Raw genomic sequence first — 144,179 nt, 5'->3', positions numbered from 1 at the left:
CCTCTGACCAGCTGCAGGAATTAGTATGAATGCTGACAGTCATGCATGCAGGCACACCCACACATTAATCAGCACTAGTCTGACTTCAACCAGTTTGATGTGTTCACCTTTTTTAAAGTAATTTTAATCATAAAGAGAAGCCACAAGCTAGAGGAGAAGTGATCGACAGGGCTCAGACATCAGGCTCTAGTTAGGTTTCACTGACTCTTCTGCTTCACGATGTCTGAAAAAAAGAGTCAAATATCAAACTTTACAAACCATTCAGTCTGAGTGTAGCCAAAGTTTTAGCTGCATCCAAAGTCTCAGTGGAAACTACCAGGGCACAGCCAGGCTGGGGAGGCTGCGTCTGATATGGTGGCTTCAGGACTCCAGCTCTGTTTTTTTTTTTCTTGCAGATAATCTGATGCTGCTCCCTTCATCATCAACAAGTTGTGACCTCCAGTGCACCCTGGGGCACTGTGCAAATCGGGGAAGAAGTCCGAGGCGGTGGTACTGTGGGGAGTGGATTCCCACCTTTGGGTAGGGGAAGAGCTCTGCTCTAACTGATGAAGTTCAAGTATCTCATTCACAAGAGAGGGCAAGATAGAGATGCTTTGGTTTGGACTCCACCAACTCTTGAGAAAGACATCTGGCTCTTCACCTGCTAAATGCTCAACCCAATTTCAAGGTAGTTTATGAAACACTGGTGAAAGTTATTTTACAGGATTGTCTGCGTGGACTCAAATTGTCTTTTTTTTGTGACAACACAACTTAAAAAGCTGAAATTCAGGTCCATGTACACGAATCCTAAAGATTAAATGTTGTCAGTATTCTACAAATTGAGATTTTATTGACATATAATGGAAATCACAAATCTTTTCTTCACCTCAACCAAAGTAATTTGTTGCATAAACCTAACCAAAGGGTGAAGCAATGTGGGTGACAGTCCTGAATGTAAAAAAAACTATGACATGTTTGTGGTCTCCATGAACTGGATCATATGGCTCCAAGGCCCAGTCAATCAATACAGCACAGGCTCTGGCTCCAAACGACATCACCAGCATCACATGGCAATACTGTCCGAGGCTGTACATTTTGACTTATTTTAGTACAGCGGAAGGAAATGGAGACCCAATGTCCATCTTTATACACATTAATAATCATACCTTAACTAAGGTTTCAAATACAGGACTTTTATTTGTAAGTACGTATTTTTACATTATGGTATTGCTACTTTCACTTTCACTATTTCAAGGAGTTTGTTTACCAGGAAGAGTTCACCTCTGGAAAAAAACCATTGACGCATGAGAGACTGTTACACCCACATCGCTAACAGGATAATTAGTGAATCGATGCACCTGTCAACACATTTGTCAAAACAACTGCCATCTCATGCATGAAAAAACTGTGAGACTCAAATACCTGCCAGATCATGACCAAACCCAGACTAGCATGAATGTTCACGCAAGGCTAATGCTAACAGTGGGACAGATGTCTGCAGTGTGTACACACTTGCACCACTGTTGTGCATGATCCTAATGCACATGTACACACACAATTACACTGCAATCTGAGATCACTTAGTGTAAGTTTTGTAGATCTGTAGCCCAAGCGTGACTCCTGATGCTGTGGTCACTTCTTTGAAGCTCAGTCTCGAAAGCTTTTTTATTAATGACTCCTAACTGTTCCAGTGGAAGGAAACACCCAAGACAGCCTCCACACCCCTGATCTTATCTCTACTATTTTTCTAAGTGGAGCTTACTTTACGTTCCCAACAGCACAATCGCAGTTAGACGATTACAAAATCTTTTTTAAAAAATAGACGTGCTTATTGTTGTTGCATTTTGCATTCAAAGGAGGATCTGCATTAAATGCAGTCATGTCCTGTCAGTCAAAGGAGATTTGCACTGAATGGAAGCAGAGTAAAAGTGCCCTGAAAGCAATTCCTGGGATGTTTGTGAATATCCGTCGTCATGGCTACAAGCGACAGACTCAACTCAGTGGTTCCTGCAGGGCAACAATCTGGCCAAACTGCCTGACTTTAATCCAGAAGTCAAATACAACATTTCTGGACTAAATGAAACTGTCTTTGCAGGCTAGTGGAAGGGAACTAATGAATATTCATCCTCTAAATCTAATCTAAAACATCTGAAAAAGAAAGAAAGAAAGAAAGAAAGAAAGAACAAACGTCTGAATCCTCACATTTGAAAACACTATGGAAAACAACTTAATCTTATCTGTTTATCACAGCATCTGGCTGTCAGTTTACATCATGACCTCTAATGTGTTTTAATACAGATCATCTCACAATTTAGTTGTTCTAATTAGTGTGCTTTTGTTTCACTTGTCTTCAGCAGGGACTTGATATCAGCACCTACAACAAATGTTACTTGTTAGGCAGGCAAAGAGGAGCTTTATTCCTACACTGTTGCACTGAGACCAATGGTGAAATCACTGTTTTATGGTTAACCAATAAGGCAGGGAATTGCAGGTAGTCTTACCTGGAAAAGGCTCAAAGAAGAGTTCACTTGCTACCTCCTGTGTTGTAAGAAGTAAAAGTCATACTTGAGTATAAGCAAAGATACCTCCCAAATCACAGTTTCACAATTTATTTTTCTCTTGTGATTTAACACCATATGTATATATTTCCAAAATAAGGTCCCGTAAGGCATACCAGAAAGGGTGGGACTTCCTCATGCCTTACAATATGTTGTTCCAGTCCAGTAATAATATATAGTTCAGTAATAGTCCAGTCCAGTAATAAAACTGCATGTTATCCTCTGCAGATACGACAGAAAAAAAGAGATGATGCATCACTTTCCATGATGCTGCATATTACTGCACTGAGGAAATTTAATGAAGCCACACGGGAGTCAAACCTGCAGTGCTTCTGACACGTATAGGAGATGTGCTAATACACCAAAAGACTGTGAATGCTGACCAGTCAAATGACAGTTAAACATCATTAAGAAGATAAGTCACACAAGTCAGGTCTAAGTTTAATAAGATCTAATTTTTGCCTGTATTTGTGTAAAAATGTTGGGACAAGTGAACGCGAAGACATGCTGACTATGTGAATACAAACAGGCCTTTTCCCGCGATCAAACAACATCAGTGCTGATGTGACCGCGTCCTTGAGTCACAGGCCATTTTGGGAAAGAATCAAAACCAGGGGAACATATTGTCTCACAGCTTCCTTTGTTATTCAAAATGTCCCAGCAGCAGTGAATGCAGAGCTCTGGGATTGGACTGGACTGGGGCTGCCCCTGGTTCCTCATGATAAGGGAGGCAGGGACAGTCAGAGGGAATGGGCAGTGCTCCCGGTCTGCTACACTGGCTAACAGTGGAACACTTAGGACGGACAAGACAGCAGCAAGCCTCTGTGGGAGACAGCGACAGAGACTGACACTACCAAGGAGACGCAGAAACACTCTTGCCCCCCAAAATCCCTAACTCTGCAGAGAGAGAGAGAGGGAGCAGAGACAAACAAAAGCATTCTTGGCTTTCTTGAAAGAAGAAGAAGAAAAAAAACCTAACAATACGTTGGGCGAGATCATTAACTTCAGATACAAATTCAAGGAGATAAGCGTGACAGGACGACTTCAGTCAGCGGCCAGACTCGGGCTTATCGTCCCTGAAACGTCTCCAAATACAAAGTTACCCTGAGGGGTTGTAGCGCAGCACTGCATGAAGGATAAAATACATCTGGGAGAAGAAACAGGATGAGAGCGACTATGAGGATCACGTGGCTGCTGTTTTCTCTCAGTGAGTAGTACTGAACTCAAAGTGCATGTACAGCTGTGATGGTTCTCAGAGAGACTCAGTGGGCTATAGGAGTCTTTGTGCTGCTGCTCTACTCGAACGCCGCGTTTTCTATAGCACGCCTCTAAAAAGAAACGAGGGGATGTCTGTGGTTGGTTTGGGGCACGAAATCAATAGAAGTGTCTTTGTGCAGCAGCATTCGAAGTCTAGTCTAAGCTGCAGGGCTTTACTGATGCCTTAAAGACAAATGAAATGTGAGCGTGTGATGCAGCAACAGGTGTGCACCCAAGACTGTTATCCGGTTAGGAGCAAAAGTTCTATATTTTAAATTTTATTTCTGTGAGAATGCAAAAGTATGCAAGAAAGAGTTCTGCGTTTAAAATTCTAAGTACAGAAGTATGTGCTCTTACTCTTTAGCTGAAAAGTAACTTCAAGGCAGTTTGCTTGCATGTAAGCTCACTTCTCCAAAGCCCTGGACAAGACAAAAAGTACCATAAATTCAGTCCTTAAAAGTCCTTAAAATTTTCTTTTAGTTCTTTGGAGATCTCCAGATCTTTGGGAATCAACAGATCATGTGTGTTTTGTAAGCACTGTCCTAGTCAGCAACGTATTTTGTAACTGTAGTTACGAAATGCGCACAATATTATACAGGTACCTGAAAAGTGTACTGTAGCCAACATACTTTCTTTGATCTATTCTACCACTTGTAGGAGTGTACATTTACTTAATCATAATTCACATTCATAGTAGCAGAATAGTCTCCTACCTATTTCCTTGTAATGTAAAATTCTACCATTAAATCAACAAACAAATGGAACTCTTTGGAAGCCAAGCAGTGGTGATTATACTGTCTTTAAAGTGTTTCTCCTTTAACAGTTACTACCCAAATAAATCAGCTGCTTTTGATATTTATCTCCATATTCCTAATTTCATTGCTACAGGTGCTACAGGTATCCTTTACTGTACAGTGTAGGATTCAATTTGCTTACTAGCATGCTTTGTGTGTTTTCTCATATTATGTACACAGCTATGATAGTTAATATCCTATATGACATATACGTTGCAAAAATGTTTTGTCTACAATATCTGCATCTACATTTTATATGACACATATATGTGATATATGCCATATAAAAGACAAGTTAGTAAATCTCAAAGGGAATAAAAGAGGAGTTGGGGTTAAGGCAGAAAAAGTCAGACTTTTTAATTCAATATGTTGAAAAATTTTGGTTCTACGAAGCAAAAAGCACACAAAGAGCATCAGTGGAGAGTTTCTCAGTGCTGCCTGAGAAAGTCCAGGCTTGAGCCGTGTTAAAGTTTGCCCATCCAAGCCTTTTTGTCGTCTTAGTGCCTTCCTTTGTGCTCAAATTGAGGAGAGTAAAAACCCTCAGCATTGAAAGCTCCCCTGCTTTCTTCTCTGTGTCACTGTTGACTGTTTGAGAAGCAGACGTTCTCACTGTTGTTGTGTATGAAATCTGTATGAAACATCTGCTCCTCCACCCCCCATCATAGCACGTGAAGGACTCCCCAGTACCCTGCTCCCTCCAAACACACACACACACACACACACACACACACACACACACACACACACATACAGAGTCCTCCACATAGCTGTGGCTGAGGACAGAAAGAGCCTGAATAATGAAGTGCACCCCTGACCTCCCTCCCTGGCAGAGAGGCGAGGAAAGTGTTTTTCTTTAATTATGCACCTGCCGCTCTCTCATCACTGCAGTGCGTAGCTTCCCGAGGGAGGCTTTTATTTTTTGTGTTAACCCCCCCCACCACCACCACCAAAGAAACGTGTGACACAGCCTAAGCACCCAAACTGAAGGCCGTCAGCACTTTCACCGTTTTTTTTACGTGTGAACGTACATCTGTGTCTGTGTGCTTAACGCCCTGTTATCACAAGGAGGGCACAAAGCCTCGCCATGTGCACAGCGTTTTGTAATATTCAAGTTTAAAGTAACTCTGTGATTGTAACTGAGTAGTTATTGAAGATCTTTTTCAAATAATTGATGTCAATTGATATCAAGCGCAATAAATCGCACTTGATAACTTCAGTCTGCAGTGTCTGCGACTTTGCAAACCTCGACCTTACGGTGATGTGTGAGGAAAGTGGCCCACTTTGGTCCTTTCACTGTGGCCACATAGAAGCAAGGAACGAATTCTCCAAAAAGAGCCACTTTTGTACTTTAACTTAAGTAGTATTCAACACAAGTAAACTGACACCTCTTTGTTGTTACAGAGAGAGTAAAGCGCTGAAAAATGGTACCACAGGGTAGCCTCACTGTCAGGCAATGTTTTGTGTACTGGTCACATTCTGTCTTGTAACTTCTGCGATCGTAACGTGATGTGCACTTGACCCACATGCTATCGTTAGAACAGGAGCAGCTGTGACAATTTGAACACATTGTAACAATAAATGTAAAAGAATTCTATTCTTTTAAAAATTCAAGACTGATATAACATTACTCGTGTTCTAAAGTACTCATCTAGATGTATAGAGGATACTGAAAAATAAGTCGCCACAGGTCCAGGTAGGCTGGATGAAGTTAATGATGTTCAAGTTTCTAAGAACTGTTCCCACAGGACACTCTTCTGTATGAATGGGAGAGGTGACACATTTGTTGTGTAACCAAGTCCTTAAACTCGGGTGTGACCACAGTGTACTCTGTGTTCTGGGACAAAATTGTTCAAAAATGGGCATGTTTGGGGTCATAGTGGCTTTCTAACTCTCTTCACAACGGCCATTGTTTCAGTACGTATTGGTCTTGCGCTTCCTGCAGGTAGAACGAATTGAGATTTCTTAGTCCACTGGTTAGTTTTGATGTCATCTCACTCTTCAAATATGATGTGTCACTCTAAGTGCCACTGAGTTTAGAAAAGTCAAAAAAAAAAGTCAGTATGCTTGAATCAAATATTCGAAAATGTGCACCTGAGGTGACTCATTTGTGTTTCAAAGTGATTGCAGTATCTAAACAAATCACTTGGATTCTGGACTGTAGGAAGAATTGAGCATCATCAGTTATCAGTCCCCTCCAGGACTTCCTAACCTCTATGCACACCATCTGTCTTTTGCGTCTGTGGGTTCACAACTTGTCCATTTCCTACAAGATAACAGGCAGTCGGGGTTCCTGGCTTGAACGGACATCAGTGGCTGGGGGAGACGCTGCGTGCTTGGCGCACTCATCTGGTGTCTGCACTGGTTAGTGTACATGAGAGAGAACGGAGAACAATAGTTTGGAAAAATCTTTATCAACATCCCATTTCCCACGGAGGGTGTGGTGGCAGGAGACGGCCTTGAGCCACCCTCTCCCATTCAGCAGCAGGGAGGCTTTTAATCCAGCTGGTATGAAAGTCGCACAGAACAGTTGTGGACTGGAGCTGTTTTAAGCATCCCCAATATTCAGATATATTCAACAAACATAAAAACATAAATAAAAAAAAACTGCTATCAATCATTATTACCATTACTAACCATTATGTTTACTACCAGTTCTAGTATTACTGCAGTTGTGCGTGTGGTTGGTCCAAGTGGTGTTGCTGTTCCCCAGCAGAAGCCTTTACTCAACTCCTGTATACACCAGTGACATCAAACACTTTACTGTCTCTCGATTACTGTACATTTCAAACGTATTAAAAAGTGGAAAACTAGATATGAATGATATGAATTGGACTTCATGATTTGATCGTAGACTAAATTATAAGGAATGAAAGTTGGCTGTTGTCAGAATGTGAAATCCTGAACTTTGAGAAGTTTCCTTGCGGATAAACGTATTCAAATCACGCATTCCTAAACTTTGAACTGCGAGTGGGGGACAGTTTTTAAAACACGAGCAGGTTGGTGCATTCAAGGACCAACCAATATTTGATATATAGCATTTGATGTAAGAAAAGATCAGTCTCATAACATTGTCTCAGTTTGTTGTTTTTTTTTTTGGGGGGGGGGGGGGGGGTCAGCTTTCTCATTTGCAGTGTGCATATTGTAGTTCAGTGCTTAATGCTTGTCTGCAGAAACTTGTCAAATATTTGAAGCATCCTTGAACGCCCCGTCATAGAAAGTTTTTAAATGAGTTCATGCTCACAAACACCATTGTTTGACAATACATAATAGATAATATGATATAATATGTAGCATTTCTGCATTAAACTACCCAAAACTTTGTTATATATTTTGTTGAGTTGATCAATCAGCCTAGTGTTGGTCTATTCATGATAAGAATGCTGTTGATCTGTTTTTGCATATAAATTCTTCATTTGTGGTTGTTATGGCCCTTTGCAAAGACGCTGTCATTCATGTCATGACGTATTTCATTTGGCTACACTTCAAACATGAAATGAAATAAATGTGCAACTGAAATTCCTGACCTCCCTGAAGGATCCCTGAAGAAAGCATTTTAGCAAGTGCGTGCTGTCCAGATGCACTGGATCTTGTTTTTTAGGTTTCTGTCAGGGAACTTCTTCTCTCTGTAAAGCTGAGTGTTTCATCACTGTCCAACGCTCCAGATAACGAGCCCTCACCTTTACTGTAACCTCGCACTCCCTTTCTCTACCCAGCATGCCACGCTGCACAACCAGGTGGCCATTAATCAGGCCTGCGGCTGGTACCGTCATGGACTTTCACGCACCTCCTCCTCCTCCTCTCCCTCATCCAGACCCTCCTCATTCCTCTCCTCCCTTCATCTTTCCCTCCCCACTCTTTTCATCTGCCTCATCACTTTGAGAGAACTCCCCTCGCGTCTCAGGTTTTAGGAAAACAGAAGTCGACCGCTGCTCCATTAGCTGTGAGCGTATGTTAGTGTTAGTGTGTGTGTGTATGTGTGTGGATGCAAATTGCAGGAGTTGTGAGGACAAAAATCTGTTCACACAGTCACATTGTGAGGACCCGTCTCACTTTATGGGGGCAAAACGTAAGTCCTCACAAGATAAATCATTAAATTTTATGGTGAAGAGTTGCTTTAAGGTTAGGTAGAGGTTAGGGTTTGGTTAAGGTAAGAGTTAGGATTAGGCAAGTCATGTTTATTGTTATGTTTAGGTGGTGGTTAAACCTCCAGGAAATGAATGGAAGTCTATGTAATGTCCCCAAAAGTGATGGAAACAAGACTGTGTGTGTGTGTGTGTGTGTGTGTCTTACATGAAACAATGATTGGTTCAGCAGAATCTAGCCGTGGCGATAGTCAATAGTTTTCCTATATTTTTAAAGTACAGTATATTATATTCAGGTGTTTCTTAAAAAACTTGCGTGATATGAATTTAGGGCTTTTACTTGTTCAGAAAACACGCTATCAGTTTTCTGTCGACTATGAGTGTATTTACTGTAAATATTACCTCAACTCTCCTCATCACCAAATAACTGCATTGTTTTATACAGTAAGACTACTTCAGTTATAAGACTATTCAGTTACAAGTCTGACTCATTATCTTATTATTAACTCATTATCAGCTATAAAGCATGTCAGTCCAAATATATTGGTATGGAAGTGACTGGAGGCCCAGCTCATTATATTGAGATGTTATAGAAAGAGCCACACTGCTTTTCACACTGACACTTTCCAGTAGAAATAAATAGAGAAGTAAGCAAATGTTTAAAACTCTGTACACCAGTTTGCGTGATCTTGGCCCTTTATGACTGATTGTTAGCCAGGAACAGGCAGCTTGAAACGCACATTCTTCTTGCTGTTTCTCTTCCTTACCTACCAGTGAATGGGTGTGTATGAGTGGGGCTGTGCGGGGGCTAATGGAGCTTTAACATTGAACTTTTACCATTAGTGCACACCACAGCTCGTATAAATGCACATACCAGTCTGGTTTCCAAGGACAGGAGTGTGTTGTTTGTGAGAAATTTGGGAAAGGGTGTTACTCTGTCTCTCTGTCTTTCTGTCTCTCTCTCACTTTGTGTGTGTGTGCGTGCACGCGTGCGTGCGTGCATGCGTGTGTGTGGTCAGTCACTTCCATGTGGCCGTTAGATTTACGGCATCTCAAACTCTTGACTACTCAAACTTTTTCTCTGCCCCCCCTCATCTCTCCACCCTTTCACTTGTCTCTCTTTTATTCCCACCAAGTGTTTTCACATTCACCGCTCCTCATCTCCCTTCACTGAGAGCACACAAAGTAAAAAGCAAAGACCCCTCCCTTCTTCAGTCCCACCTCCAGCAACCCCCTCAGTCTCAGAGAACTGAATTAGCTCTCTCAATGGGACCAGAACGGGGGCGACTGAGCCCTAAAAGGTCGTGGCTGCAGCAGGGGTCTGCAGTGAGGGAGTAGCCCATGCTTGCATGGCTGCACGTGGGACCAGAACGGCCTTTGTGTAAGCTGTCACCAAGCTAATGGGGCAGCTTTGTCCTGCCGGTGCTCTGGAGCGACAGCTACATTTATTTATTTACTCTCCTCCATTTGGCGCGCACAGTGCGCATTCACGCTCAGACGCGCATTAATCCGGGGTTACAGTCGGGGCCTGGCAAGCCTGATGGATAACTGGCTAGATGTCTGGCATGCACAAAGGTATGCATGTTTCAGTGCAAAAAAGGTACAAATTATACCACGAATCTTAATACAATAATCCCTCAACGAGTGCCATTTTGCTGCTTATGTTTGCATCTGACAGTCACAATAAAAATAAATGAAAAAAATATCAATCAAAATAAATCTTTTGGACTGGATTGCATTATGCTGTCAGGCGTTCCTGTTATTTTGTCCACCCGCTGTAGTTTTTATGATATGACGTACACAGCCCTGATTTAAAAAAAAGTTGAGATGCTGTGTAAAACATAAATAAAACACAATGTGATGTGACGTATAATGATATTTTACACTATTTTTGGGATTTTCCCCCTGTGAAGAGGAACAGGTCCATGAAGGTTTTCCCAGTTTAATGCAGAGGAACTTGACTGGCTTGCGCAGAGCCCTGATCTTGAGCCCACCCAAGACCCTTTGAGCGACCTTATCACCCAACATCAACGTTGGATCTCGCTCACGCTCATATGGCTGAATCGGACACTAACCATATCAATGGTATTTACTCAGACAGAGGGCCATAAAAATGTCCATCTTTCAATTTCTTCTGTCCTCTCCATGTTTCAGTATGTGTGGGGCCTTGTTCATGGGGGGTTTTATTTACAACATGGCAGCCAGGAAGAGAGGACAATTCAGAGAGTCTCCACCCTCTGGCTGCACTGTCATTCTCCTTTAATGTGCACGGATGGTGGTTCTCACACTAAACAGGATGGGGTTGACGCCCGCTGGAAGCCAACAGTAGGACCTCCTAAAGGGAGGGCAGAGAGACAGAGAGCACCTTCAGACCTCTGCTGGACCTCCACTTAGTGTCAGTGGGTACAGGCACAGTCGCAGTCTGTAGGTTCACAACAGGAGTAGCTTGAGGAGGAGGACATGTTATACTGTTCCTCTTTCTCAGCTCTTTCTTAGCTTACCACTTTTACTGTTTACTGTTACTGTTTATGTAAACATGAATGTAACTATCATGTTAAAAAATGAGTGGTTTGTATAAAATTACTGATTAGTACTGCTTTAAGCGGCCCAGATTGCACCCATAAGAGCTTTATACAGTGCGCTTAGCCCAGCGCTGAAAACACAGAACCTCAACTCCAGGCTATAAAAGCTTTTAACAATGGCAGAGTGGGGTTAACTTCCACTTTAGCCAAGGGTTTTCCTGACCTGCTGTGGAGCAGAATTAGTCCTTGACTAAAGTCAGAGCTAAAAGGCACCAGTGTGAAACAGTGCCAACATAAACAAGAGAAGTCAAGCTTTTTTGTTTAATTTTTAAACCTTAGTTCCATGTTCCAGTGTGTGAACTGGATCGCCCTGCTTATCTTGAGTTGAAGAAGTGATAATAACCTCATGTCAGGTGGATGCTTTACCCACAGTTGGCCTGCAGAAACAGAAAAAAGCACTACCTATAGAATTCAACAGCATACTACAGGCCCACCCACAGTGTTTGATGTTCAGGTGCACCAGCTTCCTCCCATCACAAAATATGAAGAATAATGTACACTGAAACCCAAGTGAAAACAACAAAAACAACTGGCAGAATACCAATTTAGTTACAAAATTAGAACTAGGCCCAAATCAACAGAACTGTTTCCTGTCACTGAAGTGAGCCAAGAAGTAGAAAGAAGAGCCAGGGAAAGGACAGCAGGTCGGTTCCCACACCCTCTGCTGTCTGCTGACCCTCACACAGGAGCAAGTCACACCCCGAGACAAACAGCATATCACACTCTGCTGTAAAGGACAGTCAGTTGGCAGGAATGAGCTCCACACACTCAGGCCCTGTACAGACCTGGTATTAACACTGGTCCTGAGTGATCCGATCAAAGGTGGACAGCTCTCAGTAAAGGTTTGCATGTACCCAAGATGCATTGAGGATTCATTTGAGATCACATTCACAGGCAGTCAGGACCACATGACCACATTCTTTTAGCGGACAGTAAAGATGTCAGTTTTTACAAATACAGTAAACAGTAACCAGTTTGGCTATTTGTCGCCCATGTGGTCCCCAGACTCCCTACAAAGAATCCTCAGTTTTGTAAGTTGTTGACCTTGTTGATCTTGAGCAGATCCAACAACAGTTCACTCTCCTTTCAGCTGTTTTGGTCTTGGATAACCTGACAGACATTAAAACACTCAACAGAGATGAGTGGTACTGCAGAGTTGGGGACAGGCATCACCTTTCACATTACACTTTGTTTAATTTAAGTATTTTATTCTGCAGCTTTATGTGAGTGACAAGACCCACTTCTAATATTTTGCTATGCTAATTCTAAGAAGAGTCATATTAGTGCTGAATTATTGTACAACATAAGTAGCTTGTAAAGTAAACAGGTGGTGATATGTGAGTGTGTGTGTGTGTGTGAGAGAGAGAGAGAGAGAGAGAGAGAGAGAGAGAGTGTGTATATTTTTCTGAAGGTTGTGTGGTGAGGAATGTGCGGTTGAAGTGAAAACAGCCTTGGTGCTGATAGTAGTGGGATCAGTAGATCCTGTTGCTGGTTAAGAAACAGATCCATCAGTGACAGCTCAGGTCAGCAGAGGTCACACCGAACAAGATGTCACACCTGAGGGAGGGAGAGCCAGAAAAACAGCAGGCTGGGAGGAGAAAGATTAAAAAGACAGACAAAAGCTGGCAGTTACTGGTAACTGCCACAGCTTGGTGTCAGTCGGCAGCCATGCATCATCTTTGGAAAAATACCACTGACTTTCAACTGTCAGATAAATTTCACATATATGATGCCATGTTGGAAATGTTGCCAGATCCATAGAAGTGAAGAAATTTATGGGTTCATCTCTGATACTGACAGTAGCAGAAAATATCCCAGAATTATATGCAGCTGCGACAGCTTGAACACAGCGGTTTCAGGGTCTCAGTAAAGGTTGCCAAGTCAATGTGGCAAACTCAGGAAAAAAGCCCTCATGTTAAATGCTGTCAAACAGCTTCAGAGCAACAAGCAGCACATGTACTGCAGACAGAACACTCAGGTCAATCACAGGACTTCAATGAGCAGAGAACCTTGACAGTATACTCTCTTAATACCAGTGTTTATGACAAAAGGCTAAAGGCTGATAAGTGATGTGTCGGTGCCTTACAGAGACAGGACAGACTAGGCTCTGCCAGCCTCCACTTGACCAGAACAGGCTCTTATCTGCTAACTCATGCCTCTGTCCTAATGCTGCATTCACATGCTCTGGGAGGTGCAGCTTGAGTTACTCATGAGAATATTGTGAATGACTTGACTTAAGTCAGTGTGCCGGGAACTTTTGTTTATGTTTTCCAAAACCTGAGCAACAAAACCACAGGTGCTCAACATCTGATTCGACCAGACAGAACTTTGCAACCTGTCAGTGATTCTTGTAAGAGTGATGTCAGAGTCCATGGACATTGGCTGAAAAAATCTTGTTATTGTTGCTTAATCCAACATACATTGTCCTGCTGCCAGAAATACCCACTAAAGCACCAAATATGGATTAATCCGCCACTGAAAATAGTCCCTAGAAAATACCTATTTACTCCAGTTTGAGAAACATTTGCTGAAAACTACAGAGACCAGATGTTTAAGGAAATTACTGAGGCTTTTCATTGTAAAGATAAACAGTATATTTATGAATAAAAATAACTGTAATAAAGTCATGTATATGTGATTTACAATAAATAATCTTCAGCAAGTTAAAACATCAATATGGTCATCAGAGGAAATACACTATATAGACTACTGAATTCAGTTGCTGTATATGGCAGGAGTTGGTTAGACCCCTTACGTCCAGTGGAGGGAACAATGCTATGCTTCCAACGTTGTGGCAGGCCCTTTTCTATTCCAGAATGACTCTGCCCCAGTGCACAAAGCAAAGTCCACAAAGACATGGTTGGATGAGTCTGGTGTGGAAGAACATGACTGGCCCACACAGAGCCCTGAACACCTTTAGGATGAACTGTGAGGCAAGCCTATTCATCCAACATCCCTGCCTGACCTCACAAACACTCTACTGCATGAATGGGCACACTGCAAAATCTTGTGGAAAGCCTTCCCAGAGGAGTGGAAGCTGTTATAGCTGCTAAACTGTCAATAAACTTAAAATGTGCTGTCATTAAAGTCCCTGTTGGTGTAATGGTTAGGGATCCCAATACTTTTGTCTATATAGTGTATTACATAATGTACATGTCATGTAAAATTGCTGTGCTCAAGTGTAACCTGAAAATCAGTGGTTGTATGTGGATGTCGGTGGAGGTCAGAAAGTGCAGGGAGTGGGGGTAAGGCCATTGTTTTCCAGCCACGAGGTGAGGATTGTTCACAGGGCACTCCAAACAGGCGTGGTCATGGGTGCGGTGCTTCCAAGTTTATTGTGTGCAGCATCCTGTCCTGGTCACTATAAATAGTGAAACAGAAGAAGATGGAGCACTGTAGCTGAAGCTTACAGCTGTCCGACCCACAGGAAATCCAGAAGTCGATGTCCACATGGGCTCGTCAGAATATTAAAAACGTCTGTCGGTCATGACAAACCCACACAGAATTAGCGCCCAACTTTGCAGTTTCTCTCAGCTCTATAAAGTGTTTTAACATCTTTCAGCTCATGTTCATGTTCACTCTCACTGCTCTCATCAACCTTGTTTCCAGCAGCCAGCTGCTGTCAGTATAAAACATACAATGTTGGGAGCTGACAGACATTCATCAGGTGACATTTGCTGGATGTGTAAATCAACAACTGTTTGCTAACATGTTCATAACAGCTTAATAAGGTTAAAACAACAATGTTGTGTTTTCAGCTATTTTTTTACTGCTCCCATATAGGCTAGGAAGAATGAATTAATGAAGTTAAATCTTTGCTACTGGTTGGTTTGTTTCCATACGGCCCATTTAGCAGATTGAAGTAATAATCATGTTTCTTTCTTCCACAGGCTTCTTATTTCACACTGCCCGTTCAGAGGAAGGTGGTAACAGTCAAGGAGATCTAAATACTACTGTGTCGAAGGGAAATAATTCTTCAAGTGCACCAACACTTATGGCAAATGACAGCTCATTAACAGCTGCTGGCAGTGAGCTAAACACCACAACTGTAGTACCGACGACTATTGATGCTAGCAAGACAGGCAAATCCGGAGAGGCATCAAAACCCACAGAGTCAACTGCTGCGACCACCACGTCTACAAGCACAGATAGTGCAATTACTACAGTCACCACTATCCAACAATCATCTGTTACAGGCACCTCGAAAGCTCCTCCCACTACAATGCCCGCTTCCACTACGACCAACTCTGCTGTAGTGAAGGATGCCACTCACGCTACCCCCAGACAAGACAAGACCACAGTTCCAGCTACAGCAGCTGACACCACCAGCAGTTTTTTGACTTCCTCCAGGGCTGACACAAAACAGTTGCCTGAAATCTCTGCGCCCAATCAGAACACGTCTGTCAGCCTGCCAGGACATACTGGCAATGTGGGGACAACCAGGTCCTCCAGTACGGCTCACACCAAGGCAGGGATGACCCAGCAGAACAGCATGGGCAGTAAGCTCTATTGTGAAACGCCTACACACCTGATGGGAAGATAAAACTGAGAGTTCATTACAAAAAAAAAAGAAACAATTTACACAGATCAGACTAATTCACATGAATGAGACATATTAAACAATATTAATCAGGGTCAAAGTTTTGAAGAGCAAAGTGATTTAATACAAAAATACATCTAACACTTCCTACCTTGGAGGAATGAAGTATGGCATTTGAGAGACTGCGCTCACTGGCCAAAATCAAAGGTCAGAGTTTAAAACATTTACAGGCCACGTCTGGCTTGTCACCTACTTGTTAATCTTTAGAGGACTGTCAGTTATTTACATCAAACTGAAAGAAACTGATAACACAGCTACTATCATATTAAACCAAGCGAGTATGGGCATGTGGGTGAGAAATGAGAGGAATCACCAACACTTTCAGTGCTCCTTGCCGAAATTGTATGAATGAGAAGGATGAACAGTGTTCTCCTGAAAGATTGTCCCTCATTTGGTGTTCTGATGATGGCCGTTTGGTTGAGATCATATCATACAATTCAGATCTTTTTCATACTCATTAAATGATTTACTGAGCTTTTGTTAACTGGATGAAAGCAACTAGATTAGTTCCATTTGTCCACTCCTTTGTGTGGGATTTTGCTTTCATTTCTGACTTAATTGCATCTTATCAGTCACCTAACAGAAGAAATAATAAAAAAAATTGGTTACAATAGTAATACTGTATATTAGTACATTTGAGGCTAATTAAAGGAGCATTTGTTGAAAGTTTGGGATTACAAGCTTTGCTGGATCGTTTCTAGAATCCACAAATCATTCAGTATGCATAATCAGACAAAAAACACCCACTTTATGTAACTTTGCATAATCAGGTGTTGTCACCTGGATTATGAAAATAATTTGAGACAATTTCTGTTTGGCTTTTCCACCAGACACATGTGACAAATGTGTACATCACTGTGTGGGGTAGAATACATTTAATGTCAGCATATTATTTCTGGTTGAAGGTACCGAGAATATATCTGCGACAAGTACAAGCCACGGGCAGACAGCATCGGCGGCCCAGGGGCCAGCAGGGACCACAAGGACCACCAGCAACCCCTCTACTCTGGCCAAGACAGAACCTCCTGCCACAAACAGCCTAGGTACCCAATCTGGAACCATGTCCCCACAAAACACCCTAACTCAAACATGCAGCCCCTTGCCCACCACCACCACCACCGCCACAGCCACCGCCACCGCCACCGCCACAACCACCGCCACAGCCACCGCCACAACCACAACCACCGCCACAGCCACCGCCACAACCACCACCACAGCCACCGCCACCGCCACCGCCACCGCCACCGCCACCGCCACAACCACCACCACTACCACAGCTCAGCCAAAGACATTTTTGGTAAGGGGAAAAGTTATTTTACCAGTCTAACCCATTAAAACATTACACAAATGACTCACTGATGCCTTTGACTGACATGCTTGTTTTCTTTCTTTTTCCCTGCAGTATTCTCTAAACAGTAGACATGAGGTAAGATTTTGCTTTATTTTTGAGTTTTGTATCTTGTTATAAGCTTCAGACTTATTCTTTTCACATAAACAATGAGGGTGATAATAAACACAGTTCCTGCTCCGACTCTCGTCAAGCCTCTGCTATTGTCCTGTCCATGGGAGGCAAGGCCACACCCTGTCTACTCTTTACTTCACTGACATTTACTCTCAAAAGTTCCTTCAGTCCTGCAGGAAGCGTAAGAACAATAAGACATTGTTCTTTCAATATTGTGCCATCTTAACACCCTACGACTTTTAGTGAATTCTGCTTAAAAACAGAAATGTTCGATTAAGTATGACAAAGAAAAAATGAAATTATGCACTGATACACTTGCCGTATAGACTGATAACCATGCTAACATGTTGTACGACGATCAGTAGTGTGGCCTATGGTATTTTATAGAACTGTCATGCTAACATCAGCATGTTAGCAATTAGGGCAAGACACTGAATGCTCAAACACCAAATGATGCACCAAGTGTATAAACACAGCGTCAGTAAGGTTTTACTATGGCACAAAGTAACTGAAAAGAAATATCAAAGGTAGACCCCCACAAACACAAAATAAAAGGCTCATGGACACACCAACAATGTATCCTACTAACAAATATTGTATGTTTATTATTAATTCTGACTCAATCCTACACTGAGGTAAATATCTGTCTCTTTAACTGCTAAATGCTCCACTATGTGCAGTCATTGTGCTGAACAGTGGGTTTATCCGAGCTATCAGAGCAGTTAACCACAAAATAAAAAATACATATATTTCCTCTTACCCTGTGGTACTAGTTATCCATCTAGATTGTTTAGTGTGAGTTGCCAGGTGTTCTAGATATCGGTTATAGATATGTCTGCCTTCTCTTCAATATAATGGAACCAGATGGTGCTTTTTTTATTTTAAAAATACATCTGAAAAACTCAACAGCAATGTATCTTTCCAGAAATCATGTCCTGGTTACTAAGATAATCCACAGACCGTGCTGTGAGCACTTTCACCTAAGAATTTTCTTTCTACCGAACTGCAGCATATCACCGGACAGAAGAAAACATGCATCTCATCATGGGCAAGAGGTGGTCATGACAGGCCAGGATGTAAACTTTAATGGCATCCTCCTCAGATGAGCTGTAATGTTAGTTAGCTTAGTTAGCTAGCCTCTCCATGAGTGGACGCAGGCTTCCTTATGTACGGTGACAAATCTACAAACAAATCTACAGGCTGTCTATCAAAGGTTCACTATCCTAGCTCGGTGCAAGATTTTGATAGGAATGTAGAATTTTTGTTTAAAGTTTTCAAAATTGCGAGTACTTCCCACTACTGAAGGTGGCTCTAGGTGGATATCTCTGTGCTCTGAGTTTCCAGCAACTAGACAGGAAATAATGAAGATTGCAATAAAAAAAACAAAACCAAAAAAAAAGGGTTCCAGTCACTGGGTGGAAAAAGTGTCTTAGTGGGAACTCTTCCTGCCTTTCACTAGTTTCCTATGTTCCCACACCTCCTTCATATACTCTCCCTCTCATACACCAGAAATAATTCACACATTACAGGACAGGAAGATATGACCTCAACAGTTACTTCTGACCTTCCTGTCCAAACTCCGACAGTACAGTAGTAGGTTTATTGGTGGCTTATCAACTCATGAGTTATTTATAGAAGAATAAAATATGTGAAGTGGGATTGATTGATTTATTATGCATGCAGATGTTTAGAGATGTATCACTTTTCTTTCAGAAAGAGGAGGAGAAAGATCTGGCAGAGCTGTGCAGGCGACTCCTGACAAATTTGCAAGATGGAAACTGCACCCTGACATGGCAGCACCGCAATGGCAAAGTGCAATTTGACTATGTTGAGATCAATGGCAAAGGTAAAGCACCTCCCTCCCTCAATTTGTTAAAGTTAAACAAAAATATTCTATAAACCATCTGTAAACAAATGAACTGAAATGTATCTTACAGTGAAAACCAGCCTGGCCACCCAGTACTATGAGGAAATCACCAAGGTGAGGGCTAATCTATCTGTACAAGTTTACACTTTTAGGGTTACTGGTTCAAATTCCACATTAAGAGGCGCTGCAATGTGAAAAGCAGTCATTCTCATGTTGTGTTTTCCATTTAAAGAAACCAACAGATAACAAAACCCTGATAGCCATCCTGGCTTCCTGTGGAGCTTTGCTCATCATGATCGTCATCCTCGCTGTTTGTGCCTCTCACCATCGCAAGCCCTACAATGAGAACCAGGTAGGTGGACAACTTTCCTGTTCAGTCACAACAAAGTGTCTCACAGGGGCTGATCCTTGAGTCACTAAAGCGTTTTCTGCCAGAAGACTTGCAGTTCTTTTTTCTTTTGGCCTGTGGGGATGAAAGGTCTAGTTGATTCCTATATAATTTGTTTGTGCTACTGTAATATGAGTCACTGTGCCCCAAGCTAGTAAAACTGGTCTCAACAGTACACACTTAAACTGCAGCCCTTCTACACGTTTTGATAAAATCTCAATTTTTTGTTTTTTTTAGCAAATTTGTACATGAAAATGAGTAAGTGTGCAGCTGTGTGCTGACTCACACAAATATCAATGTACTGACTTCACACTTGTTTACATTAAAAAAACGCGAGAGTAAACAGAGCAGAGAAAATGGGTACCTCCCCAGAAGAAAGTCCATAACAAAAAGAAAAAGTAAAGCTCAGCAAAGTTCAGAGTGTACTTAGTAAAATGAGACGATCACAGTACTTTCTATAATACCACAGACTATTTCCATTTAGAGAACCTTGTCTCCATCTTAACATGAACATAGGAAATAGGAGATGTAACAAGGCAAAGGTAAATGTGTACCCTTCAAAATAAAAGCCTCTTCCAAATTTACATTTGATTTGATACAGATTCCCTGTTCATGACATGCAACGACATCGCACTACTGCTACAACTAAGATTTGCGTTTATCACTTATTAGCACATTAGCTTGCTAACAATGACCTTGCTAGCATACCAACCACTACCATTTTTGCAGTAACTACACTGTGACTTTTATCTAAACTTGAACCCATCTTGTTGTATTTCACTGCAGTCTCACAGGAATTGCTTGCTTGTTTCATATATGATTGTATTATGCAGGTTAGCATACTGGAATCACCTGATAATTCCTTTTCCTGGAAGAGAATTTGAATCAATTTTGAATCAGACTGACTTAAATTCACACTGCATTGCAGGTTTGGTAGTGGAACATATGAATAAATATTGCATTAAAATCTGTAAAATCAAATTCCACTAATTTAAATTTGTATGGTGTAAATTAACGCTGAAAACTATGTTCAAATATGTGAAATAGGATCTAAAAGTTTAGAACGTTTATGTTGACATTTCAATATAAAAGTAACAACTGATTTATCTTATGCTACAGTGTTACATAACTGAGTTTCTGAACACACCATGTGCAGATTAAACACAGCTCTGTTGTGCTTGTAACACTGCAAACACAGCACGTCATGAGTGAGTTATTACAAACCGACTATGCCCAATGTTTGAATGACTTTTAAAACACAGGCTTTATTTTCTGGAAATGTCTAACTTCCTGGAAACCAGCAAATCATCAGTGGTGACCTCATCCTATACAAGAAAAATTCACATCACAAATGCTCTCTCTATTAGATCTACCAGCCATTCTCGCCTTAATGCACTCATACTGCACAGTTCAGAAGAATGACCTGAGTTTTACCTTGTTTAAGAGGAGGAATTAGAATTAGAGTAACATTTAATTATGCTACCTGTGATGATGACATCTATACTACGTCTTTCACAGTGCTTTATGACTACACACATGTACATCACTTTATAGATGTGACATATAAGGAATTATAAGTGTGGATGGTGTTTGACAAGTTATAAACTAGAGGTTGACTGATGGGGCTTATAATGCATTATGAATACCTATAGCCACCTACACACAATTTAACAATGAACTGTAGCAAGGACACATTGGTTGCTACAAAGCATTATGTTTGTCTATGGATGAAGTTATGAAGCATTATGCATGCATTATAATACACCATGAATGCCCCCATAACACACTGATCTTCACAGAAAGTGTTGGCGGAATTATCTCACATAACAGAATAAAGAACCTGTCATATCTTGAGTTTTAATATTCTGAATGGTAACTGTGATTTCACAGGAAGCCATTTCTCTTGAAAAGAAAAAGGAGAACTACTGAAATGTGAACAGTTTTTAGAGAGTTTGTCCTATTAATCTTTGCAGCAACACCTGACAGAGGAGCTACACACGATAGAGAACGGTTACCATGACAATCCCACGCTGGAAGTGATGGAGGTGCAGCCTGAGATGCAGGAAAAGAAGATGGCGCTGAATGGAGAGTTCAACGACAGCTGGATCGTCCCCATTGACAACCTGCTGAAGGAGGACATACCCGATGAAGAGGACACTCACCTGTAGAGGACGGAGAAGAGGAAGAAGACAGTGACTGGACCAGCCTAGCTCCATCCACACCAAAACAAACAAAAGAATTCACACGGCCCACTCACCCTCCGCTCTTGACTCTGGGATTCTCTACCCTGTAACCAGAGAAGACACAAAGAAATACATCTGATCGAACCAACAAGCTCCCAGATTAATGCTGTCTGTCTGTTTGATTTAGCTTTACGTATTTTGGCATGACAAAGAAGTGAGTGAAAAAAAATCAAACCTTAGGGAAGAAACAGATAAAACTGTACACAGTGGCCTTAGAGTCTTGAATATATGTTGAAATACACTAAATCAATCACTGTTGTGCCTATATAGTAGCTTTTATATGAATATTTGATAAATGCCCAAAACACTGGCAGGATTGTACCTTTACTTTTATCGTTCTCATAAAAAGAGCTAATTTGTACACAAGCACCTGTAAATACAGTATTTTAATGTTATTTTCAGCAAGTGAGGAAGAGTGGGGTAACGTGGCAGATGGATCACTTTGCTCTAAAAGCTGAAGAGGAAGAAGAGCAGAGAGGGAACAGCAACGTCAACTGCCTTGGCAGTTCTAGATTTACTAACTTAGATAGATGACCTCAGGATACTTCAAATCATCCTGATGATTTTCTACTGTGAGGCAGCTGTGATTAACTGTTGCAACTGAGCATTAATTTTATTCATAACAAAAGAGAATGTCCACAAAGGCCCTGCTTAAGGCCGATTGGTCCATAGAAAGAAGACAAATGGAGGGTTTTAATCCCCAATGACTGTGTCCAGAAAGCCGGCTAGAGGGGATATACAGTATATATATATTTTTATAGCGTTTTCTTTTGTTTCTTGACATATGACCTTGACTAAAAGTTGTGACTTTCATGTAACAGTAATCAAGAGACAAAGCCTTTGTAAAAGTCTTTCTGTCATTCCCCTCTGGCTCAGTCTTATGTTTGTGGGTTTTCAGTATTTTCCAAATATTTCTGCTGGTTATAAAAACAACAGATGAGCCAGATTATCTCAACCTCTTTATTTGGAGGTACAAGTGAAGGGGAGCCATCCTACAGCCATTGTCAAACTAGGGTACATTAGGTCAAATTTGAACCAGGTGCCCTTTTCACAAAGGTGATACGTGAAATTCTGCTTCCACAAAGATTTCAAACGGGAAAAGCATTGTGTGAAAGAATAATATTCGCAAGCTCAATTCAGAAGCAATAACACATACCCTTGATTACTATGGGGTTTTGCTGCTATAGTGGTCTGGTATGGCCAGTAGCATGCGGCTAACTAAGATTTAGGTTTAAATTTTCCACTTTTTCTGGATGGTGATACTTTGCTATTTTAACAACTGCATCAACTGAGTGTCGTTGAAAAGAAATGTCATAAAAATGCAAACTCCACAGTCAGTCAAATCTTGACCATGAGAATAATACTGAAAGGATGATTTTTGCTTTTGGAAGCTCATATTGTTTAGCACTGATATGCCATTAAAAGCATACTGTGCAAGATTTTTCAGTTGTTTTTTGTAAACACACCAATAAGCGATTCTGGAGAAAAACAGATGACTGGCTCATTACCAAGAATAATACCAGTACTTCAATGAAATGAGAGCCATCAATCAAATATATTTCTCCAGAATCGCTGATACTCAGAAACATCTCAAAGACAGCAAAATGATTTGACAGGGTCTCCGCACATATACTGATGACGGAGTGGAATTATTTTTGTCCTGCATAGTATACCTTTAACCAAATTGGTGCACCTATGAAGTGAATACTGTAAATAGTAAATAGTAACTGTTGTGATGCTGGATGGGTGGAGGCCATTAACATTTTAAGATGAATGACTAAATATTAAAACCCCCCCAGCAGAATCTGAGCTCATTTTTGTTTATTTGTTTGTTTTCACTGTGGTGAATTTGATCATTTACTTCCTTTAAACCAATTAAGAAGTTAATATATATCTACTCACACAAGTGAATCCATCACCTTGGGCACTCCAATCCAACCTTTGTCTTTTTCTTTATGTTTGTGTGTGTGTGTGTCTATCACTTTTATTATAGCTGTACCGTTTTCACCAAAGTACGTTAGCAGTATCTTATATATTTATGGTTTGTTTGCTGCTGAAGGCAAACAACAGGGGTCTGACACACTGGAAGCTGTAAATTGTGGAATTGTCATTTTGTTCTATTGTTCCTCTTCAGATTTGAAAATAAAGGAAATGTTGTTCAATTGTGGTGCAGTTTTCCTGTAATATCCGTACATGACCACCAGGGGACAGTAACACAACAGAGACAGCAGTTAAGAAAACCTGAACAAAATACAATCTTTATTCATTATATACATTACATACAATGCATTACAACAAGGCTTTCTACACATTCACTTTATCCACAGAGTAGTGCTCACTGATCTGAGAGTACCAGCCTTTAAAGTCCCACCCAGGGGTTGAGAGAAGGGCAAGATGGAAAGAAAAAAAAATAAAGAAGAAAATGAAAAAATAACATTCCATCAAACAAATATGGTTGTGTAAAGGGTATTTACCCTAAAATAGCAAAAAGGAAAGTAGTATTTGGCATTGTGATTTTTGTCTTGTTTTATCTTTCTTTTCTTTTCTTTTTTTTTTTTTTTTTTTTTAAACAAAGGTGCTTTCAGTTAGCCTTTTAAAACTGTTTTTTTTTTTTTCCTGGCACAAAAAAAAGTGCTACAGCAAGCATGGCGAGCCATAAATGTTGTCAAAAATTTCATAAATAATTCCTCACATAGCACTATCTTCTAGGCTAGATGCATTAATGTTTTTCTCTGGTGTCACAAATCGCTGATCTGTTTCCATTTAGTGAGTATCAGTACAGAACATATACGAACAGATACACAGGGACATCCTTCTCCAACAAAACACTAAGCGAACAAATATTCTGAATATTATCAAGCATCAGCTCTATGGAAGAAGTTTTAATTTCCTTAACTGATGAATTCAGGGAATGAAATGTCTGTTTCGGCAGCGGGGTCACGTCTATGATGATGTTAAACCGTCTGACATAAGTCGAATGTGAACACCGAGTTATACAGACTTGTCATCTCCAGTGTTGCTGACACAAGCAGATTATGGAAACACACCAGAGAGATCATTTACAGTGAAGATAGGTACAGTAGCAGAGCACCCACAGTCACAGTAAACAACATCCTGAGGATATTTAACATTTTATAACACAGTGGAATGGAAAGTTGTCTTGTTATAGATTAAATAAGCACAAGGAAGAGTGGCCTCTTAGATGAATCAACCAGATACACATTAACTGCATTTTATGTAAAGCATCAACATTTTCATTTACACAGGGTTCGTCGGAGCTCACGTCTGACTGTTTTAAGGGACACGCCACCATTTTTTGCTCAGAAAATTTCATCATAATTGCCATCAATCAAATATCCCCAAAGGAGCAGTTGGCAGGAAAGCAAATTTCCAGGAGTCAGATTTGATGCCTGTAGGTCATTATAAAGCTACCGCCATCAGGTGTTCAGTCGGAAAGGGGGCGACACAGCTCCTCTAAAGCTCACTGATTAACATGTTTAAACACTGTTTAATCTGTACAAAACCAGTGTAAAAATGACAAGTAGTGGTTTTACAGGACTTTATGTACCAGATTATGCTGTGTGCTTCCCAGGCACAGAGACACAGAGTCCAGAGGTTGTCAGGCTCCCAGCAGAGACTCCTACATGTTAATGAGCTTAAGAGTTCAAGGCAGATTTGGCTACCTTTGGACAGAGCCAGGCTCTACATTTCCCCTCAGTTTCCAGTTTCGAGGTTAGGCTAAGCTAACTGGCTGTTGGCGATAGCTTCATATTTTAGTGTAAATACGTGACTGGTATTGCTCTCCTCGGCTGCCTGTCTGTTAAGTTAGAAGCCTACATTAGCCATACTGAAATAAACTGAAGCTAACAGCTGTACGCAAGCACATTCTTATTATACTGAAGGATTTACTGCTAGCTAATGGTGGCTAATGTTAGTGCATTTCACTGTAAATACTGTGTAACCGACATCACTGAGTCCACTCAACATACACATTCTGGGATTTACTTTGTGCTCCAGTGCGTGTCTTTCATGTAGCATTGTTACATTTGAATCACAGATCTAAGCATCTGATTTTATGAAAAAATAAATCATTCTTGATCTTTAAAAAAAAAACAAAAAAAAAAAAAAACACAGAATCCCCTTTAATTATATACCTGCTGCAAACTTATTGTTATGATCATAGTAATTCCAAGTAGAGAAAGCATTTCTTAATCATAGCATAAAGATTCTGGCTGGAAACGACCTATGTCCTTTGCTTTATTTGTAAAATATGATTGGTATCATGTATTTTTACCCAAGAGTAAGCATTATTTTATATTTTACTTGTATTGTTTCTGGCTACCTGGCTAAATAAATGTGTATGACAGTTTAAAAATCTTGCAGCAGATGAAACTTTTCCTTTTTAGAGGACTCTGGAAGTACTCTGAAAACAGCAGCAGGTGTTATTAAAGAACATTCTGGGTTTTCAATCGAAAGATCAACAGCTTTCTAGGCTCTGTGACTGCAATGTAATGACAATTCATGACAGAGTCAAACTGGAAGAAGCATTTATGGATGATCCACTCCGAAAAATATGTGGCAGAGGCTTGCTTTAACTTTACCACACTCGACCTGTAACGATTTGGCCTTTAACCTCCAGTGTGGTCCTTTAATTTCAAAATGACCTCTTAAAGAGTCACTGTCTATAAGATGCCACTAATGACGGGCTCATAATTTCAGTGTAGTTCATGTCTGATCTTAAAGTCTCAATAAACACTAAATTTCACATTGATTACGGATTTGACAAATAAAGCTAAACATGAAAGATTTATTTTAAATTTGCCATTACTTTACACAACGAACAAACCACCAACCCAAATGCTGCCTGACCAAACAATGTCCCTTTGACACCGTTAGGTCATCATGTTCTTCAAGCTCATAGATATAAACAGTTCTGGTCCTGTACATTACACACAACAGTCTGAGCAGATGTTCCAGAGATGTGAAGTCGTGCAGTGTTCTGACGTATCACAGTTTGTCTTAAATGTACGACTGGGAAAGACAATCATTTGTTGCTTAAAGCTGACTAAACAATCCGTTATCCGTCTGACTGAGAGTCACGGAAGACATTAAACAGAAAAAAAACGGACAAAGCGGGACTCTGTGTGACCAGTAAGCACCAATGAACAAATGCCAGAAAATGATTTGGTGACAGCAGAGGTAAACTTTTCAACAGGCCTGCGCAATGCGAGGAAAATCCGTGATGTACGCTAATATTGTTCAGTATCGCAATCACCATATGAACTGTGATAAATATTGTAAAGTGTGCATATTAGCTATACAATGCCTGTGCTTTTCTGTTTTAACAAATACATGAACACAGACTGCAAACGTTTTGGATGAAAAAACAAATGCAAACGTGTTTATTGAGCATGGACACTGCGCTAGCAGCTAGTGGGGCTCTGGTTGGCTGAATGGTGTGAAGGCATAGGTGATAAGTGATCAATGGTTTGCATGCTGAGTGTGAATTGCATCTTAAAATCTTAAAACATCTTAATCGTAACATCTTGGTGGCGGGCTCCAGAACAAGTCATAAGCCCCTCCACCTCCATGTTAGCAGAGGGGACATGGACCAAACTAAAAACTCAAAGGTTTCTGTCATTTTACATAGTTCATTTAAGAGTTCATTTTACTGATAACTGATTTAATGCTATAAAAACTTGATACCGACTTGACTTGATGACGTAGCTCCACTGGCCAATCACTACTGCACACAAACTGGCTCCAAACGATGTCACCAGTGCACGATATTTTGCCTTCACTTTTGCACAGTGGGAGGAAGTGGACGTGCATTCCACATAATGTCAAATGGTAGGAACCTTTGTGGCGGGTGTCCCCTCCTCATTCACCACACACAGGTGAACTACAAACCATTAAGTTTCACACTCTTTGTGAGTAAGTAATACTTTGAACTTCCTCTCCCTGTCACTTTCTGAACAGTGTTTTTCATTTATCTTTGTACAATCTTTGTACAACAGGCAGCCAGTTATGTGTCAGCTAAAACCACCTCATGTCTGGTAGACCTGATGATTTAAAACATTTTCTTGGCAAGAGGCTGTGGATTAAGTGGTACAATACCTGACACGTGGACGCTACACGACTGTAATGGATAAAACAGAGGCTACGCCGGTTCTTCTCAACCCTGTTGTATAATTCAAATATATTCAGGGGCACGTCTAGGATTTTTAGGGAAAAAAAGGAAAATTTCACCCACGAATTCTTCACCCTCACAGGACACTGTGTCACCACACTATAACAAACAAACAAACCTAAAACGCCTTTTCCCCACTCTAACTGTCAAACTGGATTACGGGTAGCACTTCACTCACACACCAATTGCTTTCAATTCTTCTCAATAAGTAATAATGAGTATTAAATGTAGAGCCAAAAGTTACTGCATGTGGACCCTGACTTCCTGATGAAGAACACGACCCAACACAAAATCGGTTCAATCCAAAAAAAAGTCCTATTTGTATATTTACATATTCTGTACAGCATTTCACCACTTACAATGAAGGTACAGACCATTAATTACTGAGAGAAATGAAACTCAAACCTTCATCTTGTGTCTCCTGTGGTAAATTTACCAGCCAGTTTTATAGGAAAAACAACCAAAACCAACATAAAGGCATATTCTGTTATATTAAACTTTATCTCATAGAATTATTCCTCTAATTTTCACATAGCATTATTACATTTTTATTTATTTATTTATTTACTCTTTTTGTCTTTGTATGGCCATCACTATCAAATGCAGGGGCATGTGTTACATAAATGGAAACTAACCAAATCATCAAAGTGAATGTTCACATGAGATTTTGCAGGAGAAATGCTGAATATTTTTACCAAATGAACAGAGCTCGTAGGCTTGGACAGTGGTTTTCGGTATCATGGTCACACTGTCCTGTTCTCAAATAAATTAACAATGAGTGCATTTATACTAAACCTGATCAGACATCCGCCTGTGGCCGACTGTTTGAGTGTGGGCACGAAGCACAAAAAAAATGTCTGATAATAAAGATTGCGTGTCAATCCCCTATTTTGGTCTTTTCTGGGGGAAATCAAGTGATGATGAAAAACACAAATGATGTTTGGCAGAGATTAGAGGGGCTTTGCATGCTCCAAAAAATATTCATTAGCAAGAAAACCAAAGGGATATCTTGGGAAAAGGAAAAACACACACACACACACACACACACACACCTCTTATCGTATCCAAATACCAGAGTGTTGTTTTAATGTGTGTTCATGACCCTCACCATCAGGTAACGCAGACTGTGACATCAGGAGGTTCCAGACAAAGTGTAATCCCACCGGCGGGCGTCAGGAATAGAAAAATAACCCGTCTCTGTCTCCTCCATCCCACCAGGTGTGTGGATGGGCAGGTGTTCCATCAGTACAGTGGTGGGGGTGATGTGTCAGAAGTGGCAGGGGGCTAGAGCGTGATGAGGTCTACCAGGTTGCCCTTGGGTGGAGTCATGCTGTCCGGGAAAAAGTTGACGAGTGTGTCGAAGAGCTGCGTCCGCTGAGCGTACGTCTGGTCAACATCCGAGAATCCTGAGAGAGAGAGAGCAAGTTCAGGAAGTGCGCGGTGATGAGTTCAATGTGAAATTAATAATCACCAATATCGACTGTAATGAAACATTTTATTGTGGCAAGGTTTTCAGCTATATCGCCAAGCACTAGTAGAATGTAGTGTAGGCAGTTAATTTACTTTTCCTGTGCAGTCACAGTTCTTCAGTGTGAATCTGGATTTGATTTCATTGTTCAAATTCTGCTCAGAACATCCCAACATGTGCCATAGATGACTTGCACGCTAAAAGAATGATTGCTAAAGTGAAACACAGCAGGCAGCTCTTAGCTTACACTGAACTTCATCTAAACCTTGTTGTACCTGGACGTACAGGTAGAGCCGCAATGTTTAGTCTGTTAAAGTCAGTTGGACAATAGAAGCAATCTGAAGACATCACTTTGGGTTCTGGAAAGTTTTTTTTTTTTCTCTAAATTTTGACATTTTATAAATAAAATGATTAAATGATTAATTGTTAAAATAATGAACAGATTAACTGAAAATGATAAATATTGGCTAGTTGCAGCCCTGCATACATGTAGGGTTCAGTATGAACAGGAATCAGGTTCTTACCCAGAGGGATGAAGTCAGAGCTGGACTTGAAGAGAGCCGAGGGCAGAAGCTGGAACTGGAGCACAAAGCAAACGTCTGAGACACTTTGACAAGAGATGGTACTGAACAAACAAACAGCCACAGCAGATGGAGCTGCTGCGTACACATGATCAGACAACCAGCTGGACAGATGGAGGTTTTTTAAACACCTTTCCCTCTCCAATTGTGTTTTCTTCTTCAGCTCTCTCCATTTTTAACCTCTATCAGTTTTATCTTCTCTTCCCTCTCTCACACATAGTTATCTATTTAAGTCCTTTCCTCTAGCAAAGAATCTCAAAAAAAACAAACAAACAAATGGAAACAAAACACAAACATTAAAATCCAAACTACGGTAGTTTAGTACCTCTTTGGTCTCATCAGGGTCTGTATGGTCCACCGTCAATGACAGGTCATTCTGCAGGTACTTTAGTGCATTCAGTGGCTCTGATTGGGCTTTCTCCTCAAACCTGGCCAATCAGAACACACTGATAGTAAACATGTGTGCACAGTGGGGCTGCAGTTACAACATAAAAACACTAGATGGCAACAGACACAAAGAAGAGATGATCCCACAGCTCAGGAGTCAGATTTCCCATTCTGATCCAGTTGGAGGGTTCCACAGCCTCTCTGTGACTTAGCGTGACCTTATTACATTACATAATCAAGTCAAAGGTCTTTTCATGGCACAAATCCACTTTCTTCTAAAATGTTCATTTTCAATTAAAAGAATAAGCTTCTACTTTTCCATTCTGATTATTTGGCAGAAAGTAAGGTAAAAGGTGTGGGATTAACCTCACAATGTTCCAATATGTGTCAACATTCATCATTTATCCTGTCAACCTGGATGAAACCTTCACCAAAAGGGCTAAGGATACATGAATCCTACTTTTTCTTTTTCATGACAGCAACAATTAGACACAGTGTACAAACAACTGATCTGATATCAGAGCTTTCCTTTTGATGAATTCTAAATCTCAGTGTGTGAAAGTGATTAAGATTGTTTTCACAGAGAATACAGTGATGCAATGCTCTGTGGTATTTTAGGAAAAGGAAGTCAGATAGAAGTAACAGCAGCAGCAGTACTAGTAAGAGTAGTAGTAGGAGGAGGAGAAGTAGTAGTAGCAGCAATAATGAACAATGCAGTGGTGTTTGTTTCTTCTCAGGTTCCTGTGGATCGTGTCTGGACCTCCTGCCTTGGTCCTGCTTGACACCGACGACTGTTATTACCATCTGTTATATTTTTGCATTATTATTACTACTACTATTACTATTAATACTATCTAAATCATCTGCCTTCTAAAAGGACGTTTTGCAACACTTGCAACAGTGTGCAACGTGACACGCTGAACTAACAGAGATGTTTTTTAGGATGGACAGAAGCAGATGAAGAAACATCAACTTTCCTGACACACGTTTGCATGTTCACAGCAGTTTCATAAATGACTGAAAATTAGATAGGGGATCAATAAAGGGTTATCTCACATAATTTGTGGACCTTAAGACTGATGATTATGTTTATGATTATGTGTGAAGCAGAGGGTTACAGTTAGCTAGCTAGCTAGCTTTCAAGTGAATCGGTCACTCCTGGGCAATACACCATCTGTTTAATAATATTAGCAGTGATGCTGAACGGTATAACAAATAGGTGCATTAATAAAATGACACAGCACGTCATGAGGTGCTGGGATTCGAGAAAAAAAACAAAACTACACACCTGTATTTCCTGATGAGGTATCTGCAGTGGCGGAGCAGGTACTCCTTGGAGGGCCGACACAGTTTGAGGGACCAGAAGTCATCCAGGCGCATCTTGGGAGAACAGGACTTTCCAGGGTTCCCACCAAACAAGTAATGCACCTGGAAGAACACATGACTTAAATACTCTATTGCTCTGTGTGTAAATACACATAAGCCTGAAAAACTCCAAACTGAACTAAATCCAAGAAAATGTGCATTTTGGGACATTTGTGCTTCACTTTTGTACAGCAGGAGTTAAATGGAGACATCTCGTCCATCTTTACACATGTTAATGACCGGAGTCTTCTGATTCGATGTTAAGATTTCTGCTTGTTGAATTAAAGTCACAACCGAGGTTATAATTTCCTCCAAATTTGACTCTTAGTTCTTGTCCTCAACCCAGATTTGTGAGCATCACTAAGACATAAGGGGACATTTTTATGCAGCGCCAACAAGAGAAAATAACGCTCTGCAGGTGTTAACAGCTGTGACCAAAAAGTAGCAAGGACTAAAATCTAACAAAGATGAGCTTTGGAGTGTTACTTTTTGAGGGATTTTCAACATCTACTGTGTGTTACCTTGTGCATCTCATCATACACCAGCTGGTGTGCAAAGCGTGGACACGGCTCCTCCTCCTGCAGAGCCTTGCTCGGGTTTTCTTTCACTGCCTGATCGTTCTTATACACACATGACCTGAGCAGGAGAACACACACATTAATAGAATAAGCAGAGGAAGTTAAATTCATGATTTACCTAACATATCCCGAAGCCCTAAACGAAAAGGTGTTCAACAAATTTGGTTTATCGCACACACACACACACACACAGAGTCCTAGGAGAGAGCAACAAGCACACGTCAATTGACTAACTGGACACTGAGTATGAGAACAGCTACTGAAATCAATGTTCTGGAACAATGAGGGCGCCAGTGTGGAGTTTCCAAGGCACGTACACACACACGCGCCAACACACACACCTCGACACTGGGAACATGCAGTTCCCTCATGGAGGGCTAAGAGGTCAGGAAATGCTTTGAAATCTAAGACTCTGCAGTGCTGACATTTGTATAAAAATGTGGATGGGTGTGTGTGTGTGTGTGTGTTGTATGCATGCTATCTGGTGTGGTGAGGAGCTTTTGCTACAAAGAGCTGGTGTGTGTTAAAATTTTCCTGTGAGTGTGTGTGAATGCGTGCATGTCTCATTCTCTCTCCCACCAGTTGTTTCGGGCGATGTCGTAGATCCAGAAGGAGTTGCGGACGTTCTCTTCGCGTTTCTCCTTGTCCTTGCTGAGGCCCGACAGGACGTGGATCTCGTTGAGCTCGGGGTCGATGGTGGCTCTCTGGGTAAAACCCGTCATCGGCACTTTAGGCATAAAAAAAAAATCCAAACAAAAAACACAGAATTGAGAAATCAACAGGGAGTACAACTCAGAAATAAAAACATTTACTTCTTCAGCAGATATGACTCAACTGAGATAATGTGACAATGTTTACAAGTTACTCAGGTCAGTTCTTTGTGTTAGCATGGAGGACAAAACATGAGTCAGACAAGCTCCTCTAATGATAAAACTTCCTTTAGGCTACAGTGGAATTAAAACTAGAATTACTGCTTTGCGGCTGTTTGCCTCCACCAAGCAGTCAAGTTGCAGTTTATATCCGTGTCCGTCCTCACTCAAACACGGAAGAAAGGAATTTTTTGGGGCGAAGTTCAGAAGCGATCACTACATTAACATGTACAATTTCAAAAACATGTCGTCTTCACCAAGAGACTATTTTTACAGAGGAGTACAAGGGGCTGATAGACAGTTTCATCACATGGAGCAATCAATCTCCCAAAGTTCAATTTCACCAAAACCAATGAGCTTGTGATGGACTACAGTGTTTCAAATATGGTTTGAAGATTAGTTTCACCAACTCAGCATCTGGCCAAATGTGAAATATGCTCACAACGTACCCCTCTCTTCCAGAGTTACGATGTTGGATACTGTACAGAAAACATTATGAGGTCACTGTGAAGTTGACCTTTGCTCATTTGGAAATAAAAGGTCATCACTTCATTGTTTAATCTGCTTTGATATTTCAGTGAAATTTTACCATAATGAATACATGAATGCATGACTTACAGCTGAAATGTGTTTTGTCAGATCACAGTGACCTTTGACCAGAGACAAGAGAATTCAGGAGAGCGTGATGGACGAACAGTTCAAAAATGCCTCTGGCTACAGCTGTTGCTGTGACTGAAAAACAAAGGCCTCTGGAGGACGTTTTTGCAAAGGGGGAAGACCCAATGACGACGTAGCAGAAGAGTCTAACACTGGCCAACAAAAAGAAAGCTGCATATGAAAGAAAATATCAAGAGTCCTACTTAAAATACAGATGCATTGCTCCAAGCCTGCTCTGTATAATATGTGGCAACCGGCTATCCAACAAAACCATGAAGCCTTCAAAACTGCTTGGTCACATAAATATCAAGCACCATGCATTAAAAGACAAGTCTTTGGAAGTTTTGAAAGGAAAAAAACAAAAAAAAAAGAAAAAGAAAAACAAGCTCAGGACTCCCACTGACTGTGTTATGGTGAGTTGTATTTATTATGGGCATGAGCAATGACTGGGCAGTGGAAAATTGTCCAACATGAATGGTCCATGTTGCAAAATAGATTGAAAACTGTTGGTTTAAGAGATTGCACACAGTTACTTTAAGATAAAATATGTAACATTTCCCCAATAAATTGTCTAAAAACAACTAGACCTTTGTTTTATATTTTTTTGAGTGGTATGCCAACATTAACAAATGTTTCCAATAACATTCAAACAACTGACTGTACATAAAGATGAAGGACATGACACGGGACAATAATTATACGTGATACATTACGATATACGGTATAGAACATTAGCTTGGTCATTAACAAGTCAGCCCGCATCACATCAGATTTTCACTGGCGTGCTCTGACAATGAAGGCACAACTCCCACACAGCCCCATTATGTCATCAAACTATGTCTTCTGTTGGTTTTGTTTCGATTGAAAGACCCCGAGCAGCAGTGGTTAACAACTGATAAGCCATCTATCCATTTTCTAAAACGCTTCTCCGTGCAGGGTCACAGGGGGTCTGGAGCCTATCCCAGCTGACTACGGGCAAGAGGCAGGGTACACCCTCGACTGGTCGCCAGTTAATCACAGGGATGACACACAGAGACAGAAAACCACACACTCTCACACTCACACCTAGGGGCAATGTAGAGTAGACAATTAACCTCATGTGCATGTTTTTGGGATTGTGGGAGGAAGCCGGAGAACCCGGAGAAAACCCACGCAGGCACAGGGAGAACATGCAAACTCAGAGAGGGAGAGCAGGATTTGTATCTGGAACCTTCTTACTGTGGGTTGACAGCAAGGAGGTTCTGCTGCACCATCACAACAACTGTGGCATCCAGTGCTACAACATTTCAGCTTCCATTTCTTTTGGGGACTGCAGGAATCAACATGGCAACTCCAGCAGCACCAAGAAACGGAATCAGAAGTCTCACCAAAGAGCCTCACAAGAATTCACTTAAATGTGCATATAAATTTAAATGTTACTTGATGCTTGATTGTATGTCACAAATAAAAGTGTGTCTCCACTGATTAAAGACTAACACAATATTCTTGGTCCTAATAAAATCTTAAGAATAAGAATCACTTTTATTACCAGACAGGTGTACAAGGAATTTACCCTGGGCAGGTGTCAGAGTTAAGTTAAGAATGGCCTGGGGGAAAAAGGTATGAAAAGGAAAAGTTGTTCAAAGCTCTGATGTCTCAGGGGTCTCACTTATTAAAATATTCTTAAAATTTATCCTTGATCCAAGTGTCCTAATATCATTCTCAATGGTGCCAAGATGAACAAATATTCTGAGCAGAGTATAAAACATTGCTTAAGCAGGTTCTAAGAATCCTATTTATAACGCATTTGTGATCAACAAATCTCAAACTCAAATGAACAGCACCTGCCTTGTGATTTCCTCTCACTTAATAGCAGCAATAATTTGTTTCGTCAGGAGTAGCCACAGGCTAAAAGAGAAAAATCTAAATTTTTGAAGGACATTTCAATAAATAACATGAAAATGGACAGAAGGACAGACAGACAACCCAAATGGATAGCGCCTCCAGCCACGGCTGTTGCCACCGTGGAGATACAATAAGTAAAGCGAAAGAAAACTACTTTACAACACAGCAACATGCTGCCATGGTAACAAGGCCCAGCAGAGATAGATGGAACAGCACGTAAATTAAGATGGGTGTGATTGAGAAATGCTGACACACACTGTGGTTACTCCAGCAGGTCTGGGACCTGCAGTGGGTGGAGCAAGGCAGCAAAACATTGTATGGGTGGAGGTTTGATTCCCTGTGCAGGTCAACAATTACAACAATTTAAGCAGGCCTGGAACAGAAATTTTCTATCAGATAACAGAACAAATGAAAATTTCAGTACAATAAAATTGAGATAAATGAAATAAAACTGACAAACGAGATAGCTTATCAGAAACCTTTGTGTAATTAAGCTTAATCTTATGTGATATTAAGTCATGCAAGAACGGTTCAGAACAATACTAGCATGATTAAGGCTGTTTCAATCTTCAGCAGTCACACTGAAGTACTTCGTATAGTATTTTTTCCCCAATGGACTGTGCACAGAGAGGAAGAAACAAGCATGAAATTCATGATAAGCTGTAGTCAGCTCAGCGTTCAACTGACTCAGCATTAGAGCTGGATCTCTGCTGGGCTAAACTGCTGCTTTAGGATGTTTTCACACTTGGTCCCTTTCAGCTGTCCAAATGAACTCAAAGCGATTAGTCAGCATTTTCCGCACATATGTGAACACAGCAAACGAACTCAGACCCCCCTGAAACAAACCGAACTGTTAGTCTCAGTGTGGTTTGCCTCAAATCTGCAGAGTGGTTCGCTTAACCTGTGCATTATGAACAAAAAGCACTCTAGATTTACTTAGCCTTATTTTTACTGTATTGCAGCCCTTTACGCTAGCTGTAGGAAGATCATATGGCACTGCTCTCGAAAAAGCAAAAATAGAAACATGGCTGGTGAAAAGATTTCTTCAGTCACGTTTTGTGTTCAAATGATATCGGAACAATTCTATGTTGGTTTTCTTTATGTCTGTTGACTAATCTAACTACATACCACAGCAATATGGATAAGGCAAATATAGCAGCTCCCATATTGTTCAAAATGGCAGTTAGTCAAAGTCCAAAGCAGTTAAGGTCTGAGAGTTTCAGACAGACAATAGTGTGAACAGAAAAAAAAAGTCTGAGGCCCCATCAGAGCTGAAGAGACCTCAGACAGAGAGAACTGGGAGTCCTGTCAAATGGACTCACAATGTGAAAGCAAAAAGAACTGAGTCATTTTCCTGCTGGTTCACTTTAAAGGGAACCCAGTTTTTGTTTCTTTAAAAAAAAAACAACAACAACAACACCCTTAAATTCAACAAAAAGGGTAATCAAAATGGTTTTACCATAACCACGTTGCAGAAGTTGCAATTCTAACTCATCATCATTGTATATACTATCACACTATCAACCCCATAATGAGCAGGGACAAATGAGTTATATTAGAATTACAAAGTTAAAAAGTTAGATTAAAAAGTTAGCTATGTTGACTGAGCAATGCTGTCGTCTAATAATAACACATACAGTTTAAATAGTTAAAGTAGTTTTGAAATGAGTAAAGCTTGCAGCCTCAGTCAAACTACAGAACTCCTCTCCATCGACAGCTTTTTATTCTTCTCATGATGCTAACTGCATCTTCTGAAGGAATGCCTTATTTAGTTTTAAGATATAAAGACAGGAAATAGTTTTTTTTTGTTTGTTTGGTTTTTTTTTCAAAATTGCTATATAATGTATCTTAAAATCATACTTAATTTTAAATCAAATTTGGGCTGGATTTTTCCAGGTTTTAACTTTGGTCTGGTTTTTAAAGACAATGCAGTCCCCAGGAGTAAAATTAGAAAAGGAAGACTAAAAACACAGAAAGAAGAAGAAAAAGAAAACAAACATGTGCAAAGCACTGCCAATGCAGAAAGTTTAAAACATCTCTTTCTTAGAAGAGAAGAACACAACAGGATGGCCATTTATTAGGCAAACAGACAGAAACTGGTTCGTCAACAATACCTTTCAATACTAGCAGTATAGAAGTAAATCTGAGACTTTCAGAGTAAATGTAGTCAGTGTTATGGGGTAACATTTAATTATTTCATTACAATGATATCATCTAAATTAACTTAATTTGACTAAAACTCCCAGCCGAGCCCAGACAAACAGGCAGACAGCAGGCTGGGCGGCAGACATCAGTCTGAGGTTACAGGTCAGAACATGAAGGCCAACAGCACAGGATGCTGCTGTGGTGCTGAGCCCGGCCTGAGCCACAGCACACATCAACATGTGACACTGATTATGAGACACAGAGAACTGTTTGGGCTCACAAGTTCCTTCCTGCCAAAATACATTCTGTTCTGTTCTGTTCTTCCTCTCGCACACCCTTTCAACTTTTTTAAATTCTCTTTCTCCCATATTACGGTCCAGATTCTCTCTCCCCGCCTGGCTCTGATGGGACAGAGGTGAGCGAACAGCGGACAGAGGTCTATTTATACTGGGCTCGAGGTGGCGCTCAGAGTGCAGCAGTCAATCTGTCTGATGGGGGAGGAAGTGTCTGACTGCTGCCGGAGCTATTCAAGCATGCGCTCCAATCACACACATACAAACACACACACATACACATCAGCCTTGACTACCAGTGGTTAATTCAACATGGAACAAATTACAGACATTGCTGATCTTGTTGTCTTTGTTAGCAGCTGTTGGGCAGGTTAATTGTGCATTTTATAACTGTACTGAAGTGCAAAAGGCAAGCTATTATTCAAGTGTTTCCTGACAATAACTGTATCCAGCAGCATTATAAGCTCAACATGAAGCAGGAGTTTTAGATGAGGCCAGGAAGAAGCAGTGACTGGTGGGCCAAATTTGACAACAAAACTGTGGTTCATGAGGAATAGTGAGAACACTTTTGAATGTCAAGATGAGCTGATCAGCTTCAGCAAATGACTGCGTCCACATGTGAAAATGACAAAAAGATGTCCACAGAGCAGCATGGACGTAGTACAACCTGAATGGCGAGGGAAGTTGGACTATGGAATAACGGTTTCAGTTTTACGAATCCATGTCAAAAGTTTGCCAGTATTTGACAGCTTTGGTTAACTTTTGTCCAACTATTTGTGTTTAGTGTTTAGCATTAGCCTTAAGTTAAAATATTATCTTTCTTTTAGAATTCAGTGATGCAGGCAGATACAAATTAAAAATTGTACAGTAATGATATACGCTACCGACAATGTTTTGATAAAGATCAAATTATCTGGGAGGACTTTGTGAATAGCCTAGCTAATCTTTTTTTGTTTCGATTTCATGGGGGAAAAAAATGTCTTGATTTCTTTCTCGATACCAGCTCAGGTACCTGTAACATGCATTAAAAAGAAATCTGAAAGTAAGAAGAGTTAGAAAGTAAAGAGAAGCAAAAGTAAAAATTGTTTTGTAGCATTACTGTGTAACTGAGAAACCAGCTAAGCAGGGTAGACCATTTGACTTCCTGTCTGAACTGTCATGTGATATGCATTTTCAACTGAGTTAGTATGGATGTAGATTAGATGTGAAAAGGTGTGAAATTCTGTATTTAGATAACAAATCAAGAAAACATACTGACGTGGAGGTATCCTTGCACTCTGACTGCAGCAGCAGACATGTCTGCCATGAACACAAGTTGTTATTTTGGCTGATGGAGCCACAGGTTTAAGGTAAACAATATCTGTGGAGCTGCAGGGCAGCTAACCAAAATCACACAACCACAGGTTTCAGGTGGTGGTATGAAAATGAAACTGCAAACAAGAACAAAGGGAGTATCTGACATGCATTGGAATGATTGTTACTATGAGTTTAAAAGAAAAAAGTAGAGCAAAGTTAAAAACAATAAGCCAAAAGAGAAAAACAGATTCTTGTACAGGATGAATAATAAAATACCCACATAACAAGTATATGGGGATTTAGCAGCTTATTCCAATATACAGTATATTCCATACGGCACGTAAATGTACAAAGAAGTCTATGCATTAATCTGAATCTGTCTTTTTCTACAAATGTACGACACAGCTGTCACAATTGGGGCCTTGTCAAAGTCGTTGAAATCCTTACACTTGCTCATTTTTTCTGCTTCCAACTCATCAACTACAAGAACAAAATGTCCACTTGCTGCCTAATGTATCCAACCCACTGCCAGGTGCCATTGTAACAAGGCAATCAATGTTATTCACTTCTCCTGTCGGTGGTCATAATAACATGGTTGATCCAGGTATGGACTTCGTTAAAACGAACAAATCTAAAGTGAAGGTAATGCGACTTGAAACAGAAAGTAGCTGCCCAATGTGATTGAGCAGATAAGATTTTCTTTATTGTCCCCCAATGGGGAAATTCACAATTGGCATATGGAAAACTCTGAAATTGCAACTTGACTTAATTTCTGAAGAGAATGTGAGGATGTGAATGGCTGAAAATAAATGGCAAAAAAAAAAAAAAAAAAAGATTATTTCAGCTAGGAGGAAAGGAAATAATCTCACTGTTTGCTGATGACTGAAAGTTACAGTTTAGCCAGCTGTTATGTTCCTAAAGGCTTACTGTCGTCCGAAATGTAGTTTCCTTGTTACTAAATTAAATAAATATACCAAACATTAGGTTATTGATCACTGGAATCACTCTGTGGTCATGGGGTTAAAGTTTGACTTGATACAGAATTTTCCCTGCATGTCACAGTCTTCCATTATTGATTTTGTTATTTATAAAAGAAGACCGACAGACTGACAGCCCAGCCACCGTGCCTTTATAAATCAACAGACACTATAAATCTGGACAAAACTTACCCATGCCCGAGTCTTTCTTGGTGCCATCAGATATGATCTCTACATGGTCACCGTCCACATCGTAGCTGAAAAAATCATTAAGGTACGTCTTTGACCTCTGACCTCCGAACACGTACAGGTAACGATTTCTCTGTTGAAGGAGAAAGACGTTCAGGAAACAAACATGGATTTACATTCAAGTCAAGATTGAAGGGGTATGCTCAGACAAGCAGACTGGACCCACAGTGTGAAAGAGCATGCAGTGTCCGATGCGGGACTGGACGTCTTCTGGCCCGGCGTTACAGGAGTCTTCCCGCAAGAGGCTCCACGTTCCGGCCTGACAGTGGTAGGCGTAAAGGCCGCTGAACTGCGGCTCTGACGTCCGACTGTCCTCCACACTGCCGTTACACGTCAGGATGCGACCACCAAACGTGTAGATCATGTGCTTCTCCGAGTCCATGCACATCTGCAGGAAGAGCAGGGAGCGGAGGACAAAGAGGACAATGAAGTTTCAAAAGAGGGTTAGGAAAGGGTAACATGATGAGTTTCTGATTTTCAGCGATTATGTGGAAGCATTAGGTAGAGATACATTACAATTTCTGATTTTCATATATATGGACTTTATCTGTTGATTAAAGGATGTTGTAGTGCTCGTTGCACTCTTTCCTGCCTCTATTTGAATTAAAAAAAACATGCATCCAAAGTCAGTCAGAACCACAAATTTTGGGAGATTTTTCCTTAAAAATAAGAAAAATGACAACTAATTATTTCCCTAAAACATTGTTGCTTAATTTACTGTCAATCGATTGTTTTTTTGCTAAATACATTTAAACTGAAAAATAAATTTAAATAAACTAAAAAAATAACATTGGAGAATGAGAAAAAAAAAATTCTTAAAAAATTGGGGTAATCACATATCATCAATGGCCGGAAATATTGCGCGATGCCGATCAGTGAATAAAATGTTGTTTCTTCATTAGTTATTATCAGAGACATTACAAAAGCACCATTAAAATGTTGAGGAAATGAATGATTGTTTTTGCTGGACTCAAAGAAAGCCAATACTCCACTGCAGTGGATGGAGCTTTACGGTCATTTTCGAGGTTGTAGTTCTTGGTGTTTCTGAACTGAACTAGTTTATACAGAGAATTGTTTCTGATACTCTGTGCACTCCATTTATATCAATGATGTCATGAAGAGTGTGCGTGTATTCAGAATATACTCTGTCAAAAATCCAGAGTATTTATAGTAGTATATACAAATTTCACTTGGCAAGATGGTCAACCACAGCAAAATGTTCAACTGCGTTCAGTTTTCCAGCTGGGGGAAGTGAAAATGAATTCTAGCTACCTGGTGGTCAAACACCAACTTTGGTCCCCCGTCAGCTGACGTGTCCTCGCTCAGTAGCGTCCAGGTGTTTGCATCGATGTCATAGCGGTAGAAGTCACTCTTCAGAGACTTGCTGTTCCTGACGCTGGAGTCCAGGTATCGGCCCAGCGTGTAGATCTGACGCCGCTGAGAGTCGATACACATCTTGTGGCACGAACGAGCACTTGGACCACTCTGATAGGTACACAAGAGTCATGATGGAAGAAGTAGCATAAAGATGTACTTAGATACACTTCACCACTGCGCAGAGACATTCATAGATGTTCGGCTATTTTCAAGGATAAAATTAATGTCATAAAACAATGTTTGGTCTTGATGAGCCGCTGTAGCCGAAAACACTGAATATGCTGATGAGACCAAATGAATTATTCACAAATATTGCTCCTCAAACAGAAAACAATTCCAGGCAGTGATAAAGACTATAAATCTTACAACAAGTAAACTTAACTTCCAAACATAAACAAAATCAAAACTTTTACCTGAATTCTATCTCTAGTCAAAAACGCTAACACCTGCTCTACCAGCTGGTGTACTTGGGTAGAACTTGGCTCAAATTTGAGCCAATATTCTCTGAACTTGTAACTCCTATACAGATATACCGAAAATGTTTGGAATGTAATGGTGTCTTCTCAGTAACAACACGCGTTTGCTCAAAATGTTTTCTGAGCCCACTGACCTCTTTTTCAGTGTCTCTTGAGATGCAAGCCCACTGGTTCTCCTGAACGCTGTAAGCCCAAAAGTCAGCCAGGTCCTGCGTTCCGTCCCAGCCCCCAAACAGGTACACAGTCTCTGCGGGGAACAAACATTGTTCCAACAAGATAAGTTTCACATCATTTGCATTCCCCTCTGTTACAGTGAAGCTCTCTACCATCCTTCCACTTAGCAGAAAATTTTCACCCGCTAAATATTCACACTGTGTAATAAATACCGTCAGTGTGTGGAGACAAAGATCTAGCCTGGGGCGGTGGCCTTGAACTCATACATGGGTTAAAAACAAACAAACAACCACACACACACACACACAGTCTAGCCCAGTCCAGTCCTGTGACTAAATCTTTTAATCAAGAACATTTCAGTAGCTGTATAAAAACAGAGTTCAGGCGTATTTAAAGAAAATGTTTATCAGGTACTAATTACTTCTTTTTTTTTTTTGCTAGCAACCCACATAGTGACCACCAACACTGATTTTTCTGAGGGGATGGACTTTTTTTTTTATTTTCTTTTGCATGTGCGAACAGTCAGCACCAGTTTTGTTGAAATATTTACACATTTACAATACACAATACACATTTACCGTACTGAAAGCACAAACTAAAACAAATGAAGCAGCCTTTTTTTTTTCCTTTTTTTTTTTGAGGGGTTGCCTGATTGACCCACTCACAAGGACGATAATTCAGAGACAATTAAAGCGTTTTACCAAAGGGAACGGAGACATTTGATAATCAACACACAAAACATTATACAAGTAAAGGATAATTGATGAAGCTTTAAATTATTGGTATGAACCGTCAAAAACTGTACCGACTCCAGTCCCAATTTTGAGAATCAGCCAGGGAATTAATTTTTTTTTGGACATTTATTCTGGTTTGGAATGTGTCTTTCTGACAAATTAGCATTTTAAAATATTCTCACAACACATCTGGAAATTACTAACACTTGGGAACTACCCAGTGACAAGGTTTCACAAGAAGTGCAAGCTCACACCACATGATGCACTGTGATTTAATACGTCTGAATAACACGTTCGTGCTGTGTCTTTAATTACTAAGCTTTCTAGTATGTGCTGTGAAAATACAACTGTTTGGGTCAAATACAGGTCACTGAAGTTCAGGCAGATGGGAGATGTGGGAAGATGTGATTGTATCAGAGATTTGTGTAGGAGGAAATACTGTAAGTTGCACCATTACATCTACAGTCCAGAAAGTACAGGCCAGAAAACTGGGAGTTGTGACAGGCAAAAAGTATTCACCGGGTCACTGACAATGGGATTATTTTGGGTTTAGGATCAGAAAAAATGCATTTATGGCACTTTTAATCAGTTTAAGATTACAGTTTTTATATGGCTATGATTATGTGCTGTAGTGTTTTCACAAGGTCCTGGATCACACGCTTGCTAATGAAAAGGATATCGTGAACACGCATGTGCCTTCATGCAGAGGTAAACCTGTATGAACCAATCACTGGCTGAAAAAGCTGGCACTGTATCAGCACTGGGATGGGATGGGATCGGTAACATCTTGTGAATACACAGGAATTTATCATCTGATTGACTCTGATGCAGTATTTCAGCATGAGATCATAGTGCATGAATATTAGCCCAATATATAGAAATTATTTAGTACTGAAATGGGATCGGGAGAATGAAACAACCAGTGATTAAGAGCACATTCTCGAAAGCCAAGTTCTTTTGTGAGAAGCTCGAAATGGGGTCAGGAGAAAAGGTGAAGCTCAGGACAGGACTTGTCACAAAGGAATCACTTACAGACGACTGAACCGCATTCATATCCCACTGAATAGAAATTAAAGTCATACTTCATTTTTCATTTTAGTATTATTATTATATTTTTCTAGAGGCTCCATAAAGATCAAATCACATTCAGTTCTCAGTATGCATATATTGTACTGTTAATTGAAGGGGGATTGGGAGCTCGATTTACAGGATCAGGACAGAAGACAAATGTAAAGAAAGAAATAACTTTCAAAGCCTAAACATTAAAAAGGCAAGCACTGTGTTGAGATACAGCATCTGCTGTTTGCAAAGTTCCAAAACAAACAGAACGCACAAAAAAATAATTATGACCAACTGGAAAAATGGCATTAGGAAAAAAGTGACCGGATGGGGATGAGAGCGGTGACAAAGGAATTAGAAGCCTAAACTGAAAGTATTAATCTCTGCTGTTGCAGTTTTGCTGATGTTATGTTTAGTCAGGCAATCAAATGAAACAACTAGCTTAAAGAAAATTACAGATTTGTCCAGGTTTGAACAAAGCTGGAAACACAAAACAACAGGTCTCGTCATTTTTTCGATGAACATACACTGCCAATAGAGGTCAAACTACTGTCAGATAAATGGTGAGTCTGCCACTTCTCCTCCCTGACCAGAGATAACCATTATAATCACTCTCCTCAAAGTCACCAGACTCCACTACAAAAAACAAGATTTATTTACTTTACAGATCATTGTTAAACACACTTCATCCAAAGTCAAACAAAATAAAAGTGTTCAAAATGGTCTTTGTTATTCTTTCCGACAATCACCAACTCTGGTTTGGTCGAAATAAACTCTTACTTCACCAGTTAGGCACGAAATTATTCTGGCTCTATACGCCGTTTCTGCCCACTGTACATTAGTAACATTTTCATTTTGATAAAGAATTGTTTCTTTGATCTGTCAAGTGAACAAAGCTGACATGTAATGTAACTATTAGCTCACCAACTATTCTACTAATGCTACTCACCTAAAACATCAAGTAAAATATACTTTGGATTTGGATACGCTTAGCATTGAAATAGGACAAAACAGGTGACACAAATCATTTAGGATATCCTGTATCAACTGCCTCCATCAACTACTGCTACAGAGAGGTCAGTGTGTGCGGACCGAGACACAAAACAGAGGGATGCAATGCCGTCTCTCAGTCCTGAGACACTGCATCATTCTTTCTCACACATACACGCACAATGCAGGCTTTTGTATTTCAGATAGCCAACGGGGAAGCACACAACTAGCAATGTCGCCAGATACAGGGGGAAAAAAAGAAAAAAAACAATAGTTATGTGTCTCTGTCAAAACAAAAGTCACGATTTATGTCCTCTTAGAAGAGAAATGCCCTCCGGCCAGTTTTTTTTTTGGGAGAAGGGCTGGAGGTGGAGGGGACGAGGAGGGAGGGTTAATTTGATTAAACAGTAATAGAGCTTTGTGTTCTAAGTCTCTGTAGGAGGATATGAGTCATCGCATTGGTTAAACAGCCTAGTCATAATACTGGCTGCGTGGGTCTTACCAGTCTGGACGTCAATGACCATTTGATGTCCTCCCCTCATCCCTGGCCTGTTGTCGTCACCATCACCTGCAAAGAGGGTGGGGTGAGGTAGAGAAAAGGACGGTTTGTGAGCGTGGGAGGTGGAAGATGATGCAGAGGTAAAACAGAGAGAGGGGATAATGTGGAATGGGTGGAACGATGGGAGGAGCAGAGGGTGGAGGAGACAAACAAAAAAAGGGAAGGCAACACCGCTTTAGCTACAAGGCCACAATGCTTTCACAGCGTCGTGAAATGTTTAACAGATCGGGAACAATTCCCACTTGAATAGATGATCTCACTGTTCATGTCGTCTCGGTTGATTTCTTGGGCGCTTGTACCTTTGTTGCATTTTGGGATGATCTGACTCCACCTGGGCTTGTACTCCTGCTGGCTGATATACTGGTTAAACAAACCATCTAGCAAGGAGAGAAGAGGACCATATGGCACAATCACCATTAAAGCAAGCATTAACCAGACATAAAGGACCTGTCTAATCGCCCTTCAAAAGTAAAAATAAAAAAAAGACTGTATTGATCTTAAACTCAGCAGTATCCTGAAACGTTTTAAGGCACAAGTACAGTACCTCTTACAGCTTTGTCTATAAGTTCTTCACAGGCATCAAAGTCTCCTTGCAGCACCAGTCGGTCGTGCAGGTGGGTGAGCATTGGGTGCTCCAGTGCTATCCGAGTCTTCTTCTGCAGTGACTCGAAGGCCTCTGTGTAGTTATGCTGTCGGAAGTGCTTGAGGCAAAGGCGGATGGCTTCCTGTTCTCTGTACTGAAAGGACACGATGGAGAGAAAACAGGTCTTGGCTTTAGAAAAAAAAACAAACAATACTAGTAAAAATAATTCCACAAACACAACCCATTACGGTAAGTGTTTACTTAATACTGAAGTTTAATTATATTAAGTTCTTTTAGTTGTTGTGTGTCTTAAAATTTAGGAATGTTGGCCAATACTATGAAAAGAAGTCCCGAGTTGTAATAAACACCTCTACTTAAATCTCTCCCTTCAGAGCAATGAAACTGTTGTTTGGATGTAGGACTGTAATTGTATCCCACTGAAAAAAAGATCAAACATTTTTTTTGGCCTAAAATTATCTCATGCTTGGAAAGTCTAGCACAACATGAACAAATGAGTTCCATTTGTAAAGCTGCATTGTACTGTGCTATAAATAAATGGCATGCATGAGTTCGGATTAAGTTCATCTTGATCAACTAAATTTAAATGGGACTGAAACCGGGAACGTGGGATGACAAAAGAATAAAACTTTTCCCAGTTCATGTGCTACTGCTGAGTCCATGTGGCTCATTTACAATACCTGCTTTGTCTGTAGTTAAGCTAACTCCAAGCAAATTCAATGTTATCACAACAGTTTGATGAAAGAAAATGTATCTTTAGTGGCTTGTGTGTCTCAAACCCCAAAGCAACCATCAGGTGCTTACCTTGCTGTACCAGTTAAGGCAGGGCTGCACTACGTCAGGGTCTTCAATACCATGCAGTTCAATGTACCAGATGCTGAAATTAAAACTAGGACCCCAAGACATCAGAGGCACTGAGACACAGAGTAAAGACAGACAAAGAGGACAACGGCGTAAAAAGACAGAAGCGTTTTCACCATGTGTGTATCAGAACCAAACCACATCAGCTCTCACCTATTTTGACAAATCTGCAGGGAAACATCTGCTCATCAATCTTGTGCTTTAAGGTGAACGTTTCCTTATTGTAGTCATTCTTAAGGCCACTGGAAGAGAAACAAAAGCTCTTTGAAAAATTATGTTACAGGGCTGAGATGCCAACTGCACCCATATGTGGGGAACTTTTGGACAGTCATCTAAATCTGGCAGTTAACAAAATACTGTCATGTTGGCAGCAACGATTTGTTTTCAGCTTTAACAAACAGGCCATGTGGTAACGTAATAAAACTGGAGGATTAACTGGATGCTGTGATCCAGTTACTGAGAGAACCTTCCTGCACTCACTGCAGGTAGTTTCCACCAGCACTATTGCAGAAAAACATGAACAGAGCATCAACATCTTGTAAAAGACAGTGTGTACATGCAAGAGTAAAATATATTCTAGAAATTCTCGGGCATCACCAGAGCTGACACATAAATGTAAATGCAGCATGTGTAAAACAATATAATATAATCAAAATTTTATAAAATGAAGGCATAAATATCCTTTCTTCTACTTTCACACAATACACTTTAACCAGGAGGATGTGGTTAATACAATACAATAAGTTAACTCAAATGTATCCAATTATGGCTAAAGATTGCAATTTTGCCTGATTCCAATAACATTTCTGTGCACAGCTGTAAATATAGGAAAAGTCCTGTACATTTTGCTCATCGCCGCCATCAGAGCTAAAGATGCACATATCCGAAGTTTCCCACCATGTTCTCATAGTCAAGAGTATCCTTATGTCAAGTACCAACCTGATGGCTCACAATGACGCAATAAATGTAAGCAGAAGAGAAAATAGTTCATTTTTAAGTGCCCTAATTAAGCAACTGTATTTAGTGTGGCTCAGTCACTACAAAACCTAGATCAGTCAGCCAACAAGTAATTATTGTAACTTCTGCCTTTGTTTCCATTGTTCTCCCTCCACTGTGGAGACACGTTCCTGGATGGTAGGACTGTGTATTGGCAAAAACATGCCAATACGATACATATCACGATACAGGGGCTGTGATTCAATATATGTTATATCTATATATCTATATATATATCTATATAGATATCTATATATATATATATATATATAGATATATATACCGGTATCTATATCTATATATATATATATATATATATCGATATATATATATATCGATATATATATATCTATATATAGATATCTATATATATATATATTATATGTTTTTTGGAGAAACATGAAATCTGAGAAAAAAAAGTTTGTTTTAATTTGCAAATCGCAACAGTGGGATCTGCATTTATATTGATGAGTCTGTAAAATTCGACAACAGAGCACTAATCTGTAATCTGAGCAAAATAAAAAGGAAACTACTGTCTATATCATGTATATAATAAAACTATTAAATCAATACTGCACTTTTGAGAATCAACACACTAAGACAGAACATCATCACAATACTTAAGTGTACTGACATTTTCTTACAGCCCTCAAATAATGTTCAAATTGTTCAAGTCGCGAACCATTTTTGCCACTAAGCAGCAGAGCGGCATGTCCAAAAGCTATGCTCTATGTCAAGAATTGATTTTCTCTTGAAAACAATATTGAAAGCCAAGGAAATTTTGCTGCATCCTGCAGTCTCTTCTCTTTGCTCCATCCTGTTTACCTCCTCCTGCAGATGGAGCTCTTCCACTCGTTTACTTATATACTGAAAGTCATTACATGACAATGTGGAAGAAGGAAAATTAAAAAAAAAAAAAAAAAAAAAAATCAATAATAGTTGGACTCTTTCCCTCTTATGTATGTCCCACGAGTGAACTCTATTCACTTACTCAACAGTGCATAAAAATAATGCTTGCCCTGGCACCAGCATTTCAGTTTACGTACATCCAAAATGTCCCAGTTTGTAAAACACTTTGGAAATACAAAGCAGAACCTGGAGATAGTGTCTCACAGGGACTCACAAGTTGTTATGTTCCTTAAGTGACAAAATGCTTTTAGGATCAGAACTGGCTCTAATAACAATCTGGTAGACACAGAATCAATGCTATGAGACCAGGTAAAATAAATATATAATATAGTATCAAAGTAAACATGGAAGCTGTTCTCAGACTGTAATAATGACAAAAGAATAAACAGGCACAACTGGCATCAAGCAGTGACAACCCACCTGGACAAAAGCTCTGTCATATTCTCTTCACTCATCCCACCAAACACTTTAAACTTCTTCAGGTTGCAGACGTGCGTCTTCTCATACTTCCCGAAGGTGATGCTCTGAACAACTGCCGGCCTTTCCAATTTCAAGATTAAAAACTGAAGGAGAGGAGAGCGATAAAGAGAGGGGAAACATGAAACACACTGAAAGAAAACAGCAAAGTTATGATGCAATTAGTGTGTGCTGAGGACTGTAGGAAATTGCTTGTGTTTATGGCAGTGCAGCTACTGTTAAAAGATTTTCTCATTATCTAAATGAGTACAATGGGGTCATTCTACTGCTCCAGGTGAGTATCTACATGTCACTGGTGCTCTAATAAGCCAGGACATTTAATGACAAATCACCAGTGGCCATTAGGCCAGACTGAGTACAGAGCGCAGGATGGACTATTGATTAAATGTGTCACTGCAAAGCAAGCATTTAACAAACCTCAGGGACCAATGTTTTCACATCCACTCATAAAAAAAAGATACTATCAATCCATGTCGTAAGCCTTGATTAATCTTGGATCAAACCTCCAGAAACACTGATGTCATTCATTAGTCCTTCCACATGAATGTCATTGCAACCTTTATCATCAATTTATTTATTTGTTTTTTAAAAAAAGGCAGGTCTGCTGACTTTTGACTCTCTTTTCAGGCATCAATCTTGTTCTTTCACCTCAATCAGTCATGAGTCAACATGTGTTAATACAACCTGATCCTTCCATCAAGCTCCTGTGATGACTCATATGTTCAAGGTCAGAATTGACAGATTTTTGCCCATAATTTGGCCCACCCTTTGTTTTCAGTGGTTGATGAAGGAGGAAGAAGCAATTCTAATCATTTGATTTTCAAGGGCTGTGTCAATGTGAAATAGGCCAGTGGTTTCTAAAGTGGGATCTGGGGATTCACAGGGGTCCTTGAGGGAGTTCCTGGGTGTCCCAAGCGAAACTGAGAAGAATTTATTTTCACTATAATTCCATCCAAAAGTAACAATGACAGAATGTATGATTATTTTCACCATGGGCTTCATACACTTAATAATAATACATCTAAAAGCAAAATTCATATTGTACATGAAACAGCGTAATAGGCTACTATGCTGTTAAAGCACAGACTGTGCCACACATCAGCATCAAACATCTGAAAGACTAACAACTGATACCATTTAGGGCTGCAACCTAAGCAATGATTTGTGATAGAGTTGGGTAGGTTTCTGGTGTTGCTGGCCAAGTGTAGTCTGGTGTACAAGCTTAAATGAGATTAATTTCATGCAACCCCACAGAACCAACATTTATCAGTTGTAGGAAGAGTGTTAGGTAGCAGTAGCCCTGTGATAGCCAATTAGCTCTGCGCAGCTCTGTGGTGCTTCCTGTTTTGTTGAGATGTACTTGACTTGACATCTGTGCACACAGTGCTGCCATGCAACTCTGACCAAGGTTCACAAAAGTGATTTTCATCAGTAACAAGCTGGTACACATTATGCTTTCTGATGTTTTACAAGCTACAATATTTTAGTATGAAGCCTATTTTTTCTGCTTTGCTTTTGATGTTAAACTTTAGAACAAAAAGGAAAGTTAAGCTGAACTGCTGTTGTGAGAAATAAAATTAAAATAACAGCGCGCCACTATTTTTCTGACGGACTGCTGTGCTGCTGCTCTCACATTCATGGGCTCAATGGGGGTCACTGCCAAGTGCAGTGCAACGTCTAGTGGTAAAATTTGTTATACTGGTTTGGACCAGTGTTTGACTTAACATCAAACAAGTTTGAAGTTTTTTTTTTTTTGACATGTACCAACCCTTATTTGATTTTTGTTGGTGTGTTTGTTCTGATTATGCGGCAAAAATCAAAGGAAAATGAAGTTAATTCTTAGAATGGAGAGACTGCAATTAGGGAATGTTTGGTATTTAATCAACTAATCATTTCAGCTCTTGCCATTGCTTGCCATCAGTGCTTTTGAAAAAAAAAAAAAAGACACAAGCAAATACCATACTGTAATTGAGTGCTTCAATAAGACAAACATGATTGAACCTGAGTTTTTAGACAATATGACATATATACAGTATAATGAGATAACTTGTGCCCAAACAATCGCACTAAGTACTGTTTGTTTTCTTATTTCTAGACATATGGTAAATACTGTGAAACTGGCGTGCCCAAGCTGGCTGGCGAGTGGTTAACCACTGTTTTGAAATACTTCATTTCCTCTTACCATCCAACGTAAACTTTCAGATTTAACCTCAAATTCAGCTTGCCACAGTGTCACTGCAGTGGTGTGGTCAAGGAGTTCAAGAAACACAACGAAAAACAAGGTTTTCACTGTATGAAGACTGTAGACACTTCAAACCTGCATACCACTGGGTGGGCACTCACAACACATAGCACAGAAAGGCTAACTACCAGTAAGGGATTTTCACAATCATTAATTAGTCATAGTGTGCAACAACTTCTTTGCCCATTAAAAACTTTAAAAGCAAACAGGCACATATTTATTATTTGAATCATAAGTAAAATTAAATTATGTCATCACTAGGAATGTCAGATGTCAGCTAATAAAGGCTTTAAAATGGAATATCAGCCTAACATGAACATTTCTGCTTATATGACAGGCTCATAAAATGACACTTTCAGCATTCCCATGCAACACAAACTATTTTCTTACTTTGAACAGTGAATATGTGTAATTTTAAAAGCACTGTATGCTTGCATTTATCAGGAGGCCATCACAACAAGAGCAGATGCAATATGTTAATTCCACAAGAAGAGAGACTTGATGTTCTCTGCAATCAGGTGGAAAAAAATATGCATGTACACTGACATCAGAAACAGACCAAAGGAGGTGGGAAATATCTGCATATCAGTCAGTGGCATACATTCAGTATTCTGCATCCCTAGTCATCGCTAAATACCACTACAAAATACATCAGTGCTAACTTTGTTTCTGTTGATCAGATCTGAACAGGTCAGTGACATGATCAGCTAAAGCCCCAAGGAGCTTGTAAAGAAACCAGAAAGATGTGGGCACTGGCAGTAACTATAAGAACGATCGCACTACATGAGACACCTGTAATGCAGACGAATGACCTCCCTGAATTTCACAATTTGTTCTTAATGCACAATTCTCTCGTCAAGCTTGTCTGGAACAGCACAGTAAATAGAAGAGACAGTTTGTGCAAAGAGTACTAGATCTACCTGTGGAGGGTAGTTGCTCTCAGAAGACCATCTGGAAGACTGATCATTAGGTTTGTCAACCAAGATATTCCTAAAAAAAAACCAAAAAAAACACACATACACACAAAAACACACACACACACACAGAGAAAATGGTAGTTTAATTTGTTCCCGCGGGCCATCACAGCAAGAGAAACTGAAGACACAGTTGACAACATAACAGGAAAGTTTCGACACAGGAATCACAACTCAGTACAGAGCAGAGCAAACATAGGTGTTTATGTTTGTGTGTGTATAAAGTAGCTGCAACAATAAATGGATTCTATAACAATACTACTGCTTATGCGGACTGTGCTAGCAAGTGCCACAAACACATTTACGTTTAAAACTAGAGTAACGTTAATTTAAGCTAGCCGTTGTTGTTAGCTAGCTAACATTCAGCAGCTACAACTAAGCTGTATCTTTAGTGCTGAACCAGCAACAGGCGAATGTTCTAAACTATGCGTGACTTCGCCTATGCATTATAGCTTTTAGAAGGGTTTGTGTATGTCGACTGCAAGGTTTGACAGCTTGTTTCATGATACCAGGTTCAAGGAGCCGGTAAACAAGCTGATTAGCTATCGTTGCTAAAGCAGTGCTGTTTGGTTAGATAACAGCAGCTAACGTTAGTTACCTACTTTAGCTCTGGAGTCCAGTTAGCTTACGTGACGTTCGATTTTCACTTACAAAAGCACCGGACTGCACATCGCTGAACCAACTTCTACTATAAGGTACTATTTGGACCACATATTTGTTTGAGGTTGGGAGAATTTCGTGAACTAGCATCTTTGTGAGGTGTTAAGGGCTGCTGATACAACACAAGCTCTTTTCAAGAAAATATAAATAAACGTACACAACGCGCCTTAAAAGGCAAACTAAGTTACTGATTAGCAACCGACTGATTTAAACATCGGAGCACAACTACAAATTTCAAACGAACATCTAGATATTGTCTTATCTCTTATTAAGAGCTTCAAAATCTTCTGTTTTCCTCGAACGTTTCAATTCATCATCCGCAACATCACTATCGGGCAGCCGAGCATAGAAACCAAACGCCCCTATCGCCCCCGACAAAGCTAAAGCTAGCAGCCTCGGATCCCAGACGAGCTAGGCCAGTCGGGCTGGCAGGAAGACACACTGGTGCACCGAGGTGACAGAAGACCATCTCAAACCACAAAACCTATTGCAAATGCAGGCCCAAAAAACGTGTGCATTACTCACTCAGGTAAATATGTAGAGGAGTAAGAGCTCCATTTAAAAACGCTGAAAGTGAGGACTCTGCTCTCAGGAACGACAGCCATCTTGTTGCAGAAAATAACAAGCCGCGGGAGGCTAGCAAGGAGCGGGCAGTGACAGCCCTTTAAAGAGACAGTACACCCTGTTTTGTTTGTTTAAAAAAAAAGAGCATAAAGTATACAAGTCAGACTGCGCATATCCATCATCACATAACATCAGGTGTTCATATTATATCTCCAGACTGATCTACTCGTTTTTAAAAATTGTTTAAAAAACCTAGAGATGGAATTTAAGGATTTGGCGGTATTTACAGATTGAAAAATACATTGGAATTACATTTGCACTTGACAGTAAACAGTAGTGTTTCTAAACAGAAACAATGTACACATATTTAGGCCATCCACAGTATATACTGGAACGTAGGCAAATTAACCTGCTCTGAGGCTCCTGGACATATTAACACATTTTCACATTTTTTGACCTTGTAAGCTAAAAAATATAGTGAAAAATAAAGGTGTTTGTCAGATTTTGACACAAGAACACTGTTCAAGAAAAGGTCCTAAAATAGGGTAATAAAGCAGGAGCCACCATAAGACCAGTGTCATGTACAGGGATTAGCTTTAGTAGCTCATAGAGACAGACACAAAGACAGCACAATTGTTGTGTTGTGTCCCATCCTTTAAAAACACCTGTCTGGGTGATCTCAGTGTTCATAGAGAGCTTTGATGAATCATCCAGTGAGTAATGTGAGCGTAGCTTCCAGTTAACTGGACCTTTTACAGAAACTTATTATAGTACTAAACATAAAAATGTCTCTGCCTCCATCACTAAAACCCCACCCCCTTCACCTCATCCTCTGGATGAAGCAATGCTCAAGTCCCTCATTTGTAGCATATTTGTGTAAATAGTTTAGTTTTTGTTTTTTTCAGTTGAAATATTTTTTTTTAATACTCCATGAGGCTGTGGCCTACCAAACATTAACATCAGCATGCTAAGATGCTTGTCATGACATTGCTGACCAAACATATACCCGCTGAGTTAGTAATAGGATAGTAGGTCAGGTAGGTCATGCATGTTTTTGGTATTGTGGGAGGAAGCCGGAGTACCTGGAGAAAACCCACGCAGGCACAGGGAGAACATGCAAACTCCACATAGAAGGGCCCAGACCGGGATTCGAACCTGGAACCCTCTTGCTATGAGGCGACAGTGCTAACCACTGCCTTTCTGTACTTAATGGTGCGATACATAAGAATTTGAAGCAATTTACATATATTAATCACTTTGTATTGGCGATTTGGATTGTAACTTAAAAAAAAAAAATGAGAGGATTTTCTGAAAATTCCGCATATTATCTTTAATATCATAAATGAAATTGGACAACAGACATCCACACACAAAATGTGTTTTGCTTTAACGCATCATTATGAAGTAAATATTGATTGTGCAATATAATAGTTATAGAATAATAACACCATCTGTGTTTAGATTCCCTATAAACCTCATTCCCACTATGCAGTTCTGTCTGCCACTGGGTATGAAATCTTCCGGGAAAATGAAGGCTGACTGCCAATCCAGACAGGCTGGCAGCCTGTTGTGATTTCGATCTGCTTCCATGTCTCTATTACAGACCAAATAATTGAATAAACTCACACTTTTGCCCTCTGTTGTTGGTAGTTGCTAATCAGAGGAAAATGGAAAGCGATCTGGGTACCGGTGTGGAGGGATGGAGCTGGGGTGGAGTTGCCTCTTTCCCCTTTCCAAGTTGAGATGGGAAGTATGGGAATTTGATTGTTAATCTTGGAAAATGTACTTGCCAAAGCAGACTCATCTCAAGGATATTTAGTAACTGTTCTCAAGCTTTTGAGCTTTCATCACATGATCTCCATTGGCTGAGAAGGATCGTATGACTGAAAGCTTCAAAGCAGCTTCTAAATGGACCTTGTGGTGAAATTGCTTTGTGCTGTACAAGTTAAATTTTGCTCTGGTCAATTTTTTAAATATGCCATGAGATTTTGTAGACAATCTTGATTTGTTTAAAGAATAAAAATGTATGTAATGATAATAATCAGTGTCCTGTCTGTGTAACATACAAGCATGCGATGGATGTCTAGTTTATAGCGTCTCAATGGGTTGGCAGCACAAAAGGAGCTACTTTTAGCTGGCAGTGTCACTTGGTCAGGCGAGCAGAGGGGAAGCGTAGAGGTGTCTTTTGTTGGGGAGAGTTGTAATCCGCTCTAATTCAAACCACAGGGGGTCCACAAGCCTCAGGAAGCCCCAGACCTCTGGTATGTTCACACGGTCCTGACTATCAGCGAGACGTTCCATCACACGGAGGAGAAAATCAAGTAAAGTAGCTTTCATGAACGAGTTTATGTATTTTAATTTCTAATTTATGAATGCATGTGTATGTGTTATCTTGAAATGACAGCTTGGATAAATGTTCTGTATCTTTATTTTTGATCTATGTTAGGTACATTTCTGTTTTCAACTATGATTTTTTTTTCTAGTGAATCAAATACCCGCTTGGCTGAGATAATTACAGTTTCTCTTGTCTCAGGATTATTGTCTCGCATTACTGCCAGGTGGTTAGGCAATTTACTGTTCTATGAAGTTTAAATCATTTGTATGCGACGTAACAGGTTTCCAGAAAATTGTGAAAATTATGGTTTGGGGCCATAGCAATACCTAATATTAAAATGGAGGTTTGTAGTGAAGGTACCCTGAGGATAGAGTGTGGAAAGAGGAGCAGTGACAGCCTGTTGCTGCCCAGCATGTTTAAACCTTACTTTTGACTGGATATTTCTGTAAAATTACGGTGAACCTGTTAGTGTTCAATGAGTCATCTGCAAGTGGGCCTCTTCCAGGCTTAATGATATGAAGTGAATGATAATGGTGTTTCTTGGCAGGGCCTTGCTTGCACTTACTGCAAATGGAAGGTCACTGATCAACACATTCATTTGTATGGATGTGAGTGCCGAAGCTGAGAATACGAGTGAGGATGGGAATGGACAAGCGTCTTATAATGTAAATCTGAACATGTTTTTATTTCATTCATAAATGTAGTTTACATTTTAGATAAGGCACATCATTCTGTACTGATCTAAAAAGCACCCTTTTGTCAGGCAACCCACATTAGTATCAGCTCTCTATGGATGACAGTGCCAATCTGATAAGTCATTCAATCTGTTGTGAACTTCTTCTGTTTGCTTTTTGATGTTGGACAGATAGTGTACAGTGGGTTTTTATGTCTCTGAAAATAAGATGCTTGAAACAAAGCCGGGTTGATAAGAGCAGTGAGGCCGCATAAAAACAAACCAAAACAATGAGCTAGAAGACAATAAAATGCTCAATAGAAGTGAGAGCAACTGTAGACTCTGGTGATAATTTTCGGTGCGTCTTTCCACAGTGATCTCATCTCTTTGCTTCACTGTGGTGATCGTAGCACAGATTTTAAAAATGCTGTTCATGCTGCCTTACTCTGATGCTGGCACGTAAAAGAAAAACTCAATAAAAAGAAAAGAATCTCAATAAAAGATCGATTAAAACAACAGAGGATGACGGACCTGACAGAAGAGGAATTTAGTTTGTGGAGAAGGTGAATTCTCATGTTGTTCACATCAGACAAAAGGTAAATTAAACCCTTTTTATGAGATAAAAATAAGATGAAATTGTAGAGATAGGTATGGCTATCCAAGACTAAATTTAAGGTGATCATTGAAAATAATACCCAAATATTTATAAAATGTTACCATTTCCACACTTTCATATGTCTAAAATCACCAGTTCTTTGGTTTCAGATACATTTAATTAAATCCAAGCAGTTGTTATCACATAAAGGAATAAAATAAGTCAGTGACAAAGAGTAAGGGCTAAAGGACGCACCCTCGTTGTGAGCATGGAGACATAAAGTCTGACAAGCGATCCATTTACAGAAACCCTCCCAGTCCAGGAGTCCAACATTCATAATACAAGCTGGTGAGGCAAATTAAAATCGTATAGCATCGCATGAATGTCATACCATCAACATGTTAAAGATTTGAAGATTTGGTGACGCCTAATGGCATAAAAACACACTGTGGCACGCAGCGATTGACGCAGCTGCCTACAGCGGGTTTAACATCCGATAGAGGTTAACATGGTAGGTATTAAGTTCTTTTGCGATGTGTGGCAGTGTTTACACAAGCTAACAGGGCCTCTGGCATGACTCATGCTCAAGTACTTTACTTTTTATTTAGTATCACTCCTGGCTGTTTTCCAATATTAAACAGTATAAAGCAATGAGCAATGTTATTTATGATGCAGGAAATGTAATATGCATGCTTGTACACACACAGGGCATCTTGTGGAGAAGAAGGTGTGAATGTAAACAAGAGGAAACAGTCAACAACAAGACACGCTGCATCGGAGATCGGCTCTTTATAGCTTAATACGCAGCAAATGTGCTGCTGTGCTGCTCTTTGTAAACACGCCATTAAGTGATTCTTTAGAAAGATAGCCAATTGTTGCGTCTCATTCCCAGGACTTGGATATCTGGACAAACCCGGGAATGAGACTCAACAATCAGCTATCTTTCTCCAGAATCGCTGACGCCCATAAAGGCCCAGGATGCCGCAAAAAATAATGAGAAAATCCTGACAGAGGGCAGGGTCTGTGCAGATCCAGACAGCGCTGCACACTGCTAACGGGTCATGAGTGATGTTTGAGGTGAGCCTGAGACATATGAGACCCTTTTTTTGGACATTCCTCCATATTATGCCTTTAAAGGCTCATAATAGAGAGGATACTGTACCTGTGGGATGGAGGGGAAAGGCTCGTGCCTGTGGCTGATATGAGATCAGCAGTGTTTCCCCAAAATGTTAGTCACCCTGTGATGATGTCACAGCATGACCTCATTGTGCAAGAAAGAAATCGACATCATTACAAGAACTAAGAGTATTCTGTCTTTTCACTCAATCATTTTCACTATCATCACAATAACTAAGTTATTATCATCATCACAAAAACTAACAGTTATCTAATTCGTCACTGACATCATCATCACCATCGCGTCTATCATTATCACAGACACCAGGAACAGGCATCATCATCATCATCTTTCCGGTAAAACCAGTACGAGTGGTTTACGGCCTACTGGTTTTCTTTTATTAAGGGAGCATCATCTTATTTTCCTGGGACGCGCACTGCAATCCGTGAACGCGCATGAAGCGCCGTCACGTGGGAGGTCCCTTTAAGTTTCCATTGACAGAGGCCTGAGCGTGTCACATGGACATGATATAATGAAAAGGCAGGGACAGAAAGGCAGAGTGCGCTGAGCTCTTGGCTGATGGAGAAGGAGCCCGAAATGTACGCAGTCATCTGCCGACAGCCAGCAGTCTGCGGGCAGAGGGACAACGCGGTCGTACCGAGCCCAGCCGATCCTGGCCGGGGCGAACCGAGCCGGACTCACTGCGCCTCATCCGACGGGACCTCTCTATTCGCAGTTGCACCTGCCAGCTATGACACGTACTTTGAAAGAAGAAAAAAAATCGCATTGGTCCCGGAGCAGGAGAGGGGCGCCTTAACAAGCGTGAGTGAAGTTATTTCTAATAGCTCAGCTGATGTGGGATCGGCTTCTGTGTTGCTGCCGCAGGTGCGTTTGCGCGCTTGTATTGTGATCGGTTAGTGTGCGATATTCTAGTGAGAGGACCCGCATCTCTCCGCTTTGGGAAAAGTGTGTTTGCCCAGGAAAGCGCAACATTCCTGCAGGGGAGATTTTTGATCATGTGCCATGTGTTTTCTCGAACTCTGTGTTCGCCAGTGTCCGCATTCCAGGTGGTGTTGCGCACATAGAAATTGGAGTTGAAGTAAACAAGTGGGAATAAGGCCTTACGTCGGAGCTTGAAAACAGTGTTTTGAGGTCCGTAAAGGCGCTCTAGGCTTGACTGGAAATATCCCGCCCCTCTTTTACAAGCCCAGCCCTGAAGCTCTTGTTTTCCAGATACCAAGAGCAAGTGAAGTCGTTTATGATTTTTGCTTGACATTTATGCAAGTTCACAAGATCAACCGCCATGAGTAAGCTCGACAGACTTAACTCGTTGTCTCTGAAACAAACTGAGTAATAAAGCGTCATTGTAATGTTCATCAGTTCTCCTGAGGTAAGAGGGTAGTGATGTCGCCAAGTCCGATTAAATGTTTTGAAACTATGACTGCAGAACGTGAGTGTGGCAGCTTTTTGGTTCATTTTTTAAATATATAATATGCGAGTGTGTGGCTTTTAATCCCTATTTATTTTTCTGCGGGATGTTTGGAATCGTGCCTGCGAGGTGCCGTCAGCGTCAGAGGAAAACAAGAAACCACCTGCCTGCTGCTGCTCCGGCTATTGCGCAAACACACACACACACACACACACACACACACATAGACGGCAACGTTTTGCTGATTCATAACAGGACAGTCACATCTGTTTGAATATGACACAGTGAGTTCAAACAGCCTCTAATTTTGGCCACAGTTTCGGTCTTAAGCGTCTAGAGGAAATAATTCGCCGCGTTAACGCAAGTGGCTCTTCCGGAAATGCTTACCAGCAGCAGAGGCCGACTTTCACACTGGGCCAACCGGAGGAAGCATCAGCTGTGTGTAGAAATCTGACTGATCAGCAGGAAAGTAATGGAGAAGAGACCATTCAACTTTAGAAAACAGTTTCTTTCTGACAGAGACAGCATACCCGTTGGCTATTAAAAGAAATAATGATGACCAGAGGAAACTCTGGCCTTACTGAAACATTCATCTTGATACAATACTGATGTAGGAATCAAACTGATCAAACCGAGTACTTTAGACAGTATATTGACCTACCAATCACCTAAAAACATCCAATATTCCTTATTGAAAAACCAAATCAATTAGGTGAGCCAATTAATCAAGTAGTCTGTTAAAATTAAATTAATTGAATTAATAGGTAGCAGATTTTATAAAGAATTAATCCTTTAAGTCATTTAGAAAGCAAAAATGCCAAACTGGTCTAAGCTTCTCAATGTGAAGATCTGTCGCTTCCCTCTCCTTTGTAACCCGAAACAGGGACTTTGTATTTTATAAAACCAAAACGACATGTCATAATGCCCCATACAGAGTCGGGTCATAATGCTCTGCAGGGTTTGTGGGCACCACAAGAACATTCTAAACATAACCTGTACAAATAAAAGATACATTTGGCGTCACGTGCAGTTTCGTCCACGGCTAACGTGCAAAGATTAGCTAGAGCAGCTTTAAGTTATAGCAAAAGTCGTCAGTAGATTAAGGGATAATGAAAATAACAATTTGCTGTGACTTTAATAGGAATAGAGTGAACACTGCCATTCCTGTCAAGGTTCAATATTGCATTTCTTGTCATCGTCTTATGAAAGCAGTCATTCTAAAGGTTCGGCTCCCTTGTGAAAGGTTGCTGTTCTTGCTTATTATTGAGAGAAACGTATGCATTAAATTGAATGCTTTTCTGTACGGTGGGATATGCAGTATGAGCTTTAGAATCTAGGACAGACATTATGTAACAGCCAAACAACGAGCCTGTAATGCATTATGAACCAATGTTTCTCAGTATGAATTATACCAAGAACGACGTGAAGTTCAGGGAAGTGATAACGCTGTTGGTACTTGAATGTTTCATGTTATTACTGGTTCCTGCTTCATTTGAAACTTGCACATTTGCGTCACCTCTGAATTCACACTTCCACCTCTGAGTCCTTGTGTTTTTTTTATTGTCAGTATTATTATTATTATCATTATTATAACTAACCAACCAGTCTGATGTGTTCTCTCTTTCATTATCGTTCATTCTCTGGTAAATAAATCAACAGCTGTGCCTGACAAGTACAAGCAGGGTTGAACACGAGCTTTGCTGTCCTCCAGCACTTGCATGATAATGAAATTTGCAATAATCCCACAGCATTAACCATTAACCAGCATTAATCCTGCTGTGTTTGGCCTTATTAGCTGAGAACAAATCCATCAGCCTTTTGAAGCGAACTTTCAGGGCTCTAAGCTGTTATTTCCGCCCTTGAGAGCATTACTTGGCAAACCTGTATGTGCAGAATTCCACCAATGAGCCCGAACCTCAGATTAGTGGCATGCTTGAAACGGCTGGAGTGTATCGGAGGAGTCTAGCGGGGATAACATGACCTGCCTGTAAGTGTGTGTGTGTGTGTCCTGTTTATCAGTGTGTGTTTTTGTGGCTGCATGCATGTGCTTACTGAAGACAGACTTTCTGATCTGCGTCACAGACTACGCGTGACGTCTGTCAGATGCTTATGCTTGCCTTGTCTCAACAAACAGACCTGTTTCATTCACACATAAGTGAGCATGTGTTGTTTTCATCCTCTCCTCTGCTACCTTGTGTAAATGGCCGACGCTGAGACAGTTTTTCTCTTCTTCTTCTTCTTCTTCTTCCCAATTTATGCAGCTAAATCTTCCTCCATCATTCTCACTAAATAGCTGTCCCTGGTCCTTGCTATTCGTAGCCGCAGCATCAGAGGCTAATCTGAGAAATGAGCCCATTTTCTGTTTTCTTTTTTTTTTTTTTCCTCTGGTTTGCTTTTGCTGAATAATTGAAGTAAATGGTGCGTTTCTTTGTGTGTGAATTATGCGCCTCAATGTGAGCGTAGCTCAAACAGCCAGCTGTGAAAGTTGTATTTCCGCTGGGTTTATGTGGTCATAATTAGCAGCTCCCATGTGACTGGGTGTATGTGTGTTTTTGTGTGAGTGTGTTTGAGCTTGTATGTGAGAGCACGCTTGTGGAGCAGGGGTGTGCTTGTGTTTACATGACAGCCGACCAGGAAGGGAAGTGACGCAGGAGGCAGCAGAGGGGCGAGAGCTGCAGACATTACACCGCTGCAGAGGGAGAGAGGAAGAGAGAGAGAGAGACAGAGACAGAGACAGAGAAGGAGGGACGGGGCAGGAAAACCACAGGCAGATAAAAGGGTGAGACAGGAACAAAGAAATTAATGGCTGATCACTTTCTTCGTTACTGCAGACTGCAGAATCGTCGCCCTGCCTCTGCTGCCAGATCCACCGTAAACAAACGCAAACACGCAGTAAAAATGAGTCAGTGTCCGCGTAGGTTGGGCAAGTGCGCATTTGATTATGAAATGTGTTTACCCTTCGCTCACTATAAAAGTAGTGACACAGGCTTTTGTTTGTCCAGAGCTTTGACTGTTCCAGCTCTGAGCCACCCTCCCTTGTTGCTATCCTCCTTCACCATCTCTCTGGCCAGCTGCCCTTTCTGATTGGAGCAGACTTGAACTTTCTTGGCTGTTAGAAGACTTTCATAACAGCTTTGGTAATGGACACTCCTCAAATATTTCCTCAGCAAATGCTGCGCTTCCTAAGGGATGGAAAGTGGACATGGGAAGATGGTTCTCAAAGCAGCTCATGAAAGGCCCAATGAGCCGTCTGACAGAATGTATTATGCGGGAAAGTGCTGAATGGAAAATCTGCAGAAAGTCAGATTAGATTTAGAGTGTACTCACCTACGCTGGCTATTAATTAATATTATTATAGTGAAACTGTGCTGCTCGTTTTCTCAAGAAGCGTTCATTACACCCCATCGAGGCAAACAAATAACAAAAGTGTTACTTAGCTATTTGTAAAGCCTTGCCAATAAGGGACAATAATCTCAACAGTTTTGCTAGAGCTACAAGTTTATTAAAAGCAAAATGCTTTATCATCCTTGTCGCATGAATATGCTCTTTAAACTCTGCATTATATCCAAAATGTACATTTTGGCTGGGCTTCCTAAGGGATGGAATGTGGACATTGGACTGCAGTACAATAAAGACTCTTTAAGAATCATTATGTAAAGACTCATTAAGAATCCCAAATGGGAAATGTTCGTTCTCAAGAGAACATGAATGTGCTAAGTGAGTTCTCCAAGAGTCTGCATGTTAGGTTATGAGGCATCTTGTTATCAGTGAAAAAATGAATTGAGTTTCTGAAATTCAACCTCTTTCTCTGTTAGATTATCAGATATCTTGTGTCCAAAGTTGATATTTTGACGTCTACTACCACCATAAAGCTCACTGATCGTCAGTAATTGTAATGGTTTAACCTTGGGGGGGTGGGTGGTGGTGGTGGTGGTGGTGGGGGGGGGGGGGGGGGGGGTTTAGGGGGGTATGTGGCCATTAAATTTTATCTGCCCAATAAAAGTTTGAATTTCACTTTAAAATTCTGGCCTGATTTAGACGCTAGAGGAAAGTCGGGGGGGGACCTTAGGGGATCATGGATGTTAGGGTTGCTCCAATACTGATGCCAGTATCACAAATTGCTTTAAATGCCGGGCTGGGTATCAACAAACACACGAGGCTGTGCGCTGATCCACATACTACATTATTTATTAATTAGAAATGGGCTACTTAACCCTGCATGCAGCTTAGCAGATTTTTTTTTACTGTGCAAGTAATCCAAATACATAAACAGCAAGTGATTTCTGAAACTTCAAGTACATCCTTAACATAACATCCCTCGAGGGTTAGTAGTATAACGGAATGGTGTTGGATCGATTCTCAGTATGCTCAAAATCCAGCTATTGGAACTAAGTGGGAAGCAAACAATGGCATCAGATGTTCGTTAATGAATATCCAACACTAACTTAATCTGGACTTTTTGTTAAGACACTTAAGATACACTAAAAAATGTTGATCGAGGGGAATTTTTGACCTGGAGTGGATCACCTAAATGATGATGAATCATCCTCTGGGATGGGTACTGACTGTATGACATCCCCCATCCAACCTTTAACATGCTGCATAATGACTGGAGCTCGTAGGCTATCACCTTTTTATTAGGCACTACATCACTGCATTTTCCTTCCTCCTGATATATACACTTCTAAAGTCCTTAAGTGCATTGCGTGCCTTCTTCCAGACTGTGAATATAACCGATCTGACAGAGGTGAGCGGCAGATTGCATTGTTAAGCAGCCTGCAGGATGGAGGGTGAGTTGGCAGGGAGACTCTGGCCTGGCACTGAGCTCCTTGGCACACTACTGGCCTGGGGAGGACGTGAAATGAAACCTCAGCAGGGCACGGGTAATGGAGGAGAAAACCTCCCACGTCTTTATTAGAAAGGAGATGAGGGAGGGAAGCAAGAGGGAGACAGAGGGTGTTGTTATAATGAGATTTAGGGAAAAAGGAGTTAGCATTACAGTATTTGTCCTTAACTTTATATGTTTGTTATTTTCCTCTATTTCCTCCCGTTTGGCAGAGCTGCTGGATTGTAGGAATATCATGGCTGGCTTTAACGAAGATGTAACACTTTCTGGCAGCAGTCCACCGTCCATATGTCCGCTGGTCACGGCAATTAAACCATAAGATGATGAAGAAAAATGGCCAGCAGGGGCCTGATATACACAGCAAAATGTAAAGAGGAAGAGAAGCGAAAGCGATGGTTAGGATCATAGATGTGGTTTAACCGGAAGAAGCTCTTGATAGTTGTGTGTTTTTTCCCTTGACACTGTTACCCTCCCCACTTCTTGCACACATAAAACACACACACACACTGTCCTTGTTTGCTTTGATTTGTGTTCAGAATGAGGTGATGCATAGCAGTGCATGACAGATAGAATAAACAGGCATGATAGTTGGAGAAGAGTTCATTTAATCATTTTCAGCATTCGGGATTTACTAAGAAAATGATGTTAAGCAAGTGTGTGATGCGGTTTTCATTGGGTTTTATGGCTGCAATATGTGTGTATTCAGCTACTGATTTACAAAGACAGCAGCTCATTATGTTGTCACGGCCTGGAGTGATCCTGGTACTGCCCCTCAGACGAGCTCACGTTTGCTGTCCAGCAGTGGGATTTCTACGAGATCACTAAGCTCACAAAGAAGTTTTAATGAAGTGAAAACATGAAAACAAATTAAAGAAACAAAATATACCCAAGGCACCTCAAACAGTGGAGAGAGAGAGAGAGAGCAGTAGGTAAAGGTGGAGATGGTGTCATATCATATGGAAGTTGATTCTGAGCTAAATGCAGGCAAAATGTTTATTTAAATGTCTTGACAAAACAAAGGAAAGCTTAGTTGCACGCTGTAGTGACTTAACAGTTCAAAGTTCAGATTCAAGTTTGACAAACACAAACCGTGATTCCATTAGTCCACTGTGTGCTTGCATCGCAGTAATCAGATGTTACTTAATTTGGTCTAATAATCTGTTTTTAGTTATATACAAGCCTATGTTTAAAGCATGTTCCCTCACAACAACAACTTCCCATGTAAATCCCATCTTCACTGTGTTTACACCTAATTTTCAAAGGTCGAGAATTTTCAGGCAAAAGTGACCATGTCAAAAAGCAAGACCTCGGGAAATCCAGATGAACACATAATCAGCGTCTGTTAGCATGTCTAATACTATTTGTGAGATCAATGTAGCCTTTCTTCCTTCCTTTCAAATTTTAAGTTCAATTCATAAACTGCGGTATGAACCCCTGTTCAAGTTTTGCTGTTATTGCCTTACGTGGTCTGGTATGAGCAGTAGCTTATGGTCAATGAAATTAAACAATATTAGCAAATTTCAGATTGATATCTTTGTGTAACTGACTGAATGACTTTACACTACTTGTACTACTGATATACCACACTTTAGCACTTAGCATTATCATGTAAATGTCAGTTGTGGTCATAGTGTCCACTGACAAACTAGTGTCCACTACTCATTTAAAGTCCCAGACAAAGTTTCTTTAAATGAAGACACACTGATAGTATCACATATACAGGTGTAATAAGATACAGCCGTTACCTCAAGTGGGAATATTCCATATATTTTATGGATTTTATTCCCCCAAATTTTTGCCTGGAGGAACATTCCGTATCCCAACATTACCTTTGGAAATTTAATGGAATTTGAAGTTGTGTCACATTTGAAAAAAATGTCATCTTCTATAGATACTTATAGAGAAATGTTGCTGTTTGTCATTACTGAATCAGTACTGACTTTACGACTATGTTGTTCCACTCATTTACCACACCAGGGACGTGTGCTGTTAAGTGTTTATTGTTGTTTCCACCTAATGATGCTGCTTAATGGTGATGTTTTTAAAGCAAATGACTATGGCTGCCACCATGATTATTTTAATTATCGATTAATTATTTAGGGTGTAAGCACTGTCGCCTCACAGCAAGAGGGTTCCAGGTTCAAATCCCGGTCTGGGCCCTTCTGTGTGGAGCCCCCCGGCCCCTGACGGATAAGCAGTATAAAAAATGGATGGATAGATTAATTTTTTATTGATTAGTCAATTAATCCATCCAGTTGCCAGTCAGTCTCAGGGCTGACACACAATCATACTTGCTCACACACTCACACCTTGGAGCAGTGTAGAATAGCCAGTTAACCTAATGTGCACATTTTTGGGATTGTGGGAGGAAACCCATGCAGGCCGAGGGAGAACAAGTAAACTGCACAGAAGGGTCCAGACCCAGACTTTAACCCAGAGCCCTGTTGCTGTGAGGCGACAGTGCTAACCACCGCACCACTGTGCCACTTGATCGATTAATCATTTAGTTTATTAATTTGTTTATTAAATGTAAAAAAAAAAAAAAAACAGTGAAAAATTGTGCCCATCAAAATTTCCCAGAACCCAAAGCGACATCTTCACAATGCTTGTTTTGTCCAACTAACAGTCCAAACCTCTTCTTCTCATGAATGACAAAAAAGATTTAGAAAGACATTACAGAATCTGGTACCACCAAATGTTTGACATTGTTGCTTTAAAAACGATTAATTGATTATTAAAATAGTTTGCAACTGGTTTTCTTTTGATTGACTAATCGATTAACCAACTCATCATGGCAGCCCTACATCTGACTCAGGAGAACGTTGGGAAATGAACAGAAAAAAATAATTTGGTGTTATCCTGCTCAGGGCTATAATTCTGTTGGTTTAAACGTTGGGTCACTCAGCAGGAGGTTGTAAAGATAGACCCAACTGTGGGTACTTTAGAGGTTAGTAGACATTTAATGAAATATGTGGAATTAATGGATATTAAAATCTCCTATCGGCGTGGCGTTAGTTAAACAGGACATAGTATAAGGGGAGGTGCAGACTGCTACAGCTCTAAGTAGGCCAAAGGCACAGGGGAGTGTCACATGAACCAACGCTGCTATGTTAGCCATTCTCCAGTGTCTTGTTCATCCACAGATGGGAAGAGAGAGAGAAAGAGAGAGAGAGTAGGAGAGAGAGAGAGAGAGAGGGAGAGTGCTTAACGTGCGTCATGTATCCCGTGCTGAATGACGTCTGTGCATGACACCCAAAACGGCTCTGCTGAAAAGGGGAAGTGCTCATTTCCATCGGCCTGGAGATCGCACTGACCTTTTCCTTAACCGCTTTAACCAGTGCTGAAGTTCAACAAAGTCATGGAATTTCTCCGTGATGAGGGCCAGCGTCCAGCTCTTATCTGAGGTCGCGAGGGCCACAGGAAGTTCACCCTTGTCCTCAGTTTCACAGCAACTAGTGGCCACAAAACTTTGACCAGTCTCTTGTCATCTGTTTACTTGGCTGGCATGCTCTCACCGCCTCCTCCTCATCTTCCCTTCCCTCTCACACCCGTCACACTGCAAACCCACTAAAGTGAGATACATCCCCAAGGCAACAGAAGAGATGGCGACACCAGCCATGGAGGGAGTGAGAGAGATGGGGGGAAAAATGCAAAGAGGCTAGGATGGTTAGAAAAACAGTTGCGAGGTCAGAGAGATGAGTACAGACAAACCAACTGATGCTTCTCCTGCTACTGACATGACTGTATTTGCTTGTGGATTTATTCCCGTCTGTTTGTACATCCGTTTCTGGGAGAGTTTCTATGGTCTGTCATTTGTCTTTGTCCAGCACAAGGAGGAAGAGGGGGGGAGGCTCTCTCCACGGCACCAGTTACCCCAGTGACTGGAACTAAATAAACTGGCCGTACCAGTTCACCCTGCAGGAGGAAGTGCCTGGGTTACGTGGGGATTATACAAGATCTCGGGTTCCTGTGAAATTCACAAAAACAGTCCACAGAAGGCACTAATTTCTCAGAAAGCCTCTTGATATGGTTTGGTTGTGCTTCTGACATCGTGGTGTTTTTTCACACACAAACGTGTACACACACTCTTGTTCATCCCTCAACCACATCCACTTGTACACGTTGGTGAGCGATGCAACAGCTCCCCTGTTTTGCGTCAGTGACTGGCCTAGATTGTTCAAAATGGACCTGGAACACTTGCCGTTTATAGCCTTTCCTCTGCCTCTCCCTGATGTAACAGCAGAGCACGACTTTCCCAGAAAAAAAAGTTCTGCTGCTCTTTCCTACATGCAGAACAATAGAAAGGAGACAATGCTGCTGCTTTTACAGGCCAGACCAGTTCCTTTCCATCACACTTTGTCCGCATGTGAAATTTAAAATGATAGCAAGAACAGTTATTTGTTCTTTGTAGTCAAGCTCCTCAAGTTTAGCTCTGCATGTGGTAACACACACTCTAACACAGCAGCACACACTCACACACTGTACGCCATGAACCCACACACTTGCTAAATTATAAATGTGCTTAATAATGATAAGCATTTCATATTAGAGTGAATCTTTGTCATAGGCAATAATATTAGGCAATTTTGGCTTGTTGCAGATAAACTTGGATCTGTGTATATGTCAGTCAATTAGCAACAAGAAACTGCAGTACCAACATGCCAAATATGAGTGTGTGAGTGAATATTCTCACATATAAGATAGTAAGTATTCTTAGAATTCTTATCTATTCTGTAGCGTCATATCCACCAGACAGGTATTGATCTCATTTAACTCTTGGCAAGAAAGCGAATTGTCAAATTTAAGGGATCCTTATCAACATCCAACAGAAAGGATTTCATTTAGATATCTATATCTAAAGATATCTACAACAGAAATGTAGTTTCAGCCAAGTCAGAAATATTTGCATCACTAGATAATAAGAAGAAATTTTGGAGAAATGGCAAAGATATGTTTCAGGGAGCGTTGACAAATAGAGTTGTAAGCTGTAAGCTGTAAACGTTACACTGACATAAAGTTGTTATAGCTAACATGTTAGACAGTTAGCCTCTTTAGTGATCAAGCAGATACATAGCAAAGTCACCATTCATTTATAGTTATGTTTGTGGTCACCTAACAACTGTAAGAATATAATTCACTCTCCTGTTAACTCTGTTTTGTTCTCCTCCAATCCATGGTAAAAATACTGTTCTCCATTAGCTTCTCCAGCTAACTTTGCCAGTTACTTGCTGCTTAAAAAAGTGAGAATCTTTTTTCTGAAAAGAGCTGTCTGCTGAACCCTCTGTTGATGAAAGCTGTGAGAGTGAGCTCAAATCTTAAAGCTAGAAAACCAAACAAATACGCTAAAAGATGCTAATGCTCCATAGAGCTTAGGGAAATAAGATGGATGATAATTTGCTGTTGGTTCGTCACTTCTAGAGACAACTCTCTCATGACGCAGAGTCATTTAATACCATGTTTATGTAAAAATACAGATAGATAATATGCAGCTTTAAATTATCCTATTGTGTGGTTCTCCATGTGCACATAATTGATAAGTGGGCAGGCTCACTGTTACCATAGCCTTGCAGTGTCATCTTATCGATTTGATACTTGTCCTCTTAGCCTCTCTCTCTGTTCGGTATCTCTCTGTCTGCTCTCCCTCTCCCCACCACCCCACCCTGCTCCTTCCCCGTTCCCACGGCAACGCGTGGCTATTGGTTACATAACAGCAGAGCTTGTGGCATGTGTGCATGTGTGCATGTGTACGTGTGTTTGTGGCTGCCCCTGGGCTTGGGAAATCAAACACGAAACATGCAGCTTTGAGGTCTTAGTAGTCCTTCAGGCTCATGCAAGTGCATTATTGATAGTGTTAACACTGATTGTACTGGGGGCATAAATACATCCTTCTGTATGTGTGTCTGTATGTGTGTGTGCTCTCAGTTTGCTGCAGTCTGTTAAATTTCCACTAGATGGGAACAGCGTGCAAGTAACAAAAAAACGTCACTATTGTTTACGTATGTCCAGTAACATGTTCAGGGATGATAGGCAGCTGTTTTTCCTATTTAATACTTTTACAGCTTCACCAGGCTTACACAGCTTGAGTGTATGTGCAGACTCTGCAGTGTACTGGTTCATTCAGCAAGTGTCCTTGCTGTTGTGCGAGATGTGAATGGAGATTAGTGTATGATTAAATAGAGAGGTGGATGTGTGTCGGAGTGTCAAAATGAACTGCACACACACATGGAGCCATGCCCTCAGATCCCCCCTAATGGCATTAGTCGGGCCTCAGCAGGGGAGGCCAAGCTGCTGTTCATTTCAATTAGAGCCATGTCAAGGAGCGATCCCACGCAGCACGCTCCGACCTAATTGAGCTAATTTCATATTTATGAGGGAGAAATGCAAGCAATACATAAACACTACACTCTGCTGCTCCCTTGGGGGGTCACTTTAGACAGTTAAAATATTTGGTACTGTTGCATATTAGGCCTGTGTTTGGAAATGTTAAAAAGCATGTGTTTACATGTGCTTGCTGATGTATCGTAAAAAGAGGAAAAAGATGAGAGATTAGATCTTTTGCTTGAGCTGCTGAAGTGTTTGCTCAGGAATGACTTGGAGTGTGTTTGCATAACTAGCTTTCTTCAGAGGCTTCAGGGCCCCAGAGGAGGAGCTGGGTATACAGTATTGGACTGAGCAGTGGGGGAGTAAAAGCCATTATATATCGTAGCTGTCTTATCTTTACAACCTGAACTGCTTCCGTTGTGTCCACAGGTTCTGCTTACGCTACCAAACAGGCCTTGATAAATCCAGAGCCCTAACTGCGTATCATGTCCTCGGAGCTGCTCACACTGTTGCCTGAAATTCCTCTTTCCTTTTTAAATAGTTCCTCATAGTGATGTCTTGGCCAGGAATCAGGAGCTAATCAGGGGTCACTGTTAATCAGGGCTCAGTCAACCCACAAGGGGGCCCTAGAAAAGAAGTTCTGATTAGGGGTCCACCAACCTCCCTTCCCCAAGACAAGCCAAGTCTGGTTCTAGTTTGATTCAATGCATTTTTTCAGAATTTTCACCATGTCGGCATAATATCAAATGAAATATTAAAAATATTAAAACCAGATGTTCACCCATGGTACCTAAATGGTAATCAGGCCTCTGCTGCAACAATTGGGTTCAGCAAAGCTGAAGATCAGATGTTTGATTCAGGGCCTTATTTTAAAGAGTTGAAATAAGACACCATATTTATGTCCAGTATGTTGGTTACCAAATAATCCAAAAGCAGCCTGAATTTAACTTGTGATTTGTATTGTTTAGTAAAATTTTAGCGTGCTAACACCCTAACCTAAGGTAGTGACACTGATAACCACATTACCTGCTAAATACTGGCATGTTAGCATAGTCACTGCATGCATTTTAATCAAATCATCACTGTGCTGCTTATCTGGCTAAAGTTGGGACAATGTAGCCATAGACCTAAGTTACAAATCAATAACCTAAGTTGCAATCAGCTGTTAAGTACCTTATTATGCAAGGTACTGTCAGAAAGTAAAGCCATAGTTTATGGTATGGCAGAATGCATTTCTGTGGCCTCTTAAAACATTTCAGTGTATTACTTGAGCTTGATCTTGAGTGTGCATCTTACAATTAGCCAGCCACAATTAAGGCTCTGGGTTAAGAAATAAAATAGATGATAATGGGAAGTTTTATTATTATTATCATTATTGTTATTATTAGTAGTAGTAGTGCCACAAGTTCTCTCATTACTTTATTCTTAAGATGACAGTATGTCAGTTTTGAATGTAGAACAAACACATTCTTGATCTTACAAATGAAAAGTTGAATTCATAGCAATAAGCACATCCTTGCTCATTCGGACATTTTGCTGCCACAGCCTTACTTGGTCTAATATGGCTAACAGCTCATGGTGGTTAGCCTAGAAAAATTAGAACATCAGTGTTACTGTATAACTGACATTTGACAACTGATAAAATTGTTTATAACCACGATACAAATCTATCTAAAAAGTTTTGATGGTGGTCTGCGATAATGATTTGTTGTCAACAGGCTAGACTACAAAATGAGTAAATTCAGGCCTGTGTCATTCAACAGACATCTCAGAAATCTACGAGTTTACCTGAGGATGAATTGCAGTCGAACATGCTAAAATGGTTCATGTGTAAACACTTTCCTTACTGATCTGACATGTAATGCGTCCCAGGAAACATGTGATTGAGAGCTATTTATTTTTGTATCACTTCCTCATTGCAGAGAATTAGAGGTCACAGTGACCTGTGAGTGGTAATAACCTGCTGCCAGGGCCATTTAACCTGAGTCATGGTGAGTCGGGGCGGAGTGACGAGAATGGAAACTCAAGGGAAACACTGACTAAAAAATGGAGAAAAAGTGAAATTGTGAGATTCGCTTAAACCTAGAAGTCATTAGTCAAATGGAAAGCAAAAGCTGCAACGTGTTAATCTCTGTCTTCCTGATCTCGACACACCATAGGCTCTCTGATTTGGCCTTCAGTCCTCTTGGCAGCGTCTGATTGGCCTGGATCCACAGGTTTTTTGTTTTTTTTTTGGTGACTCACTCCACTCAGAAAGGCAAAAGCAATGCCTCTTATGGCGTGTTTCCATAGCAACCATTGGGGGGTCGGGCGCCGGTGAAGCGCACAGGAGCCATTTCCTAATAAACTGGGTTTTATTGTCTCTCTGTCTGTTTTCTCCTGTGCGAAATGTAAACATGCCTTAAACTAAGAGAGGGAGAAAAAAAAGACAGAAGGGACGGAACAGGACATTGAGGAATGTTTGGAAGGAGGGAGAGATTGTCACAGCTTGTCTTTCTTTCTTTTTTTACACATGTTGCATTCACTGTCCTTCAGTTTTATGAATTACACTGTCCTTGTCTTTCATCCCTCTGTCCACAGACATAGTAGGCATGCTAAGTGATACATGGAAAATACAGTTCTTGCTATGAGGTGGCTGTCCTTTGCCAAAAACAAATTAACACTGGAAAACACAACAAAGTTGAAAAGTTTATTTTTAAAAGCACTTCTGCCTCACTTTTGAAGCCAGCCTCAAGTGGCCATTTGAGGAGCTGCAGTTTTTGACACCCCTGCGCTGGTTTCATTTTTCAGCCCCGGAGGTTGATACATGACCATGGCCTTTTAAGTTTATATGTTCAGCTTTAAAATAAATTTCTATAATTGGCTATGTGCAAAGAGGTCCTCTGTCTGTTTTTGTTACAGATTTTTTTTTCTCAAAAGAAAAGCGTAATTGCATGTACAACTACGTTTTCAGTTGTAGCAAAAACAAAAGCAATTCCATTTGCGTTGGACTTGACCTTGCGTACCTTGCGACTATATTTGATCTCAGTTTAAACACTGTGAATATTTGAATTGATTTTGCGATATATTATATACTGGAGAAGACTTTCATTTCCTCCTGTGGGTGTCAGATGATTGGCAGGAAGTAGAGCGTAACGTATTGCAGCGCTAATATGAAAACACTCAACCGAGGCACGATGAAATAATGAGAAAACAGAAACTTGAATGATGGACCATCTCGCGCCGTTGATTTTCAGGTCTATTGGAAAATGTCTTTGCTGATATAATCTGCTAAGCTTCTAATTTGGAGTGAAAGAGTCTGTCTGGATGACTGGGTGCAGAAACACATCTAGGGTCAAGGTTTTAACCCTATAGTGTCTTGTTGGCTCAGTGGACTGATGTGCATCCAGTACTATGATCACAATGTTTGAATCCATTGCAGGAACTTTTTTCATATATGTATATTTTGCAGCATTTACATAGTCCTTCATCCTCTCTACCGTCAACAATCTTAATAAATACAGCTAAAATGACAGTAAGGACTTTGATTGTTTTGCTTCACAGTCACTATAACAAACCCATTCATTTTATATTTTCAAAAGTTCTTAGATGTTTCATATTAAAGCCACTATGTGCGTAGGTTTTTTGTCATGATAGCATCTTTCAAATTATTATGATAAGTTTTGTTTTGCAAGAAAACGAGAAAAGAAGAGCACTCGGTTACAGAGCCATTAAAGGTGCAGTCCAATGATTTTACGTGCAAGTTTCACTTTACTCATAATTGGGTGCCTGTGAACACGGGTTGCACAGTGTCATTTGTGGCTCTGTTTAGCTTTCCAAAGTTAGAAAAAATAACCCCGCTGACGATGTCATCTGGGTTATCGCAGCTCGGCTTTGTGACAACAAACAGAAAGCCTGTGTTGCAAACTGGAGATCTGAAAGAAGCAGGCATTTAGGAGGAAGAGGAGGCCTACTGAAATATGTCCTCACACTGCATTATGAGCAGTACAGAGCCAGTGTTTTGGTAGCTTGAGCCATACTGGGGAATACAGTTTGTGATACCTTAGCCTATGCTGCTCTGATTTTGACAGTTCTTTTTTTAATGGTTCCCTTGTGAGTTTCTAACTTCATTAAAAGGCAGTGCAAAATCACTGGAGGACCCCGTTAAAGTCAGTGGTGAATGGAGTAGTAGGTATCTAAATTAAGCCTTAAACGACCAAATGTTGCTTATGCTTTTCAGCGTCTTCTGGTTTGTGGTTTTAATTGCTTGAATTAAAGGGTTTACTTAGATTCAGGGTTGTCTTGCTGTGCACTATTAACAGACATTTAATACATATTAAAATAATATAAGTGAAAGGATGCAATAATCACCACGTTTTTGTGGGTTACTTGCTATTTTAACATTTAAATTCTACTGGGACTCTTCCTCTTCTGCTGTCCTTGCCCCCCCCCCCACACACACACACACATCTACACTTCTTGTCTCTGGCTGCATACACACGGCCTCCCCTGCCCTGACAAAGGTGTTGTTTCTGTTCTGTTGACTCTCTTCATCAGCAGGATGTTTTATAAAGTCCCCCATAAAAACACTACTCATGTTTTTGGATTTTTTTCATGCACCCCATACCATTTTAAAACTCTACACTTGTAGAGGAGGCTGCTTGTTAATGACATAGCTGCTGAAATGATCAAAACCATGGTACTAAATGACGTCAGCACCAAGCAGGTGCACTTATAAGCTTAAAACAGTGGGCCTACATTAAGAGATGCCGCACCGCAAGCATTGTGTTCGTGTGGAATTTTGAGCTCTGCATATATCAGTTTTGTTTTTTTTTTTAAAAAAAAGTACACACAAACTAATGTGCACAAAAGGGATTTATTGCACTGGTTGTACGTAGGGCAGACTTTTTTTTTCACTTCTATATGTTATCACCAATGAATGAATTAAAAATAAAGCTTTGGATAAATCAGTTTTCACAGGTCACACAAGATCTGATAAAGCAAGCAACACTCTGAAACGCACTGAAAATTCAGCTGAAAGCCCTAAATGCAGTATATGGAGTATAGCTATGCATTGTGCCTTCAACTGAATCATGTAGCTGGGTGAAATATCAGGAGTGTCAAGGCAACAGTTTCTGTGCGTTAGTCCAAGGGGAAGGCTTTGTGCGCTGATGTGCCTGTGTGGGAGTTTTTCCTTTGACTATTTGTTCTAACCTGCCTGGATGTGAAAGCACAAGGTATATGTCAAAAGCAGTTTTCTTTCTCGTCATACTTCCAACTCTCTGTATAAGATTTGTTGATGCCTGTGCACAAGTCATGTGAATGTAAAGACCTGTGAGCCTCTTCGTGTTAGAGTAGAACAAGAAACTTTATCTGATTCGTGGTGTACCCAACAGAACCTGTCAGATGGTCCAGCTGCTTTTGTCCATTTCTTAAAGTGTTCATAATGTTTCAGAATTAGCAAAGGGCGACTATTGTTGATAAGAAGCTTATTCATTTGAAAGGAACACAATGACAGTTTCTTGTGAAACAGTTTTCTGCTTATGAACAATCAGTTACTATATAAGGTATCAGCCTCCAGGCAGCGGGACCGTGCTATTGATGCAGCATGTATGTGTGTGTGTGTGTTTGTGTGTTTACAGTCTTTACAATAACAGCACGCCTGTTGTTCTTCACAGGCTGTCAGGTATCTGGGATTTCTCCTGCATTTTTGCAGACATAAGTTAAATTCTCTGTTAAGGTCGAGGTTGTTATTAACATAATTTCCACTGGGGAAAGGACACACAATCCTGTTTTTTAGTCCTCCCTTTTATTCTGTTTTATTTTCATTCATTCATTTTCTATACCGCTTATCCGTCAGGGTTGTGAGGGGGGGCTGGAGCCTATTCCAGCTGACCAGGGGTTCACCCTGGACTGGTCGCCAGTCAATCGCAGGGCAGTCACTCAAAGACAGACAACCACACACTCTCACACTCACACCTAGGGGCAATGTAGAGTAGCCAATTAACCTAATGTGCATGTTTTGGGGATTGTGGGAGGAAGCCAGAGAAAACCCACGCAGGCACAGGGAGAACATGCAAACTCCACATAGAAGGGCCCAGACCGGGCTTGCTTTGCTGGAGTACTACCGCTCCATATTCCAAAAGCACTATGGTTTGTGGTTGTGACATTGCCGATACGGAGATGCTAACTGTATCAGCTTTCATCCAGTTAGCGATGGAGCTGGCTAGCTTCCTCCTCGGCTGATACCAAGCCAACTGACTTTGTGGGCTACTGTGACTGGCAGGCTAGCGCTAGTGTACTGCTGGCTACCTAGCATGCTGCTACTATGTAGCTTGGCAGATACAGTAGTTCACAGAGCTTGTAGACTACCTATTTTGTGAAGATGTGAGTTGATAAAAATGTTGGCAGCTAGCACAGAGTGCACAGACTGGGAAACAGTGCTGCAAACTTATATGCGCTGGCCATGAGACTCACTCTTGATGCTTTTCACACATTCTCACGCCCAATTTTCTAACTGATAATGTTGTGGTGCAAACAGATCACTACATAGATAGACAAGACAAATCAGCACCGCACAGAGAGGTATTCATACCATCAGAAGGAAGACGAGAAATATAAGAAAAAGTCTGTTATATTGTAATTTATTCCCATGCATGCTGTAGTCTCGCAGTTACTATGGATACGGGGACACTTTGTGTCTTTGTCACTCTGAAACTTTCTCATGATTCCCAAGAAATAGGTTTTTAGGTTAGCATGACTATGCAAAATCATGAATGTAACTGAACTATACTGAAATCTTGCAATGTTTTTGGTTGCCAAAACACCCTCATCTCTCTTAAATCAGCCCCTCAAATGTTGCACAGACAGCCACTACAGCTCGGTTTCTCATCTTTAAAACTGTAAATTTGCCTGCTGAACTGTACAAACAAACCCGGGTGTTTAAGGAGTGATGACCATGCACTGAGTAATGTCACAGAATGCCCACTGATTAAGTGCTGACGTCCTCCATACTAAATCTTACATAAAACTAAATTTAAAAGTTGGCAGTCCTGCTGTGGATATATTGCACTGAAAGATTGCATTCAGGCCCTGCCGGATAGCAAATAATGTTTAGAAAGTGTCATTCAGTTGATACAGTAAATGGGATTGACAAAATAATAGAATAATAGAAATAATAGAAACACCTGATTACCATTGTATATTACCTATTATCTATGAGTGAATCTAAAGAGTTTGAGTTGGGTTAGTAGAATACAGAAATGTACAGATCCTTCTTTCCTAATTTTTTTATTAAGACTATAACTAGCTCTGGGGGTTTCACCCGACAGTATTTGTCATAAGATTATAAATATATTTAAATGCCATTTAATTTGAGGTTTTTGTTACTGGCTGAAGAACCCTGATTCGCTGAGCTCCACCCATTAAAACCACAGTCGCTCTTTGGTGTACTTGTATATAAGTGCTGATTCAAGTTGGCAATTTTATTGAGTACTTTTTTTTTTTGCTGAAGTGGCTTAGTTCACTTCACATGAAATCACACCCAGCAAGGGGTTTACATTTTGAAAATTGACAGTTGTAAACTTTCCAATTGGGAAACTGTTTGCAATGTAAGACAAATTAGCTGAGTAGAGTATTCTTCCTTTATTTGTGTACTTCATTATAAAATTTTAATCTTTCCAATTGAATAAATAAATCACATTGCATTTCTTCTGTTTGACATGTTTTTTTGAAGTAGATTGTTTGGCCATTTATTTATTGTGGGAACTGACTGATGGGAAAGCTGCTTCTAGTATTATATGACATTTTGATATGAAACTGTCTCTCATTGCAGTCAGTTAGAAACCTGTCCTTCGAACATTTTTAACGGCTGAACAAGCTCATATTTACCACAGCAAGCTTGTAATTACTGGTTAGACCACACTAACAGAGCAGACATCTGGCTCTCTTCTTGCTGTTGCAGAAAACAAAAAAAACAAAACAGTACCATAACCTTGATGTGTCATTGATAAACCTTCATTAATATGTCATTAATATGCGTTTATTGTTAATTTATCCGCTTTTATTAAAGAGCTCTGGTTTGGACACAGAGGACAGTTTGGGTTTAGGCAGGTTTTATTTCACTCTGCAGATTATTGAATTTGGTATGTCAGCATATTTACAATCCGAAAACATCACACACAAGAACCCTGAGGAGTACAGTATGATCAAACAGTGTTAAATTCACACTCTGAAGGTCCAGTTACCGGATACAGTTTGGACTGAACTCCCTCCAGGGGTCTGTCCGACAGGCTGATCAAATACCTGTGGACAAAACATTACATATACTCAAACTTCTTTATTAACCAATGTTTTTTGGAATTGGGACGACAGCATAGGCTGTACTTCCTGTGTCCAAGGTCAAGATTGACCTGTACAGAAGTGCATTGTCAGCTTCAGATCATAGGTAAATAGCATGTTACCAGCAAACAACCGCCAGTAGTGGAATGCAACTACGTACATTTACTATAATAAATGTAATTTATTATAATTAATAATATTAGTAATAATTAGTACAGCTGAAATGATTGGTCAGTTAATGTATTACGCACACACAAACGGGTCCGAGCTCCCGTGCCGTGATGACAATAATACTCTTCAGATTAGAAGTAATGTGAGTACAGAGAAGAATATGATCTGAAAGAGGGCATGGAATCAAGGATCAAAGGGTGTTGTGATTTATTGATTTGTGATTGTTGTGATTTATTTATTGAAATAAGGAAACTGATCAGAAGAAAAAGAAGAATAACTTAGTCCAGTTGGAGATGTGTGTCAAGGACTTAGAAACCTCAGGCCATTTCCTGTCAGCTCATGGCTTTTTCGTCTACATCTCACTTCCTGTTGGTGTAAATACAAAAGCAAACTAGACCTTCCATGAGTCATAAAGCGATCATGATATGACCTCTGCTTTGACGTGGACTGTTGGACTGACAGTTGGTTATGATACTGAGCACGCCTTTGGCAACTGTTGTGGCACCAACATTTCCTGTAGCTTCGTGCTATACAACTGGAGTTATCCCTCAGAACGTCTGGACAGCAAGGGAATTTTGACAACATGATCGAAAAAATTCTAAATGTGGTCTTTAAATAACCATACCATTGGTTTTACACACTTAGCCCTTGAAGTATAAATTGCTGCTACTTCACTTTACCATTTTGATTTCTGACCTTCCAGGCTGCTTTATAGCTTTTCTTTCCAGCACACTGGAGATGTGAAATTGGCTTGAGATGCCATAGGTAGTCCATTAGTAAATATTTCTTCTTTTTTTTATACTTATCCATTTCAGTCACAAAATAAGAAAAAAAGAAAGAAAGAAAGGAAGGATGAGTCAGTACAGAAATACCAATGAGATCATTCGGAAACAGTCACCATTACTGTATAGTTTGTTCACCAGAGGGTAGATTTTGAAATTTCTTCAGTCTTTAACATTTTCCACTCCAAATATTTTAGTCACAATTGTTTAGTAACCAAATTCAAAAGGACACTCTGCTGAAAAGAAAGAAATGTTGAAAGAAAGAAAGAATTAGTCAGTCCAGAAACGTCAGTGAAATCATTCTGAGATGGCGTCACCATCACTGTACAGTTTGTTCACTAGAGGGTATATTTTGAAATTTCTTCAATTTCTTAAAATGCTCCACTCTGAGTATATTTTTTATATTTTAGTCACAATTTTTTTTAATCATAAACTTTAAAGGGACATTCCATTGATTTCAGGCATCTAATTCTTTTTAGTCATCGTGAAGAGCACCATTCAAACTGCGAAAGCAGAAGGATCATTTATTCTGAGGCTCTGAAGGAGGTTCTTAACATTGTTTAAAAATAAAAATACCTGTGATGTCATAGAGGTGTCGTCAGGATTGTCTGGACTTTTAAAGTCTGCAATACAAACTGGAGATGTTCCGTCATGAAAAGGTTGGATCCAGTGTCTCTGGAGTTTGACTAAAAGTCAGAATATCTCAACATGTGTTTCTTCTGATCCCTCAGCTTTATTGAAGTACAATATGAAATCTCTGCTGTGTCCTTTATAGGAACCCAGGAATCAAAAATTCAAGGTTTGCTTTTCGCAGATTCGAGATTCGCTTCCACGTCCACCAAACAAGTTGATTGGTTGATTGGTTGATCCAAGTTTCTGTTGGGAGACAGGATTGGAACCTGGGTTCCCACTGGTCCTCAAAGCTTGTTAATTAGAAAAAAAAGGTTTTGGAAAATCAACATTAATAGACACAATATCATCATTGAAAGTGTCTGAATTTATATATTTTATGCAAGAATAGAATCTTTTGGATGTTTGTGTTTGTTGCAGACTTAAGCTGATATCCGTGGCGTATTAAAAACGACTGAAACTAACTGCTTACAGGAAGCGTGCTATTTTTTTTCCTTACGTGATCATTTTCTTTCTGTAATAGACAAATGTGTAAAAATATCAGGTCAGGTTCAATTATTAGTCATGTGGTCTCACGGTGCTGTGGTGATCCAGGGCTTAAAGCGTCACCATTTAACTGCAGTGTTCCTCGTCCAAGTCCAGCTCGGACCATTTCAATCACTCTCCATCTCTCTCTTCTCAACGTCTGCCAGTTTCCTGTTAGAAGATTGCAGTAATAAAAACACACCACACGGTTTCATGTTCACCCTCTAATTGGTCATCCCTCACCATTTTTTGAACCTGAGCCACTTGAGACCCGAATGTAGCGACAGGTGGTTTCACCCTTGAGCCGCTCTGTAACCTGCTCTGTTTTGCTGCTCTCTGTGATGATACCAGATTGCACCATCCTCCTGTATGAACAACAAGTTGGGTAATATGATTGACACCTTGCTGAGACTCCACCCTCTTTGTTGCTTATTGGCTCTCCAGGGCCCAAAAGCCAGTGTGAACCAGATCAGATCTGCCACTATGAGTGCTGGCGTTCTGTAGCGTGGTTTTTCGAGGATGCTCTCACTACGCATTTAGAGAAGAAACTATGCCTGTGTTTGGGACTTTCCCCCGTGTCAAGTTCAGATAGTGTTGACGAGCTTGGCTGCTCTTTTTTTCTTTTGACAAACTTGATTTCACTTTGTCATTAAGGATTTTTTTTGCGCAAAGTTTGAAGTGTCAGTCAGCGAGAACAGTGCAGGTAATTACATTTTCTCTTCATTTTCTCCATCTATATGTTTCTCTTTAAATATGTGCATGTACATGTGAGGTTAAGAACCTGCCTTCAGATCCATCAAATTCTTCTGCCTTGTTGCGGTGATTCATTCAGTCCACCAGGTCAATGCCACTCTTCATACACCTGACACACACACACCCACATACACATGTATATATATATATATATATATATATATATATATATATATATATGTACATAAGCGTAATTAGAATTCTTTGTGTGTGTGTTTGTGGTCTGTGAGTGGGACTGCGATCTGTGAGTCATGTTCCTCTTTTCATTCATGATTGTAGAACGAGCACGGCCGTGATGTCAAAAGCAGCGAGGAGAGGAGAAGGGAACATTGCAGGATGATGGAATATTTATTCCCACTGCCCTGTCTGTGGCATGTTGGGTAAAAACAGTTGTGAGTACTCTTAGAGCGCGGCGGTTGTTTTATCTGTCTAGTGGCTTTTTTTTTCCATGCTGTTATTTAAAAATCAAAGTGTCTTTTCTGCCACTGGAGTGTGTTTTCTTGCCCCTCTCAGGCTGGTATAACTGGGAGAGATGCGAGCAGGACTACGAGGTCAAAGTGCACACATCCTCACAGATCAGTTCACTGGTTTTGCAGAGTTTGTTATCTTATCATGTCATCTGAGAAACCCCAGTTCAAATTCAAAGGTGCACTATGTTGCATTTTAATGGACTTACTATCCAGGGCTATCCCACTTATTGGCAACATTGTCCTGCATAGGACCTCATACAGTTTATAATTGCACCTTGCCATTACACTTTTTATTCAGCATGAAGGAAGTTGCCATATAATATAGTTCTGCTTTATGCATTTAATCTGCAGAGGTTGACAGTAATAAATTTGAAGTATTATCATTAGTGCAATTGAGTAACTTTCTAATGCTTTTGTAAGCATGTAAATTCATTTCATTCTGGGAGCGTAAGGGTGAAGGTTTTGCATACATTTCAACATTTGCACAAGTTTTGAGTCTTCAGAAGACCGGATACAGTGCTAGTTTTGCAGTTTAGAGGAACAGTGGGTCCAGAGCGCCCCCTGTCTTATTTAAAAGCAAGAAACACAAAAAGTAGAATCGAAAACAAAAAACGTAATTTTGACGAAGCTGACAAGCGTGACTCTTGATTAAATCTACAGTCAGACTGCTGGACCTGTATTTGACTTAAGGTGTAGTTCAGCTCGTATACTAAATCTGAAGAAATTTTCTTTGAAAGGCAGTCAGCTAGAACAGCGGTTCAAGCTGGTTGCCGAGTTCACTTGCTTAGGTTTTCTCGATTCCTGGATACCTGTGGGATCACGACTGTGTTATTTGCTCCCATAAACACTCAACAGTTGAGTCAAGATACTATAATGCTGTTTGACGTAACTTCAGCCTACATTAGGGCATTTATTACTTTCTGACGCTGGGAAATTGGGAAAAGCAGTAAAATTCTTTAACTAAATCACCCACATTCAGGCTGTTCTCTGTGGTGTCAGTTGATAAGCAATGTATGAACTAACATATTCTATATATTTTGCAGCTTCTATTCACTGAGTCTCCCATGAACCCCACTGGGGAAGCCCCCCTCCCACTTTGAAACCCTCTGAGCTAGAACTGAGAAAAGAAGTAGTTTCACTTTGCAGAGAGTTCCATCACAGGGGAAGTTATTCTTAAATTAGTTTTCAACAGAGCTTCTGCAGTACTTTAACCTCAGTTGTGCAATAACGGCAGGGGCACTAATCTATGTCCTCTTCTATCAGTTACCATCAACTGCAGCTCAGCTAAATTGACATAAATAATGAAATCATACTTTCAACACAGTGAACAACTCATTACAGGTCTAAAAATCTGATCTCTTAATAGATAAACATACGTAATACTGCAAAACTTGCAACATTCATCACACTTAATATCCAACAAGCTCTGTGAAATTGCATTAGCTCATCATCCATCATTAAGTTAAGCTTTCTCAGCCTTTCTTGAACCGTTTCTACCTTGTACTCTCAAAAACGTACAAGCTGTTATTCACATTTCAGTATGGCATACTTTTGTGTGATGTTTCAACAATCATGGGAGTACCAGAACCTAACATTGCCAAGGTATTGCTGGGTTGGGAGCTTAGGGGTCAAGTGAGGGCAAAACTCTTCTTCTGAACCCCCTCTCTTTAGTAGTTTAGCACCTAACAGTAAGAGAAACACTCACAAGCAGTCCAACAGCCATAAGGGAACTTCTTTAATGAGTGTCAGAGTTCATTTGTTGTGTTATGACTCAACTGTTGCAGTCTGGTAACGAATCAATATCAACTGCCTATCCTGGGGTTTTCACCTGGGAGTTGTAATGTGCTGATTTGGGATTTCACATACACCATATATTCATTTACAAGACCTTCACGGGCGTTTTCAGCTAGCTGAATATGCATGAAAAAACACTTGCACCCACACAGTCAGGGCTGCTTTCACCCAGTCATAATGAGTATGATATATCACGTAAAGACAAACATAGAGACTGCATGTGAAATGACCACAAATGACCACAATGGCAGTATGATGTGACAGTTTAATGGAAAAAGTCTTCACCTTTCTCTGTATTTGAATTTGTAATCTGGTCAAGAAAATCCCCTTATAGAGGGACTTTTATTTTTCTGATTCAAATATTACTCATTAGACCTTGATTTGAGAGTTTTGATTCTGATGAGCTTTAAAGGTAGTGTACTGCATTACTGGAACCAAATCTTCATTATTAAAAAAACAAATTTCATTCACAACAAGTCAGAAGTGAAATTAGCTCTCGAAACCATAACTACTTGTGAAAAACATCTCTTGACTTTCTAGATTTAAGTTTGGTGTTTTCCCATTCACATCAATACAGTATTACATATTTCTGGATTCCATTCCTAGTGGCCATAAGAGGAACTGAATCTGGATCTCTTTAGCACTCATCTGAGGTGGTTGCCACTCAATCAGTCCTTCAAAGGAAATGCATATTGGGAAATGTAGGAAATACATAAAGGAAACAGAAGTTGATGATGCAGGTTTAGGAAAAGTTGGTACATCCAGAAAGTAAACACAAACAGACAAGGAACCATCATGAATATTGTGCCTCTATGTGTTTGGTAAAGATCTAGACCTGTGTGTGTGTGTGTGTGTGTGTGTGTGTGTGTGTGTGTGTGTGTAGGGCAGTCAGAGGTTCGGACAGATGAAAAGAAGTACATTCTTTGGCAGCAGGCAGGGCTGCTGTCAGATACCGTTCAGGAACACGATGTACGGCGCTCTGGATGCAGCAAAGCCAGCGCCCTGAGATTAAACCAAACACACACTGCTGTGGTGGTTGGCAGAAAAGGAGCTTTGTCATCCTACTGCCATGACATCATTAAGAAAGCTGTGGTGCCTTTTTTTGGCATTGGTGATCAATTCCTCCAGACAGGAGGATGCTCACTTTGCCCTCCTGGCTGCAGCCATGTTAATACTGCAGTTGTTATATTGCATTAATTCTCACTCGAGTCACAGTCACTTGAACTGTGACAGTTCCCTCAGCCAATAAGATGCTCTCTCTCTCCTGGTGTGGTTTTTCATTTGTGGATAAATGTCTCTGAGTCGAAGGGCAACAGGAACAATGCTGCCACTGTGACTCTGCGTCCAGGGACTGTGTGCTCTCTGCTGGTATGGCTTCCCTACACTGTCTGTCAGTCACACTCTGCAGGATTGTCCCATTAGTGTGGGAAACCAAGAGCCAGCGGTGGGCAGAGATGGGTGACTTGACATTGATGTTCCAATTAAATCTGTCAATACCCCACTGAGTGACTTACACTGGTCAGACGTTGAGGCTAAAATGAAGCTCCTTCGAATTAAACTAGAAATTATGTGTCATTTCACTGACTGTCTCTAAAGCTTGTTTTCTCTCATTCAGCAGTAATATAAAAATAGCTTATGTGAATAGGACTGTTACAGTCAATTTGCCCTTTAATCACTAACAATACACACTGTATTGCCATCGTCAAAAAGCTCAACACCCCTAAGTCCTGCTGTTTAGAGTTCACTGCTGAGGGGAATTACATACAAAACATTTCTAAGGCCTTTCCAGAAGCTACTCAACAGATCACCATTATGTTCACACGTGGCCATAAAACAGCCAGCTGCCGAATTTTAGTAGACATATAAGTATGGTGTGATGCGCGGCTAGACGTAGCGTGTTGACTTGAGGGCTTCTGGTTCAAATTTGAATCAAATTTAGGAGGTGAAAGGAAATCAAAAGTGCTCGTCAGTGAAGCGCTTAAAGCTGCATGAGGAAGATGGTCATGTTAGTAGCCTCTAGTGTCAGCAAGAAGTAATTGCAGTCTGTATTTCCTCTTGAAATAAGAAAATATTTCTAAAAAATTCTTACCTTTAAGTCTCACTTGCCTGTGGTAGTCACTCAGTATGACAAGGCAATGCATTACTTTATGTTTGCTGGGTGTATGATTGACATATGGAACAGCATAATATTCATATGACTGCAGACTACAAACACAAACACACGTATTACAAGACAACAAACCAGGATGCATTAGTGTGGTGTAATCTGGGCACATTATGCAGAACGGGAGCAGTAGGCAGGTTTGACAAAGACACGGGGGCCATTGACCTATGCTAATGTGCTTCTCCTGTCCTTCTGACGAGCTTTGTGTGTCTGCTGCTGCTCTTCAATCAGGCAGATGACAGGCCTCAGTCTCTGCAGGTCTCAAGTACATCCATCAGTGATGATTCAGGACCATGTGACGTTATGTGGCCGTAGGCATGTTTTGCCCTCAAATCAGACTTTTAGGAACTTTCTCCTGACTCATATTGCATATCGGCAACTTGAAAGATTCTGCCTCTTTAGGATGCATTTTATATGAAGTAATCTTGAAGTTCAACTTGAAGTTTATCAGGCAGGGAGGATCTAAGAGAAAATTCTGTTGTGTTGAATTATGGGAATTTGAAGAACTGCTTGCATTTCTCATGTCACAGTTGATTAAGTATCTTTTGGCTTAGGACTGCTGGCTGGACAAAAGAAAGATATTATCAGATGTCACACTGAGCTTTCAGAAACTGTGATAAACCTTTTTCACTATTGTATGAAATTTTATAGGCCAAGTGATAAACCCAATAATTTAATGGGTAAAATAATGGTTAGTCGAATTTTAAACTTATGCACAGGGTGTTAGGTAACACATTTCTCTTCTGTTTGGTCTTGGACTATTACCCACTCTCTATGTTAAAGCCTAAACCTCACAATCTTCCTTTGAATATGTTTTGTAAAAGTTTTGCAAAAAACCAACCGGTCTATCCCCTTGTGAACATGATGAAGCTCATCCTCTGGCAGACAGTGACTAACACATCTGTGACTAACACATCTGCACATCACTGTGAGCTGTGGCCTGTTTGTATCACCAGAGGAAAGATCTGGACGTTGCCTACAAAAACACTAATCCAAACCTCATGTCAGCCTGGCTGGCCTGCTGTTTGGCCCAACGTATTGGAAAGACCAACATGTCCAAGTGACATCACTATCCTCAGGCTCTGAAAAAAAAAAACCCATACGACTGAAAAGAAATGTAGTTTAAGTTTTGAAATGATCAAAGTCATTCTCAATAGACACCAGTGGAAATAGATTGTAATTTGTGCAACTGGTTGTAGCATCACCATCATACTGTGCTCTCAGTAATGCTTTATCCCACCTCCATATTCAGTGTGCACCTGAACGTCTAGCATCGTCTCCTTCATGAGCACGCAGCATCAGCAGCGGCAGCGAGGAGGATACAGGTCGGGGCTGCCGATCACGTTCCTGTAAACGGAGAATGATCTTGTAAGAGAGGAGCACTGTGGGAAAAATGATCTCGGGAGGGCTGCGGACGGATTCCTCTGTTAATAACATCATTTACAGCAGGCGTGTGTGTGTAATTCAAGGCTTCGTTTCTGGCCTTGTGCGTGTTTATTTATGCTGAATGGCTTTTATGTAACATCTCGCTCTATGTCTTTTTATTTTTTCCTCTGGGATGAATACCAAGGGCAGGCGGTGAAGAGATGGTGTCCATCTCACGGGGACATCTTATGTAACCATGTGGTTTCTCTCTCTCTCTCTCTCTCTCTCTCTCTCTCTCTCACAGGCTTCACTGGACGTTAATATATGCTGCAGATGCCTATTGGCTTCAAATTAGCAAGAAGGACTGGAATGACGCACTACTGGCAAAAAGGTCTGAATTTGTAATCTCTGAAAACTGTTTGTGTGTGTGTGTGCGTGCGTGTGTGTGTGTGTGTGTGCTTTCAGGAAGGGAGCAAGTGATGAATGTGCAAGGAATTTTAATTCAGGGGAATTCAGATTGCAAAAACAAATCATTTTCGGGTTCAAGTAGAAGATGCTGTGTGTGTGTGTGTGTGTGTGGGGGGGGGGGGGGACTACAACCTCTTTGTGTTTCTCCCCTCTGGACCGAAGTGTTTACCTGACTGTGGAACGAAAAGAATGTGTGTGTGTGGGCGAACAGCGTGATCCTACCTGTTGCGGAAGGTTGTCTGTGAGAGTGTGTGTATGTGTGTGTGTGTGTGTGTGTCTCTTATACACCATGCCACTCCCTCTCGCTGTGAACTTTACCTCCGAACCACATTGTGCGGCCTTTACAGCTTCATCTGGGTGTGTAGACGTGCGTATGTCCTTCGCCGCAGTCACCTGACAGTGATGTATGCTGGCAGGCACTCGAGCAGGATGGGAGGATGAAAAGGTTGAGCGATAAGTGGGGGGAGATGAATGAAAGGATGAAAGGAAGAGAATGAAGCCCATTGTGTTTTATTTGAGCTTGTTTTTAGTAGGTGTTTTGTTTGATTTGAACTCATGAAGAGAAAGGAAGCGATAAGAACAAGACACTGAGTCAGAGGCTTCTGGTTTCTTTTGGTCTGTTGGTCAAGTTACCCATTAAGTGTTGAATCACTCAGTCATGTGGCCCAGACATCACTCTGCTACTTCATGCTGATGAAGTAATAATGAAGTAATACAATATTCTTGTTTTCTGCTTAAAGGAGAGCATAAAATGAGAATACTGTATTGCTTTTTCAGCCATTAGGAGCCTTAATCTTACATCCAGTCAGACAAGCAGTTATGCTTTTGACAATCAATGATAAGTGTTGTTTTATGAAAAAAAAAAGAGTGTCCTTTCAATCTGCCTCCATAATAGATTAAATTCCAACATGATTGTTGGCCAGTGTGCGCGCCATCAGGGAGTGGATGTGGATGCCCTAGTTTTTTCGGCCTGTCTTGCACTTTTGGCCCTAGTCGATTCTTGTAGATGGCTCTTCGGCCAATTGAGCGCATCGAATGGGCCGTGGAAGTTATTGGTGAGAGAAACTGGTTCCACGCTGTTCAGTTAAGTGAGTCAGAGTACGAAAAGAGAAAAGGAAGTGAAGAGAGCGAGCGAACAACTAAAACCAAGAGGACACACACACAGAAGGCACATATGACCAAGTGAAACCGTGTGAGTTGTGAGAAAGAGCGAAAGAGAAAAAAATGGCACGTAAACGCTGCTTAATCAGAACATTAGTTTGTATAACAGCAGTCCTGGTCCGAGTTTTCCTTTTCGACTTCAGAATGCAGACTACTGCTACTTCTACTGAACCTCAGTATGAGACAACAGAAGTAAGACATGTCAGTTTTAGTCCCACTTCCTACATTGTTCTGTTTACAACATACAGTATTAGATGGTCATCAGCTCAGTTTATGTTAATAATTAATACTAAAACACCTCATCCCAGCTGTGTCTGGTCTGGGCAGACAAACTGTTTTCGTCCACCGTAAAAACTTTAGTCACTAAGACTCTTGATTCACCTCAGTCTGCTTCAGCCTACAACTGAAGCATTTTATTGCCACATTAGCATTATCCAACACATGATAATGTCTTTGCCACAGATGTATAGATATATAGACTGGCCCACGGCTTACCGTGCTCATCCTCTCTGTGGATGGCCTGAAGCCCAGAAGTGCTTTGCTTTTTCTGGAATTAAAGTTCCTTTTGTTGTTGTTGTTGTTGTTAGGCATGCAGCAGCTTTTAGGTATGGTGCCACTGGGTATTTCTTTCTTTCTTTTTTTTAAAATTTCCACTGGTGTTAATCTTTAGTAATAATATTTAATATCTCTTGGTTTCAACCAAAAGTGGTTCTGATGACAGATAAGTGACCTATGCTTGCTCTGATTCATATGTTCCTCAAAAGATGTTGAAGAAAAGAAAAAAAAAGTTCCACGGAGGGGAAGTTTAAAGGGAATAACGGAAACATAAAAGTTCATGTTAGGGGTGAGCAATCTGACAATTTTATATCGAAATCGATCTTAAAGCCGTCCACGATCTACTTTTCTGTCCTCTCTAAACTTGACATAACCTCATTCACTAGCAGGGACCATGCGATCAAATAGATTTTGGCCACATTGCCCACACCACACACACACACACCCACACCCACACCCTTAGTTAGTGTGGAGCTGTTAATAAAAGCACAGCTGTAAACCAATGATCGCTTGTTGAGGTGTTTCCTTCTGTCACTCAGTATGGGCTGACAACCTGCTGGGAACATGCAGTACGATTTTCGCCTCTGCTAACCAACCACATGTCAAACTTGTGGCTGAGAGGTTTCCAATGTAATGAAAAACTTTCTGCAAATGAGAAAAAGCAAAAAGAAAAATGTTGCGAGTGGCAGCTCGGGACTGTGGGTAAAAAGCTGGGACCACAGCAAGGGTATCGAGTGACTTGGGATGATGATGCAGAATTAGGTGAAGGGTCATGATGGGCAGGGTTTAGTAGGACACACACGTACTCAAAGGGTTAATTGTGAGGCATGATGATGACTATATTTTGTGGACTGTGTGAGTGTGTGCAAATTTCCCCCAGTGGTTTCCCGCCATTGAGACTGGAGGCACCGCTCTGAATTCCTGATCTGTAACTCACTTGAACAAGAACCTGTCACACACACTCACAGACAGACACACACACACACACACACACGGCAAGCAGCAGTATGTGAGGGTAAACCACAGGCAAGAGCCGTGTGTTTTTTGTGTTTTTTTGTAGTGTGTCTGTGGTTTGAGATTGAAGTGGCGAGGTGTGTGTACAATAGCAAATAATTTTTAACTCTCTCACTATCTCTCTGTCACACACACACACACACACACATGCTGCTCGCAAATCTCAAGCACAGATAAATTAGATAAATGTGGTGGAGGGAGCGGAGGTGGTGGTGGTGGGGGGAGCTGGTTTGTGACGACACACTTTTCATGGTGTTGCAGTATGAATGACGGTGCAGCACTCTCTCTCTCTCTCTCACACACACACACACACACACACACACACACACACACACACAGCAGTTCCCAGTGGCTGTGTGACGGGCTCACAGATACTCTGTGCTGAAGGGAAAGCCTGAGGAAGCGTCGAGCTGGAGCTCTGGAGTTCTCTCTCTCTCTGAGTGGACATAGCAGGCATCTTCCAACGTTTTCTCATGTGAGTGTTGACGTGTGTTGGGTGTGTGTTATTTATTGTTCCATCAGTGTTTTATTGATTTATAAGCTGGAATCTAGTGGGTTTATTAGAACTGATACAACTGCTTTATGGTAAGTTCTAAGCCATTAATGGTAAGAACTTTTGTTTTGATTTGGCTGGTGCTTTGACTTTTTATTACTACGCAACATTCACAACTGCTTGAATATAATGAACTTTTGCCTTTTTTTGAAAAAGTGATGAATTTATAAGCCTTAATTAATAACAATCTAATGTTTATTAACATTAACATCAATTTATTAATAGCTAGGTGTCCAACTAAGTGATAAGTAATTCTGAAGGAGATATAAACCAACCAGAGGGATTGTTCACAACTTGACAGCCCAAAAGTTGGTCTGATTAGTGTCTTAAAACTGATAAATTAGAAAAATATTTGTCCACTGTTCATGAAGCCGTTATTTAAATTGGTACCGAAACAACAGCATGGCTATTAGAAAAGACGAACCTTATTAACTAATTTAAATTCAAAATGAATTTAATTATTACATGTAACTAAAGTGGCACAGAGAAGTCCATCCTCTACAGAGTGACTCACTACAACCTGGTGAGCTACTGTACTGTCAAAATGGACTGATTTTGCTCCACGCTTTCACCCTTTTCACAACCTCGCGAGTCTTACCTGCCATGTCTCACTCGCACGCGCTCAGACCGTTGAGTCAGCACTCTCCTGCCGCGTGTTCAGCTCGGTGTGCCTGGAACCTGACCAGGGTTTATGAATGGCTGGGAGCCCTGGGTGTGGCACTGCTGTACCTTTGCCCTGCAATGCAACAACGTCACATTCATAAATGCTTTATCTCCACACATACACGCACATACACACACACACGCACATCCTCAAACACACATAGTACTGACAACTATATATCTTTATCCAGTAGACACTTAGGGGCTGCATTGTTGTTCTTGTTTTATTTTGTTATAACTCACCTGTGTATGTGCTTGTGTATGTGTGTATGTGTGTGTGTGTGTGTATGTTTGGGGCCCCATTCTGTCAGAAGGTGAATCTCTGCGGGGGGTAAACTAGAGTTCGGCCTCATTAGCAAGAAACCTGCTCGTTGCTCAGGTCACACGTGTGCAGCTTCTCTCTCTCTCTTTTTTACACACACACACACACACTGCACACAGTCGTGAAGGTTTGACCCAACTCTGTGTATGTGTGTGTGTGTGTGAGAGAGAGAGATTGTGGCCGTGGATCATGCTCTCTAATTGGAAACACACAGCTCCTGTCCTCCTGCTCTCACCTTCACTGAGCAGCTGTATTTATGTTTACTGCTGTGACCCAGATACCAGAAAGATCCGCTACACGTGGGAGATGGGTCGGGTGGTTGGGTAAAGGGAAAGTTCACCCAATAACACAATGAAACTTAAAGGCCACCCACACCAAGAACAATAACTGTAAAAATAAATATGTGATTTTAAAAATTGCTCTTACTCAAGTGGAGTCCACACGACAACTATGATGACAAGACAGTGGCGAATGCTGTTGTCGGGATCGCTTTCAGAATGATTTGATGAATGATAGAAACACTCACAGCTGATCCAGATCTTGTGCTGTGAATTTTGCCTTCCATCTACCTCTTGGATGTAGGCTACTTGGTGGTGTTTAGGAAACCATTCATTGAAGTTCATTTTGTCCTTACTGATGTGCTCTTTCACAATAGCCAGAAAACAATCACACTGATGCTGACTCATATAAAATAGGAAAGAATAAGTATATTGGCACAATGTGTTTTCCTTTTGCAAATACACTAAATCCGGATGGACAGATCACATCTGTGCCAGAAGGAAAAAATAATGATATTGTGTTTCTGGTTAACAATGAAATCATTTGCTTCTAATCTAATGAGTCAGACTGCTCATTTGACTTTGTTTTATTTGATTATGAAAAGAGGCCAAGGGGCCTTTTTTTTTTTAGAGTAATAATAAAACTTCATTCCTAACTGGAACACAAATATACTGTCCATGACTTCTGACCATTCGGTGGGGCCAAAGTCAAGAGAGTACATTTGTCTTTATTATTGTGCAACATTCATCAGTTTTATCTGTTTGGAGACGAGTGTGACTTTGATCAAGTCTGATGTCCCACACGGCGGGCATGTGAAATGCGTCTGCTTTCCCACAATGCTTTGTGTGGACAGAGAAGAGGTGGCAGCAGTAGGGGAAGTGGGTTCGAGGGGGTGGGGGGGCGAAGCGCGGCCACTCGGACAGAACCACTCTTTGCCTCTGGCATCGCCATGGAGACAGGGGGCTCTTTTTATAGAGTCCCTCGGCTTCTCTCATTCTCCTGCTGTTTACCATTCAGTTCATATGTTGGAGGCTAACGGAGAGCAATTTAGAGCCTGGAGGAATGCGACTTTTTTTGTTTTTTTTTTTTATTTCTTATTTAACTACAGAGCGGAGATGGTTTGTGTGTGGTCCTGCTGTGTAGCTCAATGGGGAGAGCAAGGCACCAACACTACTTGGGTTGTCGGTTCAATTCCATGTGCAGTTGCATTGTGTGAAATCAGTGGTATTTTACTGGTGTGGCTGGGACACTGTCCAGCTGCCTGGGAAAACAGAGCACTTGGCATCTCACACACACACACACACACACACACACACACACACACACACACACAAATTCACAATTGAACACAGTTGAAGTTGTGCGTAAAGTGTGTCTGCATCCTGGAGTCAAGGAAATGCTGACAGAGAAACAGAAATAGGGAAAGTGGAGCTTGGACCAAAACACACATATAGTCCCAGGATGCCACACACACACACACACACACACACACACACACACAGATGCATATACACACACACAGATGCATATACAGTCCCACCTACTGAAAACACACACGTGGAACAGAGCAGATACATAGTCCACTCACAAATGGGTGTGTGCTTCCTGCTCTTTACTAACATTTTTTGGCTTGTTTCACAGAGACACACCCACTTTGTTATGTAGGACAGCGAGCACACACACACACACACACACACAGGAAGAGCGAGAGACGAGTATGTAACTCTGTCACTGTCAGGACACAGCGAGAGGCAGGAACTACCACTTGAAGCAACTGCTCAGTTGGAGGATGGTGTGAGATGGGATGAAGTGACAGCAGAGGGGAAAACATTCTTCTGATGGAACGGATGCTGCCATTGCGGCCACATTCTGAAGAAAAGGAAGGATTTGCTCGCAAATGTTAGTCATGAGGGAAAACTGGGAGGAGACAGGAGGAGAAGACAAGCAGACAGAGGCAAACTGGCTTTTACCTTCACACAACATGGCACAGGAGACGGTGAGGAAAATGAACTACAGCAGTAACTCTTATTTTTATGCGATTATGCAATGTACATCTGATGCTGGTAATGTTTAGCTTTTGGCTTGTTTACAGGAGTGCATATGCAAGTGGGTGTGCTGTGGGTGTGTGCATGAGTGCTCACGACTGCCCCATGCACTACCCGCCTGGATTTGTTTACCTGCCTGCGTGCTTTCCCACATGAATTCACGTCAGTGGAAGGTAACAGGATTTGGTGGGCTCTGATCCGCCCCTCCTGCCATAAACAATCAGCCTGACATGTCTCAATAATGCTCTGTTCTCATCAAACAAATGCCGAGCAGACAAGCAGATAGATGTCAGACAGGTGGGAGGTGGATGGTGTGTGTGTGTGTGTGTGTGAAGGTTGAGAGGAAAGGTGAAAGTCTGGGAGTATTGACGAGATGCCAAATGCCGGTAGGGACTGAAACATCTCCTGGTGTTTTTCCCACTAAGAGATGAAGTTAGAGGACAAGTTAACACAGCAGAAACCACAGATTATGATTACATAGTAGATTACTGTAATTGGATGAAATTATCAAAATTCAAACAGCAACCCTAACTGACAATATATGCATGTTTAGTACTGTCAGATTGGCTGACACTTTGTAGTTTTGTAGTGGCTTTACAACTAAAACTGATGATAGAGGAAAACCTTTTAAGATAAATATTGTGTTGTTTATTATCTAGGATTGGGTATCAAACTCTGCATTACGTCAGCACTATCAAGTAACAACTGATCTTGAATGAATCAGTGTGCGAGAGAGCAACTTAGAATTTATGTTTCGGTGATACTTGCTGCAGTATCTGTAAAACAAACTGCAAAGCTGTCCAGGGCAACACGTCTAACCTGAGGAAACACCCGGTCAAACACAAAATATAGCTACAAGTCAAAGAGTGTACCATGTTTGATGGTCTACAAGCCTACTGCCCTGCAGCAACCCCAGCAAATGTTCATAGAGTTGAACCATTTTTATGTAATCAATCGGCTAGTTGGATAAGATGTTTGTTGACATAACTTGACTTTTTTCATGTTGTTGGATAATATTAGCTGAGTATTTTTGTTGGTGTTAGTTACCATTCAGCCACCAATATGTCCAAATTTCCAACATGCTATTTAGTGCGCTAAAACAATATCTGAGATGTTTTTTAGAGTGTCTTAAACTTACAGTCTGTGAATTGCATAATATTTATGAGGAAATATTGCAATATGCAAGCATTGTGGTAGTGACAACAACAGCAACATGAGAGGCCACGTTGATGTTTCTTCTTCTTCTTCTTTGGATACAGCAGACGAGAACGGCTGCCCTCTACTCTTTGTAATTAATGTTTCCTTTGGCATTTATATTTTTTATTTAGTCCAGTACTGAGCTGGTATTCCATCAGTTAACATGTGTAATGAGGTGTCAGTTTAAACTTGTAGCATAGCTGAAGCAGAACCCCAGAAGACAAAACAAGTCACCATTCAGACTCTGGGAAACATTGCCTGTGTTTAGGCTTCTGTTCACTCTAAGTATATTTTAGTTGAGTGTATGTTTTTGTTCTTCAGTGTTCCTCCACATTTCAGGGCCCTGCTCTGGGCTATTTCCTCTACATGAAGGTAATTTAAATGATAATACAGTGACTGATTGTTTTCTCATTAGTCAGTGTACTGCATGGCAGAATTCCACGCACTTTTCTTATTCATTCTTACAAACGGATACAATCCGTCAGACAGCCTAGGTGATAATTTCCTGGGAGAGACTTCATTTCTTTGGGTGTCAGGTGACTCGACTGAAACTTGGACCGATACACTGGTATTGTCCTTTCATTTACCAAACAGTTAACAAGGGGATTTCCACTGGCAATTGATTGAGCTCATTGCTGATCCTTGATGCATTTGTCTATTTGCCCAACCCTAATTCCTTTCCTGTACCTGATCAGCCTGTCCAGCGCTGAGATCAGAGTCAAAAGCATGTTCTCACCCGACTCCAGGAACATCTGACACCTGACCATTAACAGGCATCAAATGAGCACCCTCAGACTGAGGCCACAGTTGTGATGTGAGCCTTATTTATTTCATTTTCTGTCAGAGTGGAAGCAGGCAACAGCCACACCAAGCATTTTGTTTGAGTTGGAAGTAGCGGCGGAGAGCCCGTGTCACAGTTGGGTGTGTTTATGTGCTGTAGTGGGCGTAAACGGGCTGTGAGAGAGCCTCTGACTCGACAGCTCTCAGTGGAAGCACAAACACCACTTAGGAGCATGAGCTGTGATCTCATCTTGCCGTTTGATGTGTGTGTCTGTGTGTGTGTGTGTGTGTGGTCGTAGTGGTGGTTTTGATGAAAATGTTCTTGAGGTTGTAGAAGTAACATCATTGTAAAATTCGCCCATGATCTGGGAAAAACAACCCGTTTGAACAACATCAATTGCTCTTGATCCTCGTACAGGTTTTTAATAGTCCAGTCATGCTTGTTTACAGGCCAGTCCAACAGGGGCATAATTAAGATGAAAAGAAATCTGCTGTCAAATGGGAATGGCAACATTAAACAGCATGGTTTGGCTGCAGCTAGCGTGCTAACTTTAGCATTTTACTAATTGAAAATTATACACTATTATACAAATGATCAGTGCTTCCTGTATGAGAGATTAGCCCATCCCGTCTCTCTAACTGTCTGGACATGAGTCAGTCAGGTTCGGTCAGACTAAACACGAGTTGAGCGAGTGGAAAAGTTTAGTTTAATAATTTACTTAGGGTTAGGGTTAGCTAGCTTGCTGTAATGATGATGCAAATTTGGCATGACTATGGAATTAGGGTAGATGCCAGCATGAATGTATGATTAACGATCCATGTTAAAGGCAGGGCCATCTTTTCTCTGTTTTGTCCACCTGTGCAGAACAAAGAAAAAGCCAGTACAACGTGACTACAATCAACATATATTGGACCAAACTGATGCAGTACGTACCTGAATTTGAAACCAGTAAGTCATGTTATATATTTTGATATGCCTGGTAGACAGTAATGGCGAGAAAACCAAAACGTCATCAGACAATCAGTCATGTTTTAAACTGACAAATCTGATGTCTGCTTGGCTAAAATCATATAAGCTAAAGTTGAACAAGTTAAGAATTGCAGAGTCACGTGGAATCATCATTCCTCCTGTTCATACACTAAAGCACTTTATCAGTAGCACAAATGGAAGAAAAAGGCTCAAATTCCAGAGTGATTCTGCTTAAGTTAAGCTGAAGCCAGTATAAGGCTTTAGCAGTGAATTTGCACAATCAAGTGGGATCTACAGTATCAGAGCCACATTCTTTTCAATATAAACTCTGTGTTGGAACGCTGTGTCCTTGCTGAGTCACAGCGGAGTGAAATGTCGTGTTGGTTAAATTCATGTTCGAAAGCATGGCAAGAAATCACTTCACAGCAGTAGCGATGGAAGAATTAATACAGAAACCAATAAAATGTATTTTAGTGTCAACTGAAAACCTTCACTTAAGAGGCAGTAACATCATTGTGACAAAAATCAACAGGTTTGTTGGGAAAAGTAGCCCATGTTTTGGAAAATACTTCATGCCTCCTTTTAGCCAGTGTCTTGTTTAAAGTTATTATATTACACTGAGCCATAACTCAGTGTAGCTCACCCTTTTGAAGCACGGTCTGCAGTCAGTCAGATTTTGCAATACTTGTTTCTTCTGCGTCCTTGCACTCTTTGTTTAGAGTTCTCACGACTTAATCTATTCAGCTGAATGAAGCATTACGTCCGTGCTATCTGGAACTGAGCCCGCTGTTGATGACGTCCCTTTGTGCATATCATTCTGTCATCACCCCCATGTTGCCATTGTTATCTACATGCCGCAGCAGAGACGGAGAGCCTTAATGTGACGTAGCTTAATATACTCACAGTTCCTGTTTCCGTGCAACAAGAGAAGGCCCTTTGTTAAATTACACACCGTCACTTCTTAAATTAAACACAGTGTTGTGACGTTTGATACTGGTTCAGACTGCCAGTTCCTCAAATACAATACTGTCTACAGTGTCGAGGCATATCATGAGCAAGCAAAATCACCTGACAGCCCAGTGTATGACATCTGTGTGTCAGATTTAAGTGTTTGGTGTGTGTGCTACTGCGGACTGTAAGTTGTATGACTCAGCAAGATGGATGTACTGTATGTTTGTTGCTGGCATTACACCAACAAAGCCCTCTCAATGTAACTGCAGTGTCATGTTATCTTTTCTGTGTTTCTTTAGAGTTTTGTTACTGGGAATGAGTTGTTGAGTCACAGTCAGTCGCTCCAGAGCACCGAGATTAATCTACCAAGTATCAGAATAAGTGGATTTTGTTTGTACAGTGACTGGTTATCAGATTTCAAACACTTTGAAATGGGGGGGAGTTGGGGGGAGGCTGTTTGAGCAACAGTTTCTGAAATTCCCTTTTTGATAAACTAGGAAGAAGGCTGCATTTGACAATTTTTGTAATTTTCTGAAGCAGACAGTCTGACCAGTAGTTTCTCAATTTCTCTGCACAATTACATAACTTTCTTGTAAAATACACGATCAGATATGCCTCAGGGATAGGCTGCCCACAGGTGTGTGATTTTTACGACGAGACTATCAAGACACACAAATCAGAGAGTTCTTGCTGTGGGCAGCATCCAGTCTTGATTCGCTCAGACTCGGTTTGAAGTCTGCTCTCGCTTTGATCAAACTAAGCACAAAAGAAAGCACTTGCCATTTGTTTCTTGATTTCAAGAGCCTCTGTGTAGGACTTACTGGCATCTTGTAGCGCAAAAACATGGCAGTGCAACATGGTGGACTCTATGGAAGAAGGCCTGCTCCCTGTGTAGATATAAAAGGCTGTTTCTAAGGTAATGAAAAAAAATAAGAGTTCTTAATTTCAGGTGATTATACACTAATGACAACATAACTATGAATATTATATTCCACCTCTGCCCTTAATTCCCCTAGTCCTACATACCTTTGAGACCTTTGATATCCATTAAACTCTGCAAGCAAACTGACAAAGTCAACAGACCACATTGGGAAGTAGTCTGACATTACTTAGTGATTAGGTCAGATGTGTTCAGTGCCTTATTACAATGAACCAAGTAAAAGATATCATATAGTTGTGTTTTTGTGACAGCCAACCTACACATTCAGTGACTAATGTTGGTGGTACTCTTGGCTTGTACATCACGAACAAATCTCATTGTGATTGGCAGCTTTCACACCAGCCAAACAGAGAGCACCAGGCCAGACCACCAGAGTTCATAAACTAAACAGGATAGGTGGAAGCTGGGGTCTTACATGATGATGCTTAACTTTCAAGTTGAACCTGATGACTTTCAATGAAAGAACCAGACTTCCAAAACTGAGAACATTCAATGTTGAAGACAGCGAGGAGGAAAATAAACTGTACTAGTTTCTCAAATCTGATGACACAACTTGTAGGTTTCAAACATATGAGAGTCCTTGCATGCTTTTAAAATGTGGTTTTGAACTTAATAATGTCTCTGCATGTCCACAAATGTAAACTGTGAAACTAGAAATCTCAGGTGGCAGTTTGTGGATGTTAATTATTAACAAATATGTACTGAATGCTGCCCACATGTGGATGTTTTTCTTAAGCTGTGGAGGCCTTTGAAACTTAGCTCTCTCTGTGGCTTAACGGTATCTTTTCTATCCTGTGGTCTGGTTTTGCATTCTGGCGTGATGTGAATGACAGATTTCAACATAGACATGCGGGACATCTGTCATTATTGATTTTTCTCAGAGGGGAATAGCTCGGGAATGTTACGCTCCTGTTTGGTCATCGATTGATAGGAGACAGAGAGAGTTGGCATCTGTACTCATGGGAACAGTCCACTGAAGAAACACTACTCAACTTGATCAAAACCATCACTGCTAAAGAGAAAGAGGCTTAGAGAGCGAGGAAGAGGTTTGTTGACTTTATGTGTTCATACTCATGGGTACTGTGCTACACTGCTGTCCTATACCTTTGGGTTTGAAAATGTGAAAAAAGCAATTAAGGAGAGTTCCAGGGGCCTTGTTAAAGGCAGAATTTGTATCTGCTTCCTATCTTAACATCAGTTTTAAAGATGGGAATAATCCTATCTTCCTCTTACAGAAGCAGTCCCTGGCTGTGTCCCATCCTATCTCTGACCTTGTAGCTTTTAAAGAAATCATAACTAGCTTTGCTGCTGTTAGCTAGCTTGCTGTAATGACAAGGGAGGCAAAGCTTCATAGCTTCAATGTCTCAGAGGCATTGGCTAAACGTACTGAAGAAGAGCTGATGTCATCTAATACATAGTCAGGGAAATTTAAAGCTGACAGACTAACGTCAGTGTCACTTATGTTAGTTTCTGTAACAGACTAACAACAGTGTTAGCTGAAAGTTTGAGTAGCCTTTCAATAGTATTTCAGTGTTTATACTGTTCCCCAGTTTCAGTGTTGTTGTCATAAAGACATAACAAGAGTGTGTTGACAGTTATCAAGATGTAACACCAGAAATTCCTAAATGTCATTCTAAACTGAGTTAAGATAGAATTTCAGTAATGATGTAGTTTCTGTAATGAGGTCCCAGATGAATAACTTGTGGGTTTTAAAGGGGAGAGATGAGATATTGATTCCTAGATAAGATCAACCCCTTGGAAATAAAAGTGCCACAGTTGAAAAAAGTGTCACACACACACACACACACACACACACAGCTTCACTGGAAAATGAGGTCGAGGAGAAGAGTGAGACTCCAACCAGAGTCAAATGAGCAACCAAAACAACAAGCCAAAACAAGGGAAGTGTAGTAGAGTCGGTTCATAATCCTTTGTGAGTTTGACACCTTTCACTTTATGCATAGTGATTTGACTGTCTATATGAATAATAATTAGTGCGTCCTTCAAGGGGGACTTTGGTAACTTGGGGTGTGTTCACTCTAAGCATGTTGACCCAATTCTCACACATGCAGTGGCTGATTTTTCATTCAAATTCTGGTTCCAGCTAACCTGGTTCTTATATTTGTCTTGTTGGGATTGTGTTTACATCACTTCAATGTCAGACAGTGCAAGAAACACATCAAGAAACGATCAGACAAACCTAATCTTAAATAGGAAACAAAGTTGACACATGTGGTCTAAATTTTAGTTTTACTTACTAATAAAGTAGTTTAGTTAATCTAGAGAAACTTTTATCTTCTTTACAACCCTAACACCTGATGGTTTAGTGTTTCTTGCCTCACTGGACTTAGTCTAGTGATGTCACAAAAAATTGGAATAAAGGTAAGGTAAGGTTCAACCAGTCAACATGCTAATTACAGGTAAAAATCACCAATTTCAACATGTTACATTATTATATCAATTCTTTGGTCAATGATACGATATTTGCTGATTTTGTAAATACAATACTATTTTGATTTGACAGCCTGTGATCAATATGAAATGACATCGTGTGCCCATGGCGGATTCCAGGTTTGAATCCTGGTCTGGGCCCTTCTATGTGGAGTTTGCATGTTCTCCCAGTGCTTATGTGGGTTTTTCTCCGGGTACTCCGGCTTCCTCCCACAAAGACATGCACATGAAGTTAATTGGCTACTCTACATTGCCCCTAGGTGAGAGTGTGTGTGTGTGGTTGTCTGTCTTTGTGTGTCTGCCCTGAGAGTGACTGACAACCAGTTCAGGGTGTACTCCACTTCTCGCCTGTAGTCAGCTGTAGATTTTATTTGATATGAACACCAAAAGAGTAGAATTACAGTGGGTGTGGACCAATCTATCACACTTTTCTAATGTAGAATGACAGACCCAAACTTGACGTAACTTGTTAATTCAAGGTGACTACAAATAAAAACACATTCACACATCAGATTCTCCATAAAAGAGATATCGGGAGGTTGGACTGCTGCCAACAGTTTTTGAATTGGCATACAGACTGTTTACACCCTTGCCAGCAGACCTTGACATGGATCTTTCAGTCGCAGTCGGTTCGCCTACATTTTCTGAACACCCACATGCCAGCACCACAGTCAGGAGCCAGGCAGTCTATTTGAAATCTGGATTTTGCTTCAGATGAGGAGGTCTTTGTAGAGTCATAGTGAGGTGTTGGCAGACAGAACATTACAGGAACGTAACTACTCTTACTGTAACACACTGCTCATTTTGGGAAGCTGTCACGGCACTGAGCCAAGAGGGAAGCAGAAGGGGAAGTTGAGGAGTTACGATTTGGCTTGTGGTTAGTGCTTTAGTGCTGACTAACTCTTGAGTGTGTGTGCAGCCTGAATGCATTCATCACACAACTGCTGTGTGTCTGCTCGGCAGCAAGGCCAGAGTGTTTGAGTTACGGGACAAGGTTCCTTTGGCACCACAGCGCCAGTAAAGGATTTTCTTTGTAATTTAGGCACATGTGTGAGTCTTTTCTGAGTCACTGTATAGTGGGGTTTAGGAGACAGTGTCAGACTCAAAAACAACTGCAGTGTAATCCAAAATGGTCTCAGGGGTGGTTTAAATCTGTGTGCGTGCATATTTGTGTGTGTGTGTGTGCATGTGTGTTTGTGAACTGAGGTTGGGGCAAGGGGTAGGGTGAGTATGTGCTGTTATTATTAAAGACATGACTAAATGCTGCTTTACTGTAAGTGGGTGATGTGTCAAGATTATATCATGCCCCCACCCCCCCCCAAACACATACATGTACACACACGTGCACCCCCGTCTCTCTCACTGACACACACAATCTTGTTTCCATCTCTATTGGGGACATTACATAGACTTTCATTCATTCATAGACTACATTCATTTCCTGGAGGTTTAACCACCACCTAACCATAACAATACACATGACTTGCCTAATCCTCTTACCTTAACCAAACCCGAACCTCAACCTAACCTTAAGGCAAGTCTACACTCTAGTATTTAATGATTAACGTTGTGGGGACGTGCATTTTGTCCCCGTAAACAAGGTGACTGTGTAAGTAGATTTTTGTCCCCACAAGTATATGAATATGTGTCCACACACACACACACACACACACACGTAGATCTGTTTAAAAATCCTCTCTCCTCTAAACTCTGATATCAGTGTGTGTTCGACTTGTGACTGTTGTCATTGTGACAAACCCATCTAATTTCACCCTTCCTTTGTGGTCACCCCACATCACACCATATCCATCCATCCATCTGATTTTAGGCCTATACATTTTACATCCCTCCACTGATGCTCTCCTCCTCCTTGACTGTCTCTTACTTCCTGGCAGTGAGCACACTCATTGAGTAAAAGGTGAAAAGCCCACCTCCCTTTTCGCTTTAAGGCCTGTTTTCCAGTTAACAACAAAACCACGTGTGGCAACATGCTGCTATTTTTACCCCAACTTCAAATTGTCCTATTAAGATTGTTTATCTGTGTCCAGGGAGGAAGGCCCTTCAGCCGGGCCAGCCGCCATAGCACAGGGAGTTCACTGCAGCTTTGATCCGTTCCCGGAACTGAGCCCAAACAAAGCCAGATGTTTGAAATTCTCCAGAAGGAAAGGTTTTGTTTGTCCTTTCTCCTTTCCAGGATGGAAAATAGGGTAAGGACAAATACGTAAGCCTTGTTTGTGTTCAAGAAGGCAGGGCCTTTTGAGGCTTATCCTGTGATGTTGCCTTTTTCTTCCAAAGGAATTATTGATGGCCCGTGGCACTGTAGTGTTTATGTAAGGGATAATATCAGTGTTTGTTTTGACTTAAAACTGTGTAGGTTGTCTGTCGTTTATCCATTCTTCTTGCACACTTTCCACCATTCATCTCTGGCCTACTTGCAGTAGGACTTGGCAGTGTTAATGAATATGGTTCATTCAACAATTCAGAAATACTACTACTACTACAGGCCAAGAGGTTTGGCCACATTGTTTATATTATGTTAAAAACTTGTTGACTTGTTATTGCAGCAGTTTGTCATACCTCCAAGGGTACTTCCTTGATCCAATAGGTCTGCTCTACCTGGAATGATAAAATGTTGGTGATACCAAGGTTTAATTTCAGTATTTTCACAAAATACGCAGAAATATTAGATTTAAACATTTCATCTCTTCATCTGTAGAACAGATATATATCTAACCACGAAAATAGCTGAACTAGGACTCCCAGAGTCCTACTGTGGTCACAATGAATCTGTGCTTCCCCTTGACATTTACATAGAAAATCATTTCTGCGCATTTTGTTGTGGATATTTAAGGTCCACAGAGGATAAATTCTAATGATTCCTCTGACCTTCAGAATGCATAAATCTTTTGATTTCGAAGTCCCAGTGGCCTTCCATCAAATGTCCTCCTCAAGACAGCTTTTGTATCCCCATTACTGAAAATACTGGCCGAATGACAAAATTGTCACTGTATGACAATTTGCACTTGTCATATGAAGAGTCAACAGACACAGAGCAGCGCTAGCATTCATTTGGAGTTGTGCTTGTGTACACCTGACACATACTCCTTTTTTTCTTTTTTTTTTCTTTGTTCCCCATCAAATCCTGAGAAAAATATCTGGCTCTTTAGCTGCTAAAAGCTCCACTATGTTCGCCAGAATTACAGAATCAGTTATCTGATTCACCCAAGATACATGAAGCAGTTAAATATGGGTTGAAATTAGTTCAGTCCAACAGTTATAATGTGGCAGTAATGAACATTTTATTCTCCAACCCCTCCTGTCTACTGTGTGAATACCCTGGCTAGAATGGAAGTGGAACATCACAGTCTAGTATCGTACGCATGGTGCTGTCATTTAGCTTAGTCAGAGTTTTGCGCCTCATGTGTGTTTCATTGTGCCTGAGTTGAATGTTTTCATATCACTGCCGTGTTACTTTACACTTTCGCGCCTGTCAATCAGCTGACATACACAGAAGGGAATGGTTGTCTCCTCCAGGAGATAATGCTTAACAAACATGTTGTCTTACACACTGAGTTGTCACAGTCATGTCATCTGGGTTGTCTTTGTTTTCCACGACAGCGGTTAATTATAAGCAACAGTGAAACCATGCCATGAAATATGGGTTAGGCAAAATCACTTACGGTGTGAAATCCAGAATCGACAAAGGCCACGGCAAACTGTAAAATACACTGTTATTCAGCCTAAGTGTGTCTCTGCCTGTGCAGTATCTTTGTCAGCTGTGCGTCAGCTGTGTTGAGGCCGTGTGTGTGTCTGTGTGTGCTGCCCTGTGAGGCTTAGCTGAGTCGCTGACTTAAAGTATCGTCACGCTCCTTAGCTGAGACTGATGCTCTCCGCTGCTACCATCAGCAACATTTCCATTAGCATAACTCTGCATGCTGGGGCTCATGCTCGCCTCCCTCTGGGCTTTTACTCTGCACGACCTCCGCCTGAAACGCACCACTGACGCACATTAACACACACAGGAACCTGAGGCTATACACACTGCGACAACATGAGCAGCTTTATGGTAATGTCACCACAGTGGTGGCCTGTCTCAGAGCTTGACATTTATCCATAATAGTGACAAAGGGCCCTATAGCCAAATGCAATGTGGGATGACAAACTGGGTCCAAGAGAAACTGTACCCAGAGACAAGCCATTGTGTTTGCTTGAAGACTTTGGATTGGTTGTTATGGTTTCTTTTGGTCTTGGGGGTATGATGCATTTTGGAGCGAGATTTTGATGCTACAATATAGAGCTGATCATACCAAGGGGTCAAATCTTCAACCCAAACATGATGCTTTAGATAGCACTGGTCTGTTGGCCTTTACAGGATGTATGCATGTCATTTTGAGATAACAGTATTGATCTGATTGGCCTGATGGGAAACTTATAATTATACATCAAGATATTAAAGTTAGATATGATATTGTTAAGTCTCGTTAGTATGTGGTATATGTTTAGCCTTGATTGTCAGTGGCTTTCTAGGGTTGTGGGGTGCATTATGTTCGGGCACAATGCATAGATATGATCGGGGGGGATGGGGGCAAAGTCAGACTTTTGAACATCCTACATATTGTGGCTTTAAGTACTTTACAGATAACAGTATGTGGTATATGCCACGTGAACAGTAGAATTGACTCATTACAGATGTAACTATACGAACTACATTACAAAATAATCTACCAGGAATATATGCTTATACAAGTTAATTCTCGATCATATAGTGTGGCACTGCAAAAAATAAGTTGCGCCAATTTGAAATACTTGCTGGAGTTGCTGGTTCTTGTGTTTTTTTCTGTGTTAGGACCCTAATGCCAACGCGGTGGTCTTAGTCAAAGATTAAGGGGATTGTGTTTTGTCATGTTGTGCTAATGTTGGCCTGAACGCAGCCTTAGTCATTGTTGCAAACACCAGCACATATTGGGTTAAATGCAAAAATAGTATTGCTGGCTACTGTGCAGTTTTGCCAAGTACTGCTGATTAGTCCATAGGAGGCCTGCATCATTTCCTGGGGGATGTTATCTTGTAGTGAAAGAGTGCATTGATTCAAACAGCCAAAGAGACATTTGAAGTCAGATAACAATTTGAGTTTGTGCGCTTTACACACGCACACACGCGTTACTTGAACAAGCACACATCCTCCCCCATGTTGCAGACACCTGTTGGTTGTGCCTGCTTTGATGAATGGTTGGGTTTGTCCCAACTTTCACTCTCCAGTCTCAGGAAATGAAAGGAAAAGAAATCATCCATGGCAACAGTATAGTAGTGTTCTTTATGGAATTGCTAGAGGATTGTATCATTTTTTTTAATCTATGATGAAAGTTCAGCAGTGACTGCTCTGTAATTCACTGTAAAAAGTCTTTAAGTATCCTCACATTTCTTTGTCAGCGTCAAGAAACTCTCATTTTCCTGGAACAGATTCATATGAATAATAACATGGCTCATGGGGGAGCGTTCTTGATGGGAAGGGAGTGTCAGCATCAGGTTGGCCAGAACTGATTATATTGGCTCTTTATGTGCATTGTACCATGCCACCAGGTTTCAAATTCTTGACAGCAGAGTCATACCAGCATGTATATAAAAATTTTCCAAATAATCCATGAGTTTCCAAAAAGTTTCAGCTCCTTAAACCTCCCTTATACACTGCTGTCTTATTTTGCTCATGAATAGTTAGCCCATATTCTGCCACCCTTCCCAAAGTGTCACCCTATGTAATTGTCTTGTTCACCTACATGGACGCACCGGCAGTGAGGTTGGTAGCCCTGAAGTGCTGGATGCGTCTGACAGGCAGCCTCCTAGAGGAGCGCTCCACTGGGAGAATTTAAAGGAGCTATGAAACAGAGGGTGATTAATGGTTTTTAATAGTGTGCATGCAACCAAGTCTTTCGTCTCTCTTCCAGGAACAATTGGAAGGTTGCATTCCACTGCATGAATGTGTGTACTTTCTTGAGGCAATACATGTTAAGTAATATTCATTGCCAGCAAAGATGAGAGCTATTCAAGGCATTTGTGCCAAAACTGGGATCCAGGGACCTCCAGTTCATGAGAAATAGTTTAATTTTTCTCTCATTTTACTCACTAGAAAAATCAAAGCCAAACATGTGATTACAGGTCCAATTGTCTTCATAACCCTCAAATGTAATTATCAATATTAACTTACTGCATTACCTCCACAGGTGGATTTCCTTGGGATGAAATCTTATCAAATTATGGTCTCAGATATCTTGTGTAACACGAAAAAGTTTGAGCTAACTAGATTTGTCACTCTACTCAGCCCTTGTTCAAGGGGATACAATGGTCCATTTCTATGATTCCCAGCACCTAATGTACACGTCTGGGAGCCTGGGAGCCTGGGAGCCTGGGAGCCTTGACAAACATTTTATGGTTTTAGATTTATAGCTGTTGGTCCATTTTAGAGTTATATTCCTTTCAATGAAATTCAGTCTTGCTCTAACATGTTTTGAATGCCAAGCCCCAAAGCAGCACAACACTTTTTGTCTGAGAAATGCTAGTGATACTATGGCTATTGTGCAAGATTTTTTAAAAAATTTTCATTAGAAAGGACTTTTTTGGTCATATTTATGGAATAATCCCATGGCAGCACTGATGACATCTGAGGAATTGCAAAGGGATTTGCTGTGGTGTGCTCCCAACTATGCATCTCATAGTCCCATAATGTTAAAGCCTACAGACACCGAGGCATATCAACATGCCCACATAACATTACAATAATCACCATTTGGAATAACCCAACATGCTATTAAGTTTGTATTCAACTCAGAAATTAGAACCTAACAAGGTGGGCTTAATAGCGTTGGGTGTTACTGAAGAAAACATTCTTTTTGATGGTTAAAATAATAAAGAATGATAAACTATATACTGTTAAGCAAGGTATTGTGAGGTAGTGCAATTTTATGTGAGGGAAACTGGAGAAGAAACTGAATGCTTAATTTCTTCCTACCATATGCTATTAATTTCACTGATGAAACTTTACGTGATGCAGACAGTATGAAGGATGGTGCATCCTTTTCTTTACCGTACCACAATCTGGTGGATGAAGTGAAATCCATATAATACCACTAACAAACCATGCCCACTGTCCACTTGTATCATTTCAAAAAATTTGCAATCTCTTCCAACTGTCACTACAATTGTGAGGTGACCTGGCTTCTACAGCTGCATTGACATAGCGGTCATCTTGTTCCTCAGTGAAACTTGTCGTGCTCGGACAACAGAATTTCCATTTTTATCAGGGACTCACCCACACACGCTCTCTTGCATGCAGATCTCCGTTTCTCACCTGAAGGTGTGTGATGATGCTGCCTGTGGCAGGTGGTTCAGGCAGTGGTGCTGCAGTGTGACTAATAGTTGTTGCTAAATGGTGTGAACAACCTGTACATATATTGGAATAATGCTGCTGCTGCTGCTCCCCCGCCTACACTCACCTTCCCCATCCCTCCATCCTTTTATTTATTCACTTCCATCATTTCCTCGAGGTCAACTATAGTGCTCATGAAAACTGTAGTCAGAGGGTAAAACGATGATTCACAGAAGGCAAAAAGTCACAGAAAGTAGACTTGTTATGAAAGGAGCTCGATGATCAGGGTAGTGGAGTATTGCACCATGACTCGGCAAAACTGGAATCAAAGGGCAAAAAAATTACTCTTATATAAACTTGCAATCATCATCATTTAACGTCATTTCTACGTCTCTCCTTTCTGACACAGAGGCAGTGTGGACGGATGGATGGATAGACTGGATAGACTGATGGACAGAGCGGCTGGGAGGATGACATCACCCTTGCCTCTAGGAGCCAGGGCCTGCCATTCATGCCAGCGGTGTGTGTGTATGTGTGTGTGTGTGTGTGTGTGTGTGTGTGTGTGTGTGTGTGGGAGCCTCTGTCTCTATGTGTCACTTCCTTGGAGAGAATAGAACAGGAAGCCGGAGTGAGAGCCGACAACAAGCAATGGCCTCACCTCCACAAGGAAGCCTTTCTCCCAAGAGAGCAAAAAAGAGGGGTGTGCGTGTGTGTGTGTGTGTGTGTGTGTGTGTGTGCGTGTGTGTGTGTGCGTGTGTGTACGTGCGTTCTTCACTCCATTCATACTTCAGGGGGCTGGTGTTGGTTCAGAGTTTGCGTAAGCCTCTACTGTTTCCATTTTCTTTTAGGTCAATCTGACTCTTTTAAAGCAGATGAACAAATTGTGATCACATTTTCTTGTAGACAGTGGTGTGCATGGACTCTTTAGGGACTGGGGCACCTTGGCAGGTGGGCATCCATCCCTCCATTCATGATCGATGTGGGTCAGCTCTGGTCCATTGGAATAATTTACAAAGAACTTTATGAAAGACTGATGAGAAAAGGACTGCTGAAAAAAATGAAAGTATGGGTGATGAACAAGAGGTCAAGAGAGTATGAGGATGTATATGGATAGAAGCAGAGAGGAGAAACTGAAGCTTGACTTCATCTAGTAAATATTTATTAAAGTCCATTGTGATTGGTGGTTTATCATTGTATGGATCTACTGTCTGTTAACAGTGACAACCAGAGGGACAGCTGTCTCATATGTATGCCCAATGCAGTATCGCCGCAGTGACAAACTTGGATTGATGGGATTCATGTACAGCATGATATATGTGCAAAAGAACTATATCACATGTAGAAATCTGAGGCTATGAAGAAGACGCTGAAGCTCTGGTTAGACTGCGAGAACAGCAAAACAGAGGTCTTCCATTGCACGATTTTTGTGTGTAAATCAACTCTGCGTGACAGACTGTGTCTAATGCAACAACGCACCTCAGTGTGCCGGCTGCATGGCTACTTCCCTGAAAGTGACAAGTTGGACAGTTGGATTTGTCATGTCTTTTCAGTTGTGCTCGCTACCTTACTAAACAGTAGAACCTTACTGAAGTTGCAACAAGTAGATCCATGAATACTGAATTCAGTGTGAGCTCCTGTTGGATTTCTGGATTGGACTGGACGCAGCGTACCCTACACTGGTAAATAGGGCTGTCAAGATTTTGACTCCACTTATGTGAGAGTTGGTGCTTGACTCGGAACAAGCATGAAAACAAAGCACAGGCGCAGAATGCATGCAAAAAATTAGGATTCCTCCAAACATTGCTTATTGACTCGTGGATTGTGTTTATAAAACTTTAAAAAATTGATTGAACACACACAGCATAACGTGTCAAATCTTCCTAATACAGAAGAATGTGTGTGACAGCTTAACTTTATATTCACGCCTCTATTTGCCGCTGCTGTACAACTGACCCTGACCTTTGACCTCCATAAACTAAGGGCAGTATAGATGAGAGTGTCCCCTCTGTGAATACACGAGCAGTTGAATCACCATAGTAACCATCTCACAGGGTGGCATGAGAGCTTCTAAATGTGATGCTGCCCTCTTGTGCCGATAAGTGGAATTACAGGGTTCAGGGAGCGTGTTAAACCACATATGACAGCATGACCAAATATTTTGTCATGAGTCTAAGTGCATCTCGGTGTGAGGTCGTATCTGCTTCATTGGTTTGAAATGCTGTCCAGCTCCCTCCACTGCCTCCGCTCTCCTTAGCCAACAGTAGGGTGTCATTAAATCCTTTAATGACGATCTAACCTGGACGTGCTGGTTGTTGCCTCCTCCAACACTTCTGCCATTACAGGTCACCTGACACTCACTTTTCAAACACCTGTAAGGGCCACTGGGACAATGCAGCATTTTACCGTGGCCTTGTTGTCTTGACGACCTGGACGATTACATAATTGCTGAGCGCCAGTTCCCACAAACGGCTGCCTACAGAGGTCTGTGTGCTGTGACACAAGACACCACGCACACATTGTCACTGTTTGTGCACGCCTGTGGCTGGAGCTGCTCTTCTTAGAGTGTGTCACAGTGGAACCAGAGATATAAACACAGCAAAACAATGCAGCTGCTTTTAACCAGCCATTTAATCTGAAAGCGAGTGATGAGAATTTGCCAGCTGGGTGGTACAAATTGCCCCCAGTGCAAGTGTACTCAACATTTGCCTGATCCTACTGGATGAATCAGAGTTATTTTAAGGCTTTTTCCACTGAAAAGTCATCATCTTTGATGATTTTCTGTAGCTTGACAGGCACTGCATTTTTATGAATTTAACTAAAACATTATGTTAACTCTTTATATGTTTTAATCAGCTTCTTTGCTCAAAAAATCCCTGTTACTTTTACACTCACACTGCATAGACCAGTGTAAACATGAAACCCCAGTCACTTTTGATGCAGCGGTTGGCTAGAATTTTGTGGTTTAAATTCGTCTTTCCTCATACACATGTGGGAATGGGAGTGTCGAGGCAAGGTGTGTCACTGTTACATGCACATGACTGTGCACCTTATACCTGCATGACAGGTACAATCAGTTCCATTCAATGAGGCAGCTTTAGCTTTAACTCTGCGGATGAGCTCAGGGATGTGTGCAGTACAGTCATGAGTGCGCATACATTCATTTTATTCACAGGAGCTTTTTTAACCGATTGTCATGCGATTCTCCTATATTCTTCCTTGCAGGATAAGTAGCAACAAGGATGAGGCTGTGAGTACCCGAACATGGTTTAGAATAAAGTAAGTATTCATTATTATACTCTGAATGTCTAAAAGAACACAGTGTGTCAGTATGTAGCTGACACGACAGCTCCTGTGAATTTCTCCAACACAGGCGTAGCTGTTATTTGCTGTCAGCCTTGTTTGTTGTGATGTCTGTTCTGTTTGAATTTCTCTCTGCTGCTGGAGGCCAATTTTCAAGCACTAGTCGTCCATGTCACCGTGTTGCCATGACAACTCCATTCATGTTTAAGACAGACTTCGTCCAAATGAGAAGCGTCGACCCGTTTCTTCTCCTGTGACACAACAGCTCATCAACTGACAGACTGACACATGGACGCAGTGCAGTTGAAATGAGCGCAACTGAATTAACTTTACTACCAATGTTATGTGTATTTTGTATCATATTGTTTATAAAGGTAAGTTTATTATCAGGAGAGTCAGAATTCATCTAAATGATACTGAAATGCTTACTTTTTTCATATGATGACTTTATCAAAGTTGAGTGAGGATTCAACTGCATGCCACCTCAAATAAAGTAAAAAACCCTCAATAGTGTGTTCGGTTCATCTCACCGCTGCAGCTGTGGTCCAACACCTAAAACATCTTCCCCCAGAAGCTGGTTTCACATGGTGGTTTAGATGTGTGTTCCCGTTGTCTAGCACCATTTGAAATCAGTGTTCTTGGGGACAGGAGGACAGCTCTGGCAGTGAGTGAGCCTCAGGAGGACAATCACAGGACATCCTTCCCTCCTCCGCTTTCCCCACTCAAAGATAACTGATTTCCTCTGGTGCTTAGAGCCCGCTGCAGCCTTCTAGCACCATTTGAAATCGGTTATAAAAATGTGGATCAATGCATTTGTGAGTCTTCAGCAAAACGCAAGATAAGGAGAAGAAGGTGACGACTGGCTCTACATTCCTTGACTGAAGCTTGAAGAGCTCAGTTTGTTACTTGTGGATTTTGTTTTTTTTTAACTTACTCAATTCATGGATAACAACTTGATGTTAACTCTAATAAATGTATTACTTGTGCCGAATAAAATAAAGTTTATTATTTGTGTCATTTACACCGTCAGCAACCAGTCGATTTTGCTGCAGTTCCTACTGACCACCACTAGATGTTGATAGAATGGTTTGAGGTGAGCGAGGTGTAACACAGCACAGTAGGGCAGAATTACAAAAAATCACATGCTGGTTTAATTTAAACACTCTTTCAAATATTTTAGACACAAATGGGAGGTTGGATATCGGAGTATAGTTTGCTAAGATGTCTGGGTCAAGTGAAAAAGGCTCGATAACAGCAGTCTTAAACGCCTGTGGTACATAACCTGTTGTTAAAGACAAGTTGATCTGATCTAAGAAGGAAAGGCCAATCAAGGGAAAGACGCCCTTGAGGAGCTTAGTTGGGATGGGGTCTAAGAGACGTGTAGTTGGGTTAGATTTGTTAATGCTGGAGGTCAGCTCAGGGAGGTCTATGGGCAGGAAGCTGTCCAGAGATGGAGTAGGACTAAAAGAGGTTTCTGGCAGTATATCGGCTATTCTGGGGAGATCTTTATTGATTTTTTTCTCTAATGTTATTGATTTTATTGGTGAAGAAACTCATGAAGTCTTCACTGCTAAGAGCTGCAGGAATACAAGGCTCAACAGAGCTGTGACTCTTTGTCAGCCTGGCTACAGTGTTAAAGAGAAAACGTGGGTTGTTCTTGTTTTGCTCTATTAATGATGAATAATAAGCTGTTCTGGCTTTACGAAGGGCCTTTTTGTATGCCAATAGACAATCTTTCCAGACCCTCTGGGATTCAACTGATTTGGAGGAGTCCCACTTCCTCTCCATTCATCTTGATGTTTGCTTCAGTGTTCGTATATTTGAATTATACCAAGGAGCTAGCCTCCTATGATTTTTAACCTTCTTTCTCAGTGGAGCAACCATAACTAAAACTGTGTGTAACACGACTGCAGTGTTGACAAGGCAATCAATTACTGCAGGAGTAACATTTAAATCAGTAAGCTCTGTTGTACTGGTACATGGTGCTGAAGGGAGCTGTGATGGGATTGTATCCCTAAATCTGTCTACAGTATTCTCAGAGAGGCATCTGGTATAGTAGACCTTTTTGTTGTGTGCAGTAAAGTCTGTAAGAGTTAGCTCAAAAGTTAGAAGGGAACGGTCTGAAAGGAGAGGGTTTTGAGGGACAACTAACAGGTTCTTAGTTTCTAGGCCATAGGTGAGAACCAGATCCAGGGTGTGATTATGACAGTGTGTTGGTTAATTTACTGTCTGAAGGAAACCAATTTCAATTTCAGTTCAATTCAGTTTATTTATATAGTGCCAGTTCACAACAAAAGTCATCTCATGACACTTTCCAATTAGAACAGGCCTAGACCAAACGCTTTAATTAAATTGTAATACAGAGAACCCAACATTCCCCCTTGAGCAAGCACTTGGCGACAGTGGCGAGGAAAAACTGCCTTTTAGAAGGCAGAAACCTCGGAGCAGACCCCGGCTCAAGATGGGCGGCCATCTGCCTTGACCGGTTGGGTTGAGAGAGAGAGAGAGAGAGAGAGAGAGAGAGAGAGAGAGAGAGAGAGAGAGAGAGATAGGCAGACAAGGAGAGAGACAGAGAGGGGGGAGCGTGAAAGAAGGAGCACACAAGCAGAGATGCATAGCAGCAGTAATAATATTAGAAATATTGGAACTGTAGATAATGATAATAGAGTATACAGGAGGTACTATGGTGATTATGATAGCAGTATTAGTAACAGTAATAAAGCACAAGGACTCCAGGGAAGAAGTTGAGTTAGTAATATGCATTAATGGGACATAGATGTGTGCAGAAGGAGAGGGAGAGGAAGAAAGAGCTCAGTGTGTCACGGGAGGACCCCCGGCAGTCTAAGTCTATAGCAGCATAACTAGGGGCCGGCCTACGCCAGCCCTAACTATAAGCTTTATCAAACAGGAAAGTTTTTAGTCTACTCTTAAATGTAGAGAGGATGTCCACCCATAACAATTACTTTATTAGTTTTCAGGATGAGATTTGATAGGAACTATAAGCCAGGAGTGCGGTACACTACAGCAATAAAAATTAGTTGTACTGTTTTCCAGGTAGGGTGTGAGAGACTAAGAATAAGGCTTTCAAATGAATGGTAGTTGACTCTGGGCTTTGGATTGAATGATAGGTTTGGGTCAAAAATGGCTGCAACTCCACCTCCTCGGCCGGTGTCTCGAGGAATGTGAGTATTAATATGACTGGGGAGAGTGGATTCATTTAAGCTGACATATTCTTCTGGGCGAAGCCAGGTTTCAGTTAAACAAAATAAATCTATATATAGTCCAATATTAACTCATTCACTAGTACAGCTTTAGATGAGAGAAATCTAACATTTAACAGTCCACATTTAATTCTCCTATTTGTTGTAGCTGTGGAGGTGTTGGTGTTTGTCTTTATAAGATTATTGTGTACAACTCCTCTTCTTCGGGTCGGGTGTCATTACCGCCGACATGTATTACTATTTTACTGTATTTACGCTTATCCTTAGCCAGCAGGTTTAGATAAGACTCAATGTCACCCGTCGGCCCCAGGAATGCATTTGACTATGGTCGCTGGTGTCGCTAACTTCACGTTTCTGACTACAGAGCTGCCAATCACCAGAGTTGGTTTCTCAGCGGGTGTGTCGCTGAGTGGGGAGAACTTGTTGGAAACGTGAACTGGTTGGGGGTGAACCGTGGGCTTGTGCTTAGGACTATGCTTCCTCCGTACAGTCACCCAGCCTCCCTGGTTTCCCAGCTGCTCGGGAGCTACCGGGGGCAGGCTACGAGCTACACTAGATCGGTCCGCACCGGCTAATGGGGGCTGACTAACAACAGTAGCCAAAGACTTTGTTTTCATGGTGCGGAGCCACGTTTCTAATTCACTAAGCCTCGCCTCCAGCGCTACAAGTAAACTACATTTATTCCATTTACCATTTTCACTAAAGGAGGCAGAGGAATAGCTAAACATGTGACACACCAAGCAGGAGAGAGCAGGATAGCGAGAGGGAGATAGAGAAGCTGTAGCTGTAGCTCAGACACAGAATCTAACAGTGAGTTAAAGGCTGACTTAAGACCGTCAGAGTCAACATCCATTTGAATGTTAAAGTCACCCACTATAATGACTGATAATGATCTAATAATGGCTCTAATAATGATAATGAGCTGACTATAATGATCTGTACTGAGCACTAAACTGGATAAGAAGTCTGAAAACCGGAGTGACCGGAGAAAACCTATGCTGACACAGCACAAACACGCGGTGGCTGTCAGTACTAACCACTGATCCACTGTGCTGCCCTCTAAAGTGAGACTATGTAACTTTTCAAAGAACAACACATTTTTCCTCTTGCAAATGAAAAGGCAAATTCATAAGAAATAAAACCCTTCACTACTGTGGGGTTCTTGCTCAGTGTTTGACCAGTGGCTTATATAGCTTATATAGCTGTTAGTTAATGTTAGCAAATATTGGACGGATATTGCTGTGCTAATGACATTACTGAGTATTTTAATTGTTGACTTCTCTCTTTTTATGCTACTTTTATGCTGTTTTGTCCTGTATCGTCATTTTATGATTGCCACTGGTTTTGGCCAGAATGACTACTGTAAAGCAAATGTTACATAGTCTCACCATAACTCAGTATGCTTAAAACAAAGTGCCTCTCTGATTTTGACATGTAGGATTTGAATTACCTCTTTCAGTTTCCGTCTTCACACAACTACTTCCATCATTTTTGTGTGTTTGCATGGACAACCGAGTGGAGCAGGCACGTGCAGATAAGGGGGGCTACAGGGGCTCAGGCACCTGCCCTTTTCCTGATGGACATTCAAAGTGCCCTTTTGACAGGGCTGTTTTTTTTTTGTTTGTTTTTTTTTTTATTATTATTATTTTTTTAATAAATAAATGAGTTCCAACAGCTAAGTTCTCCACAATGTCTCCTAAATCATATGCGAAGTTATACATTTGGGGGGAAAAACGTTTTACACCTAAATACCTTGCAGCCACGATTCATGACGTCACATGGTCAGCGAACCCATCGAAAGCGTGTGCACGCGGCCATCAAGTGAGACGATGCAAGAAGGAGAGGCGCGTGGTAAGGTCGCAGTGAATCAGTGTTCATTCCTTTTCTGACCATTCATGTTGTATGATTCGTGAAAGGACAAGTTAATACATTGTTTAGGGCTGTTTTTTGCGTTGGGTTGTGTAATGTAGAGCAACCTCATCGAGAAATTAAGTTGTTATTGAAATTCAGTTTTAAATAAAGTTCAATTGCTTGAAATGTTTTGTGCCCTTTTTTATAAACTGAGCCCCTGCCCCACCAGAGGTCTCTGCACGTCCCTGCATAGGAAGAAGCTTGATCTGTTGATGCATGAGCCACACTGATATGTATGTGTGTGTCATGTTAATTATGAAACATTCTGGGGAAGTGTGTCACACACACACACACACACAGAGCTCATGGGGCAGAAATGGCTGCCTACAAAAGCAATTTCATTATTTTTCACAACAAATGCAAAAGGAATAAAAAAAACAAAAAGTGATCTGATCTGTGATCTGTTTCATGATCAATGACTGGGTCCATTATTCTGACAGTGAAGTGGTTTTACCGTCTTTATTTTTGTATTAATGCGGCCTTTTGGTTGGCTCACTTACCTTATTTGTGCATCAGAACAAATAAGGTGTGAAAGAAAACATTAGAGCAGCTAAATCAGAGTTTGCCAGTTTATGTTAGCAACTACACAAGAATCATGCAATTAAGACCTCTTTATAGCATCAGAACAGAGCGACCGACGCATGAATCAAATTGCTGTTGTTGTTGTTCCATCATTACACTTCTAACATCTAGAATGAACACATTACAGCCTGTCTGTGAGTGTGCAACAGCAGGCCTGGGGTCATTTTATGGCCTACATCTCTATACATACATACAGACTACCTTGTACCTATTTTAATTAGTTCGGTCCATAACAAACACATGGTACCGAGAAGAGAATCAGGCCTTGGAGCTCACTTCAGAGGAATGTTGTTGGCTACACATAGAAATGAGATGCTATATTATGTTGTACCCTTGTTTAGTGTTAAAGGATAAGTTCAGATATTCTCAAGGCTATCTTGGCACAACATTAACATGCCCGTATGTACTTTGGCAGAGCTACTGGGTCCTGTAGTCGTTCTTCTTCTCCGCACTGGCTGCAAAGCACACCCTTCCCAGTGCAGCACCAGTGTAAGAAATGAGACAAAATCCACAGTCCTTCTGTCCAAAAGGTGTCCAGCCAGAGGAAATTTGAGGTATCAACAGTGTGAGATGGCCAAACAAGGTCACATTAGTCTTCTTCATGCAAAATCCCCTGAGGAGGAGGAGGATTTTTTTTGAAAAACGGTGCTGCACATGCCACGTGTTATGCCATTACACATTTTATGCCATTTTAAAATCATACAGAAAATAATTTTAATTATCAGCTCCCAACTTCTAAATAATGTAAATACTATGAACAGGAATTATGAAATTTCTGAAAACCCTGATGAATCCATTTTGAAGTAAATTTATTGTGAAAAGGCTGAAAAGCCTGTATTACTCATGCTAATTAAACCTGAAGTCGATGGATGTTAAGCTGCGTTGTCGATGCACAGCTCTGGAAGCCATCTACAGGTTCAGCTTCAAGTGAGTGTTTCACACATTAGACACTTTGTTCAAGAATAAAACCTCTTTGCAATCATTGGGACAACACTTCTTATTTTACTACTTAAAATGCAGAACATTCCTGAAACTGACAGTCTTACATCCATTTTAATCATTTCTTTTTAATTTGTTGTCAGATTTATCAGAAATTATGAATTATGAATATGTCTAAAAGTAACGCCTGCACGCTATACTTTACAATAATGCATTATCTGTCACCACCTATCTGTTGCATGGTTGTTCAAGGGGCAATTTAGAGTCACCAATTAACCTGCATGTCTTTGGACTGTGGGAGGAAGCTGGAGCACCCAGAGGAAACCCACGCAGACACGGGGAGAACATGCAAACTCCTCACAGGAAGTCCCGGGCCTTCACAGGAAGACCCTGGCCTTGCTGTGAGGTGACTGCGCTAACCACTGCACCACCGTGCTGCCCTGAACTAGATTATACACTACAGTCTTCTATCTTATTTATGAGCTGTGTGGTAACAGGTAAAATTAAATGCTGTTAAAACACCAGGCCGGAAACTATCAAGTAATATTAATCTCAAGCCCACGTGATTACGACACCTCCCTCAAGCGGGCAAGGAAAAACTCCCAAACTGACCCCTTTAACGGGAGAGTCTGGAAGAAACCTTGGGAAGGCTCGCACAAGAGGAAACCCCCTTCCAGGGACTGTTTAGTGTCGATGGGCCAAAAAGACAAGCCTGGTGCTGCTAATTAAGTCAATGCAGGCGTTACCGTTTATCTCCCGGTGTTCGTTGCTCCTTCTTCTGTGCTTCCCTGCAGTCCATTTCTGGTCCTTCCTTCGCGTAGCTCTCAGGTGAAGAGCGGCTGATGTTACAGCGATGGCCTGGGATCATGCAGAGACAAACATGATTACTGTAAAGAGGCACCAATGTGAAAAAGCAGCAGTGTAGTAGGGATTTTGGAGACTAGAATGATGTTTTTTCTGAGGCCCTTTATATGTTCAAAGCCCATGTTTAGATAGGCCTCCCAAGTTTCAAAGGTATGTGTGATATAGGAAGGAGGTCTCTCTTCCCCTTCTCTTTGTTTATTGGAAGGGTCCATGTCTAGATGAATGCTCCCCTTTTCTTGTAAACAACCAACCTATAAAAGCAGAGGGTTAGAGATGATTCAGGAGTGTGGTTGTATTGGCCTGAATCCACTCACATGCATGTAATTGATGCTGGACTGCTTTGTAATAAACCTTTTTATGCAAGCAAGACAGCGCAGCTCTCTTTCAACATCTTCACATCATCGTTATCCAACATACGACAGCGGCAATCTGAAAACCTCACAGCAGCATCTGCCTTATACTTACACTTGTCTGGTATGAGCTAATAAAATATGATGTTTAGTCAGGAAAACTTGTCACTGTTTGTGTCAAATTTTAAACCATTAACTCCACTATTTTAAGCTACAACCTGCTCCATTTGAAGATGATTATTACGGGAGGTGGACATCAGCAGGCTGTGGTGTTTGCTACAGGCCTTTATTAGGACTGAAGGCAGCCTGTAATAGCAGCAGGGGAGTTGTGCCCTGCTGCCAATAATTAAAAACACTTAATATCCATCTTGGTGGGTGCCCGAAGAAGTAATTTCCATAATGCGGCCTGGTGGCATCCTCATTTAGACCCTCCATCCCTTCAATTGCCAACTTCTCTCAATCTCTACATCAAGCTTACCATGAATAACTTTTAAGCCTCATGTCAAAGAAGAAAAAACCCTGACACAATCACCAGGGTTATTTCATAAAAGTTTGGAAAATGTCCTCCAGGACCACAGAAGATGTTATACATCAGTGCGCCTCATACTGAGTAAAACTGAGCTTAATGAGTCAAGCTGTCTGTGAGTGTTCAGGGTCAATTCATCTTGCTAAGTTCTTGCTAATGATAAATAAATGTAAATAAATTCTTGCTAATGATGAAACACCTAAAGACACTAAGAAGTGAACTGATTGAGAATCAGCCGATCCTGAGAGTGAGTTGCCATAGATGAGCCTACCTGTATGTGTTTGTCCACCTGCATCCCAGCTCATCTTCATCCTCTTCCACTATGTGGAGCTGCAGTCTGGACTTCTTTAGAGATGCTGCTGGAGTGTCCTCAGAGTATCGCAGTATTTTCCCATCTGTTGGACATATGTACTCAAAGATAAAGAGACAGAATTGATTGCTTGTTGCATCTTATGTTCATATCACATAACAATTTCGGCTAAACTGATTTAAAACAAATTAATCTCAAGTGTGAGTGCTGGCAAACTGTCTATGTTCCATCCAGGTTCTTCTGTTTCCTTTTCCTCTTCCTCGTCGTGTCTGGAGATGAGCAGTCTGGACTTCTTTAGAGATGCTGCTGGAGTGTCCTCAGAGTATCGCAGTATTTTCCCATCTGTTGGACATATGTACTCACAGAAAAAGAGACAGAATTGATTGCTTGTTGCATCTTATGTTCATATCACATAACAATTTCGGCTAAACTGATTTAAAACAAATTAATCTCAAGTGTGAGTGCTGGCAAACTGTCTATGGTCCATCCAGGTTCTTCTGTTTCCTTTTCCTCTTCCTCGGCATGTCTGGAGATGAGCAGTCTGGGTTTCTGCACAGATCAAATGTTGTTTAAATCTTTTGCTCCAAGAGTACAATCTAATGAAAACGGGGTTGTGATGTAATACCTACTTTTCGTCACGCTGTGACTCTTTGGACATGCTAGATGAAGCCTGGTGAGAGTTGTTGGACACCTCTGTAAGGAAAAACAAAACAAAACAAGGAAGTTCACTTGTTCACCAACATTTGGAAATTGATTCACAAAATTTCACCAAACTACCTACAAATGTGTCACTTTTATACAGGACATGGTTTAACTGAGACCTGAATTGGATTCAAAGATGAGCTTACTTGTTTTTTTTCTCCACCTCCTCTGGGTCCATCTTCATCCTCTTCCTCTTTGGTGAGGAGTTGTCTGGACTTCTGGGTGAGCCAAGATGTGAGTCTGTGAAAGTGTCCCGCTTCCTTTTCTTTTGAGGTTTAACTTCGACCACACAGGCTTGAACCTCAAATGGAGTCTCTTTCGAGTCGTGAAGAGGGTCCATCCTCATCCTCTTCCTCTTTGGTGAGCCAGTGCCTGGTGTTCTGGATAGATCATATGTGTTTGAATCTCTTGAACTTAAACAGGAGACCTGAATCATTATTGACATGTTAAGAAGTACTTACCTTGTCCCACTATGTGAGGCTACAAAAGTGGCCCATGTCCTCTTCCTCTGATGCTTTGCTTCGGCTGCGCTGGATGTTGCTTCTGCTGGAGTCTTGTTAGTGTTTTGAGGTAATTCTGGAAATGAGTAAAAGGTAAAAATGTGATGTTTTGATGCTTACAAAGTTCAGGAAAGCAATTCTTAATGTTCACCATATAAATACTGACTAAATTTTGAATCATATGGAGTGAACTTTCAGATTCACCGTCCTGCTTTCTACATAGAGATGACTGAGAAATGATTGTTGAATTATTATATAAGTTGGCCAGTTCAGATGTGACTGTCCACAGACTGCTTTCGACTATCGTCGGTCTCTTCCTGTCTGTCACTAGTTAGTAATAGTTTTCTCTCCCATTTTACGTGAATGTTGCATCAGGTGAAACAACTTTCTGCAGCAATGTTTGGCCACATCTCACTTTATTCATTTATCACGTAAATAGAGACGGTGCAGCTGTACAAAGTGGTGAAACAAACTAGTTCTAATGTAACAGTTAGTGTTTACTTTACACTCAAACCTAAAGGTATAATATATAGGATTTCTCCTAAAACTGTGTAGTCTCATACACATACACCTCACAGTATGCCTTAAATGGTCAAACCTGTGTTGACATAAATGAGTCTACCTTTGGGTGTCTGATCACCATCCTTCATTCTCCGTTCCCTCTCTGGTGAGCCTGAGCTTCTGTTGCAGCTTTGTGCAGTTACCAGTGTGACCCATGGTCTTTTGCTCTCTGGATTGATTGACTGACCAATGCTGCCATAGTCGAGCCTACTTTTGAGTGTCTCGAAGAAATCCATGTTCACCTTCCTCCTCTTCTGAGCCGGCAGGGTCCTTTTTGTGCTTCTGCATGGAACAAATACTGTTTGAATCTCGTGAACTTCAATGGAAATATCATGTAACATAAGTCTGTAATAAAATCAGCACAGGATAGTCATACAACACTTGCCTTTCACTACTCATTGAAGATTCAAAAGTGTCCCTCGATCTTTTCCTGGTAAGACCATCTCTGCCTGGACAGGACCGAACCTTAGAGCTGACAGGCAACCGGTGTTCTGGTTCGCTCCTTTTGTGGTTAACAGAAAAGCTAATTTGCTGAGGTTCTGATATGTCGTTGTGGATGGAGAGGCTGCTGGAGATGGCTGATGCAATGTTCTGGATGAGGGGATGTTCTTTGTGTCTGTGCCAAGCAGGACGTGGCTGTCGGGAGATTGACTGGTCCAGGGGGGCAGTGCTGATGGTGCTGGTGCTGGTGCTGGTGCTGGTGCTGGTGGAGGCCTGTGGGCTCAGGCATGGCTGCTGATCCTGACACACTTGCATCATTTCACAAGATGATTTTTTGCTGCAAGAAAACCATTAATTAAATCAAGCAACTACATTGATCGAGGCACACCAGCAGAGATTCTAACATTGAGATTCTAATGTTGAGATTTAACGTAGACTTACTAGAGGCTGTTGGGGTAGCTGGCTGCAAGGTCATTCATGGTGATGAATAGATCCTCAAGAATCTGACTGGGTGTTATCCTTTTGCTGACATCCAGCTGCAGCATCTTCTTCAGCAGATCTACAAAGGTCTCCCTGTCTGTGATTTCTGCCCTGTTGTCCTCATCTGACAGATGGCAGACTGGCTTTACCTGAATCAGAATAAATCATAGGGGTCTTAATGGCTCATGGTAATGGATTTGTGACAAATTTTCTCATGTTTAAAAACAATCTGATTTGCCAGTTGGATTTCATACCTTATTTAGATCATCCAGGGAGTTGAAATGAGTCTCAGTAAAAACTGCGCGTCCATACTCGAATGGTGTCTAAACAGAAATATTTGATTGTCCCAAACACAGTGAGTAACGGAAAGACAAAGCTTGGGGGAACAATAGAGACAATGAAAGATGTTCTAGGTGAAAGCCACCGAGTGTTCATACCTTTAATGTCCACTGACGTTGACGATACATCTTCCTCCGAAAAAACCACTCGGTTTTTAGTCCATTGTTGAGAAGTTCCTGTGGCAGCTGACCCTGAGTCTGCGTAATATGTCGTAACTGTTTGCACAAGACAGATAGGTCCCAATGTCAGTTACACACTTATATTTTGTGAATTGTGTTGGAAAAGCTCACTAAAAAAAAGTACAAGTACTGCTGTTGACTAGAGGAACTGTTTTGCTTTGTGGAAAATGCACTGACTTACCATGTCATATTCACTGTCCCCGGGGTACAAGACATTGCCCAAGAAAAGCTCTGCAGCGATGCAGCCCAAAGACCAGATGTCAATGGCTGTTGTGTAGGGAAGTCCAAGGATGACCTCTGGAGACCTTAGAGAAGATGGAGACATACAAACACATTGATTTAGTTTGGTTGCCTGCTTTGTTGGAAATAAAATCTAAAGCTCTCGGCCATTTGCCTAGCAATTTACCTGTAATAGCGTGGCTGGAGATACGAGCCCCTCTGTGACTGTGAGACGTGACGAGCTAAGCCAAAGTCGATCATTTTAACCTTCAGCGGCTGGTTTACATGGTCCACCATCATGATGTTGTTTGGTTTGAGGTCGGCGTGAACAAGTCCGAGGTTCCTCAGGAATTCTAGAGTTGTAGCCACCTGAAATCATAAACAAGCCGTGTAAGAAGGTCAGTTTTTGTCTCTGAATATGGGCTTTAAATACAGTCCTCTCTCTACAGTCCTCTTTTAAACACAATGCAGTCCACTAGAACAGTAACGATATTTCCTACATTAAAATACACTGCAATGCAACATCACCACAAAAAATGTTTTGTGGGCCAACTGTAATGTTAACAGCAGTGACACATACCTGGTATAAGATAGGACGTATTTCGTTCACAGAGAGACAGCAGGTATGTTTCTTCTGCATGAAATCGAACAGACTTATGTCAAGCAGTTCAAACTCTATGCAAACGTGCTCTCGGTCAATGAAGCTATCAGTCCACTTGACAAAGTTGAATCTGTCTGAGTCGAAAGCTCTCAGGTATTCAAGGATGGCCATCTGGGGAACGTAAGAGGGAGATGTTGAGATGGTTTGAGGTGAACAGTTTAAAGTACATTTGAAGCAGCACAAAGGAAAACTTTGACAAACATCATACCTCATTCTGCGCCTCGGACGTTAAACTTCTTTTCTTCATTATCTTCACAGCCACCGTTCCTTTTGTGGCTGCCTTTATGCACTTGGTGACGGTTCCAAAGCTGCCCTCCCCCAAAATAGACTTCACGAAGTATTTGGAGGAGGGGGAGGCCAGGGTGTCCAAAATAACGAGAGAGTCGTCATCTGAGGAGGATGTCAAAGATTGAACTTTCTCCCTGTAATTCATAGACTGGAGGTGAAGCAAAGAGAAGTAGACACAGAAAAGGATTATTATGATTTGTTATTCAAATCATAGTGAGTCTGTTAACTGAGAAACTTCACTCCCACAGATTTCAAATTAAGATGCTCCAAATTCCCACTTCTTTTATTTCTCATCGTGTCCAAATGCCATTTAACTAAACACATGTGCACCAAACTTGCAGATCTCATAAAAATACAACACAAACATTAAAAATTGTGTAAAAAAACTTGAGCTGCTCATCTATTTAGCCAAATATATATGCTCAGTGGACTCTAAAGTACATGTGAACCAAAACATGCCTTCACTTTAACATTGAGATCAGCTAGAAACTTAATGTGACTAACTTGCACAGAAACAAACTTATTTACTCAACTTACCATCTTGTTGCTTGGTGTTTCTCCGTGTCTCGTTCACCGTGTCGAAACTGAAATGTCTGAAAGGTTTGTCCTCGTGCTGAAACTCACTCGAACAAAGTGAGAGCAGAACCGCAGAACGGACTGATCTGAACCCTGCAGGCCTTTGTGACATCACAGAGTTCTAAAGTCTTTGACAGTCACACGTTCTAACATTCCGCAGGTAGAATCAGCTTTATGTCTCCATGAAACACTATGTACAGTGTGTACTGTATGCTTGAAAGACATGTTTTTTATTTTTTATGACATTTCATGAGTTTCTGTTCAGTGCAAAATGTCCACCAACTGCCCACATGTCACTGGGAAGTCAGAAATACCAGATTACACCAAAAAAAACCTATTCCACTGCATTGTAGAGTCAAACATTGTACTTTAGTTTCTAATGATTTTTTTTTCCCCTTTAAACTGCTCACATCACAGCAGCAAGAGGTAAAATCATCCAATCCTTGACAAAACAATCAAAGATTAGGAAGATTAAATATGAACTTGTATCAAAATGCCCCCCCTCAGTTGCCTCAGCTCTCAGAGGTATCTGATGACCCTCTGGTGGGACCGACCCCTCGTCTGGGACCCGCTGGACTTAACTACACCCATGAAAAATACAAAAGCAACACTGTTGTTTCTGCTCCCATTTCTCATATTTAAGAAAATGTGATTTAAGGTTTAAGTATATGCACATAGTATTTATTCCTCACAGATTTTAAGGACAAACGTGTTTGGAAATGACCTTCAGCACACCCAATGATTTTGAAATCATTCAAAATCAAATCAATCAAAAATTGATGAGTTTTAAAAGGTACAAAGCACAAAAACAAAGAATAAAAATGAAGAGTGTATGAAATAACGACTTTACTTCTGTGCCCCCACAGCTGCTGCTGCTGGACTGCAGACAGACTGCTTTCCAGAGCAGAAAAAACCTGCGACTGAAAATATCTGACAGCGAGTGAGGAAGAAACGGTTGAGTGTTTTACACAAGGGCATTGTGACTCGACACGAGGGTCAAACTGCAACCTTTCAGCTACAAGACACTCTGCAGCGTCAGGTGTCTCCGCAGTTAGGATGGGTTTCATATTGTTTGAGCTCTGACCGTCTCTTCCTCCCATATTCAGACGATAATCACGAAGCTGACAGCGGAGGCTAACGTGACTGACACGCGTCTGTGGAAATTTGCTGTCTGTATTTGCTCAGTAACGCAAACAACGAGATGAAGCCTGCGTGTGAAATTAGGCCGTCAAAAACGACCTCATACATCTCATGAGACGTTGCTGTGATGTTACTTTACCCACACATCACTTCAGTCCCATCAGTTCAGTCTCGCAGTGAAGTCAAATGGTTAATAAGCAAAGTCTCTCAAGCACAAAATGCCCATTAAATCAAGAGAAACCAAATTCAGCTTTCTGACATCACAAGTCTTGGGACGTCAGGAAGCTGAATTTGGTTTGGTTGGTTGGTTTGGTTTAAGCTGAAGTCTCAAAACTTAGTCTTCTAAGATCATTTCTGACTTACATTTGATTCAGAAAAGATGCTGAGCATAAAAAAACCATAAGCAGCTTCAGTGCGTTTGTAATTTAAGCACATGTGATCTATGAATCTTAAATCAACTTGCACCTGCCTTGTGATTTCACCTCATAACACAAATGAGGGCTGAGATCACATGGACGGCAGAGGAGGCAGAAGCCAGACGACACGTCTTATTCAGTGGACTGTAACGTGAAAGCAAAGCCAAACACGCAGCTTGAGAGCCGAGCTGGAGCAGAAAAGCTGATGACTTTACAAAGAAACGGTCTAACTTCAAACGCAAAATTGATGCAGTGTGTCCAAAAAATAATGACTGTTGGTCTGCTCATTCCTCACAGTTTGACTGATGATATCACACTGTTCATAAAGCTTTGGACGCATGTGTCCAAAACTGCAGTACCCCTACATAACCAGCAGGACGATCACTCAATGTCAAGTCCACCAAAAAAAGAGATCAGATCATTTCCACATTTTATGAGTAACTAGTCCTGTGTTTTGAGGCCCCTGATGTGAAAACCAAATGTAACTTCATTAAACATAAAAATAAGATGTGTGTATGGATGTGTGTCCTGGGGCTACAGGGGCTCAGGCACCTGCCCTTTTCCTGATGGACATTCAAAGTGCCCTTTTGACAGGGCTGGTTTTTTTATTATTATTATTATTATTATTTTTTTAATAAATAAATGAGTTCCAACAGCTAAGTTCTCCACAATGTCTCCTAAATCATATGCGAAGTTATACATTTGGGGGGAAAAACGTTTTACACCTAAATACCTTGCGGCCACGATTCATGACGTCACATGGTCAGCGAACCCATCGAAAGCGTGTGCATGCGGCCATCAAGTGAGACGATGCAAGAAGGAGAGGCGCATGGTAAGGTCACAGTGAATCAGTGTTCATTCCTTTTCTGACCATTCATGTTGTATGATTCGTGAAAGGACAAGTTCATACATTGTTTAGGGCTGTTTTTTGCATTGGGTTGTGTAATGTAGAGCAACCTCATCGAGAAATTAAGTTGTTATTGAAATTCAGTTTTAAATAAAGTTCAATTGCTTGAAATGTTTTGTGCCCTTTTTTATAAACTGAGCCCCTGCCCCACCAGAGGTCTCTGCACGTCCCTGCATAGGAAGAAGCTTGATCTGTTGATGCATGAGCCACACTGATATGTATGTGTGTGTCATGTTAATTATGAAACATTCTGGGGAAGTGTGTCACACACACACACACACACAGAGCTCATGGGGTAGAAATGGCTGCCTACAAAAGCAATTTCATTATTTTTCACAACAAATGCAAAAGGAATAAAAAAACCAAAAAGTGATCTGATCTGTGATCTGTTTCATGATCAATGACTGGGTCCATTATTCTGACAGTGAAGTGGTTTTACCGTCTTTATTTTTGTATTAATGCGGCCTTTTGGTTGGCTCACTTACCTTATTTGTGCATCAGAACAAATAAGGTGTGAAAGAAAACATTAGAGCAGCTAAATCAGAGTTTGCCAGTTTATGTTAGCAGCTACACAAGAATCATGCAATTAAGACCTCTTTATAGCATCAGAACAGAGCGACCGACGCATGAATCAAATTGCTGTTGTTGTTGTTCCATCATTACACTTCTAACATCTAGAATGAACACATTACAGCCTGTCTGTGAGTGTGCAACAGCAGGCCTGGGGTCATTTTATGGCCTACATCTCTATACATACATACAGACTACCTTGTACCTATTTTAATTAGTTCGGTCCATAACAAACACATGGTACCGAGAAGAGAATCAGGCCTTGGAGCTCACTTCAGAGGAATGTTGTTGGCTACACATAGAAATGAGATGCTATATTATGTTGTACCCTTGTTTAGTGTTAAAGGATAAGTTCAGATATTCTCAAGGCTATCTTGGCACAACATTAACATGCCCGTATGTACTTTGGCAGAGCTACTGGTTCCTGTAGTCGTTCTTCTTCTCCGCACTGGCTGCAAAGCACACCCTTCCCAGTGCAGCACCAGTGTAAGAAATGAGACAAAATCCACAGTCCTTCTGTCCAAAAGGTGTCCAGCCAGAGGAAATTTGAGGTATCAACAGTGTGAGATGGCCAAACAAGGTCACATTAGTCTTCTTCATGCAAAATCCCCTGAGGAGGAGGAGGATTTTTTTTGAAAAGCGGTGCTGCACATGCCACGTGTTATGCCATTACACATTTTATGCCATTTTAAAATCATACAGAAAATAATTTTAATTATCAGCTCCCAACTTCTAAATAATGTAAATACTATGAACAGGAATTATGAAATTTCTGAAACCCTGATGAATCCATTTTGAAGTAAATTTATCATGAAAAGGCTGAAAAGCCTGTATTACTCATGCTAATTAAACCTGAAGTCGATGGATGTTAAGCTGCGTTGTCGATGCACAGCTCTGGAAGCCATCTACAGGTTCAGCTTCAAGTGAGTGTTTCACACATTAGACACTTTGTTCAAGAATAAAACCTCTTTGCAATCATTGGGACAACACTTCTTATTTTACTACTTAAAATGCAGAACATTCCTGAAACTGACAGTCTTACATCCATTTTAATCATTTCTTTTTAATTTGTTGTCAGATTTATCAGAAATTATGAATTATGAATATGTCTAAAAGTAACGCCTGCACGCTATACTTTACAATAATGCATTATCTGTCACCACCTATCTGTTGCATGGTTGTTCAAGGGGCAATTTAGAGTCACCAATTAACCTGCATGTCTTTGGACTGTGGGAGGAAGCTGGAGCACCCAGAGGAAACCCACGCAGACACGGGGAGAACATGCAAACTCCTCACAGGAAGTCCCGGGCCTTCACAGGAAGACCCTGGCCTTGCTGTGAGGTGACTGCGCTAACCACTGCACCACCGTGCTGCCCTGAACTAGATTATACACTACAGTCTTCTATCTTATTTATGAGCTGTGGTAACAGGTAAAATTAAATGCTGTTAAAACACCAGGCCGGAAACTATCAAGTAATATTAATCTCAAGCCCACGTGATTACGACACCTCCCTCAAGCGGGCAAGGAAAAACTCCCAAACTGACCCCTTTAACGGGAGAGTCTGGAAGAAACCTTGGGAAGGCTCGCACAAGAGGAAACCCCCTTCCAGGGACTGTTTAGTGTCGATGGGCCAAAAAGACAAGCCTGGTGCTGCTAATTAAGTCAATGCAGGCGTTACCGTTTATCTCCCGGTGTTCGTTGCTCCTTCTTCTGTGCTTCCCTGCAGTCCATTTCTGGTCCTTCCTTCGCGTAGCTCTCAGGTGAAGAGCGGCTGATGTTACAGCGATGGCCTGGGATCATGCAGAGACAAACATGATTACTGTAAAGAGGCACCAATGTGAAAAAGCAGCAGTGTAGTAGGGATTTTGGAGACTAGAATGATGTTTTTTCTGAGGCCCTTTATATGTTCAAAGCCCATGTTTAGATAGGCGTCCCAAGTTTCAAAGGTATGTGTGATATAGGAAGGTGGTCTCTCTTCCCCTTCTCTTTGTGTATTGGAAGGGTCCATGTCTAGATGAATGCTCCCCTTTTCTTGTAAACAACCAACCTATAAAAGCAGAGGGTTAGAGATGATTCAGGAGTGTGGTTGTATTGGCCTGAATCCACTCACATGCATGTAATTGATGCTGGACTGCTTTAATCTTTTTATGCAAGCAAGACAGCGCAGCTCTCTTTCAACATCTTCACATCATCGTTATCCAACATACAACAGCGGCAATCTGAAAACCTCACAGCAGCATCTGCCTTATACTTACACTTGTCTGGTATGAGCTAATAAAATATGATGTTTAGTCAGGAAAACTTGTCACTGTTTGTGTCAAATTTTAAACCATTAACTCCACTATTTTAAGCTACAACCTGCTCCATTTGAAGATGATTATTACGGGAGGTGGACATCAGCAGGCTGTGGTGTTTGCTACAGGCCTTTATTAGGACTGAAGGCAGCCTGTAATAGCAGCAGGGGAGTTGTGCCCTGCTGCCAATAATTAAAAACACTTAATATCCATCTTGGTGGGTGCCCGAAGAAGTAATTTCCATAATGCGGCCTGGTGGCATCCTCATTTAGACCCTCCATCCCTTCAATTGCCAACTTCTCTCAATCTCTACATCAAGCTTACCATGAATAACTTTTAAGCCTCATGTCAAAGAAGAAAAAACCCTGACACAATCACCAGGGTTATTTCATAAAAGTTTGGAAAATGTCCTCCAGGACCACAGAAGATGTTATACATCAGTGCGCCTCATACTGAGTAAAACTGAGCTTAATGAGTCAAGCTGTCTGTGAGTGTTCAGGGTCAATTCATCTTGCTAAGTTCTTGCTAATGATAAATAAATGTAAATAAATTCTTGCTAATGATGAAACACCTAAAGACACTAAGAAGTGAACTGATTGAGAATCAGCCGATCCTGAGAGTGAGTTGCCATAGATGAGCCTACCTGTATGTGTTTGTCCACCTGCATCCCAGCTCATCTTCATCCTCTTCCACTATGTGGAGCTGCAGTCTGGACTTCTTTAGAGATGCTGCTGGAGTGTCCTCAGAGTATCGCAGTATTTTCCCATCTGTTGGACATATGTACTCAAAGATAAAGAGAAAGAATTGATTGCTTGTTGCATCTTATGTTCATATCACATAACAATTTCGGCTAAACTGATTTAAAACAAATTAATCTCAAGTGTGAGTGCTGGCAAACTGTCTATGTTCCATCCAGGTTCTTCTGTTTCCTTTTCCTCTTCCTCGTCGTGTCTGGAGATGAGCAGTCTGGACTTCTTTAGAGATGCTGCTGGAGTGTCCTCAGAGTATCGCAGTATGTTCCCATCTGTTGGACATATGTACTCACAGATAAAGAGACAGAATTGATTGCTTGTTGCATCTTATGTTCATATCACATAACAATTTCGGCTAAACTGATTTAAAACAAATTAATCTCAAGTGTGAGTGCTGGCAAACTGTCTATGGTCCATCCAGGTTCTTCTGTTTCCTTTTCCTCTTCCTCGGCATGTCTGGAGATGAGCAGTCTGGGTTTCTGCACAGATCAAATGTTGTTTAAATCTTTTGCTCCAAGAGTACAATCTAATGAAAACGGGGTTGTGATGTAATACCTACTTTTCGTCACGCTGTGACTCTTTGGAGATGCTGGATGAAGCCTGGTGAGAGTTGTTGGACACCTCTGTAAGGAAAAACAAAACAAAACAAGGAAGTTCACTTGTTCACCAACATTTGGAAATTGATTCACAAAATTTCACCAAACTACCTACAAATGTGTCACTTTTATACAGGACATGGTTTAACTGAGACCTGAATTGGATTCAAAGATGAGCTTACTTGTTTTTTTCTCCACCTCCTCTGGGTCCATCTTCATCCTCTTCCTCTTTGGTGAGGAGTTGTCTGGACTTCTGGGTGAGCCAAGACGTGAGTCTGTGAAAGTGTCCCGCTTCCTTTTCTTTTGAGGTTTAACTTCGACCACACAGGCTTGAACCTCAAATGGAGTCTCTTTCGAGTCGTGAAGAGGGTCCATCCTCATCCTCTTCCTCTTTGGTGAGCCAGTGCCTGGTGTTCTGCATAGATCATATGTGTTTGAATCTCTTGAACTTAAACAGGAGACCTGAATCATTATTGACATGTTAAGAAGTACTTACCTTGTCCCACTATGTGAGGCTACAAAAGTGGCCCATGTCCTCTTCCTCTGATGCTTTGCTTCGGCTGCGCTGGATGTTGCTTCTGCTGGAGTCTTGTTAGTGTTTTGAGGTAATTCTGGAAATGAGTAAAAGGTAAAAATGTGATGTTTTGATGCTTACAAAATTCAGGAAAGCAATTCTTAATGTTCACCATATAAATACTGACTAAATTTTGAATCATATGGAGTGAACTTTCAGATTCACCGTCCTGCTTTCTACATAGAGATGACTGAGAAATGATTGTTGAATTATTATACAAGTTGGCCAGTTCAGATGTGACTGTCCACAGACTGCTTTCGACTATCGTCGGTCTCTTCCTGTCTGTCACTAGTTAGTAATAGTTTTCTCTCCCATTTTACGTGAATGTTGCATCAGGTGAAACAACTTTCTGCAGCAATGTTTGGCCACATCTCACTTTATTCATTTATCACGTAAATAGAGACGGTGCAGCTGTACAAAGTGGTGAAACAAACTAGTTCTAATGTAACAGTTAGTGTTTACTTTACACTCAAACCTAAAGGTATAATATATAGGATTTCTCCTAAAACTGTGTAGTCTCATACACATACACCTCACAGTATGCCTTAAATGGTCAAACCTGTGTTGACATAAATGAGCCTACCTTTGGGTGTCTGATCACCATCCTTCATTCTCCGTTCCCTCTCTGGTGAGCCTGAGCTTCTGTTGCAGCTTTGTGCAGTTACCAGTGTGACCCATGGTCTTTTGCTCTCTGGATTGATTGACTGACCAATGCTGCCATAGTCGAGCCTACTTTTGAGTGTCTCGAAGAAATCCATGTTCACCTTCCTCCTCTTCTGCGCCGGCAGGGTCCTTTTTGTGCTTCTGCATGGAACAAATACTGTTTGAATCTCGTGAACTTCAATGGAAATATCATGTAACATAAGTCTGTAATAAAATCAGCACAGGATAGTCATACAACACTTGCCTTTCACTACTCATTGAAGATTCAAAAGTGTCCCTCGATCTTTTCCTGGTAAGACCATCTCTGCCTGGACAGGACCGAACCTTAGAGCTGACAGGCAACCGGTGTTCTGGTTCGCTCCTTTTGTGGTTAACAGAAAAGCTAATTTGCTGAGGTTCTGATATGTCGTTGTGGATGGAGAGGCTGCTGGAGATGGCTGATGCAATGTTCTGGATGAGGGGATGTTCTTTGTGTCTGTGCCAAGCAGGACGTGGCTGTCGGGAGATTGACTGGTCCAGGGGGGCAGTGCTGATGGTGCTGGTGCTGGTGCTGGTGCTGGTGCTGGTGCTGGTGCTGGTGCTGGTGGAGGCCTGTGGGCTCAGGCATGGCTGCTGATCCTGACACACTTGCATCATTTCACAAGATGATTTTTTGCTGCAAGAAAACCATTAATTAAATCAAGCAACTACATTGATCGAGGCACACCAGCAGAGATTCTAACATTGAGATTCTAATGTTGAGATTTAACGTAGACTTACTAGAGGCTGTTGGGGTAGCTGGCTGCAAGGTCATTCATGGTGATGAATAGATCCTCAAGAATCTGACTGGGTGTTATCCTTTTGCTGACATCCAGCTGCAGCATCTTCTTCAGCAGATCTACAAAGGTCTCCCTGTCTGTGATTTCTGCCCTGTTGTCCTCATCTGACAGATGGCAGACTGGCTTTACCTGAATCAGAATAAATCATAGGGGTCTTAATGGCTCATGGTAATGGATTTGTGACAAATTTTCTCATGTTTAAAAACAATCTGATTTGCCAGTTGGATTTCATACCTTATTTAGATCATCCAGGGAGTTGAAATGAGTCTCAGTAAAAACTGCGCGTCCATACTCGAATGGTGTCTAAACAGAAATATTTGATTGTCCCAAACACAGTGAGTAACGGAAAGACAAAGCTTGGGGGAACAATAGAGACAATGAAAGATGTTCTAGGTGAAAGCCACCGAGTGTTCATACCTTTAATGTCCACTGACGTTGACGATACATCTTCCTCCGAAAAAACCACTCGGTTTTTAGTCCATTGTTGAGAAGTTCCTGTGGCAGCTGACCCTGAGTCTGCGTAATATGTCGTAACTGTTTGCACAAGACAGATAGGTCCCAATGTCAGTTACACACTTATATTTTGTGAATTGTGTTGGAAAAGCTCACTAAAAAAAAGTACAAGTACTGCTGTTGACTAGAGGAACTGTTTTGCTTTGTGGAAAATGCACTGACTTACCATGTCATATTCACTGTCCCCGGGGTACAAGACATTGCCCAAGAAAAGCTCTGCAGCGATGCAGCCCAAAGACCAGATGTCAATGGCTGTTGTGTAGGGAAGTCCAAGGATGACCTCTGGAGACCTTAGAGAAGATGGAGACATACAAACACATTGATTTAGTTTGGTTGCCTGCTTTGTTGGAAATAAAATCTAAAGCTCTCGGCCATTTGCCTAGCAATTTACCTGTAATAGCGTGGCTGGAGATACGAGCCCCTCTGTGACTGTGAGGCGTGACGAGCTAAGCCAAAGTCGATCATTTTAACCTTCAGCGGCTGGTTTACATGGTCCACCATCATGATGTTGTTTGGTTTGAGGTCGGCGTGAACAAGTCCGAGGTTCCTCAGGAATTCTAGAGTTGTAGCCACCTGAAATCATAAACAAGCCGTGTAAGAAGGTCAGTTTTTGTCTCTGAATATGGGCTTTAAATACAGTCCTCTCTCTACAGTCCTCTTTTAAACACAATGCAGTCCACTAGAACAGTAACGATATTTCCTACATTAAAATACACTGCAATGCAACATCACCACAAAAAATGTTTTGTGGGCCAACTGTAATGTTAACAGCAGTGACACATACCTGGTATAAGATAGGACGTATTTCGTTCACAGAGAGACAGCAGGTATGTTTCTTCCGCATGAAATCGAACAGACTTATGTCGAGCAGTTCAAACTCTATGCAAACGTGCTCTCGGTCAATGAAGCTATCAGTCCACTTGACAAAGTTGAATCTGTCTGAGTCGAAAGCTCTCAGGTATTCAAGGATGGCCATCTGGGGAACGTAAGAGGGAGATGTTGAGATGGTTTGAGGTAAACAGTTTAAAGTACATTTGAAGCAGCACAAAGGAAAACTTTGACAAACATCATACCTCATTCTGCGCCTCGGACGTTAAACTTTTTTTCTTCATTATCTTCACAGCCACCGTTCCTTTTGTGGCTGCCTTTATGCACTTGGTGACGGTTCCAAAGCTGCCCTCCCCCAAAATAGACTTCACAAAGTATTTGGAGGAGGGGGAGGCCAGGGTGTCCAAAATAACGAGAGAGTCGTCATCTGAGGAGGATGTCAAAGATTGAACTTTCTCCCTGTAATTCATAGACTGGAGGTGAAGCAAAGAGAAGTAGACACAGAAAAGGATTATTATGATTTGTTATTCAAATCATAGTGAGTCTGTTAACTGAGAAACTTCACTCCCACAGATTTCAAATTAAGATGCTCCAAATTCCCACTTCTTTTATTTCTCATCATGTCCAAATGCCATTTAACTAAACACGTGCACCAAACTTGCAGATCTCATAAAAATACAACACAAACATTAAAAATTGTGTAAAAAAACTTGAGCTGCTCATCTATTTAGCCAAATATATATGCTCAGTGGACTCTAAAGTACATGTGAACCAAAACATGCCTTCACTTTAACATTGAGATCAGCTAGAAACTTAATGTGACTAACTTGCACAGAAACAAACTTATTTACTCAACTTACCATCTTGTTGCTTGGTGTTTCTCCGTGTCTCGTTCACCGTGTCGAAACTGAAATGTCTGAAAGGTTTGTCCTCGTGCTGAAACTCACTCGAACAAAGTGAGAGCAGAACCGCAGAACGGACTGATCTGAACCCTGCAGGCCTTTGTGACATCACAGAGTTCTAAAGTCTTTGACAGTCACACGTTCTAACATTCCGCAGGTAGAATCAGCTTTATGTCTCCATGAAACACTATGTACAGTGTGTACTGTATGCTTGAAAGACATGTTTTTTATTTTTTATGACATTTCATGAGTTTCTGTTCAGTGCAAAATGTCCACCAACTGCCCACATGTCACTGGGAAGTCAGAAATACCAGATTACACCAAAAAAAACCTATTCCACTGCATTGTAGAGTCAAACATTGTACTTTAGTTTCTAATGATTTTTTTTTCCCCTTTAAACTGCTCACATCACAGCAGCAAGAGGTAAAATCATCCAATCCTTCACAAAACAATCAAAGATTAGAAAGATTAAATATGAACTTGTATCAAAATGCCCCCCCTCAGTTGCCTCAGCTCTCAGAGGTATCTGATGACCCTCTGGTGGGACCGACCCCTCGTCTGGGACCCGCTGGACTTAACTACACCCATGAAAAATACAAAAGCAACACTGTTGTTTCTGCTCCCATTTCTCATATTTAAGAAAATGTGATTTAAGGTTTAAGTATATGCACATAGTATTTATTCCTCACAGATTTTAAGGACAAACGTGTTTGGAAATGACCTTCAGCACACCCAATGATTTTGAAATCATTCAAAATCAAATCAATCAAAAATTGATGAGTTTTAAAAGGTACAAAGCACAAAAACAAAGAATAAAAATGAAGAGTGTATGAAATAAAGACTTTACTTCTGTGCCCCCACAGCTGCTGCTGCTGGACTGCAGACAGACTGCTTTCCAGAGCAGAAAAAACCTGCGACTGAAAATATCTGACAGCGAGTGAGGAAGAAACGGTTGAGTGTTTTACACAAGGGCATTGTGACTCGACACGAGGGTCAAACTGCAACCTTTCAGCTACAAGACACTGCAGCGTCAGGTGTCTCCGCAGTTAGGATGGGTTTCATATTGTTTGAGCTCTGACCGTCTCTTCCTCCCATATTCAGACGATAATCACGAAGCTGACAGCGGAGGTTAACGTGACTGACACGCGTCTGTGGAAATTTGCTGTCTGTATTTGCTCAGTAACGCAAACAACGAGACGAAGCCTGCGTGTGAAGTTAGGCCGTCAAAAACGACCTCATACATCTCATGAGACGTTGCTGTGATGTTACTTTACCCACACATCACTTCAGTCCCATCAGTTCAGTCTCGCAGTGAAGTCAAATGGTTAATAAGCAAAGTCTCTCAAGCACAAAATGCCCATTAAATCAAGAGAAACCAAATTCAGCTTTCTGACATCACAAGTCTTGGGACGTCAGGAAGCTGAATTTGGTTTGGTTGGTTGGTTTGGTTTAAGCTGAAGTCTCAAAACTTAGTCTTCTAAGATCATTTCTGACTTACATTTGATTCAGAAAAGATGCTGAGCATAAAAAAAACCATAAGCAGCTTCAGTGCGTTTGTAATTTAAGCACATGTGATCTATGAATCTTAAATCAACTTGCACCTGCCTTGTGATTTCACCTCATAACACAAATGAGGGCTGCGATCACATGGACGGCAGAGGAGGCAGAAGCCAGACGACACGTCTTATTCAGTGGACTGTAACGTGAAAGCAAAGCCAAACACGCAGCTTGAGAGCCGAGCTGGAGCAGAAAAGCTGATGACTTTACAAAGAAACGGTCTAACTTCAAACGCAAAATTGATGCAGTGTGTCCAAAAAATAATGACTGTTGGTCTGCTCATTCCTCACAGTTTGACTGATGATATCACACTGTTCATAAAGCTTTGGACGCATGTGTCCAAAACTGCAGTACCCCTACATAACCAGCAGGACGATCACTCAATGTCAAGTCCACCAAAAAAAGAGATCAGATCATTTCCACATTTTATGAGTAACTAGTCCTGTGTTTTGAGGCCCCTGATGTGAAAACCAAATGTAACTTCATTAAACATAAAAATAAGATGTGTGTATGGATGTGTGTCCTGGGGGGGGGCAGTTTCTATGTCAAGTCAAGTCAAGTCAACTTTATTTGTATAGCCCATTTTTACAAGCAGTTTGTCTCAAAGGGCTCAACATAACATCAGCAACATCCTCTGCCCTTCGACCCTCACATCGACTAAGGAAAAACTCCCAGAAAAACCTTTAACAGGAAAAAATGGAAGAAACCTCAGGGTGAGCAACAGAGGAGGGATCCCTCACCCAGGACGGGCAGACGTGCAATGGATGTTGTACAGGCAGGAAAGCAGTTAACAACATGAGAAATGACATTACTAAAAAGATAAGTAAAACTGTGTGCAACGTGGCTGCAGTGTTATTAACAAAAGAATCAATTGCTGCAGGAGTAACATTTAAATCAGTACGGTCTGTTGTACTGGTACATGGTGCTGAGGGGAGCTGTGATGGGATTGCATCCCTAAATCTGTCTACACTATCTTCCAGGCACGTGCAGATAAGGGGGGCTACAGGGGCTCAGGCACCTGCCCTTTTCCTGATGGACATTCAAAGTGCCCTTTTGACAGGGCTGGTTTTTTTTTTATTATTATTATTATTATTTTTTTAATAAATAAATGAGTTCCAACAGCTAAGTTCTCCACAATGTCTCCTAAATCATATGCGAAGTTATACATTTGGGGGAAAAACGTTTTACACCTAAATACCTTGCGGCCACGATTCATGACGTCACATGGTCAGCGAACCCATCGAAAGCGTGTGCACGCGGCCATCAAGTGAGACGATGCAAGAAGGAGAGGCGCATGGTAAGGTCGCAGTGAATCAGTGTTCATTCCTTTTCTGACCATTCATGTTGTATGATTCGTGAAAGGACAAGTTAATACATTGTTTAGGGCTGTTTTTTGCGTTGGGTTGTGTAATGTAGAGCAACCTCATGGAGAAATTAAGTTGTTATTGAAATTCAGTTTTAAATAAAGTTCAATTGCTTGAAATGTTTTGTGCCCTTTTTTATAAACTGAGCCCCTGCCCCACCAGAGGTCTCTGCACGTCCCTGGAGTGGAGGAAGTATCAGAAAGTGTGTAGTGTTATGCTTATTTGTGTGAATTATTTTGTTTTAAGCATACTGATTATGCATTGATTCTTCATTCTGTATTTGGGCTAATAAGGTTACCATCTTTGTCATCTAGTCCTGAACTTTTGTTGAACTACAAAAGCAAAATGTCTTCCTCATCCATGAGAAGAAGCGTCTGATGCAGTTTTTCTTCTTCTTCTTCTTCTTCTTCTTCTTCTTGGTCTCCTCATGGGCCTTGCTGTCATCTGAAAAACAAACAAATATTTTGGCTGTTAGTGGTAGAATTAACAACACTGTGGATGTCATTTTGGGCTCAAGTGGAGGTGTCTGTTTTGTACCTGATATGGTCTCCTCTAGTTCTGTGATGATCGACTGGATCTCCTCAGGAGCACTGGTGTCCTGATCACTGCCAGGAGGGTCAGCATCCAGCACTAGAGTTTTACAACGCAGTACGTCACTGAAGTGGTTTCTGTCACTTTGAGTATCTTCAGTTTGGTCAGCCTTGATACTGAACACACACACAAACACACAGAGAGTTGATTATAGCATACAGTATAGTATATTCAGGAGGATTGTGTAAATGTTTCTCACAGCTACAAGGCTGCAGTGTTTGTCAGTGTGGGTCTCCAACAGAAAGAAGATTTGAGTTTGATTTGAAGACACCATCTATGGCTTCAGAAAGAGATGATTCAGTAGCTCAATAGCTGCTGTACCTGTCATCAGCATCAGACACAGACTCTATGCTTCTGAGGTCGGTTGAGGCCTGACTGGTTCTGGGCTCATCTGCTGCTGGCTGCTGATTCTCATTCAGGTAGCTCTGTGTGATGAAGGGATGCCTAAGGACCTCACTGGGGGTGATCCTCTCACTGGCATCCACCTTGAGCATCGCTTTCAGCAGTTCAACACACTGCCCCCATCCCTCAGCTTCATTCCCCAGCTCCTTGCCTAACTAATATTGAAATCAAATGCATCAGCAGTCAAGTTACTCCTGATTCATGAAAAGAGAATCAGTGAGAGTCACTTTTTAGCAACTACAACCTACTAAACTACTTACCACCTTCAGATCGTCCAGAGAGCTGAAGGCAAATTTCTTGTTGCCAAAGGAAATCTTGTTTTTCCAATACTGGTCATGTGTCATGAGGGTAAACTTATTGTCAGAGGTCTTGATGAAAAACTCGCTTGTTTTTAGACCAGCATTGAGAAGATGGTCTGCTGGTTGGCCCAAGATTTCACAAATAGACTGCATCTGGAGACAAAACACGGACTCACATCCAAAGCACTCAACAGGGATGATGAGATCCAGCCCAGTCATTCTTTACATGATTGAACTGAGGCTGAGAGTTGGTATGTGGATGCAGTATTATTGGATCCATTAGAAAAAAATTAGTAAATTGCTTACCAGATTATATTCACAGAACCATGGGAAGATGAGCTCTCCAAACATCATGAAGCCCAGCACAGCGCCAAGAGACCACATGTCAATGGCTTCATTGAAGGGAAGTCCTAGCATGATCTCTGGAGCTCTGAATGTGGCAGAAAAACAGCATCAAAGTTTCTGTTCATAGCAAAACTGGGAAATTTCAAACATAATCCAGAAGAAAGTCAACCAATCCTCACCTGTAATAAGGTACCTGGTAACGAGTGCCCACCACACCTTCAGATGTATGAAATGACAAGCCAAAATCAATAAGCTTCAGTGTGAAGGACTGCTCCTGATCCTTCACCAGCATGATGTTGTTGGGTTTTATATCTCCATGGATCACTCCAACACTCTTCAGTCCATATAAAGCTGTGGCCATCTGCAGGTAAAAGTTCAGTTACACAATTCAAAACTGCTTGAAAAGATTTTTAAAATTGGATATATTGTTAAATGTTGCTTTGTGACACTACCTCCATACCTGCTCTGTGATGAGCCTGATATCCTTTAAAGGCAGACGATCCCCCTTCATGTAGTCCCAAAGGGTGATATCTAGCAATTCCAACACCAGACCAATGGTGTTTTTCATCTGGTACCAGCTGTAGAGCTTTACAATGTTGTGTTGATCCAGATTGTGTCTCATTAATTCTTCTAAAATGGACACCTGGGGATACATGATAAGTTGGATGTGTTTAGGTATTTGCTGCTCTTTTGCAACTGTGAACATCAAATTATATAAGTTAACCAACCTCCTTCATCGCGCTCTTGCTACTTCTCAAGAATTTTATGGCCACAGGCTCTTCAGTGTCCTTTCTCTTGCACTTTGCCACGACTTCAACAAGCCCATTTTCAATAAAGTCAACTATCTCATAATCGCTCGGGACCAGTAACCCGTCTGAGTCACTGCTGCTGTTGCTGTCCTCTGCCATGATGAAATGATCTTTGTACAGAAAGTTAAAAGGGAAATTGGGAACAGTCACAAAAGGAGTTTATTCATTCTCTTTAAATTTCCTCACTATCACTTGTTTGAACAGATATTTAACACTTTGGTGTCTTAACCTGTTTTTATTAAGCTTCGTGACTAGTTAAGTTAACTGACAGCAGGTGACTAGGGGTCACCAAAATTATGTGTACTCCTTTATATCTCATCCCACTTTCCAGCTGTTGGTATCAGATGTAACTCGACTGGAAGCACAAAAAGAGCAGTGACTTACCTGTAGAAAGTTGTTCAGTTCTCACTTTGGCTCTGTATTGTATTGATCAATCCAGCCAGCATATTGACTCTTCATACAAAACACAGTTTAAGCAATTCTGAGC

The 144,179-nt window shown here is 41.0% G+C and overlaps 5 protein-coding genes and 4 long non-coding RNA genes across 12 annotated transcripts; 2 read left to right on the top strand and 7 right to left on the bottom strand.

The window, feature by feature from the left end:
- Positions 1-3,192: 3,192 nt before the first annotated feature.
- podxl (podocalyxin-like) lies at positions 3,193-23,979 on the top strand. Its single transcript, XM_046379647.1, has 8 exons — positions 3,193-3,744; positions 15,143-15,751; positions 16,758-17,149; positions 17,255-17,278; positions 19,028-19,160; positions 19,252-19,295; positions 19,414-19,533; positions 21,543-23,979. Exons 1-8 carry the CDS (start codon positions 3,702-3,704, stop codon positions 21,735-21,737), a joined length of 1,560 nt encoding a protein of 519 aa, XP_046235603.1. The 5' UTR covers positions 3,193-3,701; the 3' UTR covers positions 21,738-23,979.
- A 64-nt stretch (positions 23,980-24,043) lies between these two features.
- On the bottom strand, positions 24,044-54,519 carry mkln1 (muskelin 1, intracellular mediator containing kelch motifs). Of its 3 annotated transcripts, none has more exons than XM_046379644.1 (18): positions 54,366-54,519; positions 53,127-53,196; positions 49,908-50,050; positions 47,736-47,824; positions 47,526-47,635; positions 46,665-46,857; positions 46,363-46,497; positions 46,064-46,129; positions 42,739-42,851; positions 42,024-42,236; positions 40,918-41,139; positions 40,695-40,824; positions 32,961-33,108; positions 32,325-32,439; positions 31,727-31,866; positions 30,377-30,479; positions 29,995-30,049; positions 24,044-29,408 (listed from the first exon to the last, which is right to left on the bottom strand). In XM_046379644.1, the coding sequence occupies exons 1-18, from the start codon at positions 54,443-54,445 to the stop codon at positions 29,287-29,289; spliced, it is 2,247 nt and encodes a 748-aa protein (XP_046235600.1). In that variant the 5' UTR covers positions 54,446-54,519; the 3' UTR covers positions 24,044-29,286. The 3 variants fall into 3 exon arrangements, with proteins under 3 accessions (XP_046235600.1, XP_046235601.1, XP_046235602.1); XM_046379645.1 differs by having other exon boundaries at positions 46,381-46,497; XM_046379646.1 differs by having other exon boundaries at positions 46,420-46,497.
- Positions 54,520-59,511: 4,992 nt separating this feature from the next.
- Positions 59,512-115,061, top strand: LOC124053412. 2 transcript variants are annotated; one of them, XR_006842145.1, is made up of 4 exons: positions 59,512-59,946; positions 88,998-89,084; positions 110,812-110,922; positions 113,625-115,061. It is a non-coding gene; the product is annotated as an uncharacterized LOC124053412 (long non-coding RNA). The 2 variants fall into 2 exon arrangements; XR_006842144.1 differs by lacking the exon at positions 113,625-115,061 and having other exon boundaries at positions 59,516-59,946; positions 110,812-111,439.
- A 5,337-nt stretch (positions 115,062-120,398) lies between these two features.
- On the bottom strand, positions 120,399-122,429 carry LOC124053889. Its single transcript, XR_006842255.1, has 2 exons — positions 122,367-122,429; positions 120,399-121,213 (listed from the first exon to the last, which is right to left on the bottom strand). It is a non-coding gene; the product is annotated as an uncharacterized LOC124053889 (long non-coding RNA).
- A 491-nt stretch (positions 122,430-122,920) lies between these two features.
- Positions 122,921-138,645, bottom strand: LOC124053886 (homeodomain-interacting protein kinase 1-like; the record flags this gene model as incomplete). Its single annotated transcript, XM_046379461.1, has 15 exons — positions 138,284-138,645; positions 137,669-137,896; positions 137,380-137,571; positions 136,987-137,168; positions 136,762-136,885; positions 136,500-136,616; positions 136,317-136,385; positions 136,024-136,211; positions 135,509-135,919; positions 135,185-135,405; positions 134,524-134,638; positions 134,403-134,442; positions 134,210-134,240; positions 123,035-123,098; positions 122,921-122,954 (listed from the first exon to the last, which is right to left on the bottom strand). Coding segments are annotated over exons 1-15 (2,019 nt in total), but the record flags the coding sequence as incomplete, so codon positions are not given.
- LOC124053888 lies at positions 123,461-124,419 on the bottom strand. Its single transcript, XR_006842254.1, has 3 exons — positions 124,230-124,419; positions 123,569-123,683; positions 123,461-123,487 (listed from the first exon to the last, which is right to left on the bottom strand). It is a non-coding gene; the product is annotated as an uncharacterized LOC124053888 (long non-coding RNA).
- Positions 124,484-127,674, bottom strand: LOC124053887 (homeodomain-interacting protein kinase 1-like). Its single transcript, XM_046379462.1, has 9 exons — positions 127,313-127,674; positions 126,696-126,923; positions 126,407-126,598; positions 126,014-126,195; positions 125,789-125,912; positions 125,527-125,643; positions 125,344-125,412; positions 125,051-125,238; positions 124,484-124,946 (listed from the first exon to the last, which is right to left on the bottom strand). The coding sequence occupies exons 1-9, from the start codon at positions 127,313-127,315 to the stop codon at positions 124,499-124,501; spliced, it is 1,551 nt and encodes a 516-aa protein (XP_046235418.1). The 5' UTR covers positions 127,316-127,674; the 3' UTR covers positions 124,484-124,498.
- LOC124053890 lies at positions 131,363-133,385 on the bottom strand. Its single transcript, XR_006842256.1, has 2 exons — positions 133,323-133,385; positions 131,363-132,175 (listed from the first exon to the last, which is right to left on the bottom strand). It is a non-coding gene; the product is annotated as an uncharacterized LOC124053890 (long non-coding RNA).
- Positions 138,646-141,433: 2,788 nt separating the features above from the next.
- Positions 141,434-143,739, bottom strand: LOC124053768 (homeodomain-interacting protein kinase 2-like). The gene is made up of 8 exons (XM_046379232.1): positions 143,612-143,739; positions 143,344-143,526; positions 143,063-143,244; positions 142,845-142,968; positions 142,500-142,691; positions 142,159-142,394; positions 141,784-141,953; positions 141,434-141,690 (listed from the first exon to the last, which is right to left on the bottom strand). The coding sequence occupies exons 1-8, from the start codon at positions 143,618-143,620 to the stop codon at positions 141,557-141,559; spliced, it is 1,230 nt and encodes a 409-aa protein (XP_046235188.1). The 5' UTR covers positions 143,621-143,739; the 3' UTR covers positions 141,434-141,556.
- Between the last annotated feature and the right edge of the window lie 440 nt (positions 143,740-144,179).

Source organism: Scatophagus argus, chromosome 22 (assembly GCF_020382885.2).
Source record: "Scatophagus argus isolate fScaArg1 chromosome 22, fScaArg1.pri, whole genome shotgun sequence".
Taxonomy (NCBI): Eukaryota; Metazoa; Chordata; class Actinopteri; family Scatophagidae; genus Scatophagus; species Scatophagus argus.
This window is presented reverse-complemented; position numbering and strand designations above follow the sequence as displayed.

Excerpts from the sequence above, each read along its gene's own strand:
- podxl (XM_046379647.1), top strand. The coding sequence starts at position 3,702 with ATGAGAGCGACTATGAGGATCACGTGGCTGCTGTTTTCTCTCA. Across the intron at positions 3,745-15,142 it reads GTGGCTGCTGTTTTCTCTCA|GCTTCTTATTTCACACTGCC; the intron begins GTGAGTAGTACT and ends TTTCTTCCACAG. Across the intron at positions 19,534-21,542 it reads AGCCCTACAATGAGAACCAG|CAACACCTGACAGAGGAGCT; the intron begins GTAGGTGGACAA and ends TAATCTTTGCAG.
- mkln1 (XM_046379644.1), bottom strand. The coding sequence starts at position 54,445 with ATGGCTGTCGTTCCTGAGAGCAGAGTCCTCACTTTCAGCGTTTTTAAA. Across the intron at positions 46,130-46,362 it reads CAGTGAGATCATCTATTCAA|GTGATGGTGACGACAACAGG; the intron begins GTGGGAATTGTT and ends CCCTCTTTGCAG. Across the intron at positions 42,852-46,063 it reads GGTCATTGACGTCCAGACTG|AGACTGTGTACCTGTTTGGG; the intron begins GTAAGACCCACG and ends TGTTCCCCGCAG.
- LOC124053887 (XM_046379462.1), bottom strand. Across the intron at positions 125,644-125,788 it reads GGGACAGTGAATATGACATG|TTACGACATATTACGCAGAC; the intron begins GTAAGTCAGTGC and ends TTGTGCAAACAG. Across the intron at positions 124,947-125,050 it reads AGCTACCCCAACAGCCTCTA|CAAAAAATCATCTTGTGAAA; the intron begins GTAAGTCTACGT and ends GTTTTCTTGCAG.
- LOC124053768 (XM_046379232.1), bottom strand. Across the intron at positions 143,245-143,343 it reads TCAGGCTCATCACAGAGCAG|ATGGCCACAGCTTTATATGG; the intron begins GTATGGAGGTAG and ends TTTTACCTGCAG. Across the intron at positions 142,969-143,062 it reads TACCAGGTACCTTATTACAG|AGCTCCAGAGATCATGCTAG; the intron begins GTGAGGATTGGT and ends TGCCACATTCAG.